This window comes from Camellia sinensis, chromosome 1 (genome assembly GCF_055761805.1).
Source record: "Camellia sinensis isolate YWXY chromosome 1, ASM5576180v1, whole genome shotgun sequence".
NCBI classification, from domain to species: domain Eukaryota; kingdom Viridiplantae; phylum Streptophyta; class Magnoliopsida; order Ericales; family Theaceae; genus Camellia; species Camellia sinensis.
The window spans coordinates 249,312,915-249,457,093 of NC_138961.1; the positions used below are offsets into that span (position 1 = coordinate 249,312,915).

General features: G+C 36.2%; 9 protein-coding genes, 1 long non-coding RNA gene and 1 pseudogene across 45 annotated transcripts; 7 read left to right on the forward strand and 4 right to left on the reverse strand.

Annotated features, from left to right (window-relative positions):
* Nucleotides 1–18,836: 18,836 nt before the first annotated feature.
* On the reverse strand, nt 18,837–24,674 carry LOC114255820 (protein SIEVE ELEMENT OCCLUSION B-like). The gene is made up of 5 exons (XM_082922198.1): nt 24,631–24,674; nt 24,092–24,278; nt 23,237–23,335; nt 22,174–22,665; nt 18,837–19,484 (listed from the first exon to the last, which is right to left on the reverse strand). Exons 1-5 carry the CDS (start codon nt 24,672–24,674, stop codon nt 18,837–18,839), a joined length of 1,470 nt encoding a protein of 489 aa, XP_082778324.1.
* A 2,144-nt stretch (nt 24,675–26,818) lies between these two features.
* Nucleotides 26,819–47,893, forward strand: LOC114255791 (uncharacterized). 25 transcript variants are annotated; one of them, XR_014348361.1, is made up of 12 exons: nt 26,819–27,563; nt 30,144–30,189; nt 30,275–30,387; nt 30,646–30,687; nt 31,245–31,317; nt 32,568–32,656; nt 32,831–32,896; nt 32,986–33,036; nt 33,128–33,167; nt 33,526–34,020; nt 34,123–34,222; nt 35,757–36,009. XR_014348361.1 is itself a non-coding variant. In XM_082901528.1 (4 exons), exons 1-4 carry the CDS (start codon nt 26,901–26,903, stop codon nt 30,658–30,660), a joined length of 837 nt encoding a protein of 278 aa, XP_082757654.1. In that variant the 5' UTR covers nt 26,819–26,900; the 3' UTR covers nt 30,661–30,785. The 25 variants fall into 25 exon arrangements, 4 of the variants coding, with proteins under 4 accessions (XP_082757654.1, XP_082757636.1, XP_082757599.1 ...); XR_014348358.1 differs by having other exon boundaries at nt 33,128–34,020; nt 34,123–34,230; XR_014348337.1 differs by lacking the exon at nt 30,646–30,687 and having other exon boundaries at nt 34,123–34,230.
* Nucleotides 47,894–48,592: 699 nt separating this feature from the next.
* LOC145805978 (uncharacterized) lies at nt 48,593–62,645 on the forward strand. The gene is made up of 2 exons (XM_082901545.1): nt 48,593–52,583; nt 52,661–62,645. Exons 1-2 carry the CDS (start codon nt 52,152–52,154, stop codon nt 53,204–53,206), a joined length of 978 nt encoding a protein of 325 aa, XP_082757671.1. The 5' UTR covers nt 48,593–52,151; the 3' UTR covers nt 53,207–62,645.
* LOC114255794 (18.1 kDa class I heat shock protein) lies at nt 62,243–62,656 on the forward strand. The gene has a single exon (XM_028195333.2). It carries the CDS (start codon nt 62,243–62,245, stop codon nt 62,654–62,656), a length of 414 nt encoding a protein of 137 aa, XP_028051134.2.
* Nucleotides 62,657–63,871: 1,215 nt separating this feature from the next.
* LOC114255795 (BAG family molecular chaperone regulator 2) lies at nt 63,872–65,160 on the reverse strand. The gene is made up of 2 exons (XM_028195334.2): nt 64,779–65,160; nt 63,872–64,333 (listed from the first exon to the last, which is right to left on the reverse strand). The coding sequence occupies exons 1-2, from the start codon at nt 65,029–65,031 to the stop codon at nt 64,104–64,106; spliced, it is 483 nt and encodes a 160-aa protein (XP_028051135.1). The 5' UTR covers nt 65,032–65,160; the 3' UTR covers nt 63,872–64,103.
* A 19,977-nt stretch (nt 65,161–85,137) lies between these two features.
* LOC114255849 (uncharacterized) lies at nt 85,138–105,047 on the reverse strand. Of its 6 annotated transcripts, none has more exons than XR_014348369.1 (6): nt 103,992–105,047; nt 88,572–88,711; nt 86,770–86,885; nt 86,607–86,648; nt 86,396–86,513; nt 85,138–85,604 (listed from the first exon to the last, which is right to left on the reverse strand). XR_014348369.1 is itself a non-coding variant. In XM_028267124.2 (2 exons), the coding sequence occupies exon 2, from the start codon at nt 102,413–102,415 to the stop codon at nt 101,327–101,329; it is 1,089 nt and encodes a 362-aa protein (XP_028122925.2). In that variant the 5' UTR covers nt 102,416–102,473; nt 104,522–105,047; the 3' UTR covers nt 101,146–101,326. The 6 variants fall into 6 exon arrangements, 2 of the variants coding, with proteins under 2 accessions (XP_028122925.2, XP_028122923.2); XR_014348368.1 differs by having other exon boundaries at nt 86,607–86,645; nt 103,992–105,041; XR_014348374.1 differs by lacking the exon at nt 86,396–86,513.
* Nucleotides 90,776–97,306, forward strand: LOC145789191 (sulfite oxidase-like). 5 transcript variants are annotated; one of them, XR_014348387.1, is made up of 8 exons: nt 90,776–91,322; nt 91,406–91,462; nt 91,584–91,785; nt 93,229–93,444; nt 94,963–95,086; nt 95,178–95,226; nt 95,968–96,117; nt 96,793–97,215. XR_014348387.1 is itself a non-coding variant. In XM_082901594.1 (8 exons), exons 1-4 carry the CDS (start codon nt 91,263–91,265, stop codon nt 93,273–93,275), a joined length of 249 nt encoding a protein of 82 aa, XP_082757720.1. In that variant the 5' UTR covers nt 90,776–91,262; the 3' UTR covers nt 93,276–93,444; nt 94,963–95,086; nt 95,178–95,226; nt 95,968–96,117; nt 96,793–97,215. The 5 variants fall into 5 exon arrangements, 3 of the variants coding, with proteins under 3 accessions (XP_082757720.1, XP_082757714.1, XP_082757717.1); XM_082901594.1 differs by having other exon boundaries at nt 91,701–91,785; XR_014348386.1 differs by having other exon boundaries at nt 91,584–93,444; nt 96,793–97,306.
* Nucleotides 105,048–126,389: 21,342 nt separating the features above from the next.
* On the forward strand, nt 126,390–129,142 carry LOC114320036 (protein LOW PHOTOSYNTHETIC EFFICIENCY 1, chloroplastic-like; annotated as a pseudogene). The gene is made up of 2 exons (XR_014348397.1): nt 126,390–126,542; nt 126,672–129,142. The product of XR_014348397.1 is annotated as a protein LOW PHOTOSYNTHETIC EFFICIENCY 1, chloroplastic-like (transcript).
* Nucleotides 128,825–136,176, forward strand: LOC114320037 (uncharacterized). Of its 2 annotated transcripts, XM_028267127.2 has the most exons (9): nt 128,825–128,962; nt 131,947–132,754; nt 132,863–132,997; nt 133,083–134,356; nt 134,442–134,532; nt 134,725–134,826; nt 134,936–135,154; nt 135,312–135,439; nt 135,522–136,176. In XM_028267127.2, exons 4-7 carry the CDS (start codon nt 133,344–133,346, stop codon nt 135,083–135,085), a joined length of 1,356 nt encoding a protein of 451 aa, XP_028122928.2. In that variant the 5' UTR covers nt 128,825–128,962; nt 131,947–132,754; nt 132,863–132,997; nt 133,083–133,343; the 3' UTR covers nt 135,086–135,154; nt 135,312–135,439; nt 135,522–136,176. The 2 variants fall into 2 exon arrangements, with proteins under 2 accessions (XP_028122928.2, XP_082757743.1); XM_082901617.1 differs by lacking the exons at nt 135,312–135,439; nt 135,522–136,176 and having other exon boundaries at nt 134,442–134,527; nt 134,936–135,075.
* Nucleotides 136,177–136,517: 341 nt separating this feature from the next.
* LOC114320050 (uncharacterized) lies at nt 136,518–139,092 on the reverse strand. Its single transcript, XM_082922207.1, has 5 exons — nt 138,361–139,092; nt 137,987–138,038; nt 137,518–137,669; nt 137,273–137,361; nt 136,518–137,160 (listed from the first exon to the last, which is right to left on the reverse strand). The coding sequence occupies exons 1-5, from the start codon at nt 139,090–139,092 to the stop codon at nt 136,518–136,520; spliced, it is 1,668 nt and encodes a 555-aa protein (XP_082778333.1).
* A 1,711-nt stretch (nt 139,093–140,803) lies between these two features.
* LOC114300546 (uncharacterized) lies at nt 140,804–143,225 on the forward strand. Its single transcript, XR_014329919.1, has 3 exons — nt 140,804–140,920; nt 142,605–142,756; nt 142,842–143,225. It is a non-coding gene; the product is annotated as an uncharacterized LOC114300546 (long non-coding RNA).
* The last annotated feature ends 954 nt before the right edge of the window (nt 143,226–144,179 follow it).

Consider the following 144,179-nt stretch of genomic DNA (forward strand, 5'->3'; position numbering starts at 1 on the left):
CGTAATTTTTAGAGCCTACGATGAAATTTAATTGAAAATTGATTTGGATCAGATTAATTAGATTAAATTATTAATTACTGCCCAATTAATTAATATTAAAATAGTGTATGTGAGAGAGAGCTTATTTAAGGGCCCTATTACACTTTTGATCGCTTTGTTTTGAACTCAAATCTAAATTACACATTTGTGAGAGTGAGGGGCCGGCTCTAGAGAGGGAGAAAGAAGGAGAATTGTGTGTTTGGCTCAAGTTTGAGAAATTGGGAGGTTGGACTCAAGATTCAACTAGAATTTGTGAAGATTAAAGCCTCTAGGTAAGTAGATTCATGGATTTTAAATTGTAATTTTGTGAATCCAAGGTTGAATATTGATCAAGAACATGAATTAAATTGATTATGATAGAATTGAGTTGGTTTTGGTGAATTGGAGGTCAATGGATGCATGCATGTAGGAAATTGTCATGAATTTGTATGTTTGAGCTTGAAATACATGATCCATGTTAAATCTTTGATTGAAGTTCATGTTTTTAACCATCTCTTCATCATCTAAGTTGAGAATGAGGGTTATATCTCACATGCATGAACAATTCATGAGAATGTGAGTTTGAAATACATGGAATTGTTATGATGAAAGCAAGTTTGGTATAATTTGGAACATGCATGTAAGTAATTCATGGAATTGAGCTTCATAATGTTGTAATTTGGTGTTTGTACCATGTTAGTACATGTATATGTGAACTTGGAGCCATAATATGCAAGATATGTTGATTTGAATGTTGAATTCAAGCTCAAGAACAATTCTGGATTTTCCAGAATTTGGGATGTCCGCTTGAGCGGGGAAGGCGCCGCTCGAGCGGGAAATTTGGGCTCCCAGTATTTTTGCAAACATGGATGTCCGCTCGAGCGGGGAGCTATGTAGAATGACCTCCAGCTCAAGCGTCCGAGCTCACGCTCGAGCGTAAAAACGAAGCAACCAGTACTTTTGCAGACCTAATGGGTCCGCTCGAGCGGGAAAGTCCACGCTCGAGCGGGGGACCCCTGTTTCTGAAATTTTGTAAGCATGTTCTGTGTTTCGTTTTCCGTTCTCTTTCACTTCTCAGTACTCTTAGGCATGCATTGAGCATTATGAATGAATTAAATGAATAAGAAAGGAGCCTAAAGAGGAATATGTGAATTAAGGAACGGATTGAATCGTTTGTGACCCATGTGTGTTATGTAATATGTAGGGTCAAGCTCTAGGGCAAATCATCCAGCCGATCACTGTGAGTAATATCTTAATAAAGATATTTGAGATATGTTGTTTGTCCAACTGCTTATTTCTCTATAAGTCTTATGAGTTTGTTGAGTTGAATTGTGGACAAATGTTTGCTATGCCATATGGTTAGGCCTAAGGCCGTTTGCTATAAATGAATGGGCCAAAGGCCAGTTTGATGAGTGGGCCAAAGGCCAGTTTGACATGAATGATAGAATGAATGGGCCAAAGGCCAATTTGACATGAATGAAAGAATGGATGGGCCAAAGGCCAGTTTGATCTAAATGAAAGAATGGATGGGCCAAAGGCCAGTTTGATCTGAACAAAAGGATAAATGGGCCAAAGGCCAGTATGACACGAACAAATTGGGCCCGAGGCCGTATGATGTGTTCGGAACCGCAGTCACTTGACCTAAATTTGTACATATATGCTAATAGAAATATGAATTGGGTCCAAGGCCGTTTGAAGCATGTTGTTCTACATACCGTCTGTATAACTTCTTTATCTGATATTATTCACTAGGCTTTCGCTCACACTCATTCATGTGTTTGTAGGTAAGCCAAGAGCAGTCCAAACTCAGCCTCAGTGAAGTCTGTGTGGAACAATCAAGGTTTTGAAGAGTCAGTCCTTACGTCTCACGCACGAGACCCGTCTTTGCCCTTTTGCTATCTTGTTTTATTTTGTCCTATCGGCGAGGACCTTGAATATGTTTGTATATAGTTTTGATTGGCTGACTTAGACTTGAATGATCCTGTATGTACAGAACCTTGTGTTAGTACATATTTTGATGTGAGTTATTAACATGTATATGTATGGTTTGTTATGACGTGACATGTAAGCACAGCTCTATGGATAAAGTTTTAAATTTTTACTTCCGTTTGGCCCCTTTACTCTGATGAGTTATGTCCGGTTTGATTTGAGGCCATAGGTAATCTCAGGATTACTGGCCGGTTATGTCCTTAACCCATAGGGGCGGGTTCGGGTCATGACAAAGGGCATGTTTGGTAATCTTTAGGTTTTTTTTTTTTTAAAGTAAGAAATTGAGATAGTTTTCTTTCCTTTAAAAAATGGTTATAATAGTTTTTGGAATTAGCACCTATCATAAAAATGGTTCTCTTTCATGAGAGATTCATTTTAGTTAGCTAGGATTTTTCAAAAGGATTTGATGAAAAAAAATAATTAAGGATTGGAATGCTACATATCATATCAAACTTTAAACCAAATTTACTCTCAGATTTTATGGAGAGAGAGAGAAAGAGTAAGGTAAGTCTTATCCTTCAAGGCTTCAGCATGTCCTTCAGAGCCCTGCACAGAGCAAAGGTTGATATAAGAACTTGTTTGTAACAATTATGCTAACTCCCAATCAACAGGAATTAAATAACAATTTTGACTAAACAATCAAACAAGAGCAATCAAGAGACGGTATTTTTTTATTCAAATGCCTTGAAAGTACAAGGACTTCTTTAGAATAAAAGTTACAATCAATAAGATCAAACAAAGTGAACAAAGCAAACTAAAAATGATTTCAAGATGAAACCACTATGTTTATAAAGATTACAAATTACAGAGAGAAACTACTCCTAAACTAAAACAGCTACTCCTAGATTATGTTAAGTCTAAAAGCTAAGTTGTTGTATTATTGTTGATGTCCATTCCCCTTTGGCAACTTCTACTTTTATACCTCTCCATTTTTCTCTAGCCCATGATTGCATGATTCCCCTAAATCCTGTAACTGCTCTCTCACCAATTCTTCATTTCTATTTGTCGAACCACCTATTCTTCATGTTAGCATGTGTCCCTCAGTACTTTGGACCTTCCATTAACAGAGAAAAACTTCCATTTTGCACATGACTTTTCTTGCAAGTTGCCTACTAAGCCCATGACTTAGCTTGATAACTACTCCATCATCTAGACCTAACTTGATAACTGCTCCATCATCTAAACCATCCAATGCATGTGATCAACCTCTCTAATGCCACATGCCCCTTGACTAATAAAAGACTTCATTTTGACTTCAATGCCACATGTCATCATTCAATTAATCCACTTGTCGATAGGAATTTTATGAAAATGGGTGCAAACAATACCCCCCAACTCTTTAAGAATGAGAAGGCTCGAATTTTTGAAGTGTTGTATATAAAATTGATTTGTCAAAAAACTATCACCAAAATAAATCTTTTTTACTAACTAACAAAAAATGATTATTATAAGCACATGTTAATAAGATAGCCACCAAAGGCCATAATAAATATGTTGTGCATCCTTCACAAATGTAGTCCAATGTAAGCCATATATGAGTTTTTAAATTGGTAATAGATTACTTCAATCGACAGTGTATGTACACAATCGACAGAGCAATGCATGAACCAAGTGTTTTAAACCATAGAAATACTTCAACAAGAATTGGCCTATTAGTTGGAGCACAATAACCTTCCAATGTCTACAGACACTCTAAACCATAAAGCAAATATTTGGGACATCAAATTGTTTTAGTTATTGGTACTTCAAAATTAGCTAATCAAGAAATCACAATTGGTAATACATTTCTATAACTTTCTGAACTTTGTTCTCTTATTAGCCATTTCATAAAGAACAAACTTTGATGTAAGCACGTCACGTCTTGAACAATGTCAAAGATTTCAAACTCATGAACATTTGATTGCTCATAATTTTTACCCATAGTTGGCTTAAGATCACACTTTTTAACCAAATTGTTTGAATTACTCTTTGGACTAAGAGTTGCAACAAATGGCTGATTTTTTGTTTCACACATTAATGGGTTAGAAATATTTTTTTGAAAACCCATAAAATATTTTCTCATTGTGAAATTTCCGCATGCCCTATTGCCACGGAATTTTGATTCTTATGGCCTTTTATTTTTACAACCATGACAATTGATGGAGTAACAACACCAACATTTGAAGGTATCTTGTAGACCTCCACCCTTGTTTGACACTGCCCTCTAGAAAAATCATCAATAACACTTCTTAACTCACAAACCAGCACCTGTTTTTCCTTAACTGAAAGAGATGCAAAAGCCTTATTCAATTGTGAAACCAAAATGCTAATAGGCAATACAGAAGGGTCACTCATTTGGCTTTGACACCTCGTTTTTTCCATTGTTCCAAATTAGGATGTTGTCCCATTGGGCGTGCCAAAAATTGTTAGTAAAAATTATACTAACTCCCAATCGACAGGAATTAAACAACAATTTTGACTAAACAATCAAGCAAGAGCAATCAAGCGACTGTGTTTTTTATTCAAATGTCTTGAAAGTACAAGGACTTCTTTAGAACAAAAGTTACAATCAGTAAGATCAAACAAAGTAAACAAAACAAACTAAAGATGATTTCAAGATGAAACCACCAATGTTTACAAAGATTACAAATTACAGAGAAAAACTACTCCTAAACTAAGAAAGCTACTCCTGGATTATGCTAAGGCTAAAAGATAAGTTGTTGTATTGTTGTTGATGTCCATTCCCCTTTGGCAACTTCTGCTTTTATACCTCCCCATTTTTCTCTGGCCCATGATTGCATGATTCCCCTAAATCCTACAATTGTTTTCTCACCAATTCTTCATTTCTATTTGTCGAACCACCTCTCCTTCATGTTGCCACGTGTTCCTCAGTACTTTGGACCTTCCATCAACAGAGAAAAACTTCTATTCTACACATGACTCTTCTTGCAAGTTGCCTACTAAGCCCATGACTTAACCTGATAACTGCTCTATCATCTAGACCTAGCCTGATAATTACTCCATCATTTGAACCATCCAATGCATGTGATCAACCTCTCTAATGCCACCTACCCCTTGACTATTGAAAGACTTCATTTTGACTTCACTGTCACGTGTCATCATCCGATTAATCCACATGTCGATAGGAATTTTATGAAAATGGGTGCACATAGAACTTTAAGAAACTTTCAAGGTAAATTCTACTTTTGCACTTTTATACTTTATATTGGGAGTCGCTATTCCTAACCCCCTATTCTCATCTCATTTCTAATTTTTTTGTCTTTTATATTATACATAGTTATATTAATACCTTTCACACAAAATACATTCTTTGAAAAAACCAATATTCCAAGGGTATTAATGTATTTTGAGCAACAAAGATAATGTATTTGCAGTAACATAGAGTAGAAATAGTGGCTCCCTTTATATTTAGTGTTAAAACAAATTACATTGACTAGTAGATAATTACACTACTAGGAGCATCTCCAATCTTTCACCTTTTCTTTTTCATAAACAAGTGCTCAAAAATCATCATCAATCCTTTCCTCAAATGTTCATCAAATTAAATTTTGATGAAAAAATGCTCAAAAAAATTTAGTGAAGAGTTAGAGATGCTCTAAGTTACCCTTGTAAGAATTTTTACAATATATGGCTTAATGTGGCTTATGCATGATTATACTAGATTCATCTCATTAAGTAAGATACATGTACATCAATTAGATGGTGACTAATTATTGATGAATGCACCTATATATACAATGTATAGAAGACTAATGCTAATGCACATTGAATGCGATGGATTCATTGTGAATGAATCTTAGAGATACACATTCAATGTGATGGATTTATTATAAATGAATCTTAGAGATGCATTATGTATCTATTATGAATATGCAAGATATATTAATCTTATCTAATGAATTCATTAATATAGAAGATGCATTATGTATCATGAATGTATAAGATACATTAATCTATTTAATGAAGTTCATTGAATGAATGGTTCTTTGATGGGAAGAATATTAGTATAAATAGTGTAAGGTCCCAAACCATACTCTCAGTCAAAAACTTAAGTTGTCACCACAAGAAGGCTCCCATCGCCTAGAGAGAGAGAAGTGGTTTGAAGATCTTAGACAAGTCAAGAACTTAAAGATCAAGGGTTTCCATTCAAGATTTCTCTTTCTTACAAGAGAATTTCATACTATCATTGATCAAGGTATGTATTTACTTAAGTTGTATTGTAGAAATTCATATAGTTTTCATGTATAGAATTGAATCCTTAATGGTTTTTAGTTTATGTTCCGCAAAGTTTTCTATCAATTGGTATCAGAGCCATGGTTCTCAAGCCATGGTTCTCAATTCTGATGCATGAAATGTGTAAGTATGAATTTCATTTTATGATGATTGGTGTAACAAGTGCAAAACCTCGATTTACACTTGTCCAATTTTATTTTATTTTTGGCCAATCTTTTATTCTATTGATATTAAAATAAAAATTGAAAATTATTGAACAAGTGATAATTAAGATAATGTTTTATGCACTTATAATGTTTTGTTACACACCTTATAAGTTGAAACATTATTGATCAGCCCAACGGAGGTTCAACACTATGTATGTTTGAACAATCGAGATGATTAGTATAATAAATAAAGCACTAAGTTTTTCTGCCCAACGGTGATAAACTTCTCACGTGCTTTAGTTAATAAAATAAAATAAGAGACATTGAGTTTTTCTACCCAACGGTGATAAACTCGTTACGATCTTAATGATTGTTTTATTTTATTTTATGTTGTTTATTTTTATTAGTCATCTCATTTACTTTTATGAATTGTTAAAATATATTGTTATTCAGCCCAACGGAAGGATAACTTGATTTCGTATCTAACTAATTATGTTTTATGGTTAGATATATTTAACTTGTGGTGTTATTTTTATGAGATGTGAAAAGTAGTTTGCTTGATTATATTATGTAATGGATATTATGTGTTTGCAGCATTGAATCCTACTTCCATTAATAGTTACTTGTCTGGTATTGAAGCTTTGAGTGGAACTAATTTTAAGAAATGGAAGGAACAAATTGGAATTGTTTTGGGAATTATGGATTTGGACTATGCATTAAGAGAGCCAGCTCCTACAAAGCCTAATGATACAAGTTCTAAGGAACACATGGCTTTATATGAAAAATGGGAACGCTCTAATCGCTTAAGTCTAATGATAATGAAAGGCTCAATTACGCCTGCAATTCAAGGAGCAATTCCTGTTTCTGAAAGTGCAGTGAGCTATATGAAATCTATTGAAGAACAATTCATTGGAACTTCCAAATCCCTTGCTAGTACTCTCATGATTAAAATGATGACAATGAAATATGATGGTTTGAGTGGTGTTCGTGAACATATCTTAAAGATGAATGACATGGCCTCTCAATTAAAAGGAATGGACATGGAAATTTCTGAAGGTTTTCATTATGACTTCTTTTCCTGCGCAATTTGGTCCTTTTAAGATCAATTATAATACGCAGAAAGATAAGTGGAAGATGAGCGAGTTAATTGCCATGTGTGTTCAAGAAGAAGAGAAGCTTAAAGCTGAAAAGCCTGATATGGCTCACCTTACCATTTTGGGTCCAACCAAAAAGATTTTCAAGAAAGGCAAAAGTAAGAAGAAGAAGAATGCAAATGATGAAACTCACAAGGCTAATGAAGAAAATAAGATTCGATGCCATTTCTGTCGAAAGAAAGGTCACATAAGAAAGGATTGTCCAGGTTTTAAAAGTTGGTTGGACAAGAAAGGTAACACTCAATGCTTTGTGTCTTATGAATCCCTTTTGGTAGATGTTCCACCAAATTCTTGGTGGATTGACACTGGTACAAGTATTCACATAACAAATTCCTTGCAGGGTTACCTTACAAGTCGGAAACTAAATAAAGGAGAACGAACCATTACGGTTGGGAATGGAATAGAAGTGGACGCTGAGGCTATTGGCACCCTCCGTCTAATTTTAGACTCTAGTTTCATTTCAGATTTAGTAAACACAGTTTATGTTCCTGTTTTTACTAGAAACCTAATTTCTGTTTCACAACTTGATTCCTATCGTTATGAATTTAAGTTTGGAAATAATAGAGTCTCTTTATTTCACAATTCTCACATGATTGGTTTTGGTACTTTATATGGTAATCTTTATTCATTGAATTTAGATTCCACTTATGCGCAATCTCTTTTATCCTTTAATGTAAACGACTTGGTAAATAAAAAGAGAAAGTGAGTGAATGAAAATTCATCCATGTTGTGGCATAAGCGCATGGGCCACATATGAAGAGAAATGATGGAACGTCTTATTAAAGATGGAATTTTAAATTCACTTGATTTTTCTGATTTTAGTACTTGTGTGAATTGCATTAAAGGAAAATACACAAAGACAAAGAAAAATGGTGCTACTAGGACTACTGAATTATTAGCCACAATTCATACTGATATATGTAGTCTTTTTACTATTCCAACTATTTCTGGACATAAATATTTTATTACTTTTATTGATGACTTTTCTAGGTATACTTATGTGTATCTTATTCGTGAAAAATCAGAAGCACTGGATATGTTCAAACTCTATAAAGCTGAAGTTGAAAATCAACTTGGCAGACGAATTAAAAGTGTAAGATCTGATAGAGGTGGTGAATATTATGATAGATTCACTGAGTCGGGTCAAAATCCAAGTGCTTTTGCTTTATTTTTGGCTGAGAATGGTATTGTTGCTAACTACACAATGCCTGGTACACCTGAGCAAAATGGTGTAGCTGAGCGACGAAACCGTACTCTTTTGGACATGATGAGAAGCATGATGAGTAACTCTTCTTTGCCAGATTACTTGTGGGGTGAAGCTTTAAAAACTGCTGTACATGTTCTTAATAGGGTTCCTAGTAAGGTTGTGCCTGTAACTCCTTATGAGTTGTGGGTTGGTAGGAAACCTAATTTGAATTATTTACATGTATGGGATTGTCCTGCTGAAGCAAAAATTTTCAACCCACAAATAAAGAAATTAGACTCTAGAACTATAAGTTGTTATTTCATTGGATATCCTCAGAGATCAAAGGGTTTTAGATTCTATTGTCCCACTCATAGCACTAGAATTGTTGAAACTAGAAATGTCGTTTTCTTAGAGGATGAAAACATTAGTGGGAGTATGAATCTCAAAAATATTTCTTCGAAGGAAAATCGTGATTTTACGCCTTCCACGATTATCCAAGAAAATGTTGTACCTGAACCTATTGGTACACAAGTGATTTCTCACATTGAAAAAGAAGTTGTCCCAGTTGCAGAACAACCTTTACGCAGATCACAAAGAGAAAAGAAACCAGCCATATCAGATGACTATGAGGTTTACCTAAATGAGTGTGATATAGGCTTGGAGAACGATCCTGTTTCTTATGCCCAAGCCATGAAAAATGGAAATGCAACTCAATGGTTAAATGCCATGAAGGATGAGTTAAAATTCATGAAAGACAACAATGTATGGGATCTTGTAGAATTGCCTAAGGGAGCCAAAGCTGTTGGATGCAAATGGGTTTTTAAAACCAAGCGTGATCCTAAAGGCAATGTCGAACGATACAAGGCCAGATTAGTTGCTAAAGGATACACTCAAAAAGAAAGGATAGACTATAAGGAAACTTATTCTCCTGTTTCTAATAAAGATTCCTTGAGAATAGGCATGGCCTTAGTAGCTCATTATGATTTAGAGTTATATCAAATGGACGTTAAAACAACCTTTTTGAATGGTGACTTGCATGAAGTGGTCTACATGGACCAACCTGAAGGCTTTCAGGATGAAAGCAAGGAAAATATGGTTTGTAGGCTTAAGAAGTCCATATATGGTCTAAAGCAGGCATCTCGACAATGGTATCTTAAATTTCATGAAGTTCTCACCAAATTTGATTTTAAGGATAATGTGGTTGATCAATGTGTCTACCTTAAAATCAGTGGGAGCAATATCTGCATTATAGTTTTGTATGTTGATGATACATTGCTTGCTTGCAATACTTTGGGAATGATACATGAGACAAAGAAATTTCTTACGAGAAATTTTGAAATGAAAGATCTTGGTGAAGCCTCTTTTGTCATTGGGATAGAAATTCACCGAGATAGGTCTCGTGGTATTTTAGGATTGTCCCAAAGAGCCTATATCGAAAAGGTTCTTAAAAGGTACAACATGCAGAACTGTTCAAGTAGTGTTGCCCCTATAGTTAAGGGTGATAAATTTAGTGAATTTCAGTGTCCCAAAAATAATTTAGAAAGGGAACAAATGTGTAACGCCCTCAAAATAACAACATTAAACCCATCCATATAGAGACATGCATTGATACATAAAAGTCCACATTCATCTATTCATCAGAGTATTTCATTACAAAAGTATTACATGGTTACAACAGAAGCAAATGCCTTACGGGCTTACAGCTTTCCAAGTTAACTCTTGGTTACAAAAGAGAGTGCTAGCTTAAATACACATTAAGTCCTAGGCTCAAATCTATATGAAATACAATCAAAAAAATATATATAAGGCGACAAAAGTATGTCTGCCTCTAGCCTCCCAAGCTATGTCCTCAGAGGTGGCATGCTACCTGTACCTGAAAATGATGTTCCCATAAAGGGTGAGCCACAGCCCAGTAGAAATATGCTAAACCAATTATGAACAATGACTAAGAAATTAGCAACTGATAGATGGTCAACACTGACACTTCCATTTACATCTTATTACGTTTCCATGACAGCCAAGTCTATGTTACAATTCACTTTTCATTTTTTTTTTTTTTCAACTTTGAGTTTGAAAACAAGGCTCAGTACTCTGGCCAAAACATTTGATGAGATTATAGTTCGTCACTAGAACACTTTCGAAATCCAAGGTGGATACACATTTTGGTGTTGTATCAATAACACATAAACTACTTCCATATTTCGCAAACAATAATAATATACATTTTAGTGTTATATCAAATCAAACAAACTTTTCAATAGATAAGCATATGAGCTATATCATTACTACAACAGATAAGCATATGAGCTATATCAATACTTCAACAGATAAGCATATGAGCTGTATCAATATTCCAATAACCGGTTTAGAGGTACATCCCCCATCTTCCCCTAAACCATTAACCGGTTTAGAGGTACATCCCCCATCTTCCCCTAAACCGTGGAGTACATCCCCCATCTCCTCCCATACACAAGTAATGCATATAAACACAGAATCACATATGCAATCAATCAATACATAAAATTAATGTATTCTATCAACCGTCTACACATAATGCATATAAACACATTGGTCACATGCACAATCCACAGATACATAAAGTTAATGTATTCTATTAACCGTGATACTCTATAACACATTCAATTGATTAGTTTTAGTTTGCCTAATCATCATGCATTGTCTACAACAATCAACACTACCCTCCACCGGTAGCCCAAAGCAATTATTTCTAAGCAGGAAATAAATGCACACGTGGATAATATACCAACATTTCAACTAGATGAGCAATAAAAGATTTGACTACACTCTTTACTCTCATACATTCCCAACTTTAACATTCTCAATTCAATTCCTCGTTTTCTTCAATTAATTAAATGCATTAATTAATTAAACCAATTCGGGCAAATTACCAAAATTCGCAAAACAACCCTAAGGTTCCATTTCCATCAATGTCCCAACATTAATCTCATTTCTCTATGCCTAACATGCATATAGGTTTATATATCTAAAACCCCAACTTTTGTAAAATTTCACAAAGGCCCAAAACATTCTCAAAATTACCCAACAACCCCCAACATATCAAAATGCTAAAATTCAAAGACAAAGTTCATAAGATGGAGTAGGTTATTCCTACCTCGAATGATGGGACGCAACGAAGGAGATAAAGAAACGGAAATGCTCCAAATCCCGAAATTTTCAGATTAAAAGATAGCCCTCGACGATCAACACAACTTTTGTAAAGGCCCAAGGTGAGAAAACAACTCCTACTAGATCAAATCTAAGAGAGAAGGGCCGGTTTTAGAGTGAGAAGCTCTGAAAATGGCTTTTGGAAAAGTAAGAGAGAGAAAAGATCTTGAAAAAGTGATCCAAAAGTCGGATCTCGGATTTATATAAAAGTCGCCCCGCTCGAGCGTCAAACTCCCCGCTCGAGCGTCACTCACAGACTCCCGCTCGAGCGTCAACAATCCCGCTTGAGCGGCGGATACACACTCCCAGAACTTTTGCAGACAGGTCTCCCGCTCGAGCTTCCAACTCCCCGCTCGAGCGGCACTCACACAATCCCGCTCGAGCGGCCAATCCCACGCTCGAACATCGAACACTGCACAGGAAATACTGGATGGATGAAACTCCCGCTCGAGCGCCAAAACCCCCGCTCGAGCGGACAGGTCAAAATCTGGGCAACTAGTTTTGGTTTCTAATCTCAACCAACCTGTAACAAATTTGCCCAACACATCCCATAACTCAAATACAAAGAGTAAGGGATAGAAAGAGGATAAGACAACAGCACCCTTACGAAACCGAATCCAGATTATAGTTAAACACGAAAGGGAAAGCCGGGATCACTATAAAATGAAAGAAATTCCTTATGCCTCTGCAGTTGGAAGCATTATGTATGCTCAAGTTTGTACACGTCCTGACATAGCATTTGTAGTTGGTATGCTGGGTCGATACCAAAGCAATCCCAGACTTGATCATTGGAAAACAGTTAAGAAAGTGTTGCGATATTTACAAGGCACTAAGGATTACATGCTCACTTATCAAAGAATAGACAGCCTTGAAGTGGTTGGTTATTCAGATGCTGATTTTGCTGGATGTAAAGACACTCGAAAGTCCACTTCTGGGTACATTTTTATGCTTGCTAATGGACCCATTTCATGGAAGAGTCATAAGCAGACTCTGACAGCTTCTTCCACTATGGAGGCAGAATTCATAGCATGTTATGAAACCACATGTCATGCAGTATGGCTAAAGAATTTCATATCTGGATTACAACTTGTCGATTCAATTTCGAAGCCCTTACAGATTTACTGTGATAATGATGCTGCTGTGCAGTTCTCCAATAATAACAAAACTTCAGGAGGATCAAAGCATATTGATATCAAGTATCTAGTTGTTAAAGAAAGGGTTCTGAATCAGACTATTTCCATCTCTCATATTGGTACTACACTCATGTTAGCAGATCCTTTAACTAAAGGTCTCACACCTAAGCTCTTTCAAGAACATGTTGCGCGCATGGGCTTAGTAGAAAGTTTATCATGTTTAGATTTGAAATGAGTGTATTATGTTCGTAATAAATGTTATGTTATAATCATCTTCTGTTAATAATGATTATGTTTGTTGTTTTCCTTCTTCATACTTGTGCACAATTTAGAAGAAGATGTAAACAACGGGACCGTTATAGATGAATTAGCATTAATCACCATTATGTTGCTAATGTCATCTCTGTGTTTTAAGATTCACTTATTCATGTTGATGGAAAATATTAACACTATAACCATTGTACAGTCTTGATCAATGTATAAATCACTGACTACAATGATTTGGTGCTAATAATTACATTGAACAGAATCTAATGGTGATGGTGCAATCTTCTAGTGGGAGAACGTTGGCCATATTATGATAATCTAGTGACGTAATATAATCATGCAAGCCAAGTGAGAGATTATAAGAATTTTTACAATATATGGCTTAATGTGGCTTATGCATGATTATACTAGATTCATCTCATTAAGTAAGATACATGTACATCAATTAGATGGTGACTAATTATTGATGAATGCACCTATATATACAATGTATAGAAAACTAATGCTAATGCACATTGAATGTGATGGATTCATTATGAATGAATCTTAGAGATGCATATTCAATGTGATGGATTCATTATAAATGAATCTTAGAGATGCATTATGTATCTATTATGAATTTGTAAGATACATTAATCTTATCTAATGAATTCATTAATATAGAAGATGCATTATGTATCATGAATGTATAAGATACATTAATTTCTTGCAAGAGGATTTCATACTATCATGGATCAAGGTATGTATTTACTTAAGTTGTATTGTAGAAATTCATGTAGTTTTCATGTATAGAATTGAATCCTTAATGGTTTTTAGTTTATGTTCCGCAAAGTTTTCTATCAACCCTTGCTATTAAAACTTTTTTTTACACCTTTTTTTGCAATTTTTTGAGGTTATCTTATTTCCCTCCTCTCCTCCTATCTCTCTCTCTTCCCTTCCCTCATTGTAACACACCAACAGCCACAATGCCATTTGTTACATCCCAAATCCAGGCATGACCGGTCATGGCCTACAGGGACTAAGCCCAAGGCACACATAAGCTTAAACATGAATCCAAAATCACAAAGAATAAATGTGACGATAGCACAGAAATAAATAAATCAAAACCCAATCCATTGACATGTCACAAGTATAAATGGTAAAACCAGCCATAACCAACTTCCAAAAATATATACTAAATGGGACACAAACCGCCCACAACATAAATTAATTCTAAATCAAATCCAACCACAATATGCACAAAACCCAACATAACAAGCTAAAAAAAAATAAATGAATGTCTTAGAGGTCCATGCGATTGAGTCCCTGCTACACCATGAGTCCACACTAAGTCTTTATAACACCTGGAAGTGATAAACAACTAAGTCAGTTGATAGCTTAGTGAGTAGTAACATAGATAGTAAATATAATTTTGAAAATAGGGTTCGATTCCAAGATAAGATATATATCACAGAAACTAGATTGGTATACAACTTTGATAAAGATAATCTATTTCAAAAAGAAGGTTCCGCAGTTCAACAGTTAAAATACTCGTGTCTCAAGAACATGATAAATGACATTCTCCACTTAAAATAGATTATAACATGATCACTAAATAATTTTCTAGGTATCAAGAATAACAAGTAACATGCCACTAAATTCTCAAGGCAATAAGCCTGTTGGATCCAATATCGAACCAAGAGTCATCCTCGGGGTGGCAACCCCAGCCTTTTCTCTAAGACGATCCGATTGAAGGTCACCTAGCCTAGCCTAGGTCTTTTCCTTACAATCGTTGAGCACTAGAGTCCTTACTGCCTAACCCGGATCTGTTACATAGTGGCCAGAGTCACCACACACAATGGAATAATTTCCTTGGACTAAATATACAGATGGTCCCAATGATCAATACAATTTAGTTTCGCAAAACATGGTAATTCACCATTATAAACATGAGACCAAAATAAATAGTTTATAGTATGCCAATTTTACACATGTTTCGGAAATAATTTAATTCCATTGATAATATAATAATTTATCAAAACAGTTTAGTCCTGAAATAACAATTTAATTTTCCAATAATTCAGGGTAGGGGAACATTTATAAAAATATGTAGCATCAACTACTCACCTGAAAACGAAATAATATAATCCTCAAATAGAGTATGAAAGTCCAACCAGTGCTCTGAACCAAATATGAAAACTACACGTCACTACTAATTTAAAAATACTAAAGAGAAAAATAAACTAAATACCCCACACTAAAGCGCACTAATACAGCTCAACCCCACTTACCGTTACTCTTAAATAATACCTAAGTTCATATTCTTCGAGGTTTCCAATTACCCAAGACATTGGTTCAGATCAAAACTTAATTAAAAGTAACTTTAAGATAAAACAGAATTTTAAACAAGTTTTTCCAATCTATTCGTTAAATTTGAAAATTAAAAACCCACTCCACGCTATTCGAAAAATTCCAAAACCCTCCAAATATCAACTAATATATCCGACGTTTCAAACCCAATTGGTTTCACTTGATTTGCTTATTAAAATAATTAATTATATCCAAACAAGTTGTTTTCTGCAACACTTTAAAGAAATTAATGGTTCTCTTAGTATACATGAGCAATCAATGCAAGGCCAAAAATGTAATAAACTAGGCTCGTAACCGGTTCTAATGACACTGATTTGATAATTTTCAGATTTATACTCAAAGAGAACGACACTTCCAAAGTTACTATTTTACACCAGTTTTCTGGACAAATTTGAACGCACCATTTAATATAGATTTTGAATCTCAAAAATTATAAGAAAATTCTGGTATGCAATTCAATATGTAATTAATCTGACATAAAAATTTCAATTCAAAATTCATCCGTTTGATATGATTCCTTGATTTTTAAAGTTTTTTTTTATTATTTTGTACAGAATTTTTAAACTAAGAATTACTTATATTATTTATACATAAATTTAACTCCTCAGATTTCTTAACAGGATATATATACACAAAATACATACACCTACAATCTCTCCATCAATGAATTAAATAACAATAGAGTAAGGATGAAAAAAACAAAAACAAAACGAAAGAAGAAAGCTAGAAACCTACCATACCCAAAAGTTCTTTGATTGCAACTTCTTCTTCTTTTTTTCTTCTCTCTCAATCTCTCTCCCTTGGTAGTGTGGCTATTGCTGCTGCTATTTGTGGTGAACAAATAAGAGGATAGGGTTTGTGTTTATTTTATTTTATAACAGTAGCGGGCACCACTACAAAAAATTAAGGTTTTAGATATCAAAATTAGGGACAAAATTATTTTTTATAGGGACCAAATAATTTTGTTGCGAAAAGTGTCATTATTATATTTTTAGTAATAAAAATTAGACATTAGCGATGAATTATTATCCTTTTTTGACCAAATTTTTTGTCTCTAAAAATAAACCATTTTGAGATCAAATTATTTTGTCCCTATAAGTCTATTTATTAGTGTCATTTTCAAAATTTTGTCGCTAAAAGCCTTATTTTATAATTTTCGGGATGACCTTTTAACGACTATCTTCATGACAATGGAAATTGGTCCCTAAATGTCTTTTGAAACAAAATTTTCACTTTTAGAGACCAAAACATTTGATCTCTAAAACTTTTATATATTGTATTGCACACCAAAAGCATGTGTAGGTCAAATAAATAAATAATATACAAAATATTTATATATGCAGTAGTTCAAGTCACACCATCTTCTCTATTTTTTAATAATAAATCTTGCCTCTAATTTAAAGACTTTCACCATAAATTTATTTTATGTTTAAAATTAATTAAAAGACCCTCCAAATATTTAATTTGCACTTTAGGATTCACCGTCAAAATATTTGAGATTGTGAAATTATTATTATTTAATTATTTACTTTATTTTTATATTTGAGTTCTCACACCAGCCTTCCAAACAATACATACATTGTACCATAAATATCAAATTGTCTCTTTTATATCTGTTAGAATAGTAGAGAGAGAGAGAAATGAAATAATATGTATTGTATTCAATGAATATTATCCTATACAATAGAAGGCCTGTATATATAAGCTGAAAAAGAGTGTCCCACTAAAAACCTACTTATGAGAAAAATTATTCTACAAGAAACTTAACTATGGCTATTCCCAAATATATTTAAGAAATCAATACCTAATATATCTAGAAATACCATATATACATTAACATCCCCCCTCAAACTCAAGGAGGATAAACATCTTAAGCTTGGAGAGAGAAACTAAAACATAACATAAAACTAAATAAAATAAAATGGGCAAATAGATTGCAAAGTCTAAACGGGAACGTAAAGGCGCTTGAGATATATTAGAGGCCAGAGCTAATGTTGGAAGATAGTTTATGGTCGTGTTGAACCATTCTAGGAACTGGCCGAAACTAATGCCGAGACAGTTTAAGGTCATGTCGGACCGTTGTAGAAATTGGTTGGAATCAATATCAGAACAGTTTACGGGGTCATGTCGGACCGTTGTAGAGACTGGATGTTGAATTAGCAAGCGTGACACACACATAACTTATGATATGATGCTGAACGATGATGACAACAGATGACTGAGTGCGCTAGGGGGCGGCTTGGATGGTGTGCCAGGGGACGACTTTGGTGGTACTCCAAGGGCGGCTTGGGTTATGCGCCAGAGAGGGTGGCTTGGATTGTGCACCAGATAAGGTGACTTGGGTAGTGCGCCAGCGGGCAACTTGGGTGGTACGCCATAGGGGTGGCTTGAATTGTGTGCCACAGGGACGGTTTAGGCGGTTTGTATGGTGTATAACAGTGTTCACCATGATATATGCGCCAGAGGAGGCGACTTGGGTGGTACACCACGGGGGGTGGCTTGAGTTGTGCGCCACAGGGACGGCTTAGGTGGTTTGCATGGTGTATAACCATGTTCACTATGATATAGGTATAATACTCCTCCTCAAACTCAAATAGGTTTGAAGATAGAAACCTATTTGAGGTTGAAGTAAAGGGAAAGATATAGTGGAACAGAAACACACACACACACACAAAAGGATTGCGAGTAAAAAAAAAATATGATACAGATATTTGGGGTAGAAATAAACCAACGGACAAAGGAAGAGATCACACGAAGCGATATTGACAAGAAAATATAACAGCGGAATAAGTTGAGGTCCGACGAGCAGCCAAGGTAAGGTTGTTGCCCGCCGATGAAGCGAAATTACTACTTATGCATTGTATTCAATGAATATTATCCTGTATATATAGGCTGAGAAAAAAGTGTCCTATTAAAAACCTAATAATGAGAAAGAGTATTTTACAAGAAACCTAACTATGGTTATTCCTAAATATATCTAAGAAATCAATATCTAATATAGTCTAGGAATATCATATATACATTAACAATATCAAAGCCCAAGGACCTTGACAATTACATTTCATCACACGGGAATCTTATTACACGAAAAAAAAGATATACGTATAAAACACAAAAAGCATTATTTATATTTCAATAGCAATAGTATAATAATAATTGTTCAACATCGGGGTACTTAGTCAAGTATGTTGGTAACAGGATTCTCATCGTGGCAGCATATGAAGGTGATGTGCTTCTCCATGCTACGGAGGCACTCCAGGCATTTCATGCTCTCTAGTATCCTTTCCACCATGCTTAGGAATTCAAAGCGACAACACGGGTGCTCAAACCTATGAAGCCTGTCATGGTGATCCTTGAACGATTTATCGAACCCTTTGGTGATCACATTTTGTTTCCACATATAGGTGTACTCCAACAAAGTAGGTAACACTGTGCTCCCATGCCCATTGACCACCACCTCTGATCCCTTGCAGAACACAGCCCATCCTCCTCCACTCTTGTCATAGCTAAACAGTTTTTTTATCTCTTCCATCATGGGGTCGTAATCATTGGCCCTGCCATGTTGAATCTTAGAGAAGAGCATGCTCTCTAGACGAGTCCAGAAAAACCATATCATAGGCTCTTGCCAGGCAGTCCCTATTTTACCAGTATTGACAGCTTGAATGGCTCGCCTGACTTGTTCCCTTTTGCTACTCTTTCCGACATAGACCATCTCCAGAGGGATGTGTGCGTCCTGTGCAATAGAGTTGGCCATGGTTGTGAATCTTTGCAACCACTCGACGTCATCCCCTCCATACAAGAAAATGTGTTTTCCTTCTCTAATCTATAATAAAAAGAGGTCGATCCGAATCACATGTTAGTTATCAAACTCAATAATTTGATCATATTAGTTTAAAAGATGAAGTACTATATAGAGTGTGACAACCCTCACCACTGTTTACTGATAACACCACTGATTAGTGTTAATCTATGATTAAGCATGTTAAGTGACTGATTGATTGAAATTCTGAACTAATTGATTGAGTGTATTAGTTTAAATGCAAATCTATCTGTTTGACTGCTAAATGATCTGTTCATGTTTTATGTTTAAACTGTTAATTGAAGGCCTTATCGGCAGCCGAACTCGAAATTGATTAATGTTTTATGCTAATTGGAATTTATGTGATTTTATGGTATATTTAATCGAATTTTGATTTTGTATGATTAAATTAGATTAAATGTTATTAAATTACAAAAGTTGTACTTATCTACAAATTTGCCACTAAGTGGACCTTGCTAGACAATTGTATAGTCTTGATTCACATGTGTTGCATCTTTTGTTCATTTCATTTGAGACCCTCAACCGACTAGAGAGAGAGAGTTGGGAGGAAAGCTTGGTTTCATCTTGTATTTGCTTGAGACTTAGAGGATTTGAAGGAAATTTGCATAATTAAGCTCCTACATTTGTAATTGAGGACCTAAGGTAGGTTATTCATCCTTTGGTTCATAAATTTAAGTTGGTTCTTGCATGGTTCTTGGTAATTTAGAGATTAAAGGCATGAATTAGCTTAATATGTTGAATTGAGTAGGAATTCATGCGTGTGCATATCTTGAAGTTTTGAGTTGTTTTCATGGGAAATTATTGCATGCATGTCCACATTTTTGTTATAGCCCATGAATTCACTATGTTTTGAAGTTAAACATTGCATTTGACCTTGTTTTGTAGCATTGGAGTTCCTAGGAAACCCATGCATGTGTTGAAATCGCATTGTTCTTCATGTTCATGAAAACTTCTTTGAAATTATGTTTAATTGAACTACCTTTGGGCTTTGATTTCTCAAATTGATCTTTGAAACATGTAATATTATGGGTTTTGAAGTGTTTTCCAGAAAATTAGCCCAAGAGGATCGAATTTGATGCTTTAAAGTTGAGTTTTGAGCTTGAGGTTCAAATCTGGAAATTCCAGATTTTGAACTCACGCTCGAGCGAGGAACCCCACGCTCGAGCGTACACTCTGAGATCATGCAGTCCGCTCGAGCGAGAGAATGCACGCTCGAGCGAGGATTTGTGTCTCATGCTCGAGCGTGGATCCAGCACCCGTCGAGCGTGATTTTTGTGCATCTAGTATTTTTACTGTAGCTTACAGTCCGCTCGAGCGACGAAAGTCACGCTCGAGCGAAGCCTCTTTGTCTGCATGTCCGCTCGAGCGTAGAAAGCCACGCTCGAGCGTGGACCCCTGTTTCAGCAAAATTTTGAAAAGTGTTTCTAAGTGCATCTTTGTATCCTCATTTCATCCTAGGCATTCCTAGGCCTAGTTTAAGGCATCTTAATGAGGATATTGATGTAAAACCACACCGAGGCAAATTAGGGATTAAGTTATTATTTCCCAACTGTGTAGCTTAGTATGTGTTCATTCTGTAACTGTAGGATTGGCATCCGAGGACGCTCTAGCTGTTTATAGCCCAGTGCTCTGTGAGTAACAATGTTGTAAAGATATGTTCAATCATGAATATTTTCTGAATGAACAACTGTACTGCTTCCTGAAATGATATTTCTTACTGAATGAATGCTTATCCTATTTGCGAACTGTATTCGTGGCATCATTGCAATTTACTGTTACTGTACTATACTGCTACTCTCACAGAGATCTCTATCAGTTCTCATGTTTGGAACCACTACTGTTTACTGATATGATGGCCATCAACTGACTGTTCGGTCTGTTAAGACCTACTGTACTGTTTGCTATTGGATGTACCACTTATGACTGCTATGATTGAATAACTGATATACTGTTCAAATGACTGTTTTAAATACTAAAAGGACATTCATTCCTAACCTATTTACGCATATGTTATTCACTGGGCTTTACCTCACTGCTCATATATATATATGTAGGTGTACAGGCACCAGACCGTTACTAGGAGCGTCAGGCCAAGCTCCCGTTTTGTCAAACCAACCATCGTGCCTCAATGCGAGGTTCCAAGTCCTTCAAGCTAAGGCTTTTTGGGGTGTTTTAGATTTTCCCTTTTTGTATCTAGTTTTGTAGCACTGTATAGACTGAATGAAATGTGTACTTGTACTGTCCTGTTATGTTAGGGATTTGGTCCCTAATCTGAATATCTGTATAAGATGTATGTACATATTGTTTTGTTTCGAATGTAAATATGCTATGAAAAGTCTTTTTGCATACAGACTATCACAGCTCATTGGACATCTTTTAATTACTGTTTTGGCTTCCGCCAGCCCCTGTACTCTGTATTATTGTTTTACTGTTAAGCAGGCCTTTGGTAATCTCGGATTACTGGGCGGTTACGATGCTAAACCCTTAGGGGCGGGTTTGGGACGTGACATAGAGATTGACATCCAATTTGAAATAGTCAATTTATTTTTAATAAACTATTTTTTCTTGGGATTTATATTATATTTCTTAATAGATGTTATCAATTGGACCAAATTAATAATGTAATAATGGTTATCTAGCTAGACAAAATAAAAAAATATATATATATATATATATATATTTTTATGTTTACCCAATTGAGTATCGTTTGGTTGATACCATTCACTAGCAACTCAACCTTCCAAGTCTCTTCCTTCCAAAGAGCTTCCTCTCTCAAGTTGGTAAAAGAAAACGCATTGCTTCCCCATATCCACATCATGTGGATGGCATTGGGGCTCACCACCTTACCTTGTGGGTCTAGCACCACAAGGATGGGCTTGTTCTTAAAGTGCCATTTCTCCTTGATGAACCTAATCACCAATCGATCAATTAGTGAGGGGTGGTGCACCGTGTACCATGTCATCATGGATTGCATGCTCTCAAACTGCCTTTGCATGGGCTCTGTCCATTGCACTGATTGGTTCATAATTGGGATCCAGACCATCTCAAACAGATTATCCAACCTTGTTCCATGTTGACGAGAATTATTATAAATCTGTTCGAGAATTGAAAGCTCATCCGGAGAGATGTCTAGGCTTGATATCAGCAATAATACATTCTTCCTCCTCAAAACTTCCAGACTAACCTGTTTTTGGCCATACAGGCAAAGAAATCAGTGAACATGCAACGGCTACAAATGTTGAAGACAAGTAGGCACTATTTGTTTGGTTGGATTAATAGTCTTGGGATTATTAATGCCTTACAAATTACGATTATGTATCCCATCCCACATTTGGAACGTCTTAGATTAGGAGGGGGATTAGTAGAATCCTATTCTATCCCTTTTTTCTTTTCTTTTTTTTTTGGGGGGGGGGGAGGGGAGGGGAGAATCACTAGACATAGACTAAATGGTGTAATGACCGTAATTTGAGGATATTTTTGTCTTTTAGCCTCTAATCTGGACACCCTATAATCCCCCATTTTGTATCCCATTACCCTAATTCTTCATATGGGGGGATATACGGGCCTGTCAATCCAAAAATTCACTTTGTATCCAAATATGAGATTCGAGATTGACTAAAGATACATGATCCAATGGTCTAATCCCACAAACAAATACAACTACCTTAGTCTACTCATAATCTTAACATATGTCATTGATAGATTCATCAGACTAATTGTAGTTACTATACTACTAGTAGAGTCAATGTTCAAACCCTTCTCTTAGTAGAACCATCAAAGAGTGGCTGCAGATCATCCTCTCGGTCTGACGGATGTTGAGGAGTTGGGTTGCCGAACGCTGCTGACGCTGGGCACTAATGAAGTGGTTGAGAAAGGAGTCACTTAGGTACTGGAAAATAGAAGCAGAGTCTGTTGGCAGTTGACTAAACCAGAGGTGAGCCGACCCCTTAAGTGTGACAAGGAAAGCCCGACACATGATTTTGTTAGGGAATGCATGGAGGACCATGAGGGTCCTGTAAGTTTCCAAATGGTCAACCGGGTCCGTTGTGCCGTCGAAAGAGTCAAATGAGGGCATTTTAAACTTAAGAGGTAAGGGTTTGTCCCTGATGGAGGCAACGAACGGTGAGTTGGCTGTGGTAGATGGTTTATTCTGTATGTTTTGCATGACTCCTTGAAGCTGGAGTTTCATGGCTTGGAGTTCTGCATCCCAGAGAGAAACGTTGTCACCGCCGGAATGCAGCGGAGGCTGGACACTACTGGCCTCTCCCTCAGGGGTGGGTGCCTGGACCGATGGATGTAGGGCCCGAGGTGGTAGGTTCATATCTGGGGGAGGGGGTTGTAAGCCTTCCAAGTTTGAGGGATGGGACTGTTGGATAGGATGGCTGGGGGCTCGTTCTTGGTTGGGTGGGATATCTTAAGGTAGAGGAGGAGGGATGGGAAGGTTTCTTTGAAGCAAAGCATTGAGCAGGGCTTGGTTTTGCTCAGCTAGGCGGTTGATGCTGTTGATGAGTTCTATGAAATACTGTGGTGGGTTGTTTGGGTTAGGAGGGTCGGCTTGGTGGTCGGCAACATCGGGGTGAGAAGCCATGGATCTAGTTGTGACCATTCACCTTGGTGGGTGGCAGGTAGGGGTTATCGGGAAGGGGTCTCCAGCGACAATAAGCACAATTGGCGCACGAAGTGAAAGGTTTCCCAAAGACGGCGCCAACTGATGTTACAGCAAGTTTCAGACGGATCTGGTCGGTTTGATCCACGCTTCCCAAACTGATGCCTGAGATACCAAACACTCGGAGGGACCTGCATAAGAGTTCAACGGGGAACGGGGAGTCCCCCAGTGAACCCTCCGACGAACAAGTTAGAGAGGTGTGGATGGTGAAGATGTAGTGGAAAAACAGAGATAGAGAACTTAGGCCTCGTTTGGCAACAGGCCGGTTTAGCCAAAAAGCCAAAAAGTCAAAAAGTTACTAAAAAAGTCAAAAAACTAACAACCCATACCAAAAGGTCAAAGATTCTCTTCTCTCTATTTTTTGCACATTTTTTCGTAAAAAATCATAAAGTCATTCCAAAGATACTAATTTTTTTTAACTCATATTTTAGCCAAATAGTCAAAAAGTTACTAAATTAGCATGTTCCCAAACGAGGCCTTAACCTTTTCTTTGTCTTAGAAGCCTGCTTATATCCTTTGCTCATCATTTCCTTGTCCACTCCGAGCCGTCATGTTGGCCGAAAGTCTATGTTTTAGCTTGCCTTATTCATGGTGAGGCTGTTCTGTTCCGACATGAAGGGTTATCGCAATAAATGCCACAGGGAAACTCATTAATGGCTGATGTGTGGTGCAATAACTTTACAGGATCTTTGTCTGCTGATGTGGCTGGTTCTTCGCTTGCCACGTGTTTAGATGTCATTGGCCCTTAATGCTACGTTGAGCTTCAGCAGTGTTGGGCTATAGTGTTTGAATTATGTATTGGGTTCTGAGTAATGGGCCAAAAGCTCCTATAGGCCCATGTATGTCACTTACGATATTATTTTAATTATTATAACTCAGGAGTTATTTACTTATGATTTATGTTTTGTTTGGTTATTATATTTTTTTTAGTTATAACTTAAAAAATATAAAATTATATTACTTTATTCTTTAGAGTGTATAGCATAGTGTTTTTCTAAAAAGCTAAAACAATATAATATACACTATATGTATCTTATAATTAAAAAAGAAAATAATATAATTTCATACTTTATGAATTATAACAAAAAAAAAAAATCATAACTAAACGCAACATGAGATATAATTAAAAAAATTCATGAGTTATGATTAAAATAATGCCATAACTAAAGAAAAAAATAACATAATTAAAGGTACATATGATACACTATTTTTAAAAATGTGTATATTAAAATTTTTGTATAAAAAGATGTAAATTTTTTATTCCCTTCGTCTTACATTTATTTTTTATTATCTCAAAATATTAATTTATTTACAAAAATTAAAAATTAAAATAATATGAATTTTATATTTTATAAGGACAATTAATATTTCTAAAAAAATTATACTAATCAAAAGATAATTTTAAAATATTAATAATTTTAAAATATAATAATTATATTACTGAAAAACAATTATTATTTTGAGACCGGAAGAGTTAAATAAAGAATCCGGATCCTCGACCGCCCTACCCGGCGGCCCTACCCGGCAGCCCTCCAAAACGACGTCGTTTTGGGGGTTTTTTTTTTTTTTTTTTTTTTTCTTTCTTTTCTTCTTCTTCGTTCTTTCCTTCTTCTCCATTTTTTCCGACGAGCTGCCATAACCAGAGGGGAGGGGAGGGAGGAGGCTGCGCGTCGCAGCCCGTCGCCTCGCCGCCAGCCGTCGCAGCCGTCTCCGCCTCCGCCTCGTCGCCTCGCCGCCGGCGCGTCGCAGCCCGTCACCTCGTCGCAGCAGCTACACCGCCGTCGCCTCCGCCTCCTCCTCCTCCCCCACTGGTTATGGCCCCCTCCAGTCCGGCCCTTCCCTTCCTCCTCCTCCTCCTCCCTCCTCCTTCCTCCCTCCCTCCCTCCCTCTTCCTCTCTTTCCTCCCTCTCTTCCTCTGCGTTTTTTTTTTTTTTTGAAAATTTACCCTCAAAACGACGTCGTTTTGGGGGCTGCCGGGAACGGCCGCCGGGTAGGACGGCCGAGAATCCGGACTCTTAAATAAAATGCAAATCCCCATGGAAAATAGTAGATAAAATTCTCACGTGGAAAGAAACAATAATGAATGATTTCAGATCTCAATGGTTAAAATTCAACACCCAAGCGCAGATTAGCATTCCCAGTCCATCCAAACGAAATCTAGATAACATGCACGATCATCATCCTCCGCCAATCCCTTCGTCCCACGTGTCGATAAAGAAGCTCCACCTCACCATCACCCAAAAACCCTGCTTCCCAAAAGGTCAAGTCTTCCCTACAAAAAAGGAATTGGGATCCTCCCCTTGAGCCCCCTCCTTCATTCCCTCCTTGCATGGGCCTTCGGGTCCACTTTGAGGCCCAATTTTGATAATCTGAACCATTCATATTTTTAGATTTATTCAGTATATCATACCTGTAGAAAATCAAGTTAATCGAATATCATAAAGTATGTGTTCGGAAAACTGTTTATTAAAAAATAGTTTGTAGTCCCAATTTTCTGAACGCATACTTTCTGATATCCGATCAACTTAATTTTTTACAGGTATAATATAATAAATAAATTTAAAAATATGAACGGTTCGGATTATCAAAACTGGGCCTCAAAATGGACCCGAAGACCCCTGCAAGGAGGGAATGAAGGAGGGGACTCAAGGAGGGGATCTGGACTCACAAAAAAGCTTCACTTTTTCTCACTTTTTCAGAGAGAGAAAGATATTTTTAGAGAGAGAGAAACAGAGAAAGGAGTAAGTAGTACTATGTGCAACGAAGATACTTCTCCTCTCCAACACAGCTCTATGATCGACACAAAACCCGCTCTGACCCTTAAACCCTCTCGCAAAACCAGATCCAAGACCCGGAAACCCAAGTTCCTCAGCCTCCGCCTAGAGGTGGCCCAGCAATCCGGCGAAATGACCACCACGACAATCTCCGCAGCCACGCGCCGCCAGCTCAACCTTTTCCCACTCCACCCAGAAACCTCATCAGTCGAAGAAAAGGACACCGTGGCATACTTCTTCGACTCCGCGGACGGCGGCGCCACCACCCTCACCACCCTCCTCGGCACCGGATCTTCGTCGGAGGACGACACCACCGCCGTGTCGCCGCCCTCGCTAACGTACGCCTACGGGGGGCAGGATAGCGAGGAGGAGGGGAAGTTGCTGGTACGGACGGCTCTGAGGAACAAGGAAAGAGACGCGAGTGAAGAGAAGTGGGTGTCCTATTCGGAGGTTGTAGAGAGAAAAGATGAGGAAGTTACTAGCTGTGCCGCGGACCTACGGTGTGGAGCAAGGAAGATGAAAGGGTTGTCGTTGAAGCTTGATTATCAGGAGATCTTGAATGCTTGGTGTGATAAGGCCCCACTTTATATTCAGGTGGAGTCTCCACAAACCGTCCCTGATCTCCACGATGACTCTTCTAATGTGAGTCTCAGATCCTACTCACCTTGTTTGGTTTGTGAATTCTAATTCACTCTTCAGAAAATTAAATTTTGTATTTTTTTGTGTTTTTTTTACTAATTTTTTTTAATATTTTTAATATTTTTTTTTAATTTTGAAATATATCTAATATAAGTACACTTAAAAAGGAGAATGGTTGTGAAAAAATCTGTAAAATATTCATTACATATCAAAAATATTAAAAAATACAAAAATTTAACATTGTGATACAGACGCGAGCACCCCCACCCCCCCTTGTGAGAGAGAGGGGAGGAGAGAGGAAAAAAATATATAATGTATGGTTACAAATTAATTGGGAATTATGGGATCAAAAATTGTGAGAGTTCCATGTATTTTCTAAAATTTAATACATTTTTCATTTTCGTTTGTATTTATTGATTTAAAAAAAATTACAAATATTTTATTTTTTAATAAGGGGTATTAAAAAAATTGTTTAAAATTTTAAAAATATTTACTAAAAATAAAAAATATATATAAAATAAAAAAAATTAATTTTTAAAAAATTAAATTTAAAAAACTAAAATCAAACACAGTAATAGTACTCTATCATTTTAATTTCACTAAATTTTATTATAAAATATTGTACAATTAATTTTGGATCAGGTTAGATAGATGAATAACACTTTTTAATGAGTAATATCAGATATTATGAAAAAATATAATGAAAATTTTTTACCTTTAAATGACCCACAATGAAACACACGCATTAATCAAAACAATAAAAAAAAATTATGAAATATTTTATAATATTTATTTCATAATACTTGACATTATTCTTTCGAATCATTCCAAAAAAAGACCAATCTTTCTAATCATTCCAAAAAAGATCAATATTAATAGGTATTTGTTAAGTCATTAATTTCAGGATTTTACGCTATGTTTGGTTGGGGAATTTGGGAAGGGAAATGGAAAGGGAAATGAAAATGAAAGGAAAAGGAGAAAGAATTAATAGAATTCCAAATCCCAACTATGTTTAGTTGTGTTGGTTATAAAATAGAATTGATGTCCTAAAAGGTATCCTATTTCTTTATTTATTTCTCACCCCCTTTCTTTTCCCATATATTTTTTATTATAACCAAACATAAATAGGATTACATTTCTCATTCCTTTTCCAAATTCCACCTCAAAAACTCCAACCAAACACAGCATTAGAGTTAGTGGGGATCCGAATAAGTTGATTGGAACAGTCACCTATAAAAAAAACAAAAATGAAAAATTGTTGTGCTTTATTTTGTCCTATTTCATTCTCTGTGTTGATTGAATAGCCATGATACATTATTGATTGAGACTGGAGTAGAAGCAAATCCAGTTTTTATTTTTTATATTTTATTTTGTTAGATAGAGGTAAGTTCTTAGGAAATAATTAATAATAAAAAGAAGCAAAAATGTTGGAAGTCGGAGGGGGGAGGTGGCATTGATTGCTTACTGGGATCGTGGCCCCCAGGCCTCCCCTCCAGCAGCAAGCAGTAAACCTGGAGTGAACTAGATTATACTTTTCACAGTGATTGAAATCGAGCCCTATTCCAAAATGTTAAGCCTCGTAAACCTGTTGGGGTGAGGTGAGCCCTAATAACACCTATAGTTGAGGCAGGTCATACGTCCAAAACTAGGACATGAAATCTAAGGGGTTAGGGGTCGAGTTACTTACATCATTTGGCTGGGGGGTAGGGGAGACGAAATTGTAAGTCTGAGATGGCATTTTGGCTTAAACTTCCATAAACTTTGATAACTACATTTTGGCTTCTGTCTCTTGAGTTGCATATACCTTTTCTAGTATGATGTCGAGTGATCAATTTCATAAAATCAGTTATAGTTCCATTTTTCTATTCCTTGTGAACCTTGGCATTGTGGCAAGATTAGCAATTGATCAGTTTTCTCATTATTTTTGGTAAAAATTAATTTTGAATTTGGACCAAGATGAATATATATATATATATATATTTTAATCTTTTAAACATGAGTTCTTGCTACTAGACGAGGAATTTGTGTTGCTTAATAACATTCAGTTGCAAATTGCAATATTTAGGCCATTAACCATGCAGTCCATTAGAATTTCAATAATAAAATTGGACCTACTGTAACTGGGAAAGCACCTTGTACCTACTCCTAGGGATCATTTCACTATTTGTTGATTGAAAAAGTATTAAATGCCAACAACATGATCATCTCAAGAGTTACTCCAAGCATGATCTAGATTTTGTTTGTGGAATATTAACAAGGAGCGATTGGTTTTATTGCTTTCAATCATAAACATTGTATGAACAACTTTTCTGCTCAGAGCAATGTTCCTACGCATTTTTTCTCCCTCCTTGCTTTGCTGCCCACAATTCACATTGCTGCTGTAAATGTAGAGAATCTCAAGTTTAATCATCTGCAGAGTTTGTTTTTAAAGTAGCATTGACATTTTAAAGTAGCTTGAGTTGTTTTTGAAGTAGCAATGATATTTTGAAGTAGCCTGAGTTGCTTGACATATCTTCTCCCCTTATAACATGACAATTTTGTTCAAATTGGTATCTTGACTGTATTGTTTTTATGCATGTGCAGCATACAAAAGGACCCTCAAGACAGATTGTCAGCTCTGGACCTTCTGGTTAGTATATTGCTTAATGAGAATGTAGACTTGTTGGGCTTGTTTGGTTTTGTTTTTGTTTTCATTTTCTGTTTTTATTTTCTAGGAAAACATGGATGTTTCGTCTTTCAGTACTTGACTGCTGAACCTCTTCCATTCATGCAGAGTCACCAATTCATCAAGAAGTTTGAAGATAAGGACATTGACCTAGGGATTCTGGTCGGTAGCTTGGAACCTCCTGTAAATTTTCCGAGATGATCTGTCTTGTAATGATGTTAGGAGTGCAGGACTTTTTTTCCCCTATATGTACTTGTTAACAATTTACTAGAACATTACCTAAAGCATATAGCTGTAATTAAGCAAATGTTTCCCTCTCTTTGTTTTTCTATTCCTAAGCTGTGCTCTTCTCTTTTATTGGTCTGACTCAAGCTTGTTTTGGATGATTTTGATTTTGATCTATGTTTTTGTTTTTCTTAGGTATCGGATCTGTAGCTCTTTTATTTGTTTTAGTTCTCTCAGGTAGTCAGCTTCAATGGTTTTGATCTGTTACTGTATTTTATTTAAATAGTTTTATTGTTTGTTCTACAAATAGGTAGCTAAGAAGATTTATGTATTTTCGCTTATTCTCTGTGTTTCCTCTTTTTAAGGTTTTTATTTGCTAAAAGATGATTGATGAACATTGCTTATTGCTCCATTTATTTATTAGTTAATACTTACTGCTATTTGTTGTTATTATCATCACTATTAGTCTTGCTGTGCAAACATCTTTGATTGGCCTTCATGGTGTTCATGTTGTTTTAAAAGGTATAATTTTTTATGGAGCAACATATAACAATTTCATGGATTGACAAGATAGATTTCGTCATAGCATCTGTAGGTAACTTATAGTATATATTATAGCTTTGCCTGCTCTTTGTTGTCCAGCGTTTTATTCATATTACATGCATTATGTGATTTTTTTTACATTGAAATATCTATAGAGAATCACGTTCCCATTTACTTCATATATGAATTTGACAATATTCAACTCTCATCATAATTCTAAGCTCTCCTTTGCAATTTACCATTGATTACAGACAGGTGCTGGATTAGCAGCAGATGGGAGGCAAGTTGTTGCTCGAACAAGTCTGAAGCAACAAATTATGAAAGGTTTACATTATGAATGATGAAAAAACTATCAAGTCAAAAGAAAATATATAGACAATAGATATTTATTCTATATTTTGGTTTTCCTCTTAGGAATTTATGGATGAAATTTTTTAATAGTTCTTCTAATTCTGATATGAATTGTTACTTTTGTAATGAGATCTTACTATGCTTATGTCTCATAGGTAGTGGTAATGTAATGTAGGTATTTAACATACATATTACAACTAAACGACAAATAATTCTTGCTATATTTATATATAAAATACATTAACAATAGGCGCTGAAGCAATAGGCACTCCCAACCTTAAACTTTTCTATATGCCTTGCTTCCACATCTAGTTATTGCTTTCACTTAGTGTAACTAAGAGGGTGTGGTGGGGTGAGGAGGGGAAGGGAAGGGGTGAAGAGGGGAAGGGAAGGGGAACAGAGAGATGGCTGCAATGAATATCAAGAGGTCTTAGAAAAGATTTTTTGTCTTTTGACCCATAGGGAAGATGAGGGCATTTGTCTTTTTATGCTTGGATATCAATGGCATTCATGTCTACACATAAACTAATTTGGTGACCTCAGCAAATATTCATTAGCCTCATTGATGGTCAATTAACACAACATGAAATTTGAAATTCAAAAATGAACCAGAAAGAGGTCCTTGTAATTGTCACTAATCTCAAGGGAGGTTAGTGTAATTTAGCCAAAAGAAAGGCTAATACCTATATGAAATCTAAAACATTCTACATGAAAAGTGACTTTCAGACAACAGGACACTGGAGTGAACTGTATGGAGGGAACAACAAAAACAAATGGTGGGACATGACTAATAAAGTGATTATGACACTGCATTAGTTTGTACTTCATGTTCTTATACCATCCTCTCATTGTGCAATGAATATTACTTTTTCTGTATAGTATCTTTTTAAAATCCATGGTTTGGAATTTGGATGATACTTGATGTCACTTTCTACCTCCTATCATTTTGATGTATGTTGTCTTGCTAAGCTATAATATCAGGGTAGTTGATTTTAATATTTTATGGTTTTTATTATTGCATAAAAACCTTTCACGTCTAGAGCTATACAAAGTTTTTTAAAATTGGGGATACAATTTTGGAAATTGCTAAATCCAGTCTTCCATCTCTATTGGTGGCTCAGGTGTTGGAAGCACTATCCTTATTGTTTGTAGCATCTTTATGCCTTTTTTAGTCGCTCTGTTTTTTTTTTTTTTTTTTGATAAAATAATGTTTGATGTGGCAGACCTTTTGGATGTGGAGTGATTCTTGGAGGTTATGACAGAGATGGGCCACAATTGTTACATGATTGAGCCTTTTGAGATTTTTTCATATGTAAGTTAATTTTTGTCAGTGTCATTCTTGCATGTTTTGTCTTTCCATATGCCTTCTAAGATACTTTTCTACTTCAGCAGCGCTTCAGGTAAGTTGTCCTTATATGCAGAATTCAATGTGTCATCTTTTCTACTTCAGGACTTTGTAATTATTTACAATAGATTCTTATTTCAGGGAATTGACATTAAAGAAATGCTTGCTGGTGCATCATTGATGGATGAGGCAAATAGGACCACCGTGGTAAAGATTTATTATTCATTCTCTTATTATTATTACTATTATTTTTAATTCATTGTTGTCTTCTGATAGTAGTTTTGTTACTTGAGTAGCCAAACTATTCTCGTCTTCTCAAGCAACTGAATAATGGACTTTCTACAATTGTGAGAAATGCATTTTCATCTTCTTCACTTTCTTCATCTTCTCCACTTTCTTCATCTTCTCATTCTTCTCCTCCATGTTTCTTTTTTCTAGCCTTGCAAAGGATGGTCCATCTCTTTCTAGCTATACAAAGGTATTGTTATATGTTGAGGTGTGTGTCTCCCACAATAGTTGTGTACCTTTTGTGTGGTCTATTGAACTTAAATATTATATACAGAAAAATAGGCCAGGATTTGGTGTATTTGCAAAGGTTATTTTTCTTGCATAGTCAATGAAATGGGAGCAAGTGGAGATGTTCATTGGTGTAAACTAATCATGAGGGGGAAATTAAAGTTAAAAATTGGTTGGTTCTGTTTTAAAAAATGATTAATCAAATCAGTTTGGATTTACTTATTCATTATGAGAAAGCTGTTCGATTAGACCATTATCAAAATTGCACAACCCACACAAATCTTTCACTAAACTACGAGTTTTGTTTTCTGTTTTATCAGTTTTCCTCCAGATGTCCTGAAATTCAGTTCTTTCCAAGCAGTACATCTTGGCAAGGCTCTGTTTCGGTTTAGCTTTGTGCAATACATGTCATCAATTGGAATGTTGGTTATTTTGCTTTAATTTCTAAGTAGTATCTCATCCTCCTTCTTGATGACTTATAGACCTGTAGCCATCAGCTATTATCTTGGTGCTATCTCATGCCAATCCAATGGGGGAGAAGTGAAAGGTTCAAATTTTGAATTCTTACTTCTCAAGTGGACACACACACACACACACACACACACAATACACTTGATGTGAAATTACATAATTGAATGTGAAATGATTATTTATTTCACTGCTCATGCTTGTAAGTAGGAAAAGAAGTTATGATAACAGAATATCAAAGTTTCCTTTTTTATTTATATTTATTTATTTATTTTTATGTGAGGGATAACCCTACAACATTGTTGGCTTTAAGCTGGTATTGGGCCTCTGGTGGAGTAGGATCCAAGGTTTTGCTTCACTCTGTCTTTCTCTCAGCCTCATTTCTACCTATGTTATGTTTCAGTTTCACTCATAAATATTTATGCTTTGGCTTCTTTGTTTTTCCACAGGATATGGTTGTTCTTCCTTACAAGGATAGCCTATTATTATTTAGTAGGTATTTACAACAGTTGGTCATGGAGTCACTTGGGAAGGAGTTTGACTTAGAAGGTAATCGGGTATGCCCAGCCATCTCTGCCAACTCGTCTTGTTTGAACACGGAACAAATTTGATGTCCAAAAATATCATTATCTATTTAATTGTCGTTAGTATTGTTTACCATTGAAGCATTTTGAATTTGAAACTAAGGCTACTTATTTCAGATGGCCATATATTTTTGTCACACTATAGAATGTCAACTTGGCAGTGGTTCAGGAGGAAACAACTAAATGGAGTAGGAATTTTCTGAGGAAATATTCCTTTTATCTTTCTTTGGAGGCAATTTTTAAATATTTTGGTTTTTAGGAAGGACTCTTATAACATGTTACCATTGTTGCATCTAGTTAGGTAGATGGCATGCAAATTGTAATAACAAATTTTCTAGCAACTTTGGCTTCATGTTTTTTTCATTTAAAAAGCGATTTTCTTCAATTTCACCCTCACTAGAAAGCAAAATTTGATGATTTAGTATCTATTAGAAATCTTGTTTCTTATTCTCATATTCTATTCCCCACCCATCAACAAGGAATTGGAAATATTGGATTTTGATTTCCTAATTGTTAAAATGGCATTTGATCCTTGATTTCCAATGTGTGGACATTTTGATGCAGATGGATGGTGCACCTTTATCCATTAACTGAGTTCTATTACCTACATATAATGATTTAAGACATGACTATCCCTGTCCACAATAGACAAGATACATCTCCTGTTAGATATGCCTTTATTTTTCGTCAATGCTCAATATCCCCTTTGGTAATCATGCTAGAATAAAATTTAGGTTGTTTTTCTTTGGAATTTGAAGTTATCAACTAGCTATTTAAGATTCAACAGTTAATCGAGCATGATATTTAAAATACCATGTCTAGCCTAGGCAAGGACATGTTGGTTGCCCAAAGCCCTGCTTTTACTGTGTGTCAATGTTCATTTTGATCACTTATGCTAGCCTTTCTTTTTTTATCTTTTTCTTTTTTCTTTACCTCAATAGGTGAATCAGGCACTTACTGATTATGGAAATAAAGGGAGAGATTTTGTTCTCATGTAGTACCTTATATCATATATCTGTATATGTAGACGATATTTAAACCTTCCATTTCTTTTCTACAGCTACATCCAACAAATGAGGTCTAGCCATTTTTCATTTTTGACATGTTTGTATTGTTTAGCTCTGATTGATTTATATGTTTGATCAACTATTCCTTGGTCTAAACATAGACTTCATCACACTTAGACAAACCACAAATTCAATCTAACCAAAACACTTCTATATACATGTATAGATATCGTTTACATTGGTCATGTAATTCTTAGTTTAGATTATCACGTACAATGGTTCGTAGGTTTAGGATTTTTGCAGAGTGTTGATGGATTTGATTTGTTTTTAGCTTCTTTGCCCTTCTTTAGTGGTCTAACCATTTTTCATTTTGGCATATTTGTATTGTTTCTCTTTTGATTGATGAAGAATTTGTTTTCTAGTTTCCTATTTATTAATACCAATGATGCAGAGTGTACCTGCTGACTTTTTTCTTTGTTTCTTTGTTTTCAGCTGTGGAGGAGTGCTCATAGAACTCCCAAGCAACCTAGATCTTTTGGATGATATTTCCTTTGTGAAGTTGGCCCTGTTGGATGATATTTCCTTTGTGAACTCCCAAGCATTTCATCATTTTTATTTGCTTATTATTGTGCTAACCAAGATTGTAGAAAATTGATGTGAAACTTCTGTTGAAATCATATTTTTTTGCTTGTCTTTTTGAATTTGTCTTTGACAGGTTTGCAATATGTGATAAAATATTTTTTCCTTTGGTTGTGTTTATTGCTTGATTTTGGTTGAGAATAATTATGTAAAGTTTGGCTAAATTTACTCAATATATTGAAATAGTAGCGGACTTTTTTATCCATATTATTCCTATTTTTTAGCTTTACAGGTATTTTTTTTGGTTAAATCTTAAAGAATTAGCACAATTTAAAAAATAAAAAAGTGAAGCTATAAACGCCACTATAGTATAGTGCTAACGGTTTTATTTTTAAAATAGAAAAGAGTTGTCACGACGTTTTTGAAACGTCGCTAAATATGGCATGACGTCATTGTACCGTTATGTAGTATATTTAGCGACGTTTTAAAAAACGTCGTCTATATTAATATAGCAACGCTTTAAAAACGTCATGAAACTACAGCGGCGGCCGCATCTTCGACGTTTGGTAGTTAACGTCACAAAAAGAATTAGCGGCGTTTTTTAAACGCCACTAAACGTCTAATTTCCAACAGTGTGATAATTGGTGACAACTTTTTGGTCGTAGAATGTGACAATTGGCGACTAATATGTTTGGTTGGGAATTTGTCACTTTTCGCGACTAGAGTGTTTCAGCGACTAAATGGATTAGTTGCAGTAATGATATATTTAGCGACCAAAAATTTAGTCGAAAAATCTAACATTTTCTCAACTAAAAAAAGTTTTGGTCGCTAATTACTTTTGTCGACCCTCAATTGGCCACCAAAGTAGCGACCAAAAAAATTGGTCGCGAGTAGCTTTTGCCAACTAAAAATGGACTTTTGCTGACCAAATTTTTAGTCGGCGAAAATGTAATTTCCTGTAGTGACCAAAACAATACCACAATAAAAGATAGGATCACATGGAAAGAAACTCTCTACTAAGAAAATTTAATAGATCAATAGAAAAAAATTTAAGATTAATTGAAATACTTATTTATAAGATGAAATTTATTGGTAAATATTCCAAAGTTGAAGCACATAAATATAGGTCTCTTTTGAGAAGTGGATTTAGATTACATTATCTCTTATATTTTTTATATGTATATATATTTTTTAAGAAAAGTTATAAAAAAAAAAAAAAAAAAAAAAAAAAAAAAAAAAACCAAAAAACTAAATTTTAATCCTCTTTTACATGTAATTCCCACATCACCATTGCATATGAAGCACCATCTACAAAGTTGAGTTCTGGTGCAGCTTTTTTTTTTATAGTTTTTTTTTTTTCTTTTCTTTTTTTATATAGAGTTTCTCGGATTGATTTGGTGTAATTTTTATTTATTACTTAATAGCCAAAATAAAAACTTAAATAAATTAAAGAAAAAAAAGTATATTAATTAAAAATTGATTAATAAATTATTGGGTGAAGTACCAATAAGTCTCAAAATATGATCTTGTGAACTGTTTAGTCTTCTATTTTTTCTTATAAACCCAAAAGTCTAATTAAAGTGGAATTTACATAAAAAGGTAGTCACTGATATGTTTGGGTTTAATTTTTTAAGGATAAAGGTGATTTTCTCAAAATGTGAAATTACACATTTAGGCAATTTACATTATAGAAGTTTTGGATTTTTTCCTAATTCTAGAACAAATTCTGTATTACGAACAAAAACCTAACACTCAAATGTAACATTCTAATAACGTAACACTTTAATGTAACACACTAAAAAACTCATTAGAATATTGCACTAAGATTTTGTTTTTAGTGTTACATTAAAATGTTGCGCTTGAATATTATATTGAAGTATTACACTTTTTAGTGGGTTAATATGCTTTGTGGATATGAAACCCACTATTTTTTATCAATTAAAACTTATGTAATCATTTTAGGCTTACACCAAGTAGATAACATAAACAATCCCCACAATTAGGCCTTATTTGTCATAACCTAAAAAAGTTTAAAAAGTCAAAAAGTCACTATCCTATTTAAGTTACATCATTTGATTTAAGTCACATCATCTCTCTATCACATCACTTCAAACTCAACTCATACCTAGCTCATATTTTATAAAAAGTCAAAAAGTGAACTTATTTAGATCATCTCAAACCACCCATCACTCTATGAAATCTCTAAAAAGATGAAAATGTTAAATCATACCTTATCCACATAAAACCAAATCTCCAAAAAAAAATCAAAATCAAATCTCAAATAAGGACAAATAAGTAAACTCTAATATTACTAAATCAAATTAATAATACATACTATAAATAAAAAGAACTAATTAATTTATAAAAAAAATATATAAAACTAAATAAATTAATATTTCTCAAATGAGATTTATGAGTAATTTTTTCTAAATTGTTTTAATTTTGAACTTCAAATAAATTGTATGCATGGAGCTACCTGCATTGCACGGAAGTCTTAAAAAAGCGAAGGATCAATAGGGAGGGAGGGCCCAATTTTTTCACTTTCTCGTGTAAAGTTTTGTGAATTAGCTGAGTGCTGGGCTGTGTCTCTCTGGTGTGATGATGGTCCCCCTAACCATTACTGGACACTCCTTATAAAAACACATGTGAGAAAGTTGGTTGCTAAATTATTATGCATATCCTCAACCCATCCTTTCTCTTTTCACCCTTATATAGTAGATAGTAGAGGCGTGCGTAATACGGTTCGAATAATTTAAGAGTAAAATTATAAATTGAATGACATATTAGTGAATTAGTGGATTGGTAAATTATGATTTAGATAATTTTAGACAGATTGAAGAATAATATTCTAACCCATTATCAAGTATTTACATGATATATAACACTAATTTGTATCATATTTTTCATATATATAACACAAATAAATTTTACATAATATTTTCATATATATATAACTATTAATTTATAACAAATTTCGCATTTTAAATCTCTTTCACATTCATTTTTAATTTGATATTTTGTTACAGATCAAAAAATATATATGTGTTAATTATAGTGAATTAGAATGGCTTCGAACGCGAATTATAAATTTTAAATTTTTTGCGATTAACAGATAGAACAGTGTAAATTGATGCGGATCAATATGATTTTAACAGAATAGATGGTATTTTGTACTACCCTAATATATACCATTGGTGTCTTTAGATTTTGATTTTAATTTATAAGGGCAAATTACAAACACCCCCTCGAGGTTTGGTAAAAATACAGATTCTCCCCTGAAGTTTGAGAAATTACATTCCACCCCCTGAGGTTTATATTTTCATAACAAATTGCCTCTTGAAGTTTTTATTTTCATACAGATTCCTCCATAATTTTTCCTACTTTGTTATGAAAATATGACCCTCAGGGGCAATTTGTAATTTCTCAAACCTCAGGGGAAAATTTGTATTTTTATCAAATCTCGAGGGGTGCTTGTAATTTGCCCAATTTATAATTTGTTTTTTTTTTTTTTTATCAATAGTGAAACTTACATGTTTACCATGTGTACGGAGTTTTGAGTGCATCACCAAGGATTAGTAAGGTTTATAAGCGTAAATTACACTGACTTTCTGTGACGTTTGAAAAATTAGAATTAGATTTATAACAATTTGATTCATGCATACGGAATTTTGAGTTCATCATTAAGGATGAGTAATTTATTAGTCATATAAATGAAAGGTTAATGTTATTATTTATTTACTTTTATTTATTTTAATAATTATCTACCATATGCATTAGTTTTGATAATTTAAATCCAACTAAGAGCTAATCAATTTAATTATGCCATATTTGTGAACTAATAATATTTTTCTTAATTTTCATAAAAATTGAGTGTAATTTTTTTTTTAATTTATTAATTTTTTATTGGGGAATTGACCCATAAATCCTAAAAGGTGGGATTGTAATCTAGCCAGTCCCATATTTAATTTTGTACACCCAAAGGTCCCATTATTTGGGGGTGGACAGTTTTGCCCATGAACTTACTGTTTTAGGTTTGGTGTTATTATATTTGAGTGATGTGGGTGTATGTAACATTTGGAAAAAACTTACTATACCTTTTTTATGATGTGAGTGTATATAACGTTTGCGAAAAGCTTACTATAGCTTTTTTACCACATTTATGATGTGGGTGTATGTAACGTTTGGAAAAAACTTACTATAGCACATTTATGATGTGAGTGTATGTAACGTTTGGAAAAAGCTTACTATAGCTTTTTTATGATGTGGGTGTATGTAACGTTTAGGAAAAACACATTTATGATGTGGGTGCATGTAACGTTTGGGAAAAGCTTACTATAGCTTTTTTTGGGTTTAGTAGTGTATGTAGAGGTGTCAACGTTATTTATGACCCACACATTTCAACCATAAAAAAAAAGATACATTAGTCAGAAAAATCATTCCATAATTACATAATAGGATCCTTCGGACTACATTACCAAAAAAATAAGACTTAGACGTCTATTAATTTTAAAATGGGACTTGGTAGACTGCTACTCTCCAAAATGGGAGTTTCCAATAATTTTCCCTTTTTTTATATTTATAAAAATTAAAATTTTATTTTCATTTTAATGATTGATAAGAAGTAGGAGTATCTCTAATGAAAATATTAATTTTGTATATTTTTAAACATGTTATATGATAAAAAGTGATGAAAATAAAATTTAAAAATATATATTAAGAATTTATTAATTTAAAAAGTAAATGGTAATAGCCCCGTTTGGTAGAGTTGTGGGAAAGTGATTATGGCCCCGTTTGATAGAGCTGTGGGAAAGTGATTATGGCCCCGTTTGGTAGAGCTGTAGCCTGTGGACATAAACTGATTTTTGACTTATAAATTAAGCTTCTCCCCCCATTCAAAGAATAAGTTGATTTTTGACTTACAAAAAATTATAAGCTGTATTATTAAGTTGAACCAAATACATCAAAATAGATAAAAACTGAAATAAGCTGGAAATAAGTCCTACCAAACAGGGCCTATAACTTATAGTCTAACAGCTTATACCTTATAGCTGTGAATATAAGATGATTTTTAACTTACAAATGAAGCTTATCCTCTCTCACTTCAAGAATAAGTTGATTTTTGACTTACAAAAAGTTATAAATTGTATCGTTAAGCTGAATTAAATACATCAAAATAACTTAAATTAAGCTGAAAATTAAAATAAGATAAAAACAAGTCTTACCAAACAAGGCTAATGGAAGGTGTGTCTTAAGAATTTATAAATAATAGATGAAGTAAATGAATAAAAAAAAAAAAAAGTGTCCAATAGCCCCACCCCACCAGTGTGCCGTGCCAGTCCCCTCTCTCTTTATCTCTCTTATTTGCAATTGTTAGACAACTCGCCACAGTTAACAAGTGAAGTGATTTAAGCTTCTTACACAAAAAAATTGCTCTTAACACTATACTTAGCAGTTTCACAGTTGTTGATTTTTTGATTTTCAAAAGTTATTTTTATAATTATGAGTGTGTCAGCAAGGATCAATCAATCCTTACAGAATATTAATTGCCAACCAATTATCAGACGATTGTGTTTTAATTCTTTCAACCTTAATGAAAAGTACTTTTACTGGTGGCTTTGTTTAGAAAAATTAAGTAAACAATGATTAAATGAAGAACAATTATAGTATTTCATTAAGTAAAATGAAAGACTTACAAATATTCAAATCAGCCTCGTAGAGGTTCGCAGCAACAAACTATTTGAAACTACTCCTATGAACGAAGTGCAGTGCAGTGCAGGAATTTGAAGTACAGAAATGTAAAGAACAAGAAATATAAAAACTGTAAAGGAAATAAAGTAGATAAAATTGGTTTTTTAGATCTGAGTTCGGTCTACTTTCTAGGAGCCTTCTCTATTATTTATATTTCTCAATGACAACCGCCGAACTACATTTTTAACCGTCGAACCATTCTTCCATGGTCGTTGATTATGTTGCCTTATAGTTAGCTCCACTATGCCACAATTGTAGTTAGGTTTCCCTCATGATTTTGAATTTAAATATGAGTAACCGTTGAAGCCACGTCACCTTACATCTTTTTGTTGATCCAGTGCTATGCAGATCTACAAAAAATAAATACTAACTGCCACGTGTGTGCTTATGATTGAAGATTTGAATTGTCTTCCCGTATTGCCCTTATCTAGCCACATGTCGAACTGTAATTGATTTAGACAAAATATGTAGCCAACAACTGTGTAACAAAGTAAGGGAGAAACTGTTAAATATTTGGAGCCTGCTTAGAATGATTTAAATAAGTATATTTTTTATTTTTTTATAAAAATATATAAAAAATTTTTTAAAAAATGATGTGACTTAAAAAAATAAAAATATTCCTATATCTCAAAATATTAGCTTATTTTCAAAAATCAATGAATAAAATAATATGAATTTCTTATTTTGTTCTTCTTTTAAATTCATTAATAATATAAAAAATATAATTATGACAATTAATATTCTCAAAAAAATGTACTATCAAAGGGTAATTTTGAATTTTTTTTTTAGAGTGCAATAATTATACTATAAAAAAAATTAAATTCTCTAAAAAGAACTATTATTTAAGACAAAAGAAGTAAAAAAAAAAATACTTTCATAAACTCATTTGTGAGAGAAAAAAGTGAAATACTATAAAAAAAATTAAATTCTCTAAAAAGAACTATTATTTTAAGACAAAAGAAGTAAAAAAAAAATACTTTCATAAACTCATTTGTGAGAGAAAAAGTGAAATTATTATGAGTTTGATGTGACATTTTATTTTATTAGCTATTTTAGCTTATTTTATTTTATTTTTTTTTGTAGATTTTAGTCACAAAAAAACCCCCAAAACTCACTTGCCAAACAGGGCCAAAATGCAAGGAAATTCTATTATACAGATAATTGAAAGACATACATCATATATATATATATTTATTTATGTCATTTATTTGTTTAATTATGATCATTTTTTTTTCTTTACTTACGATATTATTTTAGTTATAACTTATGAATTATTTACTTATGTCTTATGTTTTGTTTAGTTATTATTTTTTTTTAGTTATAACTTAAAAAGTATAAAATTATATTATTTTATTCTTTAGAGTGTATTCCATAGTGTTTCTCTAAAAGGTTAAAACATTATAATATACACTATATGTACCTTATAATTAAAGAAGAAAATAATATAATTTCATACTTTATGAATTATAACCAAAAAAAAAAATCATAACAAAACACAACATAAGATATAATTAAAAAATTCATAAGTCATGATAAAAATAATGCCATAACTAAAGAAAAAAATAACATAATTAAAAGTACATATGATACATTATTTTTAAGAGTGTATATTAAAATTTTTGTATAAAAAGATGTAAATTTTTTATTCCCTCCATCCTAAATTTATTTTTCATTGTTTCAAAATATTAGTCTGTTTAAAAAAATTAAAAATTAAAATAATATGAATTTTATATTTTATAACGCCAATTAATATTTCTAAAAATTGTACTAATTAAAAATAATTTTAAAAAATTAATAATTTTAAAATATAATAATTATATTACTGAATTTTTTTTTTATGATTTTGGGACCGGAAGAGTAAAATAAAATGCAAATCCCTCTGGAAAATAGTAGTTAAAATTCTCACGTGGAAGGAAACAATAATGAATGATTTCAGATCTCAAAGGTTAAAATTTAACACCCAAGCGCAGATTAGCATTCCCAATCCATCCAAACGAAATCTAGATAACATGCGCAATCATCATCCTCCGCCAATCCCTTTGTCCCACGTGTCGATATAGAAGCTCCACCTCACCATCATCCAAAAACCCTGCTTTCCAAAGGGTCAAGTCTTCCCCACAAAAAGCTTCACTTTTTCTTTTCCGAAGTACCTAAAAAAAAAACAAAAAGCTTCACTTTTTCTCACTTTTTCAGAGAGAGAAAGATATTTTTAGAGAGAGAGAGAGAGAGACAGAGAAAGGGGTAAGTAGTATTATGTGCAACAAAGATACTTCTCCTCTCCAACACAGCTCTATGATCGACACAAAACCCACTCTGACCCTTAAACCCTCTCGCAAAACCCGATCCAAGACCCGGAAACCCAAGTTCCTCAGCCTCCGCCTAGAGCTGACCCAGCAATCCGGCGAAATGACCACCACGACAATCTCCGCAGCCACGCGCCGCCAGCTCAACCTTTTCCCACTCCACCCAGAAACCTCATCAGTCGAGGAAAAGGACACCGTGGCATACTTCTTCGACTCCGCGGACGGCGGCGCTACCACCCTCACCACCCTCCTCGGCACCGGATCTTCGTCGGAGGACGACACCACCGCCGTGTCGCCGCCCTCGCTAACGTACGCCTACGGGGGGCAGGATAGCGAGGAGGAGGGGAAGTTGCTGGTACGGACGGCTCTGAGGAACAAGGAAAGAGACGCGAGTGAAGAGAAGTGGGTGTGCTATTCGGAGGTTGTAGAGAGAAAAGATGAGGAAGTTACTAGCTGTGCCGCGGACCTACGGTGTGGAGCAAGGAAGATGAAAGGGTTGTCGTTGAAGCTTGATTATCAGGAGATCTTGAATGCTTGGTGTGATAAGGGCCCACTTTATATTCAGCTGGAGTCTCCACAAACCGTTCCTGATCTCCACGATGACTCTTCTAATGTGAGTCTCAGATCCTACTCACCTTGTTTGGTTTGTGAAATCTAATTCACTCTTCAGAAAATTAAATTTTGTATTTTATGTTTTTTTTCACTAAATTTTTTAATATTTTAAATATTATATATATTTTAAAATTTTGAGATATATCTAATATAAATAAGCTTAAAAAGTAGAATGATTGTGAAAAAATCTGTAAAATATTCATTAAATATAAAAAAATATTAAAAAATACAAAGATTTAACACTGTGATACAGACGCGAGCACCCCCACACCCCCCCCCCACCTTCGTGAGAGAGAGAGAGGGGAGGAGAGAGGAAAAAAAATATATAATGTATGGTTACAAATTAATTGGGAATTATGGGATCAAAAATTGTGAGAGTTTCATGTATTTTCTAAAATTTAGTACATTTTTTTATTTTTGTTTGTATTTATTGATTTTAACTTTTTTTTGACAAATATTTTATTTTTTAATAAGGTGTATTAAAAAAATAAAAAAATTATTTAAAATTTTAAAAATATTTACTAAAAATAAAATAAAAAATTTAATTCTTAGAAAATTAAATTTAAAAAATTAAAATCAAACACAGTAATAGTACTCTATCATTTTAATTTCGCTAAATTTTATTATAAAATATTGTATAATTAATTTTGGATCGTGTTAGATAGATGAATAACACTTTTTAATGAGTAATATCAGATATTATGAAAAATTTTATTAAAATTTTTTACCTTTAAATGACACACAATGAAGCAAACGCATTAATCAAAACAGTAAAAAAAATTTTAAAATATTTTATAATATTTATTTCATAACACTTGACATTATTCTTTCGAATCATTCCAAAAAAAGACCAATCTTTCTAATCATTCCCAAAAAGACCAATAATAAGGGTTGGTTTGGGATGTTCTAAAAAAGTGTACTTTTTGACTTATTGGCTTATATGGGTTGGGTTTGATGTGATGTGTTAGATGTGATATGATTTAAATAAGATGATGTGACTTAAATAGGATAGTGACTTTTTGACTTTTTGTATTATTTAGATTATGCCAAACTTGACCTAAATATTTGTTAAGTCATTAATTTCAGGATTTTAGAGTTAGGTCAAGTTTGGCATGAGGCAAAAAAGATAAAAAGTTAAAAAGTCACTATCCTATTTAAGTCACATCATCTTATTTAAGTCACATCACCTCTCTAACACATCACTTCAAACCCAACCCAAACCCAACCCATATTTTATAAAAAGTCAAAAATTACACTTATTTAGTCTTCCCAAACTAGGCCTTAGTGGAGATCCGAATAAGTTGATTGGAACAGTCACCTATAAAAAAAACAAAAATGAAAAAAATGAAAAATTGGAGTGCTTTATTTTGTCCTATTTCGTTCTCTGTGTTGATCGAATAGCCATGATACATTGGCCTCGTTTGGGAAGTGGCTATTTTAGTTGACTATTTTAATAGGTTAAAATTTTTGTGTTTGGAAAGATGATTGAATTTTTTTGTCGTTGGATGTGATGTTTGTAAGAAAAAAAGTGAAATGATTATGAATTTAATGTGATATTTTATTTTATTAGCTATTTTAACCTATTTTATCTTTTTATAATTTTTAACCTAAACTAAGCTATTTTTTTTCTCCTAAACACCCCCATTGAGACTGGAGTAGAAGCAAATCCAGTTTTTATTTTTTATACTCCCTCCGTCCCATAATATTAGTTCCTTATTCCATTTTTCATTGTCCCAAAATATTAGTCCCTCTTCAAAAATCAAGTACAAAAATAATATAAATTTCCCATTTTGCCCTTCTTTTAAATTCATAAATAATATAAAAAGTATAATTATGACATTGATATTCTCAAAAAAGTGTACTATCAAAGGGTAATTTTGGAAAACTAACTTTTTAAAAGTACAATAATTGTACTACCAAAAAAAGTTGGATTCCCCAAAAGGGACCATTATTTTGAGACGGAGGGAGTATTTTATTTTGTTAGATAGAGGCAAGTTCTTAGGAAGTAATTAATAATAAAAAGAAGCAAAAATGTTGGAAGTCGGAGGGGGGAGGTGGCATTGATTGCTTACTGGGATCGTGGCCCCCAGTCCTCCCCTCCAGCAGCAAGCAGTAGGAGTAGAGGCACTTTTTTCTTGGTGGGTGGGGCCTTTCTCTCTCCTCCACAGTCACCACACCAGTATGGCTGTCCTTTTGTTGCAGGTTGTCAGCATTTGTTTTGTCACTGGGCACCTCTCTCTGAATTCTGGGTGTCCTTGGATTGGACGTGCCACATGGGTTGTTCGTCACAAATTTAATTTTTTTGTTTTGAAAGTAAAAATTTATTAAATTTATGTTTGGTTGAAAAATTTAAAAGAAAATTAAAATATATATATATATATATGTAAAATTAAATAAAATGTAAGTATATTTTATTCATATTTTACTTACTTTTTTTATTTTTCCTTTCAAATCTCTTCTCAAATCCTCTATCTACACACAAGGTATATATTATTCTGTAAAATTTCATTGTTTATATAAAAACATTACTTGTACAATGATAGGATCATATTGACTTTGTGTTTGATTATTATAGATGATTTACTAACCCATTGATTTGTGTTAAACTTGTCTAGTAATGTTCATGTTTTGGTGGTTGTGTAAAGCCATTATATGTATCACCATTTTTTATCTTTGGAGGAAAATTAAAAAAAATAAAAAGTAATTTTATTTTTTTTATCAAAATGTTTTTGGTAGGGGTTGAAGGATGGTCGGGGAAGTAATGGAGGGTTGTGGACAGTTCCAGAATATAGCATTAGCAATGGCTGTGGTGATAGTGGCAATAATATCAAAGTAAAAGAGGAAGTAGTATTACAAGGTGAGGAGTGGAAGTTAGGGCAAAGAGAAGCTAGTGTGTTGAGGTACAAGGAGAAGAGACAGAACAGGCTTTTCTCCAAACGTATCCGTTATGAAGTTCGAAAAATCAATGCAGAGAAGCGTCCTCGTATGAAGGTAAATAAACATTATATATATGTAATTAATCTATCATGTTTAAATGTTTTAGCTATTGCAAATGATTTTGATAGTGTTTTTCTTTTCAATATCATTTCTTCACTTTTTTGCAGGGGCGATTTGTGAAGAGAAGTTGAAAAGTTATAAAATGTTGGACATGTTAAATTGTAGTCATCATAAGGATTAAAGAGCATGTTCTTTTGTGTGCATTTTTTTTTTTTTTTCCGGGTTTTTTTCAGGTTGCTTGTTACATTGTAAAGGAAGTGATAAATGGCATGGCAAGTCCAAAAAAAACATTGCACCCAAGAAAAAAATTAAAATTGTAGAGGTATTGTAAAATTCTGCAGAATAAACCAAAAGAATAATACATGCATTAGATCAGATAATTTGAGTTAATATTACCTATCAACGCCTTTTTAGTCTGCATTGGTTTGAAGCTAGAAAATGAGCAGAAAAAGGGGGGTTGAGCTCTAGAACATTTTTGTGTTATTGTGTAAAGGTCTAATGTGCTTTTAAAAAACAGATTGTACTTTTTTATAACATTGTCAATGTAAAACAAATGTTTTATACTGGCCACTTAAATGATGTCAATTGATTTACAAAAGTGCATACATTATAAGAAAATAGTTACTATTTTTTGTATTTTTTGTAACGTGTTATGCAATTTCCCTGCTATTTTATCTTTTTGTTAAATCTAGATGACTTTATTCCTGTAGCCCGCCACTGCCAAACCTCCAACCATCTCCCTAAAATTGTTCACTTTGATAAAATTTGCTTTTATGGAAATTCATGGTGAAACTGTGATAGGGCAGTGACCAATGAATTAAAAAAATGAAAAATGATTGAGGCCTCAAATTTTTTGGCTCAAATTTGCCTCGAATTTGCCTTTTTTCTTTTTTTTTTTTTTTTTTTTTTTTTTTTTTTTTTTTTTTGCTGGGTTGATGCTTTGCTTATTATTATTATTATTATTTTTATTTATTTTTTTCTGCAATGATTTAGCCCAGAAAAAACAAACAAAAAAAAAAAAAAAAAAAAAAATTGCATTCGAGGCAATTTCGAGGCAAACTTTCGAGGCCTCAATCACGGTTCTAAAAAAATTAAAATGTGAACACGGCAACAGTCCTTTTTATTAATAGTCATTAGCGTGCCGTAATGCGGGTTGCAGTAGTAGTCAATGAAAATTCTCATTTAGACCAACCATTTATTGGGCATTTCTGTCGGTAAAAATAAAGATGGTGCAAAAATTTCACAATAGGACCGGCAGGAATTGTTATTCTCTAAGTGCTGGTTGGCATGTGAGTTTTGGTGATATTAAATTTATTTTAATTATAAAAAGATAAAATAATTTTTTTAATTTAATAAGATAAAATATTACATTTAAATTATAATTATTTTCTTTTCTTTTTCATAAAAATTTAAAATGTCAAAATTTATTTCAAACGAGACCTTTTTATTCTTATATTAAAATAATCAAAAAGACAACTCATATTCCAAGCAAATCTTGAGTTGATACATATAGCTTTCGTTTGAGATTTGAGTTGGCTTTTTTAGCTTTTTGATCTTTTGACTATTTTAGTTTGGAGCTAAAACTCCTGGTTTGAGCTTTTTGGTTTTTACGACTTTAATAAGAAAAAAATAAAATAATTATAATTTAAATGTGATATTTTATTTTATTAATTTTTTAATTTATTTTATCTTTTTAAGACTAAAATATCTATATAAAAAAAAACAAAAACAAAAACACTCATGGCAAACATAGCCATATCATGTTTGTCTCTGCAAAAGACTTTTTAGTGTTTGTCTCCGTCGTTTCCTTTCTGTACATTGCCTTTCATGTCTTTTAGATATATTTTTAGTGAGTAATATGCTTTAGTCCGTAGGGAATCTACTTCTTGTTGTCCTTAAAGATGATGTTATATCATACTGTACATCTGAGGACCATAAACATGAAGAATCACAAGGCCCGTTTGGCTAGTAGGAAATTGACACCGCAGAAAGAAAATCAGGTAGGGTAATACTATAATGTACAAATAGAATTTACATATAAAAATTTAATACAAAATAATATATTTTATTTATATCTATTCAATCCAAGTCAAAAAGCTGGTTCAACAAAGAATATATGTATATGTCTATACAATTATATACGTAAGTGTGCGGGGAGTAAATATTCAGGCGAGCTTGCACTCCTTACTTCCGAGCTCTGTTTCTATCCGATCACCTGCACGCACAACGGCGGTGAGTTACCCGGCGGTGTGTGGTCGGAAAACCCCTCCGACGATCAAGTTAGCACACACCTGAGGGTAAATAGAGAGAAGGGAGAGTGTTGAGTGTTTAGTGTATGTCTCATCAAATGTTCGTCCCCCCGGCATGGGGGGCACAGACTTGCTTATATACCTTCTGTGCCCCAAACCTACTCCTAGTGATTTCTCGACACGCGGTTCTACTATCCCATCTGTCAGCACAAATCTTGCTGAACATCACCTAACCCGACTGCCAGCCCACTCTACTGGGAGCTCGGTAGCCGGGCTGAATCTTCTCGGTTGTCGACGGCCATGCTATGTTCCATGCCCAATTGCTCCAAGAATTGAGATCCTTTCCAGCCATGCTCGGCAGCATTCCGGCAGAGTTGACCTTCAGACTGGTCGTACCGGTCAACCAAAGGCCATCCAGCCGGGCTTCTGGCACAAGCTTCTCGACCGGGCTAACGGTGCGAGCCCTTGACCGAGCAACGCAAGTTGCGCGGTTATCACCTGCGCAAATCCAAGTGGCTCGGTCCATCTCTGAGCAGCCCCAACTCCGGGAAAATCCAAAGTTATCGCGGCCCAACGCACCATTGGGCCTCCAATTTGCTCGGCCTCTAACTCGGCCTATAACCGGCTCATAATTTTCCCTCTCAATTGCCCCTTAATTCCGTCCGCACAAGCGTGACCAAGATTACCAAATCTGACCGGGGTAACACTTCCTCGGTCCTTAGTTTGCAACACGGTGACCGGGCTACTTGACATGCCTGTCTACAAAACTTGCCCGGTCGATGCCTCGATTCACCATCCTGTCTCTTCAGTACTGACGCCGCCGTCAATAGGGGCACATGTCGTGGGTTGATTGGCCTCGAGCAACCAAACATCACGTCCGTTCAGATTCAAATTTTTGGCGATCTTATTCATCTCTATAAACATATTGAACCTTCTTTCATTTCAACCTTACCGACTCTCTCTCCTCTTTGCCAATCCAGAGCTTCTGCCTACGTTTGCTTGCCATTGCTGAGTTCGTCTTCGAAGAAGAAGACTTTTTCCTCTCTTGGTAAGCTCTCCGAACCCTTGTTATTACTGTTTTCGTTTCATATTTTTCTTCCTTATAGCACCAAATCCGTAGGTTTAGGGCCTCCCCCACCCAAAACCTTCAATGCCCCTTAGCTTCTTCACTATTCTTTAATTTCCCTGATGAACAATGAAGATCTGAGACGGACCGGGCTCCAGATCTTCATTTGATCCACAAAAATCACTCAGACCGAGCAAATCTATAGTTTGTCTCAACCTTAGGAGAAACCGGGGTAGCAAAAAGGACTTGGCCGCTCGACCAGGCTAATCTCTGGGTTCGCTCGGGCGACCGAGCTCCTTGACTAACATTTACGACCGAGGTGGTTTGGCACAATCCACGACCGAGCTCAACTCTAGCTCATTTCGCGCGACCGCGCTCCCACTTACAATTACCCTCCGTTTTCCTGCAGAGTCCAAGGGGACCAAAGACCAATCCTGAGGCTCTCAAGGACCGAACAGCCACTAATTCCCAACCTGTGCCAAACCACCTCAGCCGAGCTAGATTAGTCAGTCAAACATGGGAAAAATCCGTTTCCTTGTGGACACACCTGCTGCCTTGGCTGTCTTCAGGGAAAAATACGGTATCCCGGCAGACGTCCACATAGAGCTCGCCGAGATGGAAACAACCCCTTGGGGGCAGGCTTGACCAATGCCCCTTCGCCGTGCTGTCAGTAATTGAAGGAGGCCTCTACTTTCCGGTCAACCCTTTGATGACCGAATTTTTGCGTCGCACCGGGCTAGCACCCACCCAAGTTTCGACCAACACCTATCGAATAATCAATGGCGTGTACGAGCTAAACAACCGGCTAGGAACAAACTTAGGTTTAGCCGAGATACTACGACAATACACCCTTGGGCACACTGGCGACGACCTGGCCTATTATTTAAAAATAAGACCGGGCAAAGAGAAGATAGTAACCGGCACCCCGGACAAGGACTTACATGATGACGACTTCTTCTGGGTGTCTGGCAACTATGAAACAGCCGACGTACCGGGCTGGTTCATCAACAAGAGCTTTGGTTCCACATGTAAGCCGTGCTAATTTGCTCGGTTAAGTCCCTGCTTTCAACATTTTGTACTTACTATTTTTCTTGTTTCTTTTACAGCAATTCAAGCCTTGCAAACCAACTACCGATATCCCAACGTTGAAGCCATCTGAACCGTGCTCCGTTACAGCCACCAGGATTGCAACGAGTTGCTCGGCTACACTCCAACCTACAGATACTCAGCTCCATGCCGGAGCAAAGTTACAGACTTTCTCCGTGCTCCAACACCTCCTCTGGACCCATCTCTACCGGACGTGCCACTAATCCGGCTGACCGAGGAACAAGAGATGGCAAAACGAAGCCGCATCAAGAACCTCCTAACAGCCACCTCAGCCGAGATACCAAGCATCACCACACACTTGCAACCTGCCGGACAACCCAGCGGCCCCGTGGTCGCCTTGGCATCTCCAGGTGCCGGGCAACCCAGACAAGAAGCTCGCCGAGCCGGCAAAAGGCCTCGCATAGACCCATCCGCCGAGCTGGTTGCCGAGTTGACCACTGAGCAACCCACCGTTACTGTCGACCCAACACTACCATGGCGACCGCAGTTGAAGCACCGGGGAAAGGACATTCCGGCAACCGCTTCCATCAAGGGCGACAAAGAGCACCTGCTCGCCTTTGACCTTTCCAAAGCCCTTCTCCTACCAAGCGACGTGGTCGGCAGCGACCACGTTCCTGACACCCAGTTGGTGAAATCTTCTGTTATGTCCATGGCCAAGGTAAGTCTCAATCTTTCACTAAAATTTTTACCAAGTGTTTGCACGGTTTCTTCTCTGATCAGACTGTCTTTTTGCAGGCCATCCAGAAGCAACACTTGGTCATGGAGCGAATCCATCGACTGCGGCAGAAGGCGAATGACACTGCCGGCCAAGTCCAGAGTCTGCAGACCGAGCTCGGCCCAGCAAAATCCTTACTTCAAATTGCCAATGCCGACAATAACAGGTTGCTCAGCCAGCTTGAGGAGGCCGAGAAGAAGAGAGATGAGCTCCAGGCCGAGCTGGACGCACTCAAGGCGTCAAGGGAGAAGGAGTGCGAAGATGCCAACAACACCGGCTTCAAGGAAGCCGAGGACAGCTACAAGAAGCAGGTCTTCGCAACTCAAGACATTTATTTCAAAGCCGACTGGAAGTCAGCCTGCGAACATCTCGGTCAAGGTCCTGACACCGATGTGTTTGCCGCTCCCCCGGTTGCCTTCCTACCAGTCTACCTCGTGCCCTATGCCAACGACGTCTTCAGCGCGTTGCAAGCTGAGGCCGAGGAAGAGCTTGCCAAAGAAACCGAGGTCCATGCCGAGGAGGGAAGGGGCCAGGAGCAGCCCGGAGAAACTGAGACCGGTGTCTAAGAGCGAACAATGGTTGACCTAGAAGCAGCTGATGACGAATTCTCCAATCTTTCCCCCCCTGTGTAGTTTTCTTTCATTTTTTGCTTTGCAAATGTAATCGGGCTCTCTGCCCCTCCTTTTGTACTTTTCTGTTTAATTAATGAAAGAGATCTAGTTTTACCAAGTGTTTGCACGGTCCTATAACTGAGTAACTTCAACCGGGCAGAATATGTTGGCAAGACAAATTCATTAATTAACTCATCTAACCGGAATAAATCATCTCGGTAGTACACCCAGAGTCGAGCAAAACTTCAAGTCTTTCAACCGGAGTGAACATCCCGGTTGAGAGTAACTAAGTTGAACAAAACATCAACTTTGCAACCGGACTAATCATCTCGGTTGAGAGTACCTAAGTTGAACAAAACATCAACTTTGCAACCGGACTAATCATCTCGGCTGAGAGTACCTAAGTTGAACAAAACATCAACTTTGCAACTGGACTAATCATCTCGGTTGAGAATACCTAAGTTGAACAAAACATCAACTTTACAACCGGACTAATCATCTCGGTTGAGAATACCTAAGTTGAACAAAACGTCAACTCCTGCAACCGGAGTAAACATCTCGGTCGAGAGTACCTAAGTTAAGCAAAACATCAACTTTGCAACCGGACTAATCATCTCGGTTGAGAGTACCTAAGTTGAACAAAACATCAACTTTACAACCGGACTAATCATCTCGGTTGAGAATACCTAAGTTGAACAAAACGTCAACTCCTGCAACCGGAGTAAACATCTCGGTCGAGAGTACCTAAGTTGAACAAAACATCAACTCTTGCAACCGGAGTGAACGTCTTGGTCGAGAATACGCAAGACTCAAAGCAACAAAAAATGACAAGGCAAAGATGAGTCACTTCTATATACTGACAAAAATGAATATTACATGAAGTGTACTGCAAAAAATTTCTTTGCACAAAAAAGAGGGCAAAAACTAGAAATAATACAACTTGAGGTTGGCTGCATTCCATGGCCGGGGTATTCCTTTACCATCCAAGTCTTCCAAGTGATATGCCCCCTTGCCCGCCAGACTGGTTATCCTGTAGGGTCCTTCCCAATTTGCCCCTAGTTTGCCTTCGCCTGGCACCAGGGTATTGCCCATGACCTTCCGCAAGATCCAATCACCCACTTTGAACGGTCTGTGGTACATGGATTTGTTGTATTTCCTTGAAAGCTCTTGTTGGTAGGCAGCCACTTGGATAAGAGCCTTTTCCCGGCGTTCTTCCATTAGGTCCAATTCCAAGGCCATGGCTTCAGCGTTCAGCTCGGGCTCAAAATTTTCACTTCTGAGAGTGGGCATACCAACTTCCAAAGGGATGACCGCCTCCATGCCATATGCCAAAGCAAAAGGAGTTTCCCCGGTAGATCGCCGCGGGGTTGTTCGGTATGCCCAAAGGACACTGGGGAGTTCCTCAGCCCACTTTCCTTTGGCTTTCTCAAGCCTCTTCTTCAGTCCATCAAGAATGGTCTTGTTCGAAGCCTCGGCTTGACCGTCGGACTGCGGGTAAGCCGGAGTAGAGTTGTAGAATTCGATCTTCAAATCCTCACAAAACCCTTTAAATAGGCGTCCGTCGAACTGGGTGCCATTATCCGAGATCAAAATTTTGGGAATGCCAAACCGCGTGACCACGTTCTGCCAGACAAATCGCTTCACGTCTTTCTCCTTGATTGTTGCCAAAGGCTCCGCTTCAACCCATTTGGTGAAGTAGTCTGTGGCTGCGATGAAGAACTTTCGGTTGCCTGGTGCTGTTGGGAGCGGCCTCACTATATCCAGCCCCACATAGCAAAGGGCCAAGGACTAGTGAGGGGAAGAAGTTCTCTGGCCGGCTGATGGATCTGGTGGGAAAATTTCTGGCATTTCTCACACCTGCGAACATATTTCTGGGCGTCGGCTTGCATGCACAGCTACCAGTAGCCTTGCGAAATAGCTCGGTAGGCCAAGAACCTGCCCCCTATGTGACTGCCACAGATGCCTTCGTGTATCTCGCAAAGGAAGGCTTCTATGCTACTAGGGTGCACACACTTCAGGTAAGGGCCGATGAAAGACTTCTTGTATAAAGCGCCCGATGGAGAGAGCCAAAACTGCTCAGACTTCGCCCGCACTTTATGCGCTTCCTTCTTGTCAACTGGAAGGGTCCGTTCTCTGAGAAAGAGGATTATGGGGTCCATCTAAGAAGGACCTAGCTCGGCGCAGAGTACTTCTGTCTGCCCGGCATCCTCAATGCTGGGCCGCGGAAGGAATTCGATCAGAAGAGGGTTGGGAGATGCGCTGTCGACCATAGAAGCAAGGCCGACCAACTCATCTGTTCGGCCGTTGTCTTCTCGGCCAATTTGTTGGACCCTGATCGCCTGAAATCGCTTGATGAGGTCTCTGACCAGAGCTTGGTACTTCATCATTCTGTCATCCTTTACCTCGTAAACCCCAGAAACTTGGTTAACCACAAGCTGGGAGTCACTGTAAACCATTAGTTCGGATGCTTGCATCTGAAGCGCGCTCTTGAGACCGGCCAATAGCGCCTCGTACTCGGCCTCATTGTTGGATGCTGGGAAGCTAAGGGTGATAGAATGTTCAATAGTCAGTCCGTCGGGCGAAATCAGAACTATACCCAGCCCGGCACCGTGACGGTTCGAGGCTCCATCAACAAAAAGTTTTCACATTTCGCCAACAAAGAGCTTCCAACACTCTGAGGGGTTTTGAGAAGCTTGAAAGTTGATGGGATCGCGGTTGCTCGGCTGTTCGACTTCCAGTCCCGTGCTGAGCGGTTCCACTTCAGCCCCCCTTGGTGATTCGGCGCCGGACTCGGCATGTTGTTCCATAATGCTTAAGTCCGTAGGCGAATCGCCAGGTTGCGGTATTATGCTGGCCGCAGGCTCTGTGCTGAGTGGTGCCATTTCTATCCTCCTCGGTGATGGGGTGTCGAACAAAACAGGTTGGTCGATGACAGCCAACTCGGCCATCGCATCACTGGGTTGTAGTACTGTATTAACTGAAGGGGCTTCGGCGGGGCGCGCAAGCTCCGCGTTGCCAATGCCGCCAAGCTGTGGTATTTCGGTCGAGCCTGCATTCATTTCTTCATCTGCCACGGCAATATCGACCGGGCACGCCGGATGAGTTCTAGGTGAGAACTCAGCAACGAAATCGGCCAGAGTCTGGGCTTTTATGGCCGTGGGCAGCTGAAACTTCACATCAAACTGTCCCAATTCAACCGCCCACTTAAGAATCTGACCGGAAAAGTCTGCCCGTGCGAACAAAGCTTTGAGAGGGAACTCGGTCAAGACGATGATGGTATGGGCATAAAAATAGTGTGCCAACTTCCTTGAAGCCATCATCAATGCTAACGCAAGTTTTTCCAGTGGCAAGTACCTCGACTCTGCCGGTAGCAAGGTTTTGCTGACGTAGAAGATGGTTAGATGTTTGATTCCTTCCAACCGGACAAGCACGGCACTGACTGCATGCTGCGATACGACCAGATAAAGGTAAAGTTCTTCTCCGGACTTTGGTGTGACCAACAACGGCGCGGAAGACAAATACTCCTTGAGCTCGGCCAAAGCCCGATCACACTCTTCATCCCATGAGAACTTTGATTTCAATGCTTGAAAAAAAGGGCGGCAGCGATCTGATGACCGGCTCATAAATCAGTTAAGCGCAGCGGCCATTCCGGCCAGATACTGCACATCCTTAGTCGAGCTAGGCTGTTTCAATTCTTGCACGGCTCGAATTTGTGTAGGGTCTCCTTCGATACCTCGGTTCGTGACTAGGAAACCTAAAAAAATTTCGGATCCCACGCCGAAGGCACACTTAGACGCATTCAGGCGTAGCTTGTGTTTTTTGAGAATGGCGAACATCTCGGCCAAATCGGACAAATGGTCTGCTTGATGCCGGCTCTTAACCACCATATCATCAATATAAGCCTCCATTGTCCGGCCCAACAGCGGAGCGAACATCTTGGTCACCATCCTTTGAAAAGTTACCCCGGCGTTCTTCAAACCAAAAGGCATGACTCGGTAGCAGAAGAGTCCCTTTGGTGTAGTAAATGAGGTGATCTCTTGGGCGGGCCCATGCATGGAAATCTGATGGTAGCTGCGGTAAGCGTCCAAGAAACTGAGCCTGTTATGCCCAGCCATCAAGTCTACAAGCTAGTCTATTCTAGGTAGAGGGAAGCTGTCTTTCGGACAAGCTCGGTTGACGGTCTTGTAGTCAACGCAAACTCGCCACTTCCCATTCTTTTTGGGCACCACAACCGTGTTTGAAATCCACCGAGAGTAGTGCACTTCCTAAATTGCTCGCGCTTCAAGCAAGTTCTTCACCTCCTCGGCAACTATCTCGGCGTGATGCATCGCTGATCTCCTTGTGCGCTGAATGACCGGCTTTGCTCCGGGGAAGACATTGAGATGATGGCATATAAAACTTGGATCGAGACCAGGCATGTCGTAAGGTGACCATGCGAAGACTTCGATATTGGCCATCAAAAATTCAACCATGTCGGTCATTTCTTGGGCTGTAAGGCTTGAGCCGAGCAAGAAGAACCTATCCGGATGCTCTGTATCGATGCGCACTTCCACCAATTCCTCGATAGCTTGGTCCTCGGCCTTGGTGCCCACATCGTCAAGGACTCCCCGGTCTCCCGGTCCCTCAATCATTTGAACAAAGCCTTTGGCAGCTCGGCTCCCGTTGACCGCTACGAAGCATTGCTTCGACATGACTTGATCGCCCCAAATCTCCTTGATTGCCCCCATAACCGAGGGAAATCTCATCACCTGGTGATAGGTTAACGCTACGGCTTGCATAGCGTGAAGCCATCCCCTTCCAAGGATCAAATTATAAGTGGATGGCACTTGCAACATCCAAAACTCCACTTGTTTGACAACGGATCCCGTTTTGACCGGCAGAATAATCTTTCCCAAAGGCCACTCCGGTTGTGAGTTGAAGCCAACCAGTGGCGAAGTTGCCGGGGCCAAATCTGTATCCCGGAGCTTGAGCTGCTTGAATGCGTCGTAGTACATGATCTCAACTAAGCTTCCCTGATCGATCAAGATCCGTTTGACATCGAATTCTTTGACGCGGAGTGTTACCACTAGGGCATCGTTGTGCGGCGTCTGAATGCGCTCTAGGTCTCTTGAGGAGAAACTAATCACGTCTTTCTCTTCGGTCTTCCCCCTTTTGATTGCAGGCTGAACCGACAAAACTTCCCTCATGTGTTCTGCCTTCTTGATCATTCCTCGGAGTTCGCATACACGCGCCGGTTCCACTATGCCGTGGATGACATTAATAACCCCTTGGGGAGGCGTATCTCGGTCATCCGATCCCCGCGGATCAACCGGAGCTTGATTGGCCTTCACGCCGCCATCAATGTAAAGGTCCAAGTGTCCGGCTGTGACTAGCTCTTCCAAGTGTTGCCTCAAAGGCAAACAATCCTCTGTCCGATGGCCTCGCTCTCGGTGAAACGTGCAACGGTACCGCGGATTGAAGCCCTTCTGTCCGTCGCCTAACTTTGCAGGAAACCAGACATACTTCTCGTCACGGATTTCATTAAGTATGCGATAGATTGGAATCTTAAAGACCGTGGTGATGCCTGTCCTTGCTTTCAACCTTCTGTTAGCATCGGCTACGTTATCCCGGGGGTAGTCATCCCGGTCATTCCGACGTCCCCTACCGCGGTTTTTGCGATTAGTGCCACGGTCCGAGTCCTCAGCGTGGTCGCTGGATCTGCCGGCCTCCTGCCTGACCACGTGCACTTTGCCAGCTGACCGCTTGTCTGTTGCTACCGGAGTTGCCTTCACGGTAGATGCTAACGCATCATCCTCTACTCGGATGTGCTCATTGATGCGCTGCATTAGCTGTCCCATGGATGTCGACTGGTGCATGGTAAGCGAGTCCCGCAGTCTATGTCCGACCGGGAGACCTCGCTTGTATTGTGTGATTGCAAGGTTGGTCGGGCAATCCAAAATCTCGTTGAAGGTCTCCCAATAGCTGGAGTTGTATGCCTTCAACGTGTCGCTCGGTTCCATCTTGACACTCAGGAGGTGATCAACTTCCTTTGGTGTTTTGGTGTTGGTTTTGAAGCGCGTCACAAAGGCTTCGGCCAACTGCTGCCACCTTTCAATGCTCCCCTTCGGTAGCCTCTCGAACCATTTCAAACCCAGCTCGCCCAAACTCGACGGGAAGATCAAGCACATAAGAGCGTCATTCCGCCTATGTCCGGCTATGACCTGCCGGAAATGACTTATATGCATATACGGGTCGATTTTTCCGTCATAGAGTGTGAACTTTGGCTGGTGGAAGCCCGACGGAAGCGGTGCGGTCTCAATATCCACGGAGAATGGAGTGGCACTCAGCCTTGCCAAGTCTGTATCTATAAGGAGAGGCGCGGCTGGGCGGGGTAGAAGCATTCCGACCTCCTCGCTGGCGTGAACCCCATAGGATAGCCGCTGGAACGCCGGCACCCTTTGAGCCTCTCGCCAGCGAGCCCGCTCCTTCAAAACTGCCCGCAAATCCTCTGAATGAGCAGAATAAGAGTACCTCGACATCCTCGCCGGACGTGAGGGTCGGTAGGTACTATCTTGCGCGCTGGATTTCTCTTCGTGCGCATCGGAATCTCCAACCTTGTAACTTTTGGTGATTGAGATGGACGGTGTACGTCACTGGCTCTGACTCCTTGAACGGCGGGGTTGGGTGCGCTCACTGTGGTCTCCCTCTCCAGCTACACCCTTTCCTTTGACATGCCGCTTCAGCTCCTCCATCTCCGCCGCCATTCGCCGGATAACGGCATCCTGGTCCCTTAACTTGTGTTCTAGACGTCTGGCATGTGATTCTCTCTGCCGCCGATGACCGTCTGGACTCCGTGAATGACCATAACTTCTTCTGCGCTTATCCCGCGCATCTCTTGAATGTCCTCCTGGAGAAATCTCCAGGTCCGCCATCGGAGGAATGATGGTGGGATGTCCTTCTCTCCGTCTGCTCGACTCCGGGGTAACTCCGTCGACGGCGGACAGTGGAATCTCCTCGATGTTCGCCATGGATGGCGATCAGATGAGCTTGGAAGACAAGGTTTTGTTTGTCGAATTCCCACAGACGGCGCCAATTGTGCGGGGAGCAAATATTCAGGCGAGCCCGCACTCCTTGCTTCCGAGCTCCGTTTTTATCCGATTACCTGCACGCGCAACGACGGTGAGCTACCCGACGGTGTGTGGCCGGAAAACCCCTCCGACGATCAAGTTAGCACACACCTGAGGGTAAATAGAGAGAAGGGAGAGTGTTGAGTGTTTAGTGTATGTCCCACCAAATGTTCGTCCCCCCGGCATGGGGGGCACAGACTTGCTTATATACCTTTTGTGCCCCAAACCTACTCCTAGTGATTTCTTGACACGTGGTTCTGCTATCCCATCTGTCAGCACAAATCTTACTGAACATCACCTAACCCGACTGCCAGCCCACTCTACTGGGAGCTCGGCAGCCGGGCTGAATCTTCTCGGCTGTCGACGGCCATGCTGTGTTCCATGCCCAATTGCTCTAAGAACTGAGATCCTTTCCAGCCATGCTCGGCAGCATTCCGGCGGAGCTGACCTTCAGACTGGTTGTACGGGTCAACCAAAGGCCATCCAGCCGGGCTTCTGGTACAAGTTTCTCGACCGGGCTAACGGTGCGAGCCCTTGACCGAGCAACGCAAGTTGTGCGGTTATCACCTGCGCAAATCCAAGTGGCTCGGTCCATCTCTGAGCAGCCCCAACTCCGGGCAAATCAAAAGTTATCGCGACCCAACGCATCATTGGGCCTCCAATTTGCTTGGCCTCTAACTCGGCCTATAACCGGCTCATAATTCTCCCTCTCAGTAAGCAATGGACTTTACTGTCCAAGGCTATGTTTGGAATAAATTTTTTGGATTAAAATAATTATAAAAAGATAAAATAAGTTAAAAAATTAATAAGATAAAATGTCATATTCAAATCATAATCATTTCATTGTTTCTCTCACAAAAAATTAAAAAAATCAATCCCAAACGAGACTTTTTAGTCATAGGTTAAAATAATAAAAAACTCAACCCATAACAATGTTTGATGGCTTCCCCTTCTGTCACGTGACAAATTTTTATGTCCTCAAATAAAAATTGTTAAGATTTGAATTTAAGATTTTAAATTTCATTAAATACTCTTCCCACTTAGGTAACATACATATCATGACTAATTTATTTATTATTTATTTTTATTGTTACTTATCTAAATTGCAAACACATTGACAAGCACACACCATATATATATATATATATAAATATATGAGCGGATTGGGCTGGACTGCATAATTGTTAGAGATGAACTTGTGGACTAGATTGTACAGTCCAGCCCAATGGGTTCATTAGACTTCATTTTCATTTCATATTCGTTTACTCATAATTCTCTGCGCATGCATAAAAAAATCTTATTAATCTAATAATTGTAAACACAATCATAACATTTATATGCAAAATAATAATAATAATAAATGGATGGATGGATTTAAAAATAAATTATTTATTTATTTTTCATACAAATGTGATGCAATAATTTATTCAAATTATTTTTTTTTCCCAACAATTTAAATCATCAAAATAATTGCTGCCGGACACAAACATATGGATTAGCCTTGTGATTGACTATACATCCATCCACTTCAATTTTCGTAAAGAAACTTCAAGAAGATCCTTTTTCTTTTTTTTTTATTATTTTGTATAAAAAATAATAACAATAAAAGTAAAGGGGATAATGCATCGTCATTATTGGTCATGTAAGAGAATGTTCTAGCGTTGCACCTAAATGAAGGTCGTAGAACATCACCGCAAAACAGTACTATATCGCAATGCATATTTTAATCACAAAGAACACCCAAGAAAGTTCAAGATACAATCCCAATTCCCCTATAAATACATGCATAACTCTAAAACAGTTTCACCACTCAATCACTCACTCAAACTTGATCAAACACTTTCATATAGTCGATCTCAATTAACATTCTTGTAGCACAAACGACATGTCTTCCATCATAACCGGTTTGTTCAACAACACTTACCCTTTCATTTCTATGGTTAATATGTGCCCAGTTTTGAGTACACCAGTAGACTGGAAAGAGACCCCGGAAGCCCATGTTTTCATGGTTGAGCTTCCGGGGCTCAAGAAGGAGGATGTGAAGGTGGGTGTGGATGATGGGGTGTTGCAGATAAGTGGAGAGAGGAATGCGGGTGAGGAGGATGAGAAGAATGGTAAGTGGCACCGTGTTGAGCGGTTTCGGGGTAAGTTTTGCAGGAGGCTTAAACTGCCTGAGAATGCGAAAGCCGATGAAGTCAAGGCATCAATGGAGAATGGTGTGTTGATTGTGAGTGTTGCTAAACAAGAGGTGAAGAAACCAGAAAAGAAGGTGATTGAGATTGAAGAAATCAAGGGTTGAGTCCCAATAATGAGAGAATTATGTTTAAAATAAAAGTTTGTATTGTCAAATAAGAAACTAGGGTGTGTGTTTTTTTTTTGAAATCTTTTATTGTCATGGTTATGTGTGTCATGGTATGTATTTTCATGTAAGGTTAATAAACAAAATTTATCACTTTCTTTCACTTATAAGAAAAAAAATAATCACCTTTTTTTTGTAGTTATTATTTTGCCTTGCAAATTGCAATATTGATATTTTTGTTTAACTGGAGTTAATTATTTTAAGATAAAATACTTGACTTTTAATTGTAAAACATCATCACCACTCTTTATTGGAAAACATTTACCTTTTTTCTGATTTATTAAAAAAAAAAAATTCTATATATTATCCAAATTCTTGTTAGATTTTTTTAATCCAAATTGGTTTTTCGTTTTTTTAATAGTATAATTTCTATTTGGGCCGAATTGCGGAATCCCTAAACTCCAAGGATACCCCATCTTTAGAAACCCGCAGGCTTTGACCGTCACTAGATTGTTTAAAACTCACAAATTATAAAGGTCAATCGTGTTAATGGACAGCCTTGTATTACATTTTTGAATTATTTTTTGGGCCTCATTGAAGTTTTAGAATCATTTCTATTTTTTGGGCCTTATTCACAAAAAGGCTTTGGGCTGGGTGGAATAATAACGCTACAATGGCCGAAACTATTTGTTGGGCCTTATTGGGCTACTGCTGTCCACCTATGAGCGAAAATTAATTAATTATTATTATTTTTTTTGAACAAAGTGAAAATTAAATTTAACCAAGATCATTAACACCATGAGAAGAGAGATATATTTTTACAACAATATATATATATATATATATAATGGATTTAGAGCCCATTTGGTATTGACTATTTTAGGTTTTTTTTTTTTTTCGAAGATTTAAAAAGTTTAATGCGTTAAAAATTTATCAAAAAGATTATTTTTTGTTAGTGAAAAAGTTGAATTACTTCTAACTTTGAATTATTGTTTGTATCAAAAAGACAACTAAAAAATGAATCCATTATGTCAACCATGGAAAGGAACTACTACAAACAAGATGAATCTTATTTATTTTAACCTATCTAGGCATTCTAAATTTGTACCTTTCTAGATGCGTGACCTCGCTTTTGGAAACCCTTTATACTTTTCATGAATTTTCTTTGGTGTTTACGTGCACGCGTGTGTTTATTTATGCATTCATAGAAGAAAGGGACCATTAATCGACATTTTATAACGTAAACTATTTAAAATAATACAGCAGTGCATTAACTTGCACTCTTAATATGTCCCCAACCGATAACAAAATAAAATACAAAATCATAGACCCCTATATAATCTAATTTTAATAACCAAGTGGTGAAACTCTCATCACCACATAAAACCCTTTTGTGTTTTTAAATTGGGGTTAGTAGAGAACAATAATGTGTTCATTTGATTAAGTGTTATACACTAATGGGGTGATAAGGACTCCCAATATTGGCTTGAACTCTGGACAAGCCAAGGAGTTTCCTCTCCTTGATAGCTGGATCTTCCAACAACAGCACCTTGTCCTTGTCTGTAACCCCAACCATGTGTAAGTATTCACAATCTTCTCTCTCCTTTCCTTTGAACAATAGCCTTTGCTCTCTTGGCTCCAAACTAGTTACCAATGACAATATTATCTTCAGTTCTCCTGTAAGAAAAACAAATTTTAATTAATTTGAAGGTTCAAAAACATTTTTGGGACTTCATCATTGAACAAGAATTAGGATTACAAATTAATCTGAAATTGTGCCTTTCTTTTAATATCAAAGGCAATGAACATCATGGTCTTAAATATCGCAAGATACATATTGGATTTTTGTCCTTCCAATACTGATACACCCTGATGATATACCAATTGGAATAAAAATTATATTTGTCTCAGTTTGTTTTTGATATGTATATGCTCTTTTACAGCAGATGATTTGAAAAAAATTCATGTCCTAGACATCAATTCCCAATATATATCACTCAATGATTGCAATACCGTTGCATTATACGTGATACCAATTTGTCTATTTCAAAACCATGATAATGAGTATACAATAATGTTTTTTTTTCTAATCAAATTAAAGGTGTAATGTATATGGGCTTACCAAATGTTGAAGTTGCTTGGATGGTGATATTATGCCACTGAGAAACAGTTGAGACTCTGAGTGTAATCAATCCTTCGCCCTCACCCTCTCCAGTCTCTCTCTTCTGAACAAGCATGCCACCGGGACGTAGTTCCCATTTGATTTCACCACCACCCCCTCCACCTTTTCGAGCCCCTCCAACACTGCCACCGTTGGCCCCGCTTCCAAGCTTGGAGTTGCTCCTGGAAAACCTCTTTGATCTCAACTTCAACATCTTTCTCTCTCAATCTGAAATACCTCCAAAAGTCTAGTGTGGGGGAGAGAGGTTGTTAGAGTTAGTTGGTTATATAATAGTTGAGAGCATACACTAGGACAAAAAAATAAAAGAAAAAAGAAAACACTAAATAATACAAGGCGTCTAAGTGTAACAACAATTTACATTAAAAAACAATAAAAGACTTGTAAGATTGGGACACATCATATGATATATGAGATGGGCTAGAATGTGGGTGGAGTTTTCTTGCGCTGATTTCATGGGAGGCTTGGCACATGGGGGGGTTGTGGTTGTGGAGGTTTGTAAATCACGCTTTTGCTTGATTGGCGGGTTGCCCTTAATAAAACTATCCACATCCAACGGTCGGTTGGTCCTTCTTAATCTATGATATGATCTGAGGATTTTTATGATTTCTTTCATTTATGGGGGGCCTAGTTGTCTAAGAACTAGATTTAATAACTATGATTTTAAGGGTTTGTTTAGGGAAGATCAACACTACAATATATAAGAGTTTTAGAAATCAAATGTTTTGGTTTTTAAAAGTAAAAATTTTATTATAAAAGACATTTAGAGGTCAATTTCTATCGTTATAATGATAGTCACTAAAAAATCATCACGAAAAGTCAAAAATAAGACTTTTAAGGACAAAATTTTGAAAATATAACTAATAAATAGACTTTTAAGGACAATAATTTGGTCTCAAAATAGTTTATTTTTTGAGACAACAAAATTTGATCTCAAAAGGACAATAATTCATTACTAAAGTCTAATTTTTATTGCTAAAAATATAATAATAATACTACTTACCGCAATAAAAATATTTGATCTCTAAAAAATAATTTTATCTTTAAATTTTAATTTGTAAAATCTTAATTTTTTTTAGCGCAAAAAGCACGAAAAAGGCAAGCCATGAGGCTGGCATGTTGCTTTCTTTTTCGACCCCCACCACTTTTCGGTTTATCCCTTTATCTTATTCTATTTATTTATTTTTTCTCTTTGTGCTAGAATGAGGCTATTGTGTTTAGTTTTCTTTGTGGACACATTTTTTTTTATTATTACTTTTTGGTGTTAAACTTGTTGTGCCATGTTTGATTTATGATAAATTATTCATATATTCAATATACAAAAGCATTTGAGTAGGATGGCCTAACAAATTAGGTTCCTCGCTCCCACATTATAATTGTAATGCTATATTAACATGGAACAAAATTTATTGTTGAAATTTATTCCGTGACTTTATTTTTTTAAGAGAAAAGTTAGAGATCATGAAAGATTTATAATTCTTGGATTACCTTAATTAGTGTGTGGTGTTTTATTCTAAGTGTAATTCAAGGGTCACAAAACTTTCATAATTATTTTCATGAAAGATTTTTCATGATACCTAACATTACTGTTTTTTTTAAATCTGTTATAATTAATTTATAGGTTAGCTACATTTTGAATTATCAAAACAGCATTAAATATTAAAATTTCTAAATCCTCTGGAATATATGTTTTACATTATAAAATAAATAGGCATCAAATTTTTTTTGGTCGTTACTCAAATCGTTTACTTGTTTGTTTTAGCTCTATAGTTAGGTATGTCTTTATAATACTTTTTTAAGTTTATATTTTTGTATTGGTGGTTGGCTAATCCATGGGGTATCAACCCATGTGGAACTGAGGTGGACCATTCTCTCTCTCAACCAGGAGCTACTAAATGATAATCTATGTTACCTTACACTATCATCAAAAGTCGGACAACAAGCTCAAACAAACTTAAGCCTGCGCAACAAAAAGTTATAAGAAAATTAAAATATAGAAAAAGAAAAAAGAACATATGTATATGGAGAGAGAACATATGTATAAAAAGAATAAACGGGGCTTAAACCCTGTTTATTTGGGATTATAAAAAAAAATTGAAATAAAAAAAAAATTGAGATTGATAGTAAGATGGGACTAACGATTCACTGGCAACTCCGCATGTTTGTTTCGCCAGAAAAGTTGTGAAACAGGTTTTGGACATAAGCTGATCAACTGCCTTTGGGAAAACCCATGCATTATGCTTTGGAATTGAAATAGACACAAAAGATATGCATCGGTAATCATGTTTCTCTCATATTGGACCACTGATGATGATGTAGAGTATCACTCAAGTTAAGTATGGGTATAGAGGTTGGTTATCATTGTTTTTAAAGAATCAAAGCAATCATTATTATTCACGTGCCGCCCTTTTAACTTTTAACGGTTTTTTCCATGGCATGTATTAAATGCTATATATCTTCAGTAATGATAGAGGGTTCGAATTTTTCAGGCTCGAATGGTTCGAATTGACCAAAACGACGTCGTTTTGGACACAAAATAATACAAAACGACGTCGTTTTGGTCAATTCGAGCCATTTGAGCTGCGAATATTGTGGCCACCAAACATTTTTCTTTATTAAATTTTTACTAATTTTTCTCATAAGTGTGGGATGCACACAAACTCATATATGTATGGATCTTACACTTATGTGAGAGGTTTGATAAAAAATTTAATAAATTATTTGGAGTCTCTGATACAGTACAACAAAATTGTTCTTTAATGACAAAATCAGCTCGTCTCCAATAGTGAAATTTTCGTCACCAAATTGATCCGTGACAAAATAATTTTGTCACCGCATTCGTCATCACTAAAAGTACCTAATGACGAAATTTTATTTTTTCACCTATTATTGGTATTAGGTGACGAAATATTTCGTCACTAAATGTTAAATATTTTGTCACCTATAACGTCCATTTCGTCACTAAAATTAAATAACATTTTATTATATTTGTTTTGGGTGACAAAATATTTCGTCATTAAAAATAACGATAGAATTTTTAGTGACGAAAATATTGTCACCAAAAGATGGAAAAAAAAAAAAGACCCTTGAATGACGAAAACTTTTCTCAACAAATATTTTAATTTAGTGATGAAATAGTGAATGTGTGATGAAATTATTTGTTGGGATTAGAAAGTTTTAGTGTCAATTTTTTTTCGTCACCAAATAATAAATAAATTTTAAAAATTGGGGGAGGGTTGTATTTGCAATTTATATATTTTTTTCAATAAACAATACCTGTATATTTTAATATATAATCTATTAAATAAAATATCTAATACAAATCAATATAAAATTAAACTGTTCATTATCATAAAACAACCCAAGCAAAATACATGTCTCATAGTATCAAAAAATTAATATATAACATCCAAACTATAACATCTATTCTAGTAAAATACATCTATTCTAATAAAATCAAAAACTACAACACAATTAAAATAACTTGTGCATTTTAATAACATGTTGAATATAATATCCATTACAAATCATTACAAAAACATGTTCATTTGGTAATATCAACAAAAACCTGTTCATTTTAATCTATTCAATAAAATATCAACAAAAAGATAAGATCCATCACAATATAATCATAACCCATAACAACATAGTCAAAATACATGTTTGGTAATATCAACAAAAAGTACAACTACACTGTGATGGATGTATCCGGTAATATCAACAAAAAACTCTTGCTATGCGGGTTACCAAATTCGTTCATCTTCAATCTGCCATTTAAAAAAGAAAAAAAAAAAAAAATGACAACAACAATAAAAGGTTAAGGTAACAATTCAAATACGTTAATATGCAACCCAGAAGAGAAAAAATAAAAATTTCAAAGTAAATTTTAAACCAAATTTTAACGTACTTGTTCCGTAATTTTTTACAACTTACATTAGTTCCTCCTAAGGTGTTCATGATATTTCTTGGCCTTTTAACGACTACTTCAAGATTTTACTCCCTAACAGCTTATTTTCAAACCTAAATGTTTTCCAACCGAGAGTCCTATGATTGTTCAGTAAGTTTTCATAACTTATGTTGATCCCCCCAAAGTGTTCATGATAATTTCTGATAATCTCAAGGTGTTTGTGATGTTTTTCGGGCCTTTAGATGCATATTTCACTATTTTTCCAGAACCTTGTGCCTAAATGTCAAAAGTAATTTTTTATTCTACCCTAGTTGAAGAAGAAATGTTCTACTAAATTAACATATAAACATAATATACTAACCAAGGAGCTTGTCCATCAGAATCTGAACTTTCCCCACTCTCAAAATTTCTCGTGATACCTTTCTGCGTCAAACACTGTATGATACTCTGTATCTTCTTGCTTTGTTTCTTCTCTGACTTTTGAAACCTTGCAATTTGTTCATTTTGATGTGCTATTTGCATCTCAAGGCGTTGAACATAGTTATTATTTTCAGTAGGTGCAACAGTAGTCTTCATAGAAGAAGAAGGCCTCAAGCCGAGTCCTTTCACATCCTGACCTTGGCTTAAGCACCTTTACTGAAAACTCCTCTAGGCTCAAGGGGATCACACCAGTCTGTGAGAGGTGTTTTGCTTGCGTCTGTATTATGTTATCCTGTTAATTTAAAATAAATTGAATAATTATTAGTTATTCTACCCTACAAAGAAAATAAATATTTTTATCAAAATTAACATGCATTGCCTTGTACATACATAATTAGCTTGGCTCTCTGACGAAATCCATTCATCCGTGTTCGAATTATAGTGGATGGACTTGTAAAATTTTGCCAAATCAGGCACTTCTCCATTTGCAATTATTTGATTCATTTGTTTTTGAATGTTATTTCAAATATTTAAATAACAAAGCCTACTAATCCGTTAAAATAAAATAGCAGAACACACCGAGCTATGCACTCTGACCGGGATTGATTTTGATCCACATCTATGTTTTGTTTTCATTTGCATCCTACTATTCACATTAGTTAGTGATTGTTCCTATACGATTGAAACACTAATAAAAATAACAAAACTTAACATTAGTAAGAAGAAAATTAATTTTTGACTATTAACATAAAACATTATACCATGAATTCTTTACTATTCCACTTCTTGTCAATTAGAGATGCCCATTGATTAAGAGTAACACTTGCAGGTGGGTGGCTTCTTGCGTACTCCTCCCCTCTTGCATCCTTAAGTTGCTTGTATTGTTTGTGCAAACTATAGGTGAAGCTACTCAATCGCCGACCAAACTGTGTGTTTAAAGTCCTTGCTACATCACTCGGATTGCCTTGTAGATCAAATTGATCCTACAAAATCAAATCATTTTTTTTATAAGTTAAATAATCTAAATTTTGTTCACATACACAATTAGACATAGCAGCAACCAACTGTAATATATACATTTTATTTTGTTGGCTTCACTAGTTATATTAGAATTTCGTGGAAAGTCTCAAATCTAATTTCACACTGACCAGAAATTCTACATTTAGATGTTCATTTTATTTTATTTTCCTATAAATGTGAAATTGCTCTTTCATTGCTAAGAACAACCAACTTAGTAATTAAATTTCCAAGCACCTCTATTAACAAAACCAATCCTATATTTGCTAAGAAACCCACAATTATATAAATATTTTGGTTATGAAAGCAAAAATCATCCCAGTAACAACTTGCAAGTTGAAAGCCTAGAGAACATATTAGCTAACCTTAAACTTTGCAACGCTGTCGAACTTTCAACAGAACAAAGGACACTGCAACATTCAAGCAATAGTTGTTGTTTCCAGTGCTAGTATAGTTTCAAATACTTTTTCTGTGCTATTTTTTATTCAATGGCAGTTGGCTATTTTATGGTATATATAATAAGTAAACATGGTAGTCAATAAAAGAGTTGAGAAACCATTTCTTTAACATGGTTTCAATTCAACTAAGATCATTTACATAAACTATAGGATACTATTACTAACCAGAAAGAGCCATACCCAAAATAAATGGTTTTAGAAGTAGAAAATTAGAATTCAATAACAAGCCACACATTAAATTACCAAACATGAATGTCATGTAGAAGCTGAAGGTGTCCTGATACCAAAAACATAAAACATTCGTAAATTAAATGAAAAAAAGAAACATCAAAATACAAAATAGTAAAATTTAGATGCAACACTATCATGACCCAAACCCGCCCCTGTAGGTTTAGCACCGTAATCGGCCAGTAATCTATGGATTACCAAAGGCCTCTGAACAGATTAGCAAATAATAAGGGGTTGCGGAAGCAATAATACAAAATAGACAAGGTCCAATGAGCTGTGATAACGTACATGGGACAGAACATTTCAAAACTTATTTATATATGCACAAGCGTGTCAGTCGGAGGACCCCAATATTTACAAAACATTTACATAAGTGGAGTTCCCAAGACCTGACTTTACAAACATTTAGAAACTAATATAAGTACAAAAACAGCCATGCAACTAGACTTCGATCGGAACCTCTTCGGGAGGCACAATGGTTGGCTGACAAAAAATAAAAATGAAGGCCGTCAACTCTGGACCTGGTCACACGTCGGCTCACCTACATACATAATATAAACTATGAGCTAATGCCCAATGAATAATAACAGAGTAAAGGATTTAATGAATGATGTCCATCACAGAATTAGAAATCGAGTTCTTATCAGAGACAGATTCATATACATATTCATAATCATTTTCATAATCAGGTTTTGCGTATAATCATACATGGCACATCCGTTAGCGTTAACAAATCCGATGACCCATAAAGGGATAGCCTTGAAGGCATTCTGATGACTCATGTGCACAGAGACGTTTCTGATGACCCATAAAGGGACGCATATCATATGATGCTAAGGATGCCACGAATGACTTTCAGAATCTTGGACAACCATTCATTCATTTCAAACATAGCATGACATTTCAGAGAACTGATTACTTCGTATCATAATATTCAGAAAATACTTAACATTAACATAACTTTACAAAGTTATTACTCACAGATGATTGGTGGCCCTATCTAGATGGTAAGGCGGCCCTTCACTTGTTCTGAGGCGCGTGACCTACATGAACACACACTTGAAACATACGTTCGAATTGTACATAACTTATGTCGCTGTTCTTAGTGTGTTTCTAACCCTTAATCCTCATTATGGAGTCTTAAACATAGCTTAGAAATGCCTAGGATGGAATGAGGATGCCGGAGTGCGTTGGAAAACATTTCTCAAGATTTGTTAAAAATAAGGTCCACGCTCGAACGTGGCTTCCCTCGCTCGAGCGGACATGCAGACAATGAAGCTTCGCTCGAGCGTGAGTTTCCTCGCTCGAGCGTACTCTAAACTTATGAAAAAGTTCTGGATGCAAGATTTTCACGCTCGACGGGCGCTCGACCAACGCTCGAGCGTGAGACTCAGACCCTCGCACGAGCATGAATTTCCTCGCTCGAGCGGACTGCAAAACACAAGAACTTCTGGGTATATGCATTTCATGCTTGAGCGTGTACTTTCACACTCGAGCGGAGTGCACGTACTCAGAGTTCACGCTCGAGCGTAAAGTCCCACGCTCGAGCGTGGATCAAATTTTTGGAAATTCCAGATTTGATCACCAAGCTCAAATTCGACCTTTAAAGCATCAAACTCAATTTTCTAGGCCCAAAACTTTGAAAAACACTTAATAACCCATAGAACAACATGTTTAAAAGATCATTTCAAGAAATCATGGCCCAAAAGGATATCAATTTGCACAAACTCAACTTAAATTCAAAATCAATTTATGAACATCATATGCAAGTACATTTTTGAGCTTAGGCTATTCAAAACATGAGCAAATGCAATGTTCAACTCAAAAACATGATCAACTAAGATAACATGACATGGAACGTGAGGAATTTCTAAAACAAAGCTTGGATTATGACATACATGCAAGGATTCTATAGAAAGACAACCGCAAATGTTATGAATTACACATGCGTGTATGTAATGAGCTTCAATTCTCCAATCTTAGCTTAATTGACCACCCAACCTTCTTGAGTTCATTTACTAATGCCCTTAATACAAAGTTTAAAGTGTAGTTCTCACCTAAGGCTGATTACAAGTGTGATCCTAACTCAAGGCTTCAAATTATCTTCAATCTTCTAGCTAATTCCCCCATTGTGAAGTCAATTCTTGAACTAGGACCCAAATCTCTCAACTCTCCCTCTCTCTCCCGTCTCTTGCATCAGTTGAAAGGAATGAAAATGAGAAAGGCAACTTAGTGGGGTCAAAAGGCATAATAAGTGACAATGGCTCACAAATAAACAAATGTCATTATTTTAATCAAATTTAATCGTCCCGAACAGAATTTTAATTAAGCCTACCATAAAATTCTATAAATTCTAACTAGCACATAAATCGAGTCAATTTCTGATTCGAATGTCGATAAGACTTTCAATTCGCAAACTGAAACTAAAATCATGGACAGATCTTTCTACGCCTAACAGATATAAACACAACAATGCAACACACACATATGCATTTTAATATAAGATTCAACTAAATTTCTAATTAGGCATAATTACCCATGGATTAGCGTTAATCAGAGGTTAAGGTTGTTACAGTCTTCCCCCCTTAAAAGAGTTTGGTCCTCCAAACTCGAATTACCTTCGTTCTGGGACAACATTGGGTCCAATGGGAATAATTCTGGATATCTTTTCATCATGTCTTCTTCGGTTTTCCAGGTTACATAGGTTCCTCTGTGGTTTTGCCAATCAACTTTTACTAACGGTATTTCCTTATTTCTCAACCTTTTGATCCTGCGGTTCACAATTTGGATATGTCTTTCCTCGTAGGTGTAATCATCTTTCAAAAGTACGTGTGTTGGCTCAATGACATGGAGTGGATCTCTCAAATACTCTCGAAGCATCGATACATGAAACACATTGTGCATATGCTCCATCATTGGAGGTAAGGCTACCCGATATGATACCGGATTGATCTTTTCAAGGACCTCATAAGGTCCAACATACCTTGGCACCAACTTGTTCTTAACACCAAACTGAGGTTGACCCTTCATCGGGGTCACCTTTATGAACACATGGTCCCCAACTTCATATTCTCTATCTCTTCTTCGAACATCAACATAGCTCTTCCGCCAACTCTGTGCAGTTTTCAGGCGTTGCTGGATCAGTTTCACTTTCTCGGTTGTTTCTTGCACAAGTTCCGGTCCCAACAAAGATCTATCACCTACTTCAGCCCAACATATCGGAGAACGACATTTTCTTCCATACAAAGCTTCGCAAGGAGCCATTTCAATGCTTGAATGGTAACTGTTGTTGTACACAAATTCAGCTAATGGCAAGTAGGTCTTCCAATTCCCTTGGAAGTCTAACACACACATTCTGAGCATATCCTCCAGAGTTTGGTTCGTTCGTTCGGTTTGGCCATCTGTCTGTGGGTGATAGGCACTGCTCAGTCTCAATTCAGTCCCCAAAGCTTGTTGCAAACTCTGCCAAAATCTCGATACAAACTTTGAGTCCCTGTCAGACACAATAGATACTGGCACGTCATGCAATCTCACAATTTCAGTCATATAGATATTGGCCAATTTATCAGCGTTATAAATAGTTTTGATAGGGAGAAAATGGGCAGACTTAGTTAAACGGTCAACTATAACCCAGATAGAGTCCATACCTCGATAAGAACGAGGCAATCCCACAATGAAGTCCATGGTAATGTGCTCCCACTTCCATTCCGGTATTGGGAGTGGTTGTAGCAAACTAGCGGGTCGTTGATGTTCAGCTTTAACCTGTTGGCAATGTAGACATCTAGCTACAAAGTCTGCAATACTCTTTTTCATTCCAGGCCACCAAAAATTCTGTTTCAAATTATGGTACATTTTCGTGTTCCCTGGGTGCATAGCAAACTTACTACTGTGAGCTTCGGTCATAACACGTTTTCTCAAATCACAACAATCGGGTACAAAAAGACGGTTCTGAAATTTTAGCACATCCTTCTCAGACATAAATCCTGGCATTGGCTTCGAATTAAATTCCTCCGTGATCTGTTTCAAGTATTCATCCTCGCACTGTTTCTGTTTGATCTCGTCAAGAATTGTAGGTTGAGCGGAGATAGCAGTTAACAGCCCAACTTGTTCTAGGTCATTCAGCAACTCTTTCCGGTTGGATAACAGACATGACAAACTTCCCATTGATTTTCGGCTCAAGGCATCCGCTACGGTATTAGCTTTCCCTAGGTGGTACAAGATCTGCAAATCGTAGTCTTTGATTAACTCTAACCATCGCTTCTGTCTCATGTTCAATTCCTTTTGGGTGAAGAAGTATTTCAAGCTCTTATGGTCGGTGTACACCTCACAAGTTACCCCATATAAGTAGTGACGCTAGATTTTCAAAGCAAACACCACAACTGCTAACACAAGATCATGCGTTGGGTAATTCTTTTCATGAGGTCGGAGTTGTCTAGAAGCATAGGCAATCACTTTTCCGTTTTGCATTAATACACACCCCAAACCTTTGTAGGAAGCATCCCTGTACACTTGAAACCCATCAATACCATTGGACAAAGTTAAGATTGATGCAGTCACTAACCTGGTTTTCAGTTCTTGAAAGGCTGCCTCTCTTTGTTCGTTCTAGTCAAATGGCACATTTTCTGAGTTAACTGAGTCAATGGCATGGCAAGCTTGGAAAAGTCTTTTATAAATCTCCTGTAGTAACCTGCAAGTCCCAGAAAACTTCGGACTTTTGCCACATTTGTTGGTCTAGGCCAATTCATGACAGTTTCAATTTTCTGAGGGTCAATAGAAACACCATCCTTATTGATTACATGTCCCAAAAATGCCACACTGTCAAGTCAGAATTCACATTTAGACAATTTTAGCATACAACCTCTTCTCTCTCAAAATCTGCAAGGTAGTCCTCAGGTGGTTCTCATGTTCCTCTCTGTCTTTAGAATAAATCAGAATGTCATCGATAAACACAACAATGAATTCATCAAGATATTGTTTGAAACCCCTATTCATTAGGTCCATAAAAGTTGCAGGTGCATTTGTTACTCCAAAAGGCATTACCAAGAATTCATAATATCCATATCTAGTTCTGAATGCAATTTTCTCTACGTCTTCTGCCTTAATTTTTAGCTGATGATAACCTGACCTGAGATCAATTTTAGAGAACACTTTGGCTCCTTGGAATTGATCAAACAAATCATCTATTTGGGGTAATAGATATTTGTTCTTAATGGTCACTTTGTTCAATTCCCGGTAATCGATATATAACCTCAAAGACCCGTCTTTCTTTTTGACAAATAATACTAGAGCACCCCAAGGTGAGGTACTCGGACAAATGAATTTCTTGTCTAAGAGTTCCTGTAGTTGAGCTTTCAGTTCTTTCAGTTCAGAAGTTGACATCCTATATGGAGTCTTGGAGATAGGCTGTGTTCCAGGTGTTACATCAATGATGAATTCTATTTCCCTATTAATTAAGTCCCCAGGTAGGTCATTTGGAAACACATCGGGAAATTCACAAGCAACCGGGATAGTTTCTACCGTAGTTCCGTCAGATGGTGCAGTCAGTATACAACACAAGTAACCTCTACATCCCTTTCTAAGCAGTTTTATGGCTTTCAAAGCTGAAATCAGATATGGGGGAGGAACTAACACAACAGATTTAATTACACAGTCAATGGTAGCACAGTATTTAGTCAACCAGTCCATCCCCAAAATGGAATCAAAGTGATTAATGTTCAAGGGTAATAAGTCAACATATAACATCATATCGCCAATTATAATATCACATGCCGGATAAACATGAGTGCACATCATAAAATCCCCAGATGGCGTAGATACAGATAACACATATGTCATAAGTTCTAATGGTCTAGTCAATTTTCGAGAGAAAGCATGTGATACAAAGGAATATGTAGAACCAGAATCTATCAATACGCATGCATCTTGAGAACATACAGAGAGTGTACCTGACACCACGGTATAGGTGTTTGGTACGTCGCCAGGCACTAAGGCGAACACTCGACCCTATCTCACAGGTTCTTTCCCAGTATTGGCTCTCGTGTTCGTCTTGGACGCAGAAGCGGATCCGGCTGAGCTTGCCGCTGGTTGGTTGGTATTTTCGAACCTGATAGGACAATCCTTCATCATATGACCAGTCTTTCCACATCTAAAACAGGCGCCCAAAGCTCGATAACAATCCCCCTTGTGTTTCCTACCATATTCTGAACAAGTCGGTATAGTACCACTACCTTGGCTTGAGCTACTGTAAGATCCTGTGTTTCGCCTCTTATTCCCAGAAAATGAACGACCCTTTTTGAAACTGTGTCCATATATTTCCCCGTCCAATCAGTTCGTGGGGCGAGAGTTTGTTTCTTCGCTGCTAGAATGGACTCTGCCATTAATGCCCTATCCAAAACATTCACGTACGTGGGTAGGTTCAAGACTCCCACCCTATCCAGTATGTCCAGATCCAATCCACCCTCAAACTTGCGGGCCTTCTTGTAGTCTATGTCCACCATGTGAGGAGCAAACCTGGCCAACTCAGTAAATTTAGCCTTGTACTTGGCTACAGACATTCTGCCTTGTTTGAGTTCCTGGAATTCTGAAACCTTCCAGTCTCGGAAGCACTGGGAAAAGTACTTGTCATAGAAAATTATATTGAATTGAGTCCACGTCATATTCTCATGGCCGTTTCGAATCAGTAACCACCACCTTCAGGCTTCATCCTTCAGAGTATAGGTGGCTAGGAGGACTTTCTGGACTTCAGAATAAGGGAACACCTCATACGGTTTCTCCATCTCAAGTAACCACGTCTCTGTTTTCAACGGTTCAATTCCACCATAGAATGTTAGCGGTTTCATTTTCATGAACTGCTGTGTCAAGTTGATGACGTCACCGGTGCCCATTTTAACTTGAGCTGGCAGGGGTGGAGGTGGTAAAGGTTGTTGCCTCTGCTGTTACATTACCACTTCGGTTAAGGTTGCTAGCATTTGCTCCATTCTATTCATTCGGGCATCAGAGGACCCTGATGTGTCATCATTCCTTGCATTGTCCATTTGCTATAGGTAAACAAAACTTTATGTATTCAAATTCACATGTTTATACTTGAGCTTATGCTTTCACTTTCGAACAATACACATAAACATGTAGATGAATTGTCCCTACTTCTTACTAGGACTTCCTAAGCTCATGTGGACTTGTGTGTGCGGTAGAACACGTGCTTTAATACCACTCTGTCACGACCCAAACCCGCCCTTGTAGGTTTAGCACCGTAACCGGCCAGTAATCCGTGGATTACCAAAGGCCTCTGAACAGATTAGCAAATAATAAGGGCTGCGGAAGCAATAATACAAAATAGACAAGGTCCAATGAGCTGTGATAACGTACATGAGACAGAACATTTCAAAACTTATTTATATATGCACAAGCGTGTCGGTCGGAGGACCTCAATATTTACAAAACATTTACATAAGTGGAGTTCCCAAGACCTAACTTTAAAAACATTCAGAAACTAGTATAAGTACAAAAACAGCCATGCAACTAGACTTCGATCGGAACCTCTTCGGGAGGCACAATGGTTGGCTGACAAAAAACAGAAATGAAGGCCGTCAACTCTGGCCCTGGTCACGCGCCGGCTCACCTACATACATAATATAAACTGTGAGCTAATACCCAATCAATAATAACAGAGTAAGGATTTAATGAATGATGTCCATCACAGAATTAGAAATCGAGTTCTTATCAGAGATAGATTCATATACATATTCATAATCATTTCCATAATCAGTTTTTGCGTATAATCATACGTGGCACATCCGTTAGCGTTAACAAATCTGATGACCCATAAAGGGACAACCTTGAAGGCATTCTGATGACTCATGTGCACAGAGACGTTTCTGATGACCCATAAAGGGACGCATATCATATGATGCTAAGGATGCCACGTATGACTTTCAGAATCTTGGACAACCATTCATTCATTTCAAACATAGCATGACATTTCAGAGAACTGATTACTTCGTATCATAATATTCAGAAAATACTTAACATTAACATAACTTTACAAAGTTATTACTCACAGATGATTGGTGGCCCTATCCAGATGGTAAGGCAGCCCTTCACTTGTTCTGAGGCGTGTGACCTACATGAACACACATACGAACACACACTTGAAACATACGTTCGAATTGTACATAACTTATGTCGTTGTTCTTAGTATGTTTCTAACCCTTAATCCTCATTATGGAGTCTTAAACATGGCTTAGAAAGGCCTAGGATGGAATGAGGATGCCGGAGTGCGTTGGAAAACATTTTTCAAGATTTGTTGAAAATAAGGTCCACGCTCGAACGTGGCTTCCCTCGCTCGAGCGGACATGCAAACAATGAAGCTTCGCTAGAGCGTGAGTTTCCTCGCTCGAGCGTACTCTAAACTTATGAAAAAGTTCTGGATGCAAGATTTTCACGCTCGACGGGCGCTCGACCAACGCTCGAGCGTGAGACTCAGACCCTCGCACGAGCATGAATTTCCTCGCTCAAGCGGACTGCAAAACACAAGAACTTCTGGGTATATGCATTTCATGCTTGAGCGTGTACTTTCACGCTCGAGCGGAGTGCACGTACTCAGAGTTCACGCTCGAGCGTAAAGTCCCACGCTCGAGCGTGGATCAAATTTTTGGAAATTCCAGATTTGATCACCAAGCTCAAATTCGACCTTTAAAGCATCAAACTCAATTTTCTGGGCCCAAAACTTTGAAAAACACTTAATAACCCATAGAACAACATGTTTAAAAGATCATTTCAAGAAATCATGGCCCAAAAGGATATCAATTTGCACAAACTCAACTTAAATTCAAAATCAATTTATGAACATCATATGCAAGTACATTTTTGAGCTTAGGCTATTCAAAACATGAGCAAATGCAATGTTCAACTCAAAAACATGATCAACTAAGATAACATGACATGGAACGTGAGGAATTTCTAAAACAAAGCTTGGATTATGACATACATGCAAGGATTCTATAGAAAGACAACCCCAAATGTTATGAATTACACATGCATGTATGTAATGAGCTTCAATTCTCCAATCTTAGCTTAATTGACCACCCAACCTTCTTGAGTTCATTTACTAATGCCCTTAATACAAAGTTTAAAGTGTAGTTCTCACCTAAGGCTGATTACAAGTGTGATCCTAACTCAAGGCTTCAAATTATCTTCAATCTTCTAGCTAATTCCCCCATTGTGAAGTCAATGCTTGAACTAGGACCCAAATCTCTCAACTCTCCCTCTCTCTCCCGTCTCTTGCATCAGTTGAAAGGAATGAAAATGAGAAAGGCAACTTAGTGGGGTCAAAAGGCCTAATAAGTGACAATGGCTCACAAATAAACAAATGTCATTATTTTAATCAAATTTAATCGTCCCGAACAGAATTTTAATTAAGCCTACCATAAAATTCTATAAATTCTAACTAGCACATAAATCGAGTCAATTTCTGATTCGAATGCCGATAAGGCTTTCAATTCGCAAACCGATACTAAAATCATGGACAGATCTTTCTACGCCTAACAGATATAAACATAACAATGCAAAACACACATGCATTTTAATGTAAGATTCAACTAAATTTCTAATTAGGCATAATTAACCATGGATTAGGGTTAATCAGAGATTGGGGTTGTTACAAACACCTTTTTATCAAAGGCCAGAACAAAACTTCACTCTAATAGCTATGAAGGCATGAATTTAAATGACAAAAATAGACTTCCATTGATTATTGATGTTGATGAATTGTCAGTTTCCAATTCATGCCTTCATAGCTACTTGAACTATTTGATACTTTTTTCTGATCTAACATCATAAGAATCTCGCAAAGTTTTCCATATCCATTGCATGTGGGTTCTCCCTTCATTTGATTACCACTTTGAAACATTTATCTAACCTTCAAAAGATGATGAGCATTACATCCCTAAGCCATTTATAGAAACCTAGTATTTTGAAGTATAACCAAACGACATTGTTGATGTATGCATTGCCCACCATGAGTTAAAGCATTAGGAAATCAAGTTTGAAAACTTCAAACAAATTCAATCTACAAAACCTAAAAAGATGCAACCACCAGCTGAGAAAAGGAGTAGAAAATAGCAATGTGTAGAACACCAAAGAATTTCAGTCATAGAAGAAAAAAGAGTGCAGAGTCATACAATGCGAGCAAGATAAGTCAAAAATAAAATTGGTCAAGTCTTAATGCATAACATAAAGGTGGTAGGATACAATGAAAAATACCCATCAGGCTTGAGGAATGTGACCCTCTGGCCACCATTAAGGATGACCTTAACATTGGATAGTTTTCCAAGAAGTCCAAATCCCTTTGCACCGAGGCCTACTAAAGAAAATGATTAATCATCAAAAGAAGTCAGTAAGCATGGGAAAAGACATTTTGATCCCAGAGAGCAATTTTCTTATTTAAAAAAATAATATCAATCTTGGTAAAATGCAGCAGTCTTATCAGTTGACAGAAAATGAGGTTGCCTACTACATCACACAACTCATCAAGTGAAAAGTGGCCCATCAAACATGCTAGAGTTACTGCCTCTGTTTTAGGTAATTCATCTGTTTTTGAATTGGACAATTGAGGCACCCTTGCTTCAGCTAGCCAAGGATCTCTGTCTCATTCCTCCATCTATTCTAATTAAATCAAATACCCTCTGCTGTCTGTCACCTTCCTGAAGCCAATATAATGACCTCCATCTATTCATAGCTATTGTTTCCATGATCTGATTAGTACTAACAAGAATACTTCCTTGTTTATTTGTTGGCATCACTAGTTATATTAGTGTTTACTAATATATGCATCACTAGTTAAATTTTTAGATTTTCTATTGTGTTTCACTACGCAAGGATGCAAACTGGAATACATAGTTGCATTCTTACTAATTGTTAAATTCTTTCCAAAACTAGAAGTCTTTGATATGCTACCATGTAATATCTTGTTTAGCAACAAGTTCTTGTGATCACCCTAACAAAGAGAGTAGTTCTTTCACACAAGAAGCAAAAACTTGAGCATAACCGTGAAAGAAGCAAAATCTTGAGCATAACCGAGGAACAAACTGAAATAAACCCCTATGCTACACCATTTTTCTCTAATCCTTTCCATCTATCAACTCAATTTCAATTTCAAAAAATATAGAAGGCAATAGTGAAGGCTTTCAATTTCAATTTTCATGTGTCATGCCTCTTTTACTTGACAATAATTACCTCCAAGTGTTGGATCATTGGTTTCTTATCAGCATCGTGAACCTTCTTCCACCTACGAACGCTCAAGTCTGGTAATTGCGTTCGAACCTCTATGCCAATCTTGGAGGCCAACTTAAAGGCTTGACCTCCTACTGGCGCACGGAGCTGTTCAGGCACATGAACCAACATCTTTCCATCTTTCTCAAAAATGCGTTGGGTTTGTATGTCGCGTGTTGGACCACAACCACGTCTATCATGTGATGCTGTAAGGACATAATATTAATTGAGTTAGCAAGTAAACAAATGCAAGTTAGACCTTAAATTGAATATAAACAACTTTGCAAACTTACCAACACTGCTAGATACAGTCACCTCATGCTCAGGTTGCACATTATGAGGTGGTCAGGGTTGGGTACCAATCTCTTGACCTGGGGGATCTATCCCTTCTTTTGGAGTGGGAGTTAATGGCCCCGAATGAGACTGTAAACGAAACCCCGGTGGCATCTCTTGTTCCTAAAATAACATAATCGAATAGTAAAGAAGATATTTAACACAGTTAAAATATATTTTAAAAAAGATATGATGTTTAAGATATATGAAGAAGATATTTAAATAGTAAAAGACATGTTCACATACAAATATAAAATAATGTATATACTACCTTGCGGTAAAAGGAACCCAATGACTCATTATCACTATCGTTCTCACTCTCTGACGGTTTATACTCATCATCATCATCATCTACCTCAACCCTAATTCTGTTTTCCTTTGCATTTGCACATTTGGGCTGAACCACACTCATCAAAGAATTTGTAATATTCTTCACTCCAAGATTATTCATTACCTCAAAGTTCTTCTTGATTCGTTTATTTCTTTGTTTCTCATATTCTGTTAGCTTCTTAGTTCTCAAATCACCTGGTTTCAGCCATTGTCTTTTTCCTTTGACCATTTTCTACAATTATATAACATAATTCAACTTTAATTGGAAAATATAGACAATATAATTATGCACCATCAAATAAAAGAAGAAAAACATAATCCCAAAATATCCAAAACAGCTTAATTAAAAGGTACTTTACGTAAGCTTGTCATACCAAAATAGATCAAATGTTTCTAACAAACTTGTCGCCAAACCATAATCCAAAAAGTACAAAATATAAACTTGGCACATGACAAAAGTACTCAAAAACATTACTCATCATGTGAACCATGTATTTTTGGAAAGCAACATCGTGAAAAGTTTCTAGTGGGTAAATCTTGGAGAGCTACAAGACATCTAATCCTGGTGCATGCTGATGTATGTGGTCCAGAGGTGAAATAGAGGCTTTGGCAAGGGAACAACCAGGTGAAATAGAGCTGCAGCAGTCATGGCTAGGGAACAACCAGGTGAAATAGAACAACTAGGTCCAAAGTTGTGCATGTTTTAACAATCTCTTCTTCTCAAAAGTTTTGATGGCTAGAAGAGTCTCATATATAGGTTCATGGTTTTCTCTTTGTAAGAATATCACAGGAATCTTCTTTCTTTCTTTTTCCTGGTGGAGCTCTAATTTCTGTCTCATTCTCTTTGTCACTTTATAACTTTTATCTTTAGGAAAATTACTTAACATGCATCAATCCTGGTTGTAGATTCTCAAAAGCTATATTCAGCAAGTTGCAAAGGCAGAACAAATTTTATAGTTCAATTTGTATGAGCTCAAAATCTGTGATGTGTATTGCCACTTAAACCTTTGATAGTCTAACATCCAAATTAGATTTATAAGATTGCAATAGACTTTGATTTACCACAAGTAAAATGCAATTAAATATGGTACCCAAATGCAGCATTTAAGTAAGGAAAGAAATGTGAATAGAAAAAAGACGAATGTAATAGTTATATATGTTTGGAAAAGTTGTTAGATTTATAGTCCAAAAAGAAAAAAAAAATTGTTGGTTCCACCTTTGACATTAACCAGGAATAGCACTTTTATGAGGCTAGATTCCAATTTGTATACAAACATAGCATTGTGATTAAGAAAATAGTACAACTACCATAAACGGTTACTTAAGGAATCGCTTGTCCTTAACTTCATCAAAAAATTTCAATTAATGCAATCTTTCTTCTATCAACTCATTGATCACTTGTCATGCTATTAGTAAGCATGAATAAAAATGACTGAAGTAAAAAGGCAAGGAAGTGATATTAGTTAAAAGGTAAATGAATCCTACTAAAACGAAGACCTTGTAGGTAATTAGAGGACAACCAAATGAAGAAACCAATAAAAACACTACAAGAATTTTCACTTTTGGCGACTAAATTTTTAGTCGCCAAAAGTCAATTTTTAGTCGCCGAAGGGCTTTAGCGACTAAATTTTTTGGTTGCAAAATTAGTAGCTGAAGAGTAGTCGGGAAAGCTAATTGGCGACTAAAATTATTTTAGTTGCAAAATGTATTCATCTGCTGACTAAATATTTAGTCACCAAAAGGTTGGACATTACATTAAATTAGACCATTTTCGGCGACCAAACTTTTAGTCGCCTAAAGTCCCACCTTTTTAGCTACTAAAATTTTAGTCAGCAAAGAGTTCTTTTTTGGCTACTAAAAATTTAGTCGCCGAAAGTCCCCATCTTTGGCTACTAAATGTTTAGTCGACAAAGAGTTCCTCTTTTGGCTACTAAATATTTGGTCACCTAAATTTCTACATTTTTGGCTACTAAAATTTTAGTCGGCAAAAGTGTGTTTATAATTTAGTTTTTTGTTTTTAGTTACGAAATATTTTAGTCACAAAATGTTTGATTTTCTTTTGGCTACTAAAGTTTTAGTCGCCAAATGTCTTTCTTTTTTTTTTGGCTACTAAACTTTTAGTCGCCAATTGTCTTTTTTTTTTGCTACAAAACTTTTAGTCGCCAAATGTCTTTTCCTAATTTCTTTTTAGCTACTAATTGTTTAGTTGCCAAAAACATGATATTATGTTTTATTGTGAAATTATAATTTCTCCACAACCTGTCTATATACAATGCAACATGTAATACGTATAAAAACAAAATGATACATACTATCAATCATTCCACAATCTGCATCCATATACCAAAAATAAATAACATTAAATATCAAAGTTCATACAAATCAACTATTGTCCAAATTAAAATAATAATTCCATACAAAATATATCATACAAAAATCAAAACCCTCCGTATACAAAAAAAATACATTTACGTCCAAGCGAAATTACCATTTGGCATGGTACAAATTACCATCGTAATCTGTACCACAACAAAAGGTGATATATGTACCACGACAAAAATTTTCTATGGACCATGACAAAACGTCCTATATGTACGCCAACAAATGGTATATATGTACCACGATAGAAGGTAATCTATGTACCACAACAGTCATTATCTGTTGATTGCCAAAAGTTTTTTGTATCAGTAATAATGAACTACACAAAAACTGAGAACGACAAAAGTATTATATTAGTTCTACACAAAAGTGAAAATTCTTCTCTGTACACCAATATGGATTATCCACAAGTCCACGAAACCAAGCCATCTACAAAGAAAAACAAAAAACAAAACATTAGAGTTGGTTACAAAATATCAATTCAGTCAGCCATATGAAACACATTCTAACATGCATTTAAGGTAGAACAATCGATAAATGTCTTCTTGCAAATAAAAGAAAGTATATATATATGTATCATGCAATATTTATTCCAACCAACTGCACAAACAATGTAATATGTAATTTCTTCATCTTATAAATATATATACGCAATTATTAGAATATGTAGATGTTATTTCAATAAAGTTGTTGTTTTTTTAACTAAGTGTTGCAAGTTTTTCGACTAAATGTAAGGTGTATTCGGGGGGTATTATGAATTTTCGCCCCCGGAAAGCCCTTTTTCAAATAAGTTTAGGACGTATTCGGCTCTAACTCCCAACCTACGAGTCCGAATTACGTTCTGTCAGATCTCACAAGTCCTATTTGTCATGGCAAAGCTATCCGTGTGAGCCACACGGTCGTTCGAGGGCTGTTTTGAATTTTCGCCCGCAGAAAGCCCTTTGTCATGGCAAAGCTATCCGTGTGAGCCATACGGTCGTGCACATGCATGTTGCTACTTTAAGAGAAAGTTGCACAATTGTATTACCCAAATATATAAAATAGACATTAAGTAGTTACAACAACTTGCCTTTCAATATCACCCCCGAACGAAGTAACAAGCTGTCAGGCATAAATAATAATTCCTTCTTGCTTATAATCAAAATCAGCATGACCAAAACTAGCATTTAAACAAAGAAAATAAGAAAAATGTATCCAGTGGAAAATGTGGTCAAGCTCACCTATTCTGCAATGAATTTAACACCTCCATGATTGACCATTTCATAAGTTTCACCAAGAATTGGATTAAATGACTTCAGGTTCGTTGGCAGGTATAATAGATTGTTATAAAGAAGGATGCTGAAATGGAGAACCATAAGTTTCACAACAGAAAATGCACACTCACACTCGCACAAAGAGAGAGAGAGAGAGAGAGAGCAGAATGGTACTTACAAGCATAAACCAATCACATGTAGAGATCCTCACATTCATCTGCTAAATCCATAAGGTAGGAGTATTCCATCAACCATTACAAACATTTCACAATTGGTGATATTCAACAAGAAAAGCATCAGCAAATATAACAAAGATATCAGTATGGTACAAAAACACAAACCTCTGCCATTTTTTGAAGCATTGACATTGGCTCAAAAATGATAACTGGGAGTGTCACCATTGATGTGACATCAAACCTATATATTTCTGCATCATCTTCCAATAACTGTCCCGATCCTATGAAACACAAGAAAAGAAAGAAAGTTGTCAATAGAGAGATATGCCTTTATTTCTGTTAAGAGACAGAAAGAGAGATTTACTAAGCATTACTTATGGACAATAACACACGTCAACAAGACGTGCTAGAATCAAAATTAATAATCTATAATTAAAACTTATCCTATCCCATTTTTTAATTTAAAATATAAATTTATTAAGAACAATATTTCATCATCATTGATTATGAAACAAAGATCTTCATTGTATTTATAAAACTGATAGCATCAGAATCCATTGAAGATCATGATAGAAATTCAATAACTAAATGAAGGATTACTAATGAACAATATATATATAGGTCCAGTGGGAAAGCATATCTTATACATTCAAAAACAAATGTTCATAATCCCAAAAGCAATTCATATATCACATGACATCAAAGCCAACCAATAGGGAAGGGTTTATTTTTGTTTGTTTTTATCTTTTATTTATTTTTTGTTGGGACCCTTTAATAATGTGACATTCCCATTGTTGATCCATCTCCAACCTGAGCAGCTTTTCATATGATACAAGCAAAGCAACCCACTATCTCATGCACACACACCTGGAGTTTTCAAAAATAATTTTCAACTCCTATTTTTTTGGATTTTAGTATTTTTTTTTAAAATGTTTTAATCAAATTCTTTTAATTTTTATTTAGATGTACTTTACAAGTTTTAAAAAAATGTTAAAAATTCTTTTAAAAATTTACTAAATACAAAAATTCAAAACATTTTTGTATTTTTAATTTTATTTATTGAATTATTTTTAGATTACTTCACAAATATTTTATTTTTTAACTACATTAGAATTAAAAAAAACTTTGTTTCATAACTTGAACGGAAAAAAAAATAATTATAAACATTCAGTCATGCAATGCAATCATGAACTAATTAATTGCATAGAATGAGAGGTTGGGTATTCAAAGCTACATATTCTTATCCCTTCTTTAATTTTGAAAACTGCATTTAAATGCATCAATTGAATGAATGATAACTACCCAAGCATATCTTCAAGTAATGCTCCCATGGAAGGCATTGCTTTGTTTCATGCATGTATCAACTGATATTAGTATCGGCAAGAGATGTAATGGAAAACATCACATTACCATCTAATGCCTCCCAAACAGACTTACTTCAACTTGAATTAAATTTGTATTAGGAATATGGATTGAAGAGAGAAAGAAGAGGATCCTAATTAAAATTCCTTCAGCTTCAACCTCCAATGGTGGATTGCTTCACATATCAAACACGTGAGCATTGCCCAGTTTCGTTTGAACATTTCGTCAAACACATGGTGAGCAAAAGGGTCAGAAGACAACAACAAATACAAGCATGGACGAATTTCGTTTGAACATTTTTTCAGGTACATGGTGAGCAAGAGGGTGAAAAACAACAACAATTACAAGCATAGACCAAACAATAGTAATACATACACTAAGAAATTACATAAATCAAAACAACAATGACCCTAAGAAATTACATGTTCCTTCAATCGTTGGTTCATTGATTTCACATAAATCAAAACCCTACACCATAAAAAAAAAAACGAACCCTAGATGTAGAGTGAAATGGGGAAATAGAGAAAGAGAGACAGAAAAACAGAACCGAGAGGGAGAGAGAGAGATAGAGAGAGCAAGAGAAATAGAGAGAGGAAGATAAAAACCTCAATGTCGAAGCAATGCAATGCGAGGAGCTGCGAGGCGAGCAACGGCGGTGGCAGTGTGTGACGGTGGAAGATCGACGGTGAACGATGGTGGAAGATCAACGGTGAGCGATGGGGGCTAAAGTGATGGTGAGTCGTCCCTGAGAGAGAGGGAGACCAAGAGTCAAGAGTCTTCTGGGTTTGGTTTGGGTGGATTGATAAAAACAAGGAAAATTTACTGATAAGTCCTAGTTTTTGAAACGTTGAATTATTTAGTCTTAAAAGTTTTTTTATGCTTCATTTAGTCTTATTTTTACATCAACATGATGTGAATGATGTAAATGATCTGATGTTTCATTCTATAATTTTAAAATTTATTGAAATCTGATGAACATTAGATATTTTTCATCCTATATTTTCAAACATTATTGAAATTTGATGAACATTAGATGTTTGAAATTCAATGTTTGTAACATGACTCTGATGTTATTAACATTGTATCTGATGTTATTAACATTGTAATGGGACCTTTCAGTCTATAAGAAAACTTTTAGGACTGAACAGTGCATAAGTTATTAATTTGGGATTTATTGGTGCATCCCCCTTAAAACAAATATGTATAAGAAGAAAAAGTCAAAATGAATTGCCTCCAAATTTGAAAAACATTCCCCCAAAAAAATCTGTTATCAAAACCGACCGAGTAAAATTTTTGTCGCCATTTGTAGTAGTTTTGGTGACTGAAAATATTTTGGTCACCAAAAAATAATATTCACCGACTAAATTATTTTTTTGTCGCTAAAAGTAAGTTTTCGACGACTAAAAGTTTAGTCGCCAAAGAGGTAAAATAATTTTTTTTATTTTCCATTCGACGACTAAATATTTTAGTAGTCAAAAGTCAATATATGGCGATTATTTTTTTTTTGTAGCTGAAAGTGACATTTTGGCGACTAAGAGAAAAAATAATTTTTTTATTTTCCATTTGGCGACTAAATATTTTAGTAGCTAAAAGTCAATATACAGCGACTAAGTTTTTTTTTTTTGTCGCCAATTCTGGCATTTTTAGGGACTAATTTTTTTTTTAGTCGCCAATAATGAATATACACTACAAGAATTTACACATTTTGCGACCACTTTTGCCGACCAAAAAAATTTTGGTCGCAAAAAAATGACATTTGGCGACCAAATATTAATTAGTCGCGAATGATCATTATTTTTGGCGACCAAATATTATTGGTCGCAGAAGGTTATATTTTGGCGACCAAAAAATATGTTGGTCGCAAAAGTGGTATACTTTTGCCAACCAATTACAAATTTGGTCGCGGAAGGTCACATATTTTTTGGCGACCAAAAATTTGGTCGCGAAAAATTTATTTTCAGCAACCAAAAAAAAGTAGTCGCCAAATTACTACTTTTAGCAACTAATATTTTAGTCGGCGTTGGTTGAGATTTGGCGACTAAAACAATTTGTCGGCGAAATAACCTGTTTTTGCGACTAATTTGAGAGTTTGGTCGCCAAAAGTTTGGGGGGAAATTTGAAAGATAGAGAGGGAAATATATATATATATATATTTTTTTTTTTCAATTTTTCCTTACGCCTCACTACCTCAGGCCTAGGGCTGGGCATAGGGTTATCCGACCCGCCCAAACCCCCCTATCCGAACCGAACCGCACGCTCGTGGGCGGTTTCGCAAACACATTAAGATATGGTGCGAGTTGAATTTTATATAAATTTCGGGTTATGGGCGGATTACGAGTTTGAACCGCACCCGTCCAACCCGCCCGCATTAAATTAATTATTTTTTTTTCCTCTTTCAAATCTAGCCGTCCATCACCATATCACTCACCTCATTACAAACAAAACAAAAAACCCTAAATTCGTCTCCCTCACTCTCTCAGTCAGCCTCATCTCAACTCATCTATGTCTCTCTCTCTCTCACTCTCTCGTTTCGTTATTCTGCACCGATCACTCTCTCTCACTCTCTCGTTGTTCATCTCATCAAACCAATCATCGCACCGCCGATCTACTCACAGGTAAACTCTCTCTCTCAATCTCTATCTCTCTCTCTCTCGCCCCGATCGTTGATTTTTTTTGTTTTATATATATATATACATATATGTATCAGATATGTCTCTGATCTGATCTGTCTCCCTCACTCTCTCATCTCATCAAATCCACAGTTTGGTTTTGCATCTCTACACCGATCGACTTACAGGTAAGCCTCTCTCTCTCTCTCTCTCTCTGCACTGATCGAATATGAATGTTTCTTTGGAAATAAATCTGATTTTTTTTTGGAACAACATATCTGTTCTGTTTGTTTTGGAATCTGTGTTAATCTGAATCTGTGTTAATCTTTGTTGAATATGTTCTTAAGAATTTGAATCTGTGTTCTTAATCTGAATCTGTGTTCTTAAGAATTTGAATCTGTGTTCTTAAAGAATAATCTGAATCTGTGTTAATCTTTTTTTTGTTTTGTTTTATATATATATACAAATTTGTTCTTAAAATTTTTTGTTGAATCTGTGTTAATCTGAATCTGTATTTCTAATGTAAGTTTACATTCTGAAAAAATAATTTTATTAATTGTTGAATTTTGTAAGTTTACATTCTGTAAGTTTACATTTTGTTGAATTTGTTCTTAAGTAATTTTTATTAATTGTGTATGTTATTTAATTCTAGATCTGTGTCTCAATCAAGGATTCTCCCACTAGAAGATGAAGCTCAAGCAATTGGAAGGTCATCTTGGATCCCTTCAACAATTCTCGAACCCAAAGGTCTCTCTCTCTCTCTCTCTCTATATATATATATATTGAATTTCTGTGACTGAAGTGAATATCATGCTCTGCTTGTGCTGCAGATTGAACTAGATCAATACCCAACTGGACCCCATATCGCTTCTCGGATGTTATACACTGTATGCTTTTTTTTCTCCTCTAGCTTTTCTATCTTCAAGGTTTTCTATTTTTTTTTTTTTTTTGGGTTTGTGTTTTTATAAATTGTTGTTTTGTAAAAACATGTTTTTGGAAACCTATTAGGCAGAGAATTCATTTGGGGATGTGGCCAACAAGGTAGTGGCAGATTTTGGTTGTGGGTGTGGTACATTGGGTATTGCAAGCTTAATGTGATTATTGTGCTTTTAAATTATGCAATAGGATGGAAGATGTTTTCTGGCAAGTTACTTGATTTCTTTTTGTTCTAAACCCGCAACAATACTAAAATCTTTGAGGTCTGCTTCAGGTTTGGATTTCCTTTCATTGATCCATTTTTGTACTTGTTGTTTTTTCTGTAATTTAATTAATTTTGACCTCATTCTGTTTAAGGCAACCACTACATGGTACACCTATTGGTTATGTTATTGTTTGATCTAGTTTTACAATTTCAAGTCACCAAATAGTCTTTGAACTGTTTGTTAAAATGTCTGACCCAGAAATGTTTATTTTGAAATGATAAAGAATTGAAAATGCTATATGCTGATCAAGTCACCTGTTGGTTATGTTACTCTTGGTTTATTTTCTAACTCTAATGTTTAGGACAATTGATTTGGTTTATATATAATAAAACAATTATGAAAATCAATGTACTAAGAAATTAAGAATTGCTATTGTGATTGATAAGTAATACCTTGGGTTTTCTATTTCCAATCTAGCTGTATCCAATTAGATGAATGATTATCATAAATAAATAAACATTCATGGGTGATTAAATCTTTATGCTGCACCTGGTTTACTAGTTCTAATATGTCAACCTCAACTTTGATCCTGTGCATATGAGGTGTTATTTATTTTCTGGAATCATCAAGGGGACTCAGTTTTTTGGCTACAGTTCTACATGTGAATCAAAGGAGACAGATTGCTACCTCTTTATTTATTTATTTATTTTTGTCAATCATATATTTCTTTAAAATGACTAAAGTGCTCCTGCCAAAAAGTGTCGTGCAACTTGAGATGAAAAAACAATTAGCCACTTTTGTATTTCTTTAGGAATGCCTTTGCCTTATTTTATTGGGATCAGAAAAACTTAAGACCTAGAAACACCCACTCTTCACATGCATGGGAGTGGCATTATACCATCTAAGCCACACATCAATGGCATTCTTTGGCCTATTGAACCTGACTCATCATACAGTCTATTATTGGACATGTTCTAGCAACTTAGTCCTACCAAGAAGCAAATTGCAAACCGAAGACATTAGTGAGAAATCTTCAAGGAAGGAACTTTTATGGAGGTAGATATGTGCACCTTTAGTCAGTTTTTTTATGTGCAGAATACCTTGTTTGAATTGGAGGAAAGAACGATTTTTTGTCTTTGAAATTAAGTATTGTTATTCATCCGACTAATGTGTTTGAATTTTTTTTTTTACTCTGTTATTTGCTACAAATGAATGGAATACAGACACCTCATTATCAATATTGCCATATTCTCCAATATTCACAAAATACCCCAACCATAGCCAAATATTTGTTGATCTCATTGCATATGAAGATAAAATATGATTGCTTCTCCTATGGAAACTATCTCATCATCTAATGTTTTCCATATTTTTCTGGAATATCTCATTTATGTGAATTTATAAAATCAAAGTCTTGGTGGGATGTGTTGTTCCTTAGAACCTAAATAGGTAAACTTCAATGTCTCTTAAATATTTTAATTCATAAATGAACTCCTTGGTTTTCTATGCAGATAACCGTCAAGGGATATGCAGTATCAGGAGGTGGCCGTGCAATTGAGAGAGTAGATGTATCCATTGATAGTGGCAGAACCTGGATGGAAGCATCTAGATACCAGAATGCGGACATTCCATACATTGCTGATAATGCAAGTAGTGACAAATGGGCCTAGGTGTTTTTTGAGGCAAACGTTGATGTCCCTATGACTGCTGAGATAGTTGCTAAAGCGGTATGTCTTCTTTGTTTCTTTTCATTATAGCATAACCTGCTTATATGTTGCAGGCTCTCTCAAATGCTTTAATAGAGGATGAACTCATTTATCTGAGGGCTTAATTTGAGCTATTGGAACCAAAAGATGGGTGTTTCTCACTCAATATTGAAATTAGATTGACATGGATATTTCTACAAAAAATACATATTTCTTTTTGTTTTTTTGATGTCTTAGGTTGTTTTCTTCATTAAAGTTTCTGCGTGCTATGAGATGGGTGATTGGGGTATAGGGTTCTATTGAGTGTTATGAATTGAGACCTGTTTCTCTGCCATGGTTTTCCTACAATGAACTTGTCGTACTTTTTATCACAGCAAGACACCTTAGCAAAGTACATAATCCAACAGTTCGAGTTAAAATTAAAGTAAAATAACATTAAAGCCATACATCCTAAAATGATGTAGTTTTGCCTCAACTTTAAATATAGGCCGTTGGATTACCACACCAAAACCATAATGATTGTGATGGTTATATGCTATAATACTAAAGAATTGCACGATATCATATCAGTGAGGCATGTATACCGTTAGTTTTTCATCTTCCCTTGTTCTCTGTTCAACTCGTAAAACCATAGATTTTTGATATAGATGAGATAGAACATTAAACTTGTTATTGGTTTCCATTCTATTGCCATTAAACGATATCATAGCAGACTTGTTTCATAAAATCAAAAAACAATGTTATGTGAAGGCATTGTACTCTGTTATGGATGTAACTTACCAAAGGTTGATCCCATGATCCATCATTACGAATTTCTATAATTTTTATCAGGTTACTCTAGGAATATGCCTAGATATAAAATATGTCAAGCATAATGAGTGAATAGCACATTTAGTATGTTTGTAATTAGCAACTCTCTGGCTTTAACGCAAAGAATGAACATATTCATGTTTGTACAACTCTGTAAAGTTAGGCTTGGCTACACATGCTACTGCAATTTTGGTCGAAGAAATTTCTAGTGAAACATGAACATTCATCAATAGCAACATGAACAATTTCACACCTAATGTCAAAGGCACAAGTAAAATAGTTCTTAGGCATCATTGATAATCCTTCTCACAGCATGGAACAAACACATCAATGCAAAGAATCATGTAGATCATCCATGTTTTTATAGGGGCAATAAATACATACACATGTTGATAAGTTACAGAGGCCATAATTTTGAAGTTAGTGGTTTTCGTTTGTTGGAGCTAAATCCACCATTCCAAAAGCAAATTTTTAATTGATACAAGTGGTTACAAGTGAGATCACCCATAAAAGTCCATCCTAAGCTACAAGAGACTAGACCACAGTGACATTCACTAGCAAAAGGACACAAAAAATGCAACGAAGAGATGAAAATTCTAGAACATGAAGAAGTGTAGCCTTAATATGTGAGAAGATTGTGGGCCACTAATTCATTCATTCATGAAGAAGTGCTTGTGAAAAAAAAAACTTGACGATGTTGTTTAAACTCATGTTTATTATCTCTTTTAGAGGAAATGGAGCTAGTGTCCTTCGGATGGTTCCCTATGCAGCATTACATTTCATCATGAAATATGAGCAGTATCGCATTTGGATCTTGAACAATTACTCTGCCTTGGGAACGGGCCCCATGATAGTACTTTTCTACTCCTTTTTCATTGATTTGGTTATTTAGTTTTTGTGGGTCTAAATTTAACATTCTTCTTTTGTTATATGATGGAAATTAGGAATGGTGAATAGGGTGATCATGTCACTTTGCAGGTTGCTGCAGATTCTGTATGGTTCTGCAACTTCATTTTTTCTTTTCTCTTTATTATTAATATAGGCTTGTTGGTATTTTTTGTGTACCATCACTGTGAATGGGGGGTGAGGATTGTGTAACGCGGCCCAATGGGCTGTCAGCCATCAAATAATACAACTGCATACATAACTTAGGAATTACCTTGTTAAAGATTATTTTGTAGATCTCTGTTTAATCTGATTAATAGCATATTCTAGAATTATATTATGACATATGACTGGCAAAGCGTATGATGTTGGACATTTAATGTTACAGCTATCAGCTCTGTCTCAACTAGATTTGTTGGACTTGACCAAACATGAACTAACAAACTGTGTCCAAATTTTTTGTTTTTTGATCTATTGGTATCTGTTGTGCAACAGAATGTTGTTTGCCTGTTTAGTTATTCTGTTTCGATATAGTTGAAGTCTATCTAGATATTTCATGTTATGGTACTATACATTACACAGTTTGCCATTTGCCAACTTGCTTTAACCCTTTGCTTCAAAATATTTTGCAATCAAACCATCTTGATCATGATTACTTAGCTGCCCACCACTACTAGCAAGTGCATGCATGCATTGTTGATGTTCCCTTTGATGTGTGATGGTGGGTATAAATATTATGTGTCTTGTGGGATCACAATTTCGAATTCTTATAGCTATTCAGAGTTTACCATAATGACAAGTAAGTTGTGTGTGTGTGTGTGTTTTTTTTTTTTTGGTGGTTTTGGACAGACGAAGTTATTTCAGAAAAATATATCTTGGAATATGGAACGGATTGTCTAGAGATGCATGTTGGAGCAGTTGAGCCTGATGAACGTGCTTTGGTGGTTGATGATTTGATTGCCACTGGTGGAACCCTCTGTGCAGCAATGAATTTACTGGGTACTCACTTGTAAATCATTTGTATTAGCTTTATGAGCCCCAGTAAAAGCACTGTCCTCTTTTTCTTTTTCCTATATTTTAAAAAATTTATGTGGAAAATGCTTTGACTCATGGATATAAACAATTCCATATGTAGTGAGAAAACGAACCACCTGTTTATTAGTCAATGAACACAGTGACCCAATGAAGGGTTACCTGGACAAGGGCTACAACTTGGGCTATTTGGATCTGGGTGAAGGCCAAATACTATGCCAACCTTTAAAAAAAAAAAAAAAAGGATTGAAGAGGCTGTTATCCAATTTACCTTGAGTCAAAGGTGTTCAGCGTCAATCATGTTGGTTAGGTTGTTTGGTTAGCCAAATAACAAAATTTACCATATGTTTGTTATAGACTTTCTCCTTCTTAATTCATCAAGCATTTTGCCCATTTAACAAAATGAATGTTTTGCTCCTATTTCTCAGGACTGAATTAATATGGAATTTGATGTTGCATACTTGTGTATTTTATTGATTTACCTCTTCAATTAAATTTTCGAAACCATATAGTATGCATTATGTATGCATGTGTAGCGACTGATACTGCCCTTGCTGCTGGAAATATATATATATATATATATATATATATATATCGTGCAAACCAAAATATATTGTGACTGATTTAATTTTTTTTGGTCAGAACGTGCAGGGGTTGAAGTTGTTGAATGCGCATGTGTAGTTGAATTACCAGATTTAAAGGTTTGTATGCAATGCACTCTTGGCCGCTTTCATTTCCTTAGCTGTTAGTTAGTTCTTCTGTGGTTTGGTTCTTAAATATCATCAATTGATTGTGATTCCTGCTTCTATAATTACTTGTTTTTATTGAAACTGTGCTATGCTTATATGCTGCCACTATCTCAGTTCCTTGACATTTAACTGAATTGATCAATTGACATTTATATGTGGCTGCTGCTGAGTTATGTGTTGAAACTTAGATATAGAAAATTTTATAATAAGACCTGTTTTGATAATGAATTCGTCCTATTTTGATTATGAATTCGCTAAATATTACAGGTGTATTATTTTCCGGCTTTGGCGACCAATTCATTAGTCGCGACAAATAAATTATTTTTTTTCGCGAAAAATGACAATTGCCGACCAAGAGTTTTGGTCGCAAAAAATACATCTATTGCCGACCAAAAATTTTGTTGGTCGTGGAAACTCACTTTTGCCGACCAACAGTTTTGGTCGCGAAAAGTAACAATTGGCGACCAAAATTTTTTGTCGCGAAATGTCACAATTGGCGACCAAACTTTTTGGTCGCGAAATGTGTCAATTGGCGACTAAGAAATTTGGTCGGCAAAAGGTGACTTTTCGCGACCAAAGTGTTTTAGCGACAAAATGAATTAGTCGCGGTAATTAAATATTTAGCGACCAAAAATTTAGTCGGCAAATCCAACTTTTGCCGACCAATGAAAATTTTGGTCGCGAATTACTTTTGTCGACCCTCAATTGGCGACCAAACTAGCGACCAAAAAAATTGGTCGCGAATAACTTTTGCCGACCAAAAATAGACTTTTAGCGACCAATTTTTTTGTTGCTAAAAGTGTTAATTGTTGTAGTGATACCCTGACTAAAAAAAATTAGTAGCTAAATATTTTACTTTTGGCGACTAAAAAAAATGTTAGTCACCAATTCCATAACTTTTGGCGATTAAATTTTTTTTAGTCGCCAATTTTGGTCGCTAAATGCACATTTTTTTGTAGTGAAAGAAAACCACCTATAGAAAATGTAAAATAAACTAGCACACTGAAAGCAACTTCCAAAAATCATTACTTTAGCACATGGATGAGGAAGATAGAGGCAAAATATTTGGAGTGACAATGGATTTGGAAATCACTTGTTTCTAATCTTTTGTTTGCTTTGGCAGGGAAATGGATTTCCAGATCCTCAGTCAATTGAAAGAAGGATTTCAAGGTGTCAACTCTTCAGTCCAAAATTCCCTAGGAGGGAAGTTTATAAATCTTCATATATAATTAGCCAAACATAAATTTAGCATTCTCACCACAAGCATACCATGTAGCTCTCATTACTGCCACAATAACAGCCACTACCACCACCCCAATTTTTCGAATTGTAATGCATATATTTTAACTCCAAATATTTCATAATAAGGAAGTTTCAATCCCTTGAATTAATATCTCACACAAAAATTTTAAATCATATTGTAGAGTAGTGAAGGTTTCCATGGAAAAAAAATCAAGACAAGAGATCCTCTTCTTAAAAGAGGTGATGTTCCTGTATTAACTTCCCTTCTCAGAACTTCTTGAGATGTACTTCAAAAAAAGTCATCCAAAGTTCCAAACTAAACAAATTACAAGTATAATACCAAATTCAATATTCTAATCAACATCATATAGCAATAACATCCTCTTCTATTTTACTATCATGATGCAAGTAACAAATAATGGAGTAACAGTAGACAAGCAGGACAAATATAGACATAAGCAGCAACAAAATGCGGGGTAGGTGATCAAGGTCTTACCTTTAGCAAGAAATTTACAAAACTCATTACAGAATTACCTACAATGTTGCTTAAATTTTCTTAAGGGAGGAGTTGGCTGCATGTGGGAGATGCAAGATAATGCATTAAAATAAACAAAAGAAAGGGAATTTCTATTACTTAGCAAATTAGCAATTTTGGCATGAATTTAGACCATGTCTAGCAGGGACATCATTATCATTTATCATTCATTATAAGAACCAAGGATGTAAAATGCAAAACAAGGACATGATTGTCATTTATCAATCATTATCATTACAATAACTTTGTGATTAGAGGGGGGAAAAAAGGATGAATCAGACTTTATAATTATTCAATCCTGCTGCTCCTTAAAAAAACAAAAATAAAATAAAAAAATAAACAAAACAATAAAGAAAAAATTAGCCATTGTGGCAAACACCTAGCAGACCCATAATCAGAAGCATGAGACTTCACTGTGTGTAGAATCACCAACAATTCATTCACTTCAATGATTATATTGGGTAAAATATGAGTATCATAATCAGAATACATAACATGTTAATCATTCTATTTTCTATATTTTTTTCTCAAATTAAAATCATTCAAGTTGTTCATAGAACCCTTTAAAATAGAGAAGTTTTGAAGATGTTAGAAGTAACGAATGGAATGACTTTAATCTCAACTTAACAATGAATTCCATTTACGCAAACATGTCCGAAGACAGAGTAAGGGTAGAGAATGAGAAACCTAAAGACCTGAACAGAGAGAGAGGGGTAGAGAGAGAGAAATAGAGACAACAAACTGAGCTCGAACTCACGGTGGTGCTGTAGCTTGATGTCGGTACAGGATGAACTCACGATGTTGAGGACGAACCGTCCTCACGATGGAGGATGAACTCACGGTGGTGGATGAACCATCCTCACGGTGGAGTATGAACTCACGATGGTTCTTTGTTATAGCTTTGTGAAGGAACTATAGATAGATTAGGGCACAAAGTTCTAATTAAGGAGATGAAAAGTTATTTTTGACTGAAATTTTGATATTATTAAATTTAGGCGCTAAATCAAAAAAAATTTGGCGCTTTAATTTTGGGTGTATGTAAAGATAGAGAAAAATATGAAAAAATAAATAAAAATAAATCATAATTCATAAATTGGGCAGTAATGTGGAAGTATTCCAATCAAAAAATAAATCTAGGTATTTTATGAAATTTTTTAGTCACCAAATTTGCAATTTATTGTAGTGAGAGAGAGATATGAAAGGAAAACTGATAAACACACCCAAAAAAAAAATGAGGAAAAAATTAGTAGTCTTTTTTTTTCCATTACAGCCCAATTTGTCAAAAATTTCCCTCCAAAATTAGTGACAAAATAATTTCCTCACTAAAAGGTCTCAAAATATTAAAAAATTATTAGTAACGAAAATATATTTTTCACCAAATAATCTTAAAATATTTAAAATCAAGGTTTTTTTTTTTAAAAAAAATGTAAAATTATTGGTGACGAAAATATATTCTTCACTAATAATTTTATAATTAGTAACAAATTTTTTTCTTACCAAAAGTTTTAAAATTTTAGCGCCACCAAAAAAAATTAGTGGGAAAACCTTCGATGACGAAACATAATTTTTCCTCATCTAAAAAGAAGTATTTATTGATAAAAATAAATTTCGTCACCTATTATTTTTATTTTTTATTTTTTATTATATGTGACAAAATTTTATAATTTGTCACAAATTGTTCTTATTTAGAGACGAAATTTATTTTCTAGGTTACTTTTGTTGTATATAATTCTTTTTCTTTCCCTTTTCTTGCTCTTGGGAGCTTGGCAGACTTCCAAAAAATTTATAAAGAATTTGGTGTTTGTTTCTCAATTTTTTCCTATTTTCAAATTACTTCTTATAACTATCTCGGTATATGAATATGACAGTTGGTTCAGTAATTCATTGTTTCTAGGACTGAAAAGGTTGGAAGTTTAGGGTTTGAGTCAATAGAATAAAACGATTACAACCTTTTCATTGTAATCTAAGTTATTAATCTACTATCATCCTAATGTACAGTAAAAAAAAATAAAAAAAACCTACCGCAGTATGATTACTTCTATATACCCCACAAAAACAGTTATGAACAAATATACAAAAAGACTAATAAAGACTGACATATATGGAGAAATTCACAACTACCTTATAACACATCCATATTATTTTCAATTGCTTACATATATAATATACTTATTTTTCTAGTACATATATACACACATTTTCCAGGAAAATATGAGTGGTTACACGTGAAGATATGATACATGTAACAGGTAACAATGCATGCTCCGAATGAAATCCAAAGCACAAGATTGATCCTTTCACACCTCTCACAAGATTTGATGCTCATTAATTGGCATGCAATCAGAAGATTCTATGGAGGATATAGGAAAATTATTAAATATTTTCGGAGTATTATGCGTCTGTATTCTCTAATCAATCATCATTCAATATGCCCCTTATTTTTCTTAATCACCTAACACAATATCCCAAATACCCACTTTCTCCATCAATCATAATATTATGAAATATTACCTGTCCATACTCCGAAATTACTGTATGTACGTATAAAACTTATAATTGACACCTTAAGCCCAATTACAGGGTTGCATTGCATGCGTTGCAATACAATAATATCATTTATTCCCTTTATCTGTTTCATCCTCACTCTTCATTAAAGCCAATACCTTCTTCTGGCCTGATTCACCTTTTTATCTATTTTATCCTCACTTTCCATAAAAGCCTTTTCGAGGCCTATTAGGCTAGTTCTCTCTTTGGCCCTTAATTCAGCATGAACCTTGGCCAATTGCTCTCTGTTGGCACTTCTCTTGATCTGAGGGGCCAATTTTGGACTTTCTTTTTCCTCTGCCTGGCCTTTTGACTGGGCCAATGAAGAACTCTCTCCACTTTTCTTCAGATTCTTTTGATACCGAGTGTACTTTCTCTGGATCCTTCGCTTCTGAGTCTTGGAGATTTCTGGAGGTTTTATCATTATGCCCTTGTTTCCAAAATCACTTTTCTGGGCAGGCATTTGCTTAGGCTTGTTCTGTATGACAAAGCAATTTGGAACCCCAGGTACCAATGAACTCACTAGTTCAGTTGCTGAACTAGCTACTTCAGGCCTCATCTCAAGATAATTGCCTTCCATCCTGCAGTCGTTAGGTGGTCTGAACCATTTGCAGCCTAACCTGCATCTGGAATGCATCCTTTCCATGACAGCTGCCTCCAGAGAGTCACCATACAGTGTTTCCTCATTAGAGTCATTTTTTTGGGCCGCAAAGTTTTGTCCACTTGCTGGCAACCTTCTGGTATCCTTCTGGAAGGCAGTCTGGCTGGCTGGTGGTCTAGCCAAAAATGGCTGCTGTTTCAGATCAGTTGGACCAGTTGGATATGGCCTTCCGCTGTAGTTATTGGCTAGCATAAGGCATATCCACACATCCTTATAATGTTGTTTCTTATCGATTGGGAGCCCTCTCAACCATTTGTAGCTTGACTTGCATTTGGGACACATCCTTTTGATGACAGCTGCCTCTAGAGGGTCCCCATCCAGTGCTTCATCTCTAGAATCATCCTTTTGGGCTGAAAAGTTTTGTCCATTTGCTGGCGAACTTCTGGTATCCTTCTGGGAGGCAGTCTGGTTGGCAACATGCATCTGCACATTAACCTCTTCCAATTCCTTCAGATGAAGATTTTGAAAATCTAGCGTGCCAACATTGGCAGTTGCTTCTCCAATTTCTGGGAATGGATCAGTGTTAATACCCATAGCCTTGTCTGCCTTGGTTGGGAATTTCAACCTTCCTTTCCTGATTTGTTCTTGGATCCTGTCTCGAAAAATCATATAATTTTTAGTTGAATGGGACCAAGAATTGTGTCATTTACAGTACATTTTTCCTTTAATCTTTTCAGAAGTTGGTATTTTAACTCCCTTAGGTAACTTTATGAAATGTGATGCAAGCAAATGATCAAATATGTCATTTGCTTTTGTTACATCAAAAGAATACTTCCTATGTAGGACTTTCTTTTTAAACTGTTGGTCAATAATTGTATCATTTTGAATCAATGCTTCACAGGTCATGGGATCTTTCCCTATGATCTCTGCTGCATCAATTTCAAAGAGCCCACAACACCACCTCCAAATGGGCCATATAGCTTTAAGCTGAAACAATCATATTATTTACTTTTATACATTGCAATGATGCCCTCTCCTACTTACAAATATTTCCACAAATGAGGGTGAGTAAGAGGAACACATTCACAAATCATAACTGAACTAACAAGAAGATACTCTTAAAAATTGATAATTTCCAGCTAATTTTATGATCTCCAAAAATATCATTTGTTTCCTTTTACTCGCTACAAAATCTAGTGACAATTAAAGAAATTGAAGAGGCATGAAGTTTCAGGGTTTATTATGTAGAGATATATTGCAAGAAAATATATATACCATAAACTAATTTGGTGATTTGTTGGAACTTGCAAGGAAAAAAGCAAGAAAGATTTCTGCAATCTCACTGCATTTCAAAAGTAAACAAATGCAAACGTAAAGCAAGATGCATTCATTAATGGTGTGCATTATCGAAGCTATGAAACATATTGCGTGGAGAGACATAAGATTCAAGCTAAGAAGCACGGGTGCAGATGCGGATACCGGTATGGGTATGTCAATACGATAAATTTTTAAAAAAGTAAGGTACAAGTACAGCTGGGTACGGCATTTTTATTTTTATTTTTTAATTTATAACTAACATCCAACATACAAATTAAAGTTCAATAACATAATTAAAAAGAGGAAAAAAAAAAAAGTAAATCATACGAGCCATTTTAATGTCATTATTGTGTCTACTACAGTCTACAACAGTAACAAAAAAGGCCAAAGTTAAATAACAAAGGGTCATTTTACATTTTTTTTTTTTTTGAAGATGATTATAGAGAACCCCAGATATCTTTGTTCATTTGTCTTCTTTGTTCATTTGTTTGCTACAAAGAAAGACAAATGAAAGGGGAAAAAAAAGGGTAAATAATTTAACTTCAATCTAAAAAAAAAAAAAAAAAAAAGATCTAAGATCATTTTTGCTGTAAAGAAAGAAAAAAAAAATCTAGAAAAAAATGAAAGAAAGAAGAAGAAGAATTAAACAAAAACAAAGGAAAAAAAGATATCTTTGTTGTTTGTTTGCTGCCAATAAACAATACAAAAATCTGGAAAATAAAAAGCTGAAAAAAGAGGAAAAAGAATCGATCGTTCGCTGCAAAGAAACAACACAAAAACCTAGACAAAAAAATGAAAGAAAGAGGAAGAAGAATCGAAGAACAAAAGGGAGAAGAATCGAAGATGTACTTACCTCTGCAATCGTACCTTCGAAGAAGAGAAGCAATCAGCAACACCTTCGATTAAACCTTTCAATCGCACCTTCGAAGTGTTCTTCAAACTCTCTTGGGAGTATTTTTGGAAGGAGATACCGGAAGGAGATGATCGAATGATATAAAACCCTAATTTTATTTGATTTCATGTTTTATTTATTACAAAAGAATCCCTGATTTTTATAAGTTTTTAAAGTAGACATAAAAAATTTCTCCCGTACCTTTTAATTTGTAGAAAATTTCGTTTTTTATCCCGGAGTATCCAAAAATGCACCCATGGCATACCCATCACTATACGGATAGTATAAAACGTACCCGGTGTATTTTTTGCCTACCCGGTACGCGTGCAACTATACCTGTATGTGTACTCTGACCCGGTAAATACCCGGGTGATTGCAATACCGTTGCATTATACGAGATACCAATTTGTCTATTTCAAAACCATGATAATGAGTATACAATAATGTTTTTTTTTCTAATCAAATTAAAGGTGTAATGTATATGGGCTTACCAAATGTTGAAGTTGCTTGGATGGTGATATTATGCCACAGGGCAACAGTAGAGACTCTGAGTGTAGTCAATCCTTCGCCCTCACCCTCTCCAGTCTCTCTCTACTGAACAAGCATGCCACCGGGACGTAGTTCCCATTTGATTTCACCACCACCACCTCCACCTTTTCGAGCCCCTCCAACACTGCCACCGTTGGCCCCGCTTCCAAGTTTGGAGTGGCTCCTGGAAAACCTCTTTGATCTCAACTTCAACATCTTTCTCTCTCAATCTGAAATACCTCCAAAAGTCTAGTGTGGGGGAGAGAGGATGTTAGAGTTAGTTGGTTATATAATAGTTGAGAGCATACACTAGGACAAAAAAAGAAAAGAAAAAAGAAAACACTAAATAATACAAGGCGTCTAATTGTAACAACAATTTACATTAAAAAAACAATAAAAGACTTGTAAGATTGGGACACATATCATATGATATATGAGATGGGTTAGAATGTGGGTGGAGTTTTCTTGTGCTGATTTCATGGGAGGCTATGGCACATGGGGGGGTTGTGGCTGTGGAGGTTTGTAAATCACGCCTTTGCTTGATTGGCGGGTTGCCCTTAATAAAACAATCCACATCCAACGGTCGGTTGGTCCTTCTTAATCTATGATATGATATGATGATTTTTATGATTTCTTTCATTTATGGGGTCTAGTTGTCTAAGAACTAATAACTATGATTTTAAGGGTTTGTTTAGGGAAGATTAACACTATAATATATAAGAGTTTTAGAGATCAAATATTTTACTTTCTATAAGTGAAAATTTTATTATAAAAGACATTTAGAGATCAATTTTTATCGTCATGATAATAGTCACTAAAAAGTCGTCACGAAAAATCAAAAATAAGAGTTTTAAGGACAAAATTTTGAAAATATCACAAATAAATAGACTTGCAGGGACAATAATTTGTAATTACTAAAGTCTAATTTTTGTTGCTAAAAATATAATAATGATACTTACCACAATAAAAATATTTGATCTCTAAAAAATAATTTTATCTTTAAATTTTAATTTAAAATCTTAATATTTTTTAGCGCAAAAAGCACGAAAAAGGCAAGCCATGAGGCTGGCATGTAGCTTTCTTTTTCGACCCCCACCACTTTTCGGTTTATCTCTTTATCTTATTCTATTTATTTATTTATTTTTTCTCTTTGTGCTAGAATGAGGCTATTGTGTTTAATTTTCTTTGTGGACACATTTTTTTTTATTATTACTTTTTTGGTGTTCAACTTGTTGTGCCATGTTTGATTTATGATAAATTATTCATAAATTCAATATACAAAAGCATTTGAGTAGGATGGCCTAACAAATTAGGTTCCTCGCTCCCACATTATAATTGTAATGCTATATTAACATGGAATAAAATTTATTGTTAAAATTTATCTCGTGACTTCATTTTTTTAAGAAAAAAGTTAGGGATCATAAAAATTTTTTTATGAAAATGATCATAAAAGATTTATGATCCTTGAATTACCTTAATTAGTGTGTGGTGCTTTATTCTAAGTGTAATCCAAGGGTCACAAAGATTTCATGATTATTTTCATGAAAGTTTTTCATGATACCAAACATTACTGTTGTTTTAAAAATCTGTTATAATTAATTTATAGGTTAGCTACATTTTGAATTATCAAAACAGCATTAAATATTAAAATTTCTAAATCCTCTGGAATATATGTTTTACATTATAAAATAAATAGGCATCAAATTTTTTTTTTGTCGTTACTCAAATCGTTTACTTGTTTGTTTTAGCTCTATAGTTAGATATGTCTTTATAATACTTTTTTAAGTTATATTTTTGTATTGTTGGTTGGCTAATCCATGGGGGTATCAACCCATGTCGAACTGTGGTGGACCATTCTCTCACTCAACCAGTAGCTACTAAATGATAATCTATGTTACCTTACACTATCATCAAAAGTCGGACCACAAGCTCAAACAAACTTAAGCCTGCGCAACAAAAAGTTAAGTATAAGAAAATTAAAATATAGAAAAAGAAAAAAAGAACATATGCATATATATACATATACATATATATATATATATATATAGAGAGAGAGAGAGAGAGAGAGAAGATTCACTGGCAACACCGCATGTTTGTTTCGCGAGAAAAGTTGTGAAACAGGTTTTGGACATAAGCTGATCAACTGCCTTTGGGAAAACCCATGCATTATGCTTTGGAATTGAAATAAACACAAAAGATATGCATAGGTAATTATGTTTCTCTCATATTGGACCACTGATGATGATGTAGAGTATCACTCAAGTTAAGTATGGGTATAGAGGTTGGTTATCATTGTTTTTAAAGAACGAAAGCAAGCATTATTATTCACGTACCTCCCCGCCCTTTTAACCTTTAATGGTCTTCTTTTTTTCCATGGCATGCATTAAATGCTATAAATCTAAATTAATCTATCAAATTTTTTATTAACCTCTCACATGAACGTGGGATCCACACAAACTCGTATGTGTATGGATCACACACCTATGTGAGAGGTTTGATAAAAAATTTGATAAATTATTTAAGGTCTCTAATATAGTTCTTTTTCTTTCCCTTTTCTTGCTCTTGGGAACTTGGCAGACTTCCAAAAAATTTATAGAGAATTTGGTGTTTGTTTCTCGATTTTTTCCTATTTTCAAATTACTTCTTACAACTATCTTGGTATATGAATAGGACAGTTGGTTCAGTAATTCATTGTTTCTATGGCTGAGAAGGTTGGAAGTTTAAGGTTTGAGTCAATAGAATAAAACGATTACAACCCTTTCATTGTAATCTAACTTATTAATCTACTATCATCCTAATGTACAGTAAAAATAAATAAAAAAAAACCTACCGCAGTATGATTACTTCTATATACCCCACAAAAACGGTGATGAACAAATATACAAAAAGACTAATAAAGACTGACATATATGGAGAAATTCACAACTACCTTATAACACATCCATATTATTTTTAATTGCTTACATATATAATATACTTATATTTCTAGTACATATATACACACATTTTCCAGGAAAATATGAGTGGTTACACGTGAAGATATGATACATGTAACAGGTAACAATGCATGCTCTGAATGAAATCCAAAGCACAAGATTGATCCTTTCACACCTCCCACAAGATTTGATCCTCATTAATTGGCATGCAATCAGAAGATTCTATGCAGGATATAGGAAAATTATTAAATATTTTCGGAATATTATGCGTCTGTATTCTCTAGTCAATCATCATTCAATATGTCCCTTATGTTTCCTAATCACCCAACACAATATCTCATATACCCACTTTCTCCATCAATCATAATATTATGAAATATTACCTGTACATACTCCGAAATTACTGTATGTATGTATGTATAAAACTTATAACTGACACCTTAAGCCCAAATTACAGGGTTGCATTGCATGCGTTGCAATACAATAATATCATTTATTGCCTTGCAAGTTCTTGTTTTGTAGCATAAACAAATTAAATAAAAATAAAAATAAAAATTATTAGTCTATAGTTTGTTTTTATTTTGGCCTAATTGATTAGATATGATATATCCGCCGGAGATCTAAGAATAATATCATCCAAAATTTTGATATTGGATTCTTTTTGTCCTATAGTTTATCAGTGTCCCAAATCATGAACTATTTATTTCCAATGAGTTGCTAATTTCTATTATTATTATTAGTATTACATTGCGACTGTCAACTATATATTGTCGCTAAGCAAGACGAATTATTTTTTCTCTTGCTTCTCTCCTTTATTTTATTTTAAGCATTAGTAATGTTATACAATATGTGCACAAAATTCATAAATATAAATATATTCAAAAATAATGTATAGTTTGTATTGGACTCTTGCAAGAAGCCCACAAATTTGAAACACATAATAATTTTTTTTGAATAATTTTCTTTGTAAAAATTCTATGTATTAGTCTTATTCGACCAACAATAACTAATTTAATTAATTACCATCAATTAGTGATTTCTATTCATTCTCTTTAATTCCTACCAAAAAAATAAAAAATTAGTCGCACAACATATATGTCTACATGTTTGTACAAAAAATGAATATGTACTTGTGGGCCTGAACGAATAAGCTAGCCCAGAGGGGAGGCATATAACAGTTGTCGCCTAACTCTATTAGATTTGAACTAGTGAAGACCGTGGACTATAAATACTAACCCATTTTAATTATACGCGGGGCTTGGGCTTCAGCTAAATTCGTATACCGGTATCGAAACAACTTCGTTTCATTAAAATATTGACTTTGCCTTGGCAGCATCACTTTGGGTAACCCATTTTAATTGTACACGGGTTTGGGCTTGAGTTTGGACCTAAGCTTCGTTTAGTAACAGATTATTTTAATAATTTTTTATAAAAAGATATATAAAAAAATAAAAAGAATAATGTAATAACTTATAATAATTTTTTAACTTTTTGATTAAAATATATAGCTCCCAAACGAGATCTTAGACTTCAATTAAATTCGTATGCCAAAATAATGTCGTTTCATTGAAATATTGATGTTGCCTTGGCAGCATCATTTTTATTTTTTTTAGATAAATTATAAATTCAAGTTTTTTTTTGAAATACAAATAATTATTTGTGATTTTGAAAAAGAGCTTTGTTGATAAGTCCCTTTTCTAAGATTTTTATTCAATTCAACCCATATTCTTTTTGACTATTCCATTAGGTTCTTTTTGAAGTAAGAAGACTAAAACCCCTTCAACCTCTCCTGCTCCCATTATTGTTGATATTTAATGTTGATTGTCATTATATTTTAATAGTTTCCATGACCATTCATAATCCCCATATCTTCACTCCAGAAAAATACATTATCTACACACCAATATTTAGGGCTTGTTTACGATGTTCTAAATAAGTGTACTTTTTGACTTTTAATGAAATATAAGTTGAGTATGAGTTGGGTTTGAAGTAATGTGATAGAGAGATGATATGACTTAAACAAGATGATGTGACTTAAATATGATAGTGACTTTTTGACCTTTTCAACTTTTTTAGAGAATGACAAACAAAACCTTAATGTTGATATATATTACACACAAAAAATGAAACATGATTTTTATTGATTGTCATTATGTTTTAGTGATTCTCATGCATCCAAATATTAACTGTACGTAATGACATGAATGTTCACATTAGATGACGTGAATATGAATGTTTATATCAAATGACGTGAATGTTTTACATCAAATGACGTGAATGTGAACGTTCACATCAGATGACGTGTGATAAAAGTGATGTTAAAGTTCACATCAGCATTGCATCAAATTACACAACTACAAGCCTCAACTTTCATTTAAATATAAATGTGACTATATGTTGATATATATTTGTTGACTTTTTGACTTTCGAAGGTTATTTTTGTAATTGTGAGCGTGCCAGCAAAGATCAATCAGTCCTTACAGAATGTTAATTGTCAACCAATTATCAGACGATTGTGTTTTAGTTCTTTCTACCTCAATGAAGAGGGCTTTTACTGGTGGCTTTGTTTAGGAAAATTAAGTAAACAATAATTAAAGAAAGAACAATTGTAATATTTCATTAAGTAAAATGAAAGACTTACAAAGATCCAAATCAGCCTCGTAGAGGTTTACAGTAACAATCTACTTGAAACTACTCCTATGAACGAAGTGCAGTGCATGAATTTGAAATACAGAAATGTAAAGAACAAGAAATGTAAAAAACTAGAAAGAAAATAAAGTGGATATAGACTGGTTTTCTGGATCTGAGTCTGGGGGTACTTTCTGGGGTTTTCTCTGCTATTTATATTTCTCAATGGCAACTGTCGAACTGCATTTTTAACCGTCGAACCATCCATCCATGATTGCTGATCATGTTGCCTTATAGTTAGCTCCACTATGCCATATCTACAGTTAGGTTTCCCTCTTGATTTTGAATTTAAATATGAATAACCATTGAAGCCATGTCATCTTGCATTTCTTTGCTGATCCAATGCTACGCAGATCTACAAAAACCAATACTTACTGCTGCGTGCATGATTATGATTCTTGAATTCCTTTCCCGTATTGTCCTCGTCCTGCCACGTGTTAAATTGTGATTGGCTTGTACAAAATATGTAGCCAACATTACCCCCCGCACTAATATACCCAATACTTGGTGATATTAGTGGATCAAGATATTTTATCCACGTCTTAGAATGGGCATGGGCTGTGCATTTTCTAGAAATGCAACCGTCATTCATCATTTGCATTAAATTCTCCTCTAATCCTTTAAACATCCCCATTTATTCCGGTATTCGAAAAGACTGATACATCTTTTATGGCTAAACCAATCTTCTTTTACATTAATCAAGCATAAGAAGAGTTATTTGATGATGTTGTTCATCCTCGAAAGAACCTTTATGCATTTATTGGCTACCTTTACCCACCTTCCTATATTCAAGTCATGGAAGCTTTTGCAAATTATCAACCTTTGGACTACGATTCTTTAACCCAAAATTTTGCAAACATGGATATTGGGAGCTCTTATTCTAACCCAAAACCTTCTGCGTGGGATGAGGTTGTGGCTTCTTCTTCCTCTGGAGCTTCTAGTTGGAGAAGCTGGCCAGAATCTGAAGAATCTAAGTTAAGGGAACGAATCAATCACCATTTTGTCGAATTTGTTGATCCCCTAACTTTCCCTTCCTTTGCTCGGAGCTCGGTGGTTTATCCATATGTCCCCATTGACCGCTGCCGCAGTTTGAAGGACAATCTGCTTGTAGCATGGTACACATCCTCTATGCCTACGAAGATAATACAAGCTACCCGACGTCCAGAAGAGGCACAAGGGTACAGCCCGTCATCCTTAGCTCAGAAGGCAAAACTTTGCTCTTCTGACTGGCTTGATATTGTCAACAACCCCAAATTTCCTCCTTCCTTTGAGATGGAAGTTTCTATACCTCATTCTCCGTAAAATCCCCACTGGATAGAGAAACTAAGGCTTGCCCTCTTTGAGGACCAGGTTTTTCCCTCCTATAATCCTCTACCTCCCCCTACTCAAACTTAGCGAAAGCAAACCCAACTTCTGCTTGCGGTTTTTTCTCACTTGCCCTTCAATGTTCTTAAGGATGATGTTCCTCTCAAGAACTTTCGATGGGTTTGTGATGTTATGACCCGGGGTCATGTCCACAACCCCATCGCCCAAGCAGAGCTCCAGATGTTTTTGGGCCAACTCATATTGCTTCTTTATTGGCACCAAACTTCTGTGGCCACCACCCAATCTTTGAACCAACTTTCAACCCTTCGAGTTCATACCCGGTATGAAGCAGAGAACGTCATCGAAGAATATGATGACTTCACGAATAAAGACTCTACGTACTAGGATGACTTGGATATGGATAAGATGGAACAAGGGTTAAAAGAAACAGAGTTTGAAATAAAGGTCGAAAAACTCTTTTGTCAAGTAAGAGCACATCAACTTTAGCAGCCAAGCCTAGAGAAAATAGAAGACAGAATAAAAAAAGGAATAGAAGTTTATTGACCATAGCTGGACCAAATTCCATGATCTTGTCATTTACTCTGTTCCTTACTTTTATAAACTTGAATATGTGCCTAAGCAAGGCCTCTGATGTAATCGTTTCTGTCTTAATAAAGCTTAAGATATTTTCTTTTATTTGGCATGGTTTGATTTTACCCCATTTGTCAAAGTCAAACAAACTTAGGGCTTCAAAACCAACAATTTCATCATTCGTATCTCAATTCTATCATACCTAATAAAATACTGAGAACCCAATTTGAATTTTTTCCAACTTATGGAGTGTAATTACCAACTTTCGTTGGTTTCCTTTTAGAATCAAAGCTTCAAATTTATCAATTCTGCCTTTCGAAACTCGATTTGATCATATCAAGTTCTCCAACATATGGTTAATACAATCAAGTGATTTCAAATCAACTAATTTTGTTTCAATCAAATAGTCTACATTTTCCAACATATGGAAACCTTTTTTAAGAACCGCACTGTTCTACTATAAAAAAGTGATTTATTCTGTGTGTCATCAAACCAACTATTGGTTCTGGCACTTAGAACAACAATTTCTAACCTTAAGGCATTTCAAATTTTGCTTCAAAGGATTTTATTGTCCCTGACAAACCCTAAAACAGGCCCTCAATCCTTTTGAAGTAGACGAATACTTGAATATTCTTGCATCCTTAGGCATAGAATGTGCTTCGAAGTCGATTCCTTGCCTTCGAAGCTGTTTGTTATCAGATCTTGGCGCTAAAATTTGGCTTCGAAGCCAAATTTTTTATTTCAAAGCTAACATTAGTATTTGGGATGTGTTTCCCTCCAAAACTATCAATATTGAGGGAAACCTTTCGCATCCGTACTTTTAGTACTTTTTGTGAATTATGTCCATGTCAAACGACCGGGTATATTTTTCAGACACAAAAGTTTTGAAACCCTTTTATTTTGTACTCTGAATTCACCTATTTGTCTATCGCACAAACCCTTCATCTCTACTGACCTTCCGCTTCTCTCTACTCTCTTTTCTAACTTCGTCCTCTGAGAAAGCTCTCTATCAATGGCTTCTTCTTTCTTGAAAATACCAGTCGTAGAGCATGCGAGTCTGTCTGTAACCTTGAAAAGGATTAATGACGCAGAGTGTGAGAAGTACAAGGTTGGTGAGAAAAAAAGCATTGGCGGACGCATCTTTATTTCTCGCCATCATGAGCAGCAAGATTATGTGCTTGGGCCCATCTTCAGGGAGATTTCTATTGAGCTTCCATCTTTACATCCACGTCTAGAAGACCATTGCCTCCTTTACGAAGGTGGCCTTGATTGGGAAACCTGGAGGATGAACCACCCCCATCGCTACTGGGCCACGGTAAGACCAGAGTGGCAAGAATGGTATGATCGAGTTGTCCCTGATAGGACTCTGGACCTTCAAGAGCTTTGTCTTTTCGATGCCCTCCAATTATCCAGGTTCACTATTTTAGAAGACCCTTTCTTAATACCTGCTGCCCTTTGCTTTTGGAATTCCGCTTTTAATTTCTTTCAATTCGGATGTGGGATGATGGCCCCTACTGTTCTTGATATCTTTCATTTATTAGGATTGTCCCCTACTGGAACCCCCATTGGTCCAGATTATCCTGACCTACAAACCCCTTTTTTCTTCCCCTCTCTTAACTCATCCGATAATGAGTTTGTCAAGGCTGAGAATAAAAGAGAAGGTCTTGTGACTGACAGGGAATTCTTTTCTTTCATATTATATTAGCTTTGCAAATTCTTTTTCTGCACCTCTTCTCAGAGGATAATGCCTGAATTCGCCCCTCCTGCCAAAGCCCTTCTCTTACAAAAAAATGTAGCCTTAGCTCCATATGTTCTAGGTCATGTATATAGAGCTTGTTCCCCTTTTTTTGTGAGAAACTCTTGGATGCCAATCAAGGAGGTCCATTTTGGATACTTCAGCTTTGGATACTTCGCCCCTCCTGCCAAAGCCCTTCTCTTACAAAAAAGGTGGCTTTAGCTCCATATGTTCTAAGTCATGTATATAGAGCTTGTTCCCTTTTTTTGTAAGAAACCCTTAGATGCCAATCAAGGAGGTCCATTTTGGATACTTCAGCTTTGGATACTTCAGCTTTGGATACTTCGCCCCTCCTGCCAAAGCCCTTCTCTTACAAAAAAATGTGGCCTTAGCTCCATATGTTCTAGGTCATGTATATAGAGCTTGTTCCCCTTTTTTTGTGAGAAACCCTTGGATGCCAATCAAGGAGGTCCATTTTTTCATATTTTACTGAGCTACAATCTAAATGCCTTAAGTTTTTGGAGACAAACCCTACTACTCATGGCATGAGGCTAGCCAACGTTTCACTCTATCCTTCTACCTTTGCTTTTTACTTCTCTTTCTTCCACCAACTCCCAGCTTCCCTTCCTTCTCACAGCTTCCGTCCCTTCGAACCTACCAACATTGGCCCATCCTAGTTGAGGACCTTTCTGAGTGATAGGCTCTGCTCTTCACCCCAACACAAGAATATATGGACCTCTATTCTGATCTCTAGAGAGTTGTTTCTTGGGACTCTGAACCCCAAAGCTTACAAATGCATTGCTGAGCCCTATTGCCCTGCCCAATTTGCTAGGCAATTTGGTATCTCACAAGGGGTCCCAATACCTCTATACAGCCAGACCAATTTAAGCCTTACTAGTAGGGACTTGAAGGTTCAAAGATCCAGATTAGAAAAAGCAACTTCTAAATTTATCCAGGACTTTATTGACTTTGAGTACTTCCATTTCATTTCTCAAAGTAACATATTGAAAAGATGTCGGAACTGGTGGATGGCCAACATGGAAGTACGCTTAGCCATTCCTCCTCAAGACCTGCTAATGGTACTGGATGTACCCCAAGCCAAACCCAAAAGGACTGGAGTTGCCACATCTTCCACTGCTCCTACCACTTCAGTTCTTGTGCCTGCCACCATAAAGTCTATTCCTACTGCCTCAACTCCTCCTAGAGTTACTTGAGCTGCCTCAAAGAAGAGTATATACCCTTGTTTTTTTTTCTCTTCTTTTCCTTTATAATACTCTTACCCTTACTTATTTTTCCTTTGGTGTAGGTGGTACGGGTGTCTCACAGGGAGATTCTCCTCAAAAGGTCCAAGCTTTAAACCTTCTCAAGTGCAAACAGCAACAAAAGAAAAGAAAGCTTTTACTTGACCCTGAAGATGAGGCACCTGTGGTTCATGCAGCAGAAGAAGAAGAAGCAAAAAAAGAAGAGGCAGAACAAGAACAAGAGACACCTTTAAAAAGAAGGAAGAAAATGACTGTCTCTCTTGCTGATTTTACTGGAGATCCCATCCACGAAGCATCTGCTAAGGCAGTGCAAGCAGAGCATTCCAAAGAACTTATTGTGTTTCAAAGGGCTGAGAAAAAGAGGCAACAATAAATGCTTAGGGATGAAGCTGCTGCCGTTGATGCACTCCAAAAAGAAGTTGCAAGAAGACAACAAGCTGCTGGACACTACACTCTTCGTAGCTCTCCAATCATAGCCACTACTTTTAAAACCAGTAAGTTCCTTCGTACTTCTATTCATCTTTCTCAAATTCTCAATACTGAGGCTTGACATTTTGTATTTCTTATTTTGTAGCAACAACTACTTTCCCTACTCTCCCAATAAGGATTCCTTCAGCTTCAGTTGAAGTTGAACAACCTCAAAGCGTGAAACCCATTCAGATAATACTCCAACTTTCTGGTCCTATATTTTCCATACCTTTCTTGAAGCCAAGTATTCCTGCATCTCTTTCTTTTGGCTTAACTCCATACTTTCCTCACTTATCTTTCGATTCTACTTAATTTGATTTTCTTTCGAGCCTTGCTTCTCTTCCCCCTCCTAAGGAAATTCCAGCTGTTACTTCATCTTTGATGGTAGCTGGTTTCTATAGAGAAGGTACTGATAGCTCTCCAATTCATCATCCATTATCCTTGCCTAACCCTAGTCCCTCTTCTCTTGACCAACTGGTAGCCAAAACTATAGAGACTGCTAAGAATACTCCACTTTCTTCTCCTATTCCCATGCAGTCATTTCTTCCTTCTACCAAAGCTCTTTCTACACCTTCCATGTCCATGGATGAGGTGGACATTTTCGAAGCTAAGCTAGCTAGTCTCTTTGACATACCTTCCACCTCTCCAATGGCTAACAATGAGACTGAGCCATTAGTTCTAGCTGATTCTTTGCTAGAAATTTTTGAGAGCTCTTCCTCCAGTGGTAAGACTTCCCTGCCTTTGATAGACTTGGACAGCTGTCTGGAGTTGCTGACGTCTTGTTCGAGGATTTCTTTCGAAGCCTTACAAAGGCCTATAATAAAAAATGGTTTCCTCTAGTGTTGCAGGATTGTTGAGTAATCCGGCATGACTGTCTCAAGTCATTTATCTGAGGCGGTAGCCACCATTGATTTTTACATCAACATCTGTCATGCTGCTAAGGCTGCAGAGGAGAAGTTGCTGAGAGACCAGAGTTTTGTTTCCAAAGTTCATGCTGAAGTGTCAGAACTGAAAGAACAACATTCCTCTGTCTCCCAATTTCAAGCTCAACTATTGGAAAAGAATGCTCAACTTGAGGAAGAGTTATCAACAGTTAACCAAGCTTTAGATCGGACTGCTACCAAGCTGCAAATCACTAATCAAGAGTTAGCTGATCGAAAGCAAGAGATGACCACAGCCATTCAATTGTTCCCATCCTTCAAGAATAGAGCATCTATTGTAAAAGAACAATTGAAACACTGTACTGACTTTTGGGCCAATCTATGGTTACATGTACTTGACTCTTTATAAAATAAAAATTCTTATTTATCATTTGAGTGTTCTCACGTTCTTTTATTTAGCACTTATTCTATTCCTTGTGTTTCCCACACGGTTGGATAATAAGGCTTCAAATATCTGCCATTAATCTTCTTGGGATGTACATATCCATTCAATTTTTTCAAATGGTATGCTCCAAAAGGCAGGACTCTATAAACTTGATATGGTCCTTCCCAGTTAGGTGACCATTTACCAAACTTGTGGCTTTTAATCCCTATTGGGAGTATTGTCTTCCATACCAAATCACCTTCATCAAAGCCAATGTGCTTGACTTTCTTATTATAGTTTTTGGCTACTTTCTTCTTTTGGAAAAGAATGCTATTTAATACCAGAATTCTAGCTTCATCTATACTTTCTAATTCCAAGCACATACTCTGATGGTACTGCTCAAGATCTAACTGATCCTGGCATCTCACCCTCAAGGACTTAACATTAATTTCCACAGGTAGCACTGCATCATGCCCATATACTAAGGCATAATGAGTGATTTCTGTGCTTAATCTTGGTAAAGTCCTATAAGCCCACAATACATCCAACAGCAAGTTATGCCAATCCCTGGGATTATCTTCCACAACTTTCTGAATTCCTTTTTCCAACAACTTATTAGATGATTCAGCTTGACCATTGGCTTGTGCATAATAAGGGGTAGAATTAACAAGGCTAATTTCAAACTCTGCCATAAAAGACTTTACCATTTTTTCATCCAATACAGTCTCATTATCAACAGTTATAGTCTGTGGGATACTAAATCTGTGGATCAAATATTTAATGAATCCAATGACTTCAGTTTGGTCCACAGTCTTATATGGCTTAGCCTCAATCCACTTAGTGAAGTAATCTGTGGCCACAAAGATAAAATAATGATGTTTCGAAGAGGGTGGGTGTATTTTTCCTATCATATCGATAGCCCATCCTCTAAATGGCCAAGGCTTTATAACCGCATGCAGATCAGTTATGGGTACATGCCTTATTGTGCCATGCCTTTGGCATGCCTGGCAATCTCTAGCATATTCTATACAGTCCTTAAGGATGGTTGGCCAATAGTAAGAATGTCTTCGAAGTAGCCATCTCATCTTCACACCAGGCTGATGAGCACCACAGATGCCTTCATGAACCTCAGCCATGGCTGTCAACGCTTCCCTTGAACCTAAACATTCCAATAATAAACCATCTGCCCCCATTTTGTAGAGAGCATTACCATACATTATATATTGCATAGCTTGCAATTTGATTTTTCTACTGTCTTTCGAAGATAGGCCAGCTAGATACTGCATTATTGGATGCCTCCAATCTTGTTCTTGTAAGTCATTATGATTAACTTCCAGGACCACATCCTTTTTATTTAAGGGTGGTATTACTTTCTGATATGTTGTTTGGCTTATGTCCCCTTGAGTATTATCCCTTCTCTTGAAATTCGAAGCTTCCTGAGCTACATCATTAGCTTTATTATTCAAGAATCTTGGGATATAAGTTACATTTGCTATCTGAAATTGAGAAAGCAAATGTAATGCAACGACATAGTATGGCAACATGCTTACACTTTGACATTTGAAAATCCCTTTCACCTAGTTAACTACCAATTGTGAATCTCCAAATATGTCAACTACATGAGCTTGTAATCCAATAAGTATTTCCAGTCCCATTATTAAGGCTTCATATTCAGCTTAATTATTGGAACAAGTAATTTCATCCACTCTGAAACCATGTGTGGTTTCTACCCCTTGTGGTGACTTGATTACCACACCAATTCCTATTAGACCATTGGCTTTTGATCTATCGAACCACATTTGCCATGGTTCAACACTAACCTTACCAAGCTCCATTATCTCTGGGCTTTCTGTTTGACATGGATGATCTGCCAAAAAATTAGCCAAAACTTGTCCTTTTACTGCCTTTTGGGGGATATATTCTAAATGAAATTCTGATTAAGCTAGTATTCATTTGCCAATTCTTCCCCTCAACATGGGTCTAGATAACATATATTTAACCAAATCTGTGGTTGCAATTACCAAGACAGTTGTAGGCAAAAGATAGTATCTTAATTTCATTGCAGCAAAATACAATGCAAGGCACAGCTTTTCTACAGCTAAGTATTTACATTCACAAGAATTTAGAAACCTACTAAGGTAATAAAAAGCTTGTTCCTTGCCTTCTTCATTATCTTGCGCTAAGAAAACTCCCAATGAATCCTTTGCTACAGCTATGTACAACTTCAAGGGCTTATTACCCTTTGGTGGCATCAGCACTGGAGGGTTGGCCAAGTAGGCTTTGATTCCTTCGAAAGCAGTTTGATGTTCTGCTGTCCACACAAACTCATCTTCATCTTTCAACCTTAATACTTTAGTTTTCCTTGCAGTGTTAGAAATGAATCTTCGAAGAAAATTAACCTGTCCAAGGAATTTTTATAATTCTTTCTTACTTGATAGATGTCTGACTTCAATGATAGCTTTGGCTTTATTCTGATCAATTTGTATTCCCTTCTTGTGTACTACATAGCCTAAGAAGTTTCCAGCTGATACGCCAAAAGCACATTTGAGATGATTAAGTTTCAACTTGAACCTTCTCATTCTTTCAAAGGTTGCTTCCAAGTGAAACAAATGTTCCTCCATGGATTGAGATTTTACTACAATATAATTTATGTAACACTCTAAATATCCTCCAATGAGGTCATGAAAAATAGTGTTCATAGTCCTTAGATATGTAGTCCCAACATTCTTCAAACCAAATGGCATCTTAACCCATTCGAAGGTGCCAATATTTCCAGGACATCTGAATGCTATCTTGTGAATATCCTCCTCTGCAATACAGATTTGGTTATAACCAGAGTGCCCATCCATCATTGATAAAATTTGATGCCCTGCTGAACTGTTTACTAACAAATCTACTATAGGATACTCACCTTTTGGGGTTGCTAAATTCAAGTTTCTGAAATCGATGCATACCCTCATTTTACCATTCTTTTTAACTATAGGCACAATATTGGATAGTCATTCAACATAACTGGCTGTCCTAATAAAGCCTACCTTGAGGAGCCTAAGAATTTGACCTTCTGAATCACCTCAGGGCTCATTCTTATTGGTTTTTGCTTGTATGGCTTGAAATTAGGCTTCATAGAGAGCCTATGTTCCACTAATGACCTATCCAATCCTGGTAATTCATTATAAGACCATGCAAATTAGTCTTTGTATTTCTTCAAGACCACCAACATCTGGTCCCTGTCAAGAGCATTCAACTAAGCACTTATATAGGTGGGCTGCTGTATGGAACCTTCCCCTAAGTCCACTTTTTCCAAAGGGTCTTGTACTTGAGAACTCACTGATACTTCTTCTTTGATTCCTTCTGACTTCGAAGCAACCTCTTTGTTTTGTCCTGCTCCCAGTTTCTTTGATTCAACATCCTTACCCTTCTCCTCGTAGACAAAGTTTATCCACAAGGCTTCTTCCTCCTGTATTTCCTGGACTTTTGTTTCAATGTCCAAAGTACAGTATTTATCTAAGGCCAAACATCTGACCTGTTGCTGTTCCTGCTTACAGCCAATTATTATGGCTTCTTTCTCTTGCTCTTGCGTTTTCTGGACTATTGATTTTATGTCCAATGTTGAGAACTTAATTAAAGCCAAAGATTTGGCCTCCTGGGTTCCATCTCTTTGCCTACAACCAGGCATCATTGTCATCCTTAACGACAAACTATTCATCAGCACTTTCCTAGACTAAGTGCTTCAAGTGTGCTAATTCCTCATCAGTCGTCACTTCGGCTGATCTATCAGGTTTTCTCAATATACTGAGTGGTGCTACTCATTCAGTATACAATTTGGTCTTTGCAAAATCTGCACAAGCTGTGAAGGGTTGGGGATCTGCATTGATCTCCTCTGTCTCTCCGCTGCCCAAGGCCATCATTATTTTCTGATGTAGAGAGGAAGGCACACACTTGTTGGTGTGAATCCAATCCTTACCAAGTAAAACATTGTACTTAGCATTGCTGTTAATAACGAAGAATGCAGTCATACAGTCCCTAATTCCCACACTCAAGTTGATGGGCAAAATGCCTTGAGCTATCTGTTTGTCTCCAGCAAAACCAGCAATGGTTGTACTGGTTGGGATTAGCCTAGGGTTCCTCTTTCCTAGTTTCTTCAAAAAAGATTTCGGAAGCAGGTTTACTGATGCCCCATTATCCACCAATACCCGGTTCATCTGTATCCCATCGAAGAAGGCCTTGATATACAGCGGTTTGACATGCTGTGTCATGGATGTTATGGGATACTTAAAAGGGTATGAGAGGTTTATACTCACCTCTTCCTCACTCTCATCTTCAGTTTCCATTGGTGTGGCCACTTCGGATTCGTCTTGCACCATACTCACTTGTAAGTCTTCACTGGAAACTAGAATTGGGTCAATCTCTTGACCTTGGTTGTCATCTTCAGCTTGAAACTCCTGTGGTAATATAAGCACCATATTCACTGACACTGGAAGAAACGAGCCAAATTGGACGACTGGTTGTACCTGTTTTTCTTCTTGGCCAACTTGTTCAACTACTTCGGAAGCATCTTCCATGCTGCATTCTGGCACTTCAGTAATAGTAGCTTTCTTCGAATGGTCTGTTTCTGCTGGTTTTTCAACCAAAAATATCTGTTCAGCCATGAAGGCTTCAAACATCTCTTCCTCAACCAACTCTTTCCTTTGGCCTAGTCCGACTTCTTTCTCTATCTCACTATCACTTTCCATCAAAGCCTTTTCCAATCTTGCCAAACTGGATCTTTCTTTGGCTTTTAGTTCGGAGTGAACTTTGGCTAATTGTTCTCTGCACCAACTCCTTTTGTCTTGAAGAGTTGACTTTAGATCATGATCTGACTTTGAATTTTCTTCTCTATCTGCCTGGCTCTTTGGCTGGACTAATGAAAAGCTTTCTCCACTTTCTTTCAGATCCTTCTGGTACTGAGTGTACCTTCGTTAGATCTTCCTTATTTGGGACCTAGAAATCACTGGGACCATATTTGGTTCCTTTGTTTTTGGGTGCTTAAGTAACACCCAAATGTTTGGAGCCACCAAAGGAGGTTTAACCATTCCACTTTGGTTTCCAACAACATTTCTTTGGGTAGACATCTCCCCAGGTTTGTTTTACATGACAAACCAGTCTGGAACTCCAAGTACCCATGAACCCACTGGCCCAGTTGTTGAACTGTCTCTTTCGTCCTTCGAATCCATCTTCGCAGCTAGCTGTGAAGGCCACTGCTTAGCCCTGACTCCCTGTTTTGGGCCCAATTCAGGCTTTCGATAAAGGTGGCCACTTTTCCATCCTGTGTGAGGCTGATCTAGGAGGCCAATCCCTGGCTTTGATCCCATAACTTGAACCCCTTTCAGGTTTCCTTTCAAGATGATTACCCTCCATTCTGTAATAGTTAAGTGGTCTAGATTCATGTAGAGGTCTCTTGCCTTTGAAATGCACTCTAGTGGTTGTTGGCTCAACCATTAATGGCTGCTGCCTAATACCAGTTGGATATGCCCTTTTATTATAAGCACTGGTTGGTTTAGGACGCCTCTGCACATCTTTGTAATACTGCTTCCCATCAATCGGAAGCCCTTTCAGCCACTTATAGCTCAACCTGCATCTGGGACACATTCTTTGCATAACAGCTGCCTCTAAATAATCATCATCCAGTGCTTCTTCATCAGAATCTTTCCTTTGGTCTGGAAAACTTTGTCCAATAGCTGGCAGACTTCTAGTATCTTTCTTGATAGTAGTCTGACTGACAACATGCATTTGCACAATGACCTCTTCCAATTCTTTCAAGGACAAGTTCTGGAAGTTTGGCACAATAACATTGGCTGCCACTTCTCAAATTTCTGGGAATGGATTAGTGTCAATCCCTATGGCTTTTTCTGCTTTAGCTGGGAATTTCAAACTTCCCTTTCGAATCTGTTCCAGGATCTTATCTCGAAAAACAATGCAGTTTTTAGTTGAGTGGGACCAAGAATTATGCCATTTACAATAACTTTTTCTTTAAGTTCTTCTGGAGATGGAATTTTGACTCCTTTTGGTAACTTGAGGAAGTTTGCAGCAAGCAAATGATCAAAAATGTCATCTGCCTTTGTCAAATCAAAAGAGTATTTCCTATGAAGGTCTTTCTTTTTAAATTACTGGTCAATTATTATGTATTTATGAATTAATGCCTCACAGATCACAGGCTCTTTTCCTACAATCCTTGCTGCATCAATTTCATAATTAGGATTTCTATAATACATCTTGTATGATGCATTACTTCGATCTTGTTCTTCTTCTAGTAATGTTTAATACCTAGACACCTTATAGGTTAATTCCACTAAGTCTCTAAACTCAATTGAGTCAAACTTCTTTCGAAGCCTAAACTCTAGAACATTTTGAGCCAATCTCACAAATTCAGGCTCTGGTAAGATGATCCTAAATTTATTTCGTGCTCTTTTAAATCTGACAATAAACTGAGTAGCCTTCTTATCAGGCCTTTGACTCAATCTTGCCAAGTCTGCCATGGAAACCTCTGGCTCTGTTTGGAATAATTGAGCATGAATGCCTCCTCCATTTGTTGCCAAGTTTGGATAGAGCCAGGTGTAAGGTTAATATACCATACAAAGGCTGCCCCAATTAGAGAATTTGGGAACAATCTTAACTTCATATAGTCATTGTTGGTAAATTCACCACACTGAGTAGTGAACCTAGCAATATGCTCAACCGTTGATTGGTTTCCATTTCCATAAAAAAGAGCAAAATCTGGTATCCTAAAGCCTTTTGGGCATTCATGTACCCTATCTACCCATTCTGGGTATGGTTTCCTGTACACAGGAGTTTGAATCCCCCGAGCCATTGGTCCATACATCTCCCTAACAATATTAACAAATTGGTCATTGGGGACCATATTTTGTGCTTGTTGAACCACTGCTAGAGGAATAAACATAGGATTTGGTGGACAACCTTGTGTCTATGGTCTTCTTGGTCCATAGGGTGGTATGTTTGGGACTGGTTGTCCCTGTGGTGCTGGCTGCTGTTGAGGGTATGGGTGACCCCTTTGAGCCTGTCCTACAAAAGAACCTGCGAAAGGTGCTGGAACAAGTGTTGTGTCTCTCCCAGTTGTAGGAAAAACTTCCAACCCCCCGGGTATAAATTCAAACAAAGGATTAGTGAACCCCCTTGTGCCAGATATGGCTTCGAGCATGGGATTTGGAACCATCCTTATGCCATTATCTTGTGTTGGGCCAGATCCACCAATTTACATGGCTTCACTGTTAAGTAATGAGGCATTTTGACTTGCCATAGGCCTCGAAAGAGACTCATACCAAGACTGAGGTGGTGGTCTTTCATGGTTTTGGCTACTAGTTTGACCATTAGCATGTTCATTACTCTGCATAGGCTGTTTATCCAATCTTTGCTGAAGGACATTTGAATTTTCCTCTATATGCCTTACATTAGTTGGTTGATGAGTAGTCATTTGATCCAAAAAGGATGTTGCCCATCTTTCCATGGTGTTCATTAACTGCTGTCCCATGACATCTACTAGGCCTCCCCATGGATTCATTGGCTGAGTAGATAGAACAGTGGATGGTCCAATTCCTTGGCCTCGACCATAGGTTCTGATAAAACAGGTACTTCCACAGGATGTGTCATCATATTATCCTCTGGATTAGGCATTTCTACCTCTCCGTCCACGCCTTCTTCCAGGCATTCATTTTCTCTTTGTTTCCTACGTCTAGCCATTTTTAATTAGTCCCACTGGGCGTACCAAAAATATATGTTGGCTTTTTGGCTTTCGAAAGTTATTTTTGTAATTGTGAGCGTGCCAGCAAGGATCAATCAGTCCTTACAGAATATTAATTGCCAACCAATTATCAGACGATTGTGTTTTAGTTCTTTCAGCCTCAATGAAGAGGACTTTTACTGGTGGCTTTGTTTAGGAAAATTAAGTAAACAATAATTAAAGGAAGGACAATTGTAACATTGCATTAAGTAAAATGAAAGACTTACAAATATTCAAATCAGCCTCATAGAGGTTTACAACAACAATCTACTTGAAACTACTCCTATGAACGAAGTGCAGTGCAGGAATTTGAAGTACAGAAATGTAAAGAACAAGAAATGTAAAAACTAGAAAGAACATAAAGTAGATATAGATTGGTTTTCTTGATCTGAGTCTGGGGGTACTTTCTAGGGCCTTCTCTGCTATTTGTATTTCTCAATGGCAACCGTCGAACTGCATTTCTAATCGTCGAACCATCCTTCCATGATTGCTGATCATGTTGCCTTATAGTTAGCTCCACTATGCCATATCTGCAGTTAGGTTTCCCTCTCGATTTTGAATTTAAATATAAATAACCATTGAAGGCACGTCATCTTGCATTTCTTTGTTGATCCAGTGCTACACAGATCTACAAAAACCAATACTAATTGCCACGTGCATGATTATGATTCTTGAATTGCTTTCCCGTATTGTCCTCGTCCTGCCACGTGTTAAATTGTGATTGGCTTGTACAAAATATGTAGCCAACAATATTACACACAAAAAATGAAACATGATTCTTTATTGATTGTCATTATGTTTTAGTAATTCCCATGCATCCAAATATTAACTGTACGTGATGATATGAATGTTCACATTAGATGACGTGAATGTGAATGTTTACATCAAATGACGTGAATGTTTACATCAGATGACATGAATGTGAACGTTCACATCAGATGACGTGTAATAAAGGTGATGTTAAAGTTCACATCAGCATTGCATCAAATTACACAACCACAAGTCTCAACTTTCATTTAAATATAAATATGACTGTATGTGATGACGTGAATGTTTATAGCGTGAATGTGAATGTTCACATCAAATGACATTGTGATAAATGTGACGTTAAGGTTCACATCAGATAAAAGGAAATGTTCACATTATTTTTAATGTACTGTCAATTAAAAATATATTCATATTATATGATAATATAAAATAATAACATCAATGTTATTTAATTTGTGTACAAAATTTCTTATGCATTGGTCATTTCCCTTCTCTTCCTCCCCTCCCACATTAAATATCAATATTAAATATAAGGGTATAAGAGTATAAGAAAATAGTGTAAATTAAGAAAAAAAGACTTAATAGAATAAAACTATAAATACATGGGATTAAGTGGGTTAAAAATTTCTTCATGAACTTCTTGAGTTAGAACACTGTTAAATGAGATTTATCAATAAAAATTCCTTTTAAAAATTATATCATACACCTTAAAAAAAAAATTGGATATTCCGGAAAGGAATACCCTTAAAATTTCTAATCATATAATAAAGGACTCTTTTTATTAACAAATTATTAGTTTTTAAGAATGTGGTTAATATATTTTAACTAATAATTTTGATAATTTTATTATTATACAAAAAAAATAATAATAAATTATAATTTATATTTTAAATAGATGTGCATTTGTAATTTATCCTTATTTAATTTTTTTTTTATAAAAATTAGTGATTTTTTTTTTATTTGTTTCTAATATGTGGCTCACCGTCCACTTCCCCAATTGAATGGCTGGGAGCAGACCAGCAACAGTGAACAAGCAATTGAGAGACTTCATACATACCCGAACACAGAGAGAGCTTCACAATTCACCCAGTTCTGATCAACCACAACCCTATCATAAATCTCCACAACTCTCTTTGCTCTCCAATCTTCAAGGTTAGTTCCAAAAATCACAATCAACATTTTCTGTTTCTCTTGCTTTCTCTGTTTTTATAGTATAACCCATTTAACATACATTCAATTATATCTTGACACAAACTTACATGCCTTGACTATCTTTACCAGTTAATTTTCACTTCCCTGAAAACATTTTCTCGAGAAAATGCAAGCTCTGAGCATCTGGCCCTCGAAAAATGAGTTTTGGGTAGTACCCAAATTAGATATGGAAGTATCCCAAGCGGGTTCATATTGTATTGCAAGCACAAAGAGAAGGTGTGGTCTCGTATTGGTTTCAAGTAGTTCAAGGGGCATTAAGAGTAGGGCTTGTTTTGGTTCTGCTCAATTTGATATAGAATTTAGGCTTTTCTCTGAATACTCGAAATTTAAAGAGTGTGTCTATTGTGAGCCAAAAAAGAAAGGTTCTTTTGGGGCGTCTGTGGCATTGTCATGGACACTTGAAGGCCAAGAAATTGCAGATGAATTTGTTAAAGAAGATTCAGGTTTATTGTCAGGGAATAATGTTAATTGTGACAATGTAGATGAAATAAAAAAAAATGTGTTGGTTCTTGATGAAAATAACAATCCAGAAGAAAATGAAGAAGGGAAGGATGTTGAAAATGAGAAAGTAGGGAAAAAGAAGAGTGCTAGGGTTGATGTACGCTCGCTTGCGGGGAGCTTAAGGTTTGCAAAAACTGCTGAAGATGTCGAAGAGGTTTTTAAGGACAAGGGTGATTTGCCCATGCAAGTGTACTCAACCATGATTCGAGGTTTAGGCAAAGACAAGAGACTACATTCTGCTATGGCTCTTGTACAATGGCTTAAGAAGAGGAAAAAAGACGGCAATCGTTTCGTTGGTCCTAACCTTTTTGTATATAATAGTCTTTTGGGCGCGGTGAAGCAGTCTGAACAATTTGAGGAAGCGGAGAAAGTCATGCACGATATGGCCACGGACGGAGTGATTCCTAATGTTGTAACCTACAACACTTTAATGTCAATTTACATAGAACAAGGGCAATCAATTAGGGCTCTTAATCTTTTTCAAGAGATAGAGAGGAAGGGTTTGTCTCCATCCCCAGCATCCTATTCTACAGCTTTGCTGGCTTATCGAAGACTGGAAGATGGTTTTGGAGCTCTAAAGTTCTTTGTAGAATTAAAAGAGAAGTATCAAAATGGCCGCAAAGGAAAACATGGAGGTGAAGATTGGGAAAATGAGTTTGCTAAGCTTGAGAATTTCACAGTTCGGATTTGCCACCAAGTGATTCGACAGTGGCTTGTGAAGAGTGGCAACTTAAGCATTGATGTTTTGAAACTTCTAACAGATATGGATAGGGCCGGGCTTCAAACTGGGAAGGCAGAATATGAGCGCCTAGTGTGGGCGTGTACCTGTGAAGAACACTACATTGTGGTAAAGGAATTGTATAGTAGGATTAGAGAGAGCAATTCTGAAATAAGCTTATCGGTTTGCAACCATGTAATTTGGTTGATGGGGAAGGCTAAAAAGTGGTGGGCTGCTCTGGAGATTTACGAGGATTTGTTGGACAAAGGGCCAAAACCAAATAACATGTCATATGAATTGGTAGTTTCTCATTTTAACATTCTACTGACGGCTGCTAGGAGAAGAGGAATTTGGAAATGGGGCATTAGGTTACTCGACAAGATGGAAGAAAAAGGCCTAAAACCGGGAAGTAGAGAATGGAATGCAGTTCTTGTGGCTTGTTCCAAGGCTTCAGAAACTTCTGCTGCGGTGCAGATTTTTAGAAGAATGGTGGAACGAGGTGAAAAACCCACGATTATCTCTTATGGGGCTTTGCTCAGTGCTCTTGAAAAAGGAAAACTCTACGATGAGGCCCTTCGTGTGTGGGAAAATATGATTAAAGTTGGGGTTGAGCCAAACGTGTATGCATACACAATTATGGCTTCAATTTACACTGCACAAGGAAAATTTAACATTGTAGATTCAATCATCCGAGATATGATTTCATCTGGAATTGAACCAACTGTTGTCACATTCAATGCAATTATCAGTGGATGTGCAGAGACTAACATGGGTAGTGCAGCATACGAATGGTTTCACAAAATGAAAGCTCAAAACATCTCAGCCAACGAAATTACTTACGAAATGCTGATTGAGGCTCTCACAAAGGATGGTAAACCAAAACTTGCCTATGATATGTACTTGAGGGCTCACAATGAAGGCCTAAAGCTCTCTTCAAGGGCTTATGATGCAGTCATCCAATCATCAGAGATTTATGGTGCTACTATTGATGTAGGCATTCTAGGTCCAAGACCACCGGAGAAAAAGAAAAAGTGAAAATTAGAAAGAAATTATCAGAGTTCTGTAATTTAGCTGATGTTCCTCAGACAAGTAAACCATTTGACAGAACGGAAATTTACACTCCACAGACAGAAGCAAACCTGTAAGTAACTTGTATTTTGTAATCTGTGTCATATATTTTGCAACTTGGGAGCTCTCAACCAACCTTTTATATAAGCATCTTCTAATGTAGATTGTTGGCTGCTTGGAAGACACATGTTCTTGCGTGTTTTTGCGAAATTCTATATAATGCAGATATTGGCTCAATCTTATTTTTTCTCCCCTTTTTCCTGAGCCATCCCAACTACTTGACTCATTCCAAGATTGAAGCAAATTAACATAAGTTTAATGTACATTGAGTAATCAGATTTCTCATGCTTCGAATGAGTCAAAGCTTCATTCAAAGCTTCCAAACTTAGAATAAACCCATCTTTTCTTTAATAGGAAAGAAACTAAAATTGGACTATGTATATATTGGTCTAAGTCCCAGGTATTTGAAGATGGTGTGGTTTATGAATCTGATCCAATGAAAGCTTATTTCAAACATCTGATCATAGCACTAATGAAATCACTTTCTCAACTCTAATAAATGTTACTTTTTAGATAATGAATGGGGGCTTTTTTTTTAATTGATGGATTGCAATTGTGCTGCCTGATGACTCCAGTCAGTAATTGGGGCAGGACTGGAACTATGTGGGTACACGTGTCCCATTACATCACTGTCATGTATATGAAGGCCAAATTTGTTCAACCACTTAAAAAAAGTGGGTGAACATAGTCTGCAATCCTAGTTAATTCTTTCAAAGCAATGAATTTTGTGGGGTTTTACCCCTATAAATACGAGACTAACATCATAAATATTTTATATTTTAAAAAAATGTGTAATTTTGAAGAATACGCAATGTAAATAATTCTTAGAAAATAAATTTTTTAAAAAAAAAGTATAAACAATTTGTTTAGGTGGATGAGTAAAATAGTATAATTATATTTTCTTGTTATAACTTATTTAATGTTTCATTCCTATAATTCAGTAATATAAAAATTCAACCACCTCTGTAACCTTTGAGGCATTTGAGAATTTTAACGTTATTATTAACTTTCAGATTATCGAGCCACATGTCCTTATGCAGCTCTCCTTTTAAAAAAAGTTGATCATCTCTATGCATGCAAGAAGAAGAACCTCTTCCCCTTCAACATACTTTACCATTCCCACTTAATTGGTTAGTTGACTAAGGTTTCGTTTTGGATAAAAAAAAAAAAATAGTATGACGTTTTAAGTTTTTAATTATTTTATCTTGACTAAAAAGTTTGAATTGTAGGAGAAATAGTACAACAGTTATAATTTAAATGTGATATTTTATCGTATTTTAATTTTTTTAACCTATTTTATCATTTTATAAGCTAAATTAGCCCAACCCATACCCTATGAATCTAATAATGTCAAAAATTAGAATATAATGCACATTTTATATGTTTTCACACAACTTTTTTATATATTAAATATATTTTCTAAACATATATTAATATTAAGGGTAAATTGCACTCACTTTTCTTTAAATTTGAAAAAATGAAAATTAATCCTATATTTTCGAGGGAAATGCACCAATAAATCCCAAATTTGTATCTTGTGACTCATTTAGTCCTATTAATTTTCTTATGAACCGTTAGGTCCTACCCCAACGTTAATGATCAAATTATTCACGCTACCTCGCGTGTGGGAAGTTAGGGCCAGGGCAAATGTGGGTTTTCACAATGTGTAATTTACGGTTATACTCAAAGGTTTAAGGTGATGTGTTTGTGTTATCCAGTGTAAGTGTTTTGAATGGAAGAGTCGTAGATGGAAAGGACTGTAGTTTCCGATGTTAATGGCGTAATGTTGGTGGGGGTGTGAGTCATTTGTCACAATCGACGGCGAGGCGTTGTGGATTGGTATCCTAAATTACAAAGTCATTAACGTTGTAAACCCTAGAAAATACGAACAACTAATAAGCCATTGTCGTTCTCCCTGGCTGTTCGCGATCACCATCTGAACATTGCTCAGTGGTCACCAACTGATACTGTGTTAGTTGAAAATGGCGTCAGGTACGTTGTTGATTTGAATGGGATAGGGGTCGATTTCGTATTTGTTGAATTGGTGAATGTGTGTAAGTATGTTGGATTGTGCTAAATGTTATGAACATTAGGATTTAGGATAATTTGTGTGCCATTATTGTAAAATTTGAGTTTTATTGTTGGTTGTCTTCGCTGAGAGGGGTGATTATTGACGGAATTAGTGTGTTAATGTTGTTGGGTAATTTGTGAAATTGCATTTATTTGTGGAATTGCATTCATTTTGTTTTGCTGTAGTTGAGGGTGATGTGTGTGGTGTGATGTCGTAATTGATTAGGGGGTGGAATGAATTTGTTGGGTTGGTTTTTTTCATACATATGAAGTAGTACATTTTGGCAAATGTAATATTACTGGTTTTGGTGAATTTAAGGTTCGTTGTGGGTTTTACTGTATGTGTTTGTAATGTAATGTTGTCGTCCTTCGTTGAATGTGTTTGGTATGCTTTTGAGTGTTGTTATGATGTGTCCATTTTGTGTAAGTAAAGGCTTGTGATGTTTTTAAAATTTTACGTTACGCGGTGGTAGTCGTTCAATAACGTTGGAGTGTGTACTGTGATGTAACACGTTGGTTTAGGATTGAAGTATGAATGATCTTTTGTGCATAGTTGAAAGTAAAAGTGGTAATGTGATGTGAACGTAACGTTGGGAGGTTTACAGTAATGTGGGGCTTATAGCAATGAAAGGGGTTGGGAACGTAGCCGTGTAATGTGATGTGCAATGTAATTTGCTGTTGGTGAATTGGGTGGCGAATATGATTTTGTAATGTGTGGCGTGGAAAAAGCAATGGGATGTTTGTGGTTGGTGTGTGGAGATGAATATATTTATGATGTGTTGCGTATGGTGTTGTTGTGTCATATGGAAAAATGCACTGTAGATGTTGTTTATTTCAAATTAATGTGGTAAGGTTATGCATGCTATTTTGTGTATGTTGGTGTTGGTTATGATTACAATCTAAATGTATAGGTGACACACAATGCAGGTAGCTGTGTGGGGAGGAATGAGAAAAGGAGCGCTAGTGCATCGTGGTCGCAGTAGGCCGGTGAAACATCAACCAGAAAGGCCCCGAAGAGGCAATCAAGACTGCTATACAAGAAACAGAGGGTGAGTGTTAGTGTTAGTAAGAAGGCTGTTGTTGACACATCTAAGGCAATGTATCGGTCGAACATATCAGGCGTGATTAACACCGTGCTGGAGTTGGAATTTGGAGACGGTCACATTCGGGAAATTTGAAAAACACCATTCGCGGTTATGGTAGACGCTATTTGAGCTCACAATCTAAATCCGAAGTCATTCAAAAAATGCGACGCCACGGTGTGCCGAATTATCCAGACTTACAACTCAAAAGATGAAAAGTTTCACATCGGTGGAGCAAAGCTACCCTTGAGGAACAACGACATTCGTTTGATTTTTGATGTACAATGTGGAAAAGACAAGTTGAACTTGTCATAAGATCAGAAAGGTCCTTCAGATTTCATGCAAAGGAGATGCCCGAACGTTGGACGCATGTCATCCAAAGTTATTAAGGATCTGCTAATGGAAGCAATCCATGGCCGCACTGTACATGACGAAGAAAACATGGCGAAGTTGCTGTGTCTTTACATCTGTGCAAAATTATTTTTTGCAACAACAAGCAAACATATTGGTTGGTCGTTTGTGCCTGTGATTGACAAACTGGAGACGTTACAGCAGTACGACTGGGCTGCAACTATCCGTAACACAGTAATCAATCTCTGAATGAGATGCACGGCAAGCCAGAGAGGGTAACAGGGTGTGTTGTGGTGCTGTTGGTACGTACGAAATGAAATCTTCCAAACATCATGCACTGTTCCCAAATGTGAAATTGATAATGTTTTGTCTAATACAATTATTTGTTTTGCGTGAAATTGTGTTTGCAGTTTCTCATATGTGAACATTCGACCATAGTGACTCCGGAACCGCTTGAGTTGATGCCAAGATTTTGCCGATGGAACCTTGGAACTGTCGCAGTGAAACTGAAAGGGATAGACTTGAGGGCTGAAGGTTGTATTGAGGTATGACATGAAAACAGATTGAGGGGTGCTGTTTGCGTTACTATGAATGTATTATAATGTGTGTAATGTTTGGATTATGTTTCAGGTGCACTGCGATAAACTTGTTGGGACAATTAGAGAGTGTCATATTGTCAAACATGAGCCGGTATTGATTGATCGTACTGAAGGCTGCCAAAATGTGATGGATGTGGATCCAGTGACGGAGGGGGGAAATGTGGATCCTAGCTTCAATTGTTGGCAGACAGATTCAGCAGAGGGTGGACATGTGAGGACGGAATGAGTAGATGTAAATGAGAAACACAACAACGGCACGCCGACTAGTAAGGAAAAGGTGGAGGGGAAAAAAATGAGATATGGAGAAGTCTGGCCAGTATTGTTTCTGGATCTTCTAGAACTGTCAAGCACACCAGAGGGTGATGCCGTTCGGCGAGAATCAACAGGAATGGAAGATGAATTGGAAAATGTTAAAATGAAAGTCACTTTGTTGGAGAGGGACATTGAAAGTAAGTGCGCACGAGTACATGAATTAGAACAGCGTGTGGAATCAATGGAGAAGATACTAGGGGCGCAGGCTGCTAATATGCTGATAGGGTTTGAGCGTGTTCTCAGTATGAAGGATGCTGAGATTGCACGCCTAACGAAGATGGTCAAACAAGCAAACACGCGAATAACCGATTTGGAAGATAGTCTTGATGATCGTGAGGTGCACAACGTTACGCAGTCCGTTGCGAACAGTGAGTCGAATTATCGGGGAGCTTGTAACAGTCGGTCGGGTGACAGTAATGGAGCAGCCACGAAGACAAGTAGCGATGTTGCGCAACAATCATCTTCTCATGCAGGGCCGACCGAAGGCTTAGCCAGTCCTACGCACCAAGTTGTACAAATAGATAACTTGGGTGAAGATGTGAGTATTACTTGTGCCGATGGGTATGTATGTTCGTCTGTTGCAAGGGATGATTGTAAGAGGAATTCACGTAGCTTCCAGGCACTTCTAGATGCGTGTGATGGTTTGGATGTTGATGTTGAAGGCACAGAAGTTGTCTGTCGTGACAAGTCCAGCGAACCAAGTTCTGGACCGAAGATTACGTCAATGGTCAGACGTGTGAAAAAAGAGCCAAGGCGCGAGTACAGGCTGTGTGATTACGAGTACCCCAACGTATTTGGGAGGGTCAAACTGAGTGACAAAGTGAGGATTTGTAAATCAACGAAGCCAGGGGAGATATACACTGTCGAGGATATTGATGTGGGACGTAAAACATGGAATGGTTTTGGAATGACTTGGAGACACATTGTGTGGGGCATGTTGAAAGATGAAGACCAGAAGGTACTGGAGCAAATGTACAGCTTAGAAGGAGATGGGTAAGTTCTTTGTTAATTAAGTTGTCGTATGTTATCGTTTTAACGTTCAGTACATTATTAATATGTTTTGGTTTGTGGCGTGCAGGTTAATAGTATGGGATGGTGGTGAGAATGGAATACAAGTTCACTTCACTGACATCAAAGATTTGGTACAGGAGAACTCGATTCATGGCAATGTATGCACATTTATCTTCTCCTTAAATGAATTCCTTACTGATTTGGTACCATTGCAAACAGGGTTGGCTTGATAGGTTGGATTTTTTTTTTAATATATTGCCACCGTGTCAGCGAATACACTGTGTGGTACGATTGTGTAGATTTTTTGTAAATGGAGACAATCAAATTATAATGTTCACTACGTGGTGTAGGTAATAGATGCATACGCAGCTATGTTGACAGACATGCACAGGACGGTGTCAGGTAGAAGAGAATATAAAGGAACGACATATGTGTACAGCAGCGTGTGCGCGGTAAGTAACCCCACTACCGCCCGTTGTGCTGTTAACACACAACCCGTACATGTATTCGTGCTAACAATTTCAAATTGTGGGGGTACATGGACATTGAATGTATCTGCAGGACATGATGCGTAACACAAGCGCTTTGTCACGAACAAAGTACTTAAACGTACACATAAAGGCAGTGCGAGGTTCCAGATACACTGTATACCCAATATACCATGCCAACCACTGGACTGTCATGGTACACGATACAGACAGCGGGGATTAGAAACATTACAACTCTTTGAAACCAAGACGTGGTGTGCGCGATGAACATTACAATGAGGCTTTGAAAGTGGTAGGTGGTGTATTTATTCGTTAACAAATTGTAGTGTTAACATGGTACTATATCAGTTTTGAATTTTGAGTTTGAGTATGCATGAGTGATGAATGGTTAAGTTGATATGTTCGCGTAAGCAGGCACGTAATTGTATTAACATTAAATTTGTGAACAGAAACAGTGGGTGGCTTAACACCATAATGATTTTGTGAAACCAAGAATTCGAAATCATGATGTTGAGGTAGAGGATTTTAATGGCACACTTACATCTGTTGTGGATTGTCTGCAACAAGCCCCAGAGTCGTAAGTGCTGTTTTTTTAATCTTGTTTGCTCAAACCCAATCAATGTGTTGTGGACGTGAAATAACATATTACATGACTGCAGGTCGGACTGTGGAATCTTTGTGTGCTTCATTATTAGATAGTGCATCCGTGGAGCAGACGTCAACAACACGATGGACGGCCTCACTCCCACTACTATGCGCGTTGCTATGGTGGAAATTTTTTTAAGTTCCCCAGGAAAGGGACTACGTGCAATAACAGCAGAAAATATGATCAGCACCCCCTTTTTCAGTAGGAATCGCACCCCCTAGAGTAGCAGTTAGGTTTTAGCTAGGCAATTGGGAAAAAATGTTAACCTATGTGTGAATAGTGCATGTTTTGTGGCATATTTTTTGGGTTCTAGCAAAAATCTGGTACATTATTAGCATTGTGAATGGTGTATTAACAGGTTTTCCGACGGTAGTATGGCCGGTTTTTTTTAGGTTTTGATAGCTAAATGAAACCAGTTTGCAAGTAATTTAAACAATAGTTCTTTTTGAATAAAATAGATTGGCAAAGTTAAACTACACATATATCTGGTGGATCTACATTGTTAGGCAACATTGATAGGCCACATTGTCCACGCTACACGACTGTCACATTGTCAACCTACAAGAAGGCTAGATAGACCTGCAAAATACCTGTGTATTATGAATTGGGGTCCTGTAAATTTTGCTAAACTTTGCCTATCATATATTGACTTGTGTAGTTGTTCATTATGATTTGAATGTATGTATAATATATGACAGTTGAAGTAGTGGTGGCGCGGTGCATGTTCTTTAAGTTGGGACCACATTACACTGATTAGTAATGTAAATAAACAGAAATCTGTTACCACACACAAACTGCTGGTTGAGGCCCAAAAAATGCAAAACATGCTTGTGGGATTGAAACACCATTATCAACATTGTATTTTAGGAAAAACATTAAAATTGAAGACACTAAAAAATAGTTGGGGCTAACATGAATTGTGAAACCAATTTGAAAGAAAATACGGTAGTACTATCATGTATTTTAAAACTGAGTACGGTAAAAAAAAGTTAACCACATGGCATCCCATCTATATCGGCTCTTTGCATGTCTTCCTGTTATGGTTGCTGAATTTTCCACAACGCCCACGCCGAATACGTTGAACTACCTCGCCCTTAGATGGAATCTTCTTTCGTTTGGGCCTACCCGGTGAACGCTTGACTGTTGGCGGTGCTATCATATATTCAGCTGCGTTGACATTTGGCTTCTCCACGGTAGGGATAGGATAAATTGTTCCACTATATGAAGCGCGAAATGTGTCAATGTGAAATGCTCGATCTATGGAATCGTAAATATTCCTCCTGCTATTACGGAATGCAACAACGGCATGAGAACATGGGAACCCATTTATCTGCCACTGAAAACAGGAACACGTATGCCTACCCACATCGACCAACACCGACGGGTTGGAGTGAACCTCGTACACCTCGTCATTAGCCTGGCTAACACACCATGGCCTGCTATCGTTAAACGCCGTCGCCAATTTCTTCTCCATTTTAGGGCATAATATACTAGCCCATATATTGCACTTAACTCTGCGTTCTGCCATCTGTTCCATGATTTGACCCCTTACCATATCAACTAGACGAGTAATGGGAAGATGACGCGCATCATTAACCCAATTATTGAAAGATTCAGCAGCGTTCGAGCACATCTCACCATACCATTGCCCCCTGAAAAATAACACAGTTACAGGGTTACGGAAAACATGTACAATAATGTTAACAAAAAGGAATAATTTGTACAACAAATGAAAGTAATAGTAATGTACAGATCGCGAATTACTTGAAATACGCATTAGACCAATGTTTGGGGTCCAAGTCCTTCATAAAACCTTCAATCACAGCCGGGCTACATTTCTTGAGTACTTCCATCTTCTCATTGAAACAATTAACAGTGGGCGCGTATGTACATTCACGCAACTTGCGCATCAACCCAACCTTCTACGATGCATTAACATATTTCATGCGGTCACGTAAATTCATTTGGAGATGCACCAAACAATATGCATGATGTGCCAACGGAAATACATTTGGCAAACACTGCAACAGTCCAATATGACGGTCAGATATGAACGTTAATGTTCGGCCACCACTGACAACTTGTTTCAAATTTCGTAGAAACCATTCCCAATTGACTGCATTCTCGGAATCAACAACAGCAAATGCCACAGGAAATAATCCTACATACAAATCATGAAACAGATTAAAAATCAAACCCAACAATTTGGATACCAATGAGAAATTACGAACGAATAAAAGGTACGGAAATGTGTTATATCATACGTCACGAAAAAGTTGTGGAATGTGTAATGTGGTATATAAAATATTTTTGAAAAAAAAAATTGATCATGAAAAGATGTTTTACGAGTCCACCATGCTATCAACCCCATGACAACATGGTACTATATAACAAAACATTGAGTGGGCAAATGAACTTATAGTAAATACCATTCAAACACGTAAACCATACGGAAAATTATAATTGAAACAACATTACCTTGATTGTCGTCTTTCGCTGTAGCGGCAAACAAATTACCTTTGAATCTCCCCTTCAAAAACGTTCCATCCAAAAATAACAAAGGCCGACAATGATTGAACCCATCTATACACACACGGAACGATATAAAATACCGAATAAACTTCCCTGTTTGGTGCTCAAATTCAAGGTTAACGTAACTGTTTGGATTTTTTTCCATTACGGAATCACTATACCACCAAAGTTGGTCAAACGACATAGCATGATCCCCATACACTTCACCCATCGCTTTCTCAACACCCAACCATGCCACACGGTAACTAATCTCCAATCCATATTTTTTTTTTCAAATCGAACACCACATCCGCAGGATGGGTCAATGGCTGATCGCGCACCTGATCCGCAACAACAGTAGACACCAATTCAGAACCCGTACGTGGGTTCCTATAAGTCCGCACAGCAGCACCACAAGAGTGAACACTATCGAACCTCTTAATGCATAACACCCCCGTTGATGGTAACATCCTCGCATGAACTGACCACATACACCCTATCTGCCCTGCAAACTTGCACACTGCAATAATTCGAACCGAATCATTTTTAACATACTTGAATTGGAATCCACGTTCCACGGCGTACTTGCATAAAACTTCTCGGAATTCATTTGCTCCCCCATCAAAACATTGTCCCACATGGGTAATCCCATACGCCCATTGAACCGACAGAAATGTCTTTGACCTATTAGGACAGTATGTCGGTAACAAATCTGATTGATCCTCAACACTCGAAATCCGAATATCATCTTGATAATTCCCACCATCATCCGTGGAATCCAGCAAACCACAACTACCACCCACCCCACCACTTGGAGCCTGAACGATGACCTCAATGTGCTTAAGCCCGAACGATTTACCCAGACACAACATGTTGTTAATGTCATCATCACTAACCACCTTAAACCTCTTATACCTCGGAACATCGAACAACAAACAGACCACCCCCGGGACCAACCCATCAAATTTCCCACAAATGTCGTCAACAATCTGTGCAAACGTGACACCACGATGCAACCAAAACAGAACACTGGTCTGTCCATGGGTACACACTAGCAAAATCCCATCCTCCATACCTAAGATAGCAACATTTCAGACCCATATAACGTCGCAAAAAAAAAAAAAAAAAAAAAGACCATAACACTGGTCTGTTCGTGGGTACACACGACTAGCATCCCCTCCTTTAAACGTAAGACGGCAACATTTTCGACCCAATTAACATCGGGGAAAAAAAAATTCCGAGGAATAGGGAACCAAAACGTTACAAACAAAGCAATGTACAAAACGAAACAACACCTTCCATTAGAGAACACCCATCTGTAAAAAAAGAAATGCAGAAACGAACAAAGAAATGTACAAAAAAATAACAAAACCATTAGAGAACACCCTATGTTAACATTGCCTTATCCACTCAAAAACTGAAACAACCATTTAGGTAACAACTCACACCAAGGGTATTCATGTAAACAGAAAATAAAAATAAAAAAACATCATTAAAAAACTTACCAAAAAAATAGGACTAAATGGTGTATAAAAAATCTTTCAGGACTAAATGGTTTAACTTTCTACCATATAGGATTTACTGGTAATTTTTCCTATTTTCTATATATAATTATACTGAACTATTTTTTAATAAGATTAAAATAAACAAAATTAATGCATAGTAGGCACTGAAATAAGTAAAAATAAATAAATATTTTAGTTGAAAATAAATAATAATAATATTTTTTAATTCATACAACTAATGAATATAGATGAAAAATAACTTAATTATCATATAAATTAAAATCTCAACGAAAATAGTATGAGTTATTTTGGGAAGTGAGTATTTTAGTTAAGGTTTTAGTTTTTTATAAAAAGATATATAAAAAAAATAGAGAAACAATATATACATTTTTATTGTAATTTTTTGACATTTTGATTATTTTAAATAATTCCAAAAACACTCCTATAACTACATTAAAATTGATTTATTATTGGTTAAAATTATTTTCTTATTGACCAGAAACACATTTGAAATGAATCATTTTTATTTTTTTAAACTAGGGATAAATTTACCATAACATTTAAACTAGATATTTTTATGAGAGAATTACTTAATAGTGGAACAAAAAAATAAAATAAAAATAAAAATATAGAGAATGCAAGTGACTTTATGATAAAATACAAATAAAAAATTATAAAGATACAAGTCTTATTAACACCCCCTCCATATTTATATAATTTCTTTTTTTTCTGTTCAACTAATAAATAATTTCTCTTATTTTTATAAAAGGTAAATTATAAATATATCTCTTGAAATTTATTTAAAATATAAATTATTTTTTGTTGTTTAGAAAATTACGAATCTTCTTGTCATAATTTTTTATTTAACAAATTTAATTAAAAAAGTGAAATTTCTAACTTTCATCTATACAATAATAAAATTATCTGAATTATTAATTGAAATAAAATTTTAATATTATTAAAAACTGTTAATTAAATCAATAATTTATTAATAAAATGATCTATTTATTATAAAATTAAAAACTTTAAAACACATAATATAATTTTTAAAATAACAAAAAAAAAAAATTGCTGAATGACGTGGGTGTGTTTGTATGCGTCCGGATCCTCTAGAGTAACTCTCTAGAGTGATCCTCTAGAGTGGATGATCGGACAGTTCAGAATCGTCCGAACCAAAACGACGTCGTTTTGGTGAGGACAAAAAAAAAATAAAAAAAAAACTTTTTGCCCGATTTCAAAACAACGAACGAGGGTTCCTGTTGAATGCAAATCTGAAATTAGAGAGAGAGAGAGAGAGAGAAGGGCACCGTCGCCGCTGCCGCTCGCCACCGTCGCCGCTGCCGCTCGCCACACCGCTGGGTCACCATACTCAACAGATTGAAAGAAAAAACCACAGGTTCGTTTCATCCTCTAAACTTCAAAAAATTTAGGGCTTTGATTCAAAAAATTAGGGAAAAAATCAAAAAATATGATCTTACGGTTTTGATTTGAGACCTTTTTACATGATTTATTTCAGATCTATGCTTAGAGGAACCGAACTGTAGATGATTGGAATCATCAAAGAAATTTATGAATATATTTATATATATATATATATATATATATATATATATATATGCATCTGTGTGTAATGGGCCTGAAATGGGCATTTAATCTGTGTGTAATTTAAATTAACGACACAAAGCTGTAGTATTTAAATTCCAAACATGGGCATCTGTATGTAATTTAAAATGACCCTCTATTTGTATAATTTAATCTATGTGTAATTTAAATATAGTATTTCTCTGGTTGATCATAAAATAGGCATTCTGAGTTTGGAAGACAGAGGAATGTAAGAGAATGTAAGAGTTTGGAAGACAGTATTTCTCTGGTTACTCAATATTTTTTTTTTAAAAAAATGAAAGGTTTATCAAAATAGGACTTGAAATATGTCTCACAAGCTACACAACAATTACTATTTTGCACAATGTACAGTAGTGACCCCAAGTCTTTATATTAGAAGGTAAATTACATTGATCTTCTTTAAGGTTTGGAAAAAAAAAAATATAACAAGTCTAAATTTGTAGACATTGAATTCTCTTTTAATAAAGTCAAATGGATCATATGTAATGCAAATATTGTGAAAATATAAGGATAATAAGATAAAGTATACATTTCAATATAAAAAAGATAATAATATCAATTTTTTCATTCGCATAACTAGTGAATGATCGATGAAAAGAGGTCTAAGTATTATGTAATTTAAAACATTGAAGAACTCCATTCGTTAGATTTTTTCTTACCCATTTAGTTTCTTGTAAACAAATAATATTAGTTCTCTTTTTAAAGTGTGGGAACCCTTGCTTATTTTTCACCACACCTGAGCAGTGATGTAACTAGTGACTTGGAAGAACTCCCTTGCTGATCTGTGATGCACGATCCACATTAGGACTGAAATAGGGTTTTAGCTTATGTCACATGGGAAAGGTTAGATGTCACTTCAACTGTTCTGGTTGGTTGGGATGTTGCAGAGTTGTGTGATTGTGTTTTGAATATGTCATGTATACTCGAGCTTTTTAATTCATAGTTTACTTGTCATTCAATTCATAGGGTTGCTTTAAAGTTGGTAGTGGGAAGTTCCACCTTAATATAATCTTTTTTGATAATATCTGACATTATTAGTTCTGTGAACTGTCTTGTTGACTTGGGCTTGCGAATTAATAGTTCTCTTTTCATTTCAACTTGGCTTGAATGCACCAGCAACTGAAGTTGGACACTCCTAATCAGTATGTGTTTTTCAACACTATAATTACTTGATTTGTCGGAAGTATATGCTTCACATCAATATCTGTTACACTACATATTTGCTGCAAAACAGTAATGCACATTTTCAACAAGTACTAATATAGTTGCTCTTACAATTTCTTGTAAATGCTTATTGCTTTATGTATAAATAATTGAAGAAGCTTTTTATTCTTTTTTCTTTTTTCAATTTTCTTTTCCTTTTTCCCCCCCCTCTACAAACCCAATATCCTAAGTATTTTTCCACACCCAAACATAAAATAAAATTAAAGATGAATCTGTTGGTATTTTTTATGCAGATAAACAAATGACTTCATCTTCTACTAATAATACGAACTTGACATTAAAGCCAAGGTTTTGTAATTGTGGAAGAATAGCTTCCGTGCGTATTGTGCGAACCAATGCAAATGGAAATAAAGGACGTGTCTATTTTGTTTGCCCAAGAAAATATGTAAGTACCTGTTTTATAAATGAATTTGTTAGTTTTACAAATTTCGTTTGTCCTTTATTGATTAACTAATTCTTGTCCATTGTAGTCTACGAACAACCACTGCAATTACTTCAGGTGGTTCGCAGACGACGACGACGACGACGACATTACCGCATCAGCTTCAACCAATGCTGGACCTCAGTCAACAACAGAAGAAATTAATGATCTGAGGACAACGCTTGGTGAGCATGATAGAAGGCTTGAAAGGATGGAGAAGATGTTCAAGGCAATGACTTATGTCATTGTATTTTGTGTATTTTTGTACTTTATCTTGTAAATGACTCAATGTAAGCTACTTTGTGTATTTTGTGTATTCAAGAACAATGTACTTTTGTATTTTAGGTTTTCGAACATGCTATGAATGTAATGTACTTTTGTTCTTGTTTTGTAATATTTTTTTGGTGCTTAAAAATCTTATGGCTTGCAAAAACAAGTGTATAACAGGTTTGTTTGAGATGAAATCTGTTTGAGATGTATGCTGCCAAATAGAGATCACTCTACTTGGCAGACCTTGTTTTTGACTTTTCAAACAATACATAGATACTTTTCCAAAAACAGGTTGAAATGTATGCTGCCAAATGTATGCTAAAGTTGAAATGTATGCTGCCAAACAGGTGGAAATGTATAACAGGTTGAACGTTTGAGATGAAATCTGTTGAATTATTGGTTTGTGAAATCTATTGAGTGTATAACAGATTTGTTTGAGTTGAACATGTTGAATTGAATAACATGTTCAATGAACAGGTTGAATAACAAGGTGTGCTACCAAACAGGTTGATTATGAACAGGTTGAAATGTATGCTGCCAAACAGGTTGATTATGAACAGGTTGATTAATATTTTTGCCCTTGCAAGTATAGCATGTGCAATGCCCAAGCCGCTTTTCCATCAACAAATGCAACGACAATTAGCATTTGGACCACGTAACCTACAACCAAAGTTCTAGGACAAAATTGATGTAATTGAAAATGAAGAGACGAAATTGCCGCAACGAACCACAAGAACCACCTCCGTAATTTATCCAAGAGTTTTTTTTTTTTTTAACCAAACTGATTGTTTTTGTAATTTACCATTGAATGGTATTTTCACTAAATTTGGATACTATGTTTATTTCATTGGAATGATTGGTTCATTCTATCAAAGATGTCTACTCTAACATTTGATTCAGTAAAAAAAAAAAAAATTATTAAAAAAAATGCATTATCAAAATGAAAATCCCAAACACTACCTAAGAGTTTTCACAAGCATAACTATGCCAGTAAAAGAGGCTCACAAGTTGGCAAATAGCAAGGCTAGGCTTTTTAGTGAAGCAATACTACAGAATCTGTTTTTTACATCAATTAACAAATTTAAAAAGTAATAACACCTCAATACAGAAGAAAAGC

Bases quoted from the DNA above. Each gene is read 5' to 3' on its own strand.
- LOC114320037 (XM_028267127.2), top strand. From the start codon at position 133,344: ATGAGATATGGAGAAGTCTGGCCAGTATTGTTTCTGGATCTTCTAGAA. The intron at 134,533-134,724 runs GTATGCACATTT...TACGTGGTGTAG, and splicing joins AGAACTCGATTCATGGCAAT to GTAATAGATGCATACGCAGC. The intron at 134,827-134,935 runs GTAAGTAACCCC...ATGTATCTGCAG, and splicing joins TGTACAGCAGCGTGTGCGCG to GACATGATGCGTAACACAAG.
- LOC114255849 (XM_028267124.2), bottom strand. From the start codon at position 102,415: ATGGGTATTAACACTGATCCATTCCCAGAAATTGGAGAAGCAACTGCC.
- LOC145805978 (XM_082901545.1), top strand. From the start codon at position 52,152: ATGGCAAAACGAAGCCGCATCAAGAACCTCCTAACAGCCACCTCAGCC. The intron at 52,584-52,660 runs GTAAGTCTCAAT...GTCTTTTTGCAG, and splicing joins CTGTTATGTCCATGGCCAAG to GCCATCCAGAAGCAACACTT.
- LOC114255820 (XM_082922198.1), bottom strand. From the start codon at position 24,674: ATGATGAGCAAAGGATATAAGCAGGCTTCTAAGACAAAGAAAAG. The intron at 24,279-24,630 runs GTTAAGGCCTCG...ACTCTTATGCAG, and splicing joins GCTTCTAAGACAAAGAAAAG to GTCCCTCCGAGTGTTTGGTA. The intron at 22,666-23,236 runs GTTTGAACATTG...GGCCAAAAACAG, and splicing joins ATGGTTCTACTAAGAGAAGG to GTTAGTCTGGAAGTTTTGAG.
- LOC114255794 (XM_028195333.2), top strand. From the start codon at position 62,243: ATGTCTTCCATCATAACCGGTTTGTTCAACAACACTTACCCTTTCATT.
- LOC114255795 (XM_028195334.2), bottom strand. From the start codon at position 65,031: ATGTTGAAGTTGAGATCAAAGAGGTTTTCCAGGAGCAACTCCAAGCTT. The intron at 64,334-64,778 runs GTAAGCCCATAT...TTTTTCTTACAG, and splicing joins CCAAGCAACTTCAACATTTG to GAGAACTGAAGATAATATTG.
- LOC145789191 (XM_082901591.1), top strand. From the start codon at position 91,263: ATGAAGCTCAAGCAATTGGAAGGTCATCTTGGATCCCTTCAACAATTC. The intron at 91,323-91,405 runs GTCTCTCTCTCT...CTTGTGCTGCAG, and splicing joins AACAATTCTCGAACCCAAAG to ATTGAACTAGATCAATACCC. The intron at 91,463-93,228 runs GTATGCTTTTTT...TTTTCTATGCAG, and splicing joins CTTCTCGGATGTTATACACT to ATAACCGTCAAGGGATATGC.
- LOC114320050 (XM_082922207.1), bottom strand. From the start codon at position 139,092: ATGGAGGATGGGATTTTGCTAGTGTGTACCCATGGACAGACCAGTGTT. The intron at 138,039-138,360 runs GTGCGCGATCAG...ACGTTTTTGAAG, and splicing joins CTACTGTTGTTGCGGATCAG to GGGAGATTCAAAGGTAATTT. The intron at 137,670-137,986 runs GTAATGTTGTTT...ATTTGTATGTAG, and splicing joins AGCGAAAGACGACAATCAAG to GATTATTTCCTGTGGCATTT.
- LOC114255791 (XM_082901473.1), top strand. From the start codon at position 26,901: ATGTGCAACGAAGATACTTCTCCTCTCCAACACAGCTCTATGATCGAC. The intron at 27,564-47,242 runs GTGAGTCTCAGA...TGTTTTTGGTAG, and splicing joins TCCACGATGACTCTTCTAAT to GGGTTGAAGGATGGTCGGGG. The intron at 47,498-47,610 runs GTAAATAAACAT...ACTTTTTTGCAG, and splicing joins AGAAGCGTCCTCGTATGAAG to GGGCGATTTGTGAAGAGAAG.